The 144,179-nt window shown below is 37.6% G+C and overlaps 1 protein-coding gene across 3 annotated transcripts; it reads left to right on the forward strand.

The window, feature by feature from the left end:
- The first annotated feature begins 23,790 nt into the window (after window positions 1-23,790).
- Window positions 23,791-83,703, forward strand: FGF10 (fibroblast growth factor 10). 3 transcript variants are annotated; one of them, XM_058823593.1, is made up of 4 exons: window positions 23,791-23,882; window positions 24,010-24,769; window positions 76,788-76,891; window positions 80,599-83,703. In XM_058823593.1, the coding sequence occupies exons 2-4, from the start codon at window positions 24,433-24,435 to the stop codon at window positions 80,794-80,796; spliced, it is 639 nt and encodes a 212-aa protein (XP_058679576.1). In that variant the 5' UTR covers window positions 23,791-23,882; window positions 24,010-24,432; the 3' UTR covers window positions 80,797-83,703. The 3 variants fall into 3 exon arrangements, with proteins under 3 accessions (XP_058679576.1, XP_058679578.1, XP_058679577.1); XM_058823595.1 differs by having other exon boundaries at window positions 80,602-83,703; XM_058823594.1 differs by having other exon boundaries at window positions 23,822-23,906.
- Window positions 83,704-144,179: the final 60,476 nt, after the last annotated feature.

Here is a 144,179-nt window from a genome sequence, read left to right on the forward strand (position 1 = left end):
TGAGTTATATTTGCATCTTCAGCTTTTTCTAGCTCAAAATAATTGCCTGAGAAAAGCCTCACAGAATATTCGTTATTTAATAATACAATTTTACAGAGAAATAAGCAAAATTTGTCATAAAGTTCATTATTTGCTGTATATTCTGACAGTTATGACTGGACAGCTCAGGTGTACAATTCATAGGGCTGATGACGTACATGGTGGGGTCTGAGGCTTTTTTGATCACTGGAGCAATACAAGTACAAGACAAAAGCATAAAACCCTAAAAGCAGGCCATTCTTCAAATACTGAAATCTAAAGCCCATTTTATTATGCTGTCAATGAACTGCCGAGATTCTCCTTTGCTTGTTAACATGATAGCAGACAGATGAGAAGAAATAAAAAGTACTGGCGTGTGAAAGGCAAATCAAAAGGGGAGATTGAAGGGATTTCTCGAGTTACTCAGGTGAGTCTTTAAGCCCCAGCCAGTGACCCAGCCAGTGGTCAGAACGGTGCAGGTTCCATTTGGTTGCTCCGAACACTTAGACACGGTATCCAACTGTCTGCCCAAAAGGCTGAGAATTTGCAGTTTCTTTGTAAGCTTACTGCACAATTAACAAAAGAAGGGAATTTGATACTAACTAAACAGAGAATGAATAGTCAATAACATTGTATAAACTTTTTCAAGTCACAAATCTTTATGCAGCAGGAGGAACTTCGCACGTTACTGGAGTCTTTTACTGCAAAGATTGGGGGTTTTTTGTTCTCTGCGCTCATGTTTTAGTTGTAAAATGTATTTTTATAAAATGGAGCCCTCACCTGTCGGCAGATAATGGCAAAAAATCCCTAACACAAAGAGAAAGATAAATCACAGACTAAACAGAAGTTACAGTAAATTAATAAAATGAAGAGCACTATGGTTAGAAAGATCCTTAAATTCGCCGAACTGCAAAATAATTATTTTATGACTTTCAACATGGGTAGCATAATATTTACGAAAGAAATTATTCCAGAAAAAAAAATTATATTTTTTCACTGCTGGATTTCTAATTCTTAAATTTAAAAAAAGCATTCAAAGTCCCACAGCCAACATTTTTAATAAGAAAATAAAACACGAAACAAGTTCCATGCTATCATAACTCAACAACTACGAAATGAGGTGGCATGTGAAGAAGAAATGCAGCAGACAAAATGCAAACACAAGTATATTTGTAAAACAAGTTTTAATGTAGTTAACTAAAGTTTATAGACCTCAACCTGAATACCCTTACAGTGGAAACATTATTGTTTGCATGATGGTGTATATTTCTCAGAATGCGCTAGCTGTCAAGTTTAAGTAATATTTTACATACCCTTTTCATAACTGCACAATTAGCTTTATGAAACCCAGCTGTTCAAAATAAAGCCTGGACTAGCAGTGCCATCTAGCATCTTTTAAAAAAACCCAACAACAACAAAATCTCTGTGCACTTACAGAATTGGTAGATTAGCATTTATTAAGACTATCAATCTTTGTAATTGATCTATGCATCAAGTTATAACACTCAAGTGAGTAACAAGACATGTTTTGATAATCAGTGTATTACCAAATATAACATCTGTAACATGTACACGTCACAAACCATCTGGACAATAAAAGTGTCAGATAGAATTCTTTAGCCTTTGAAAGAGCTCAACTGAGACTGGGGAGGAGGGGACTGCATTTACTCATTCAGTGTTGGGTTATAATACATGGATGTGTAACATAGTGTGAAAGTGTGATAATATGGTAAAAAGGAACAGTAAGGTTTTCTTTTGGGAACAGAGGCCACATACACAAACTGTACCCATTTCTTAGGGTAGACTACAGACTGCCTGGGGCCCAGGTTAAAGATGTGAAAGAAATATTCCCACTCTGGTACTGCTTTCTGAGTATTATCCATTTTTCTGGTTGAAAGCAATGAAGTGGCAACAAGAAATCTGAGGCAAATCAGAAGAGATTTCAGGATAACTGATTGAGGGATCAGAAGCAAGTGTTTTTTCTTCTTTCCTTGCATTTTCAGGGACTGGTAAGAGAGAGTCAGAGACAGAGCAGAGTAATATCAGGGTCCAAGCTTGACATAATCAGCAGAATTTTTTGGGTTTTGACGCTAGGTCTGTCCATGTGGCACCAGGCCTGATCACAACAGGAGAGCCACACCTGTCTCAAAGGGTGAAAGGATCTTTGTGCAAGAGTTAGTAGGGTCACTGAAAGAGCTTTAAAGTAGATTTGAACAGTGAAAGGGGTAAAATCAGGCTCCCTAGAGTGGCCTGAGGGTGGCACATCAATGTCAGAGGACAGTGTGGTAGGAAGTCTTGCTATTTCAGTGGAGAGAGAGAGGGATGGAAATCTATGAAACAGCCAAAATGCAAGGGTTATTGATCTGTTAGAAACCATGGATCCACCTGAAAATGGTGACATAGGAACTGGGGCTTCTAAATCAAAGAAGCCCAACAGAAGTGCAGCTACACCAGTGCCCACAGCATGGGCAACAGCAGGAGCCATAGAGCAGCAGGAAAACTACCACACAGCTGACACCTTGAAAAGGTGGTGTGAAGATTGGCACAGCTGGGGTGGCGTAATAGATATCTAAATTCAATGAGCAGTGATGGAGGGACAGTGGGGTAGCCCTATATATTAGGAAGTATTTTGATTGTCTAGAGCTTAATGATGGTGACAAGAGGGTTGAGTGTTTATAGGGAAGGATCAGAGGAAGGCCAACAAGGCAGATATCCTGGAGGGAATCTGTTATGGAGCACCCAGCCAGGACAGAGAGAAAGATGAAGTATTCTATAAACCTCTCAGAGGAGTCTCACAATCACTAGCCTTTTTTCCATGAGAGACTTCAACTTATCAGTTGAAGCTGCTAGAAATATAATACAAAGGAGAGGTAACAGTCTAGAAGGTTCCTGAAGCATGTGGAAGAGAAATTCCTGTCATGGTTTAACCCAGTCATGTGGTTTAGACTGGGATATATAACTTTATCAATTATTTGAAAAAAGAGATCAAGTGCACCCTTAGTACATTTTTCAACAACATCCAAGCTGGCTGGGAGTGTTGATCTGCTGGAGGGCACGAAGTCCCTGCAGAGGGATCTGGACAGGCTGGATCAACAGGCTCAGGCCAGTGGTGTGAGGTCCAGCAAGGCCAAGTGCCAGGGGTCACAACAGTGCCGCACTCTGGGGCAGAGTGGCTGGAAAGCTATCCAGTAGACTAGTCAATAGTAGCTCAACATGAGCCAGAGTGTGCCCAGGTGGCCAAAAAGGCTGATGGCATCCTGGCTGGGATAAGTAACATGTGGCTGGCAGAACCAGGACAGTGAATCTAGTATTCAGTTTTGGAAGAAACACACTGAGGTGCTGGAGTGAGTTCAGAGTAGGGCAAAACGACTTGTAGATGTGACATTCAGGGACACAGTTTAGTGGTGGGCTCAGCAATATCAGGCTTATAGTCAGACTAAATGATCCTTAAGTTCTTTTCTAACCTAAACAATTTTAATACTCTATGTTCTAACATTTCTTAAGCAACATAAAATACATAGAATGCTTCAGATGATCCAAAAAAATATTTGCTCATGCCATTTAAAAGAAACATATGCTTTTCGTGGTTTAATTAATTAATTCCTTATTCTGAAATCTGATTGGCTTCTGCTTTGCCCAGGTACATACTGACATGTAACAATATGTGTGAAGCATATTCATTTTCTCCTTTCTATATGGAGTTAAAAGACTTCAGATTCACAAAAGTGTAACAGTAAGCAAAATTTCACCCACTTTCATTGTTTGTTGAACAGAATGAATTGCTTGGCATTGCATAAGACAAAACATGAAAACAAATACTGCCTCTCAGAGCCTACAGTGTAGAGGACAGGCTCTGAAATGACAGGATGTACTGGGAAGCCTTGAAACACATTCATTAATTATTGTCATTGTTAGCAGCAAGCCTTTAGAAAGAACTTGAGTGCAAACAAGGATGGGAACACTGTAGCATATGAAGCTTAGGGAAAGAGAAGTGAGATATTATTGCAAGTTCAAATTAGCTCATTGGCACTATGCTATATAGATAGATAATATAGATAGATTAGATCTAGCTATATATAGATATATAACCACACATTTTAGCCCAAAGAATAATTTCTATATTGCATAAAACAGATTAATTGCATTACAGAAATGATAATGAAATTACAGATCTTTCAGTTAAAGCCTCTAAAGAATCAGTGCACGGTAAAAAGTAATGTCTTGGTCACTTTTAAATAGATTTCACCTGCCACTGTTTTTCCCTATTCCTGTGCATTTTTGTGGTGATGCTCCCCTAGAAGGGTTTTATTGATATAGAACTCTAAATTGAAGATGAAACTTGCAATACCATTCTGCTCATGAAGGAAAATTCTCTCCCCACCCCAAAAAAGTTTTGTTGGGATACAAATAAAAAGTACAATGCAAAGATTTAAACAAATATCTTCAGAAAAAAAACAACCCCATCAAGTACAGACGCCCAGTAAGTGAATTCAGACAACCAGTGAGACCAGTCCATGAGACACCACCAGCAAAGTGTCTTTCTGAAGAAAAACATACAACAAAACCCCAATAACAACAGCTTAATATACATTCTGACTCACATTTCAGAAATAAAATTGTGCCAATATAACAGTTCAGCAGCCACTATAACACACACTCCAAATATCTCAAAAGTTCTTTTAGAAGGCCTAGTAGAAATTCTGTGACTACATACATATATTAGGATATTAATTAAATTTATTTCCTTTCAAAGGACAAGTATCTCTTTCAGCCACATGATACTATTATCTACTTATTACAGCTGGTATTATGTAAGGTTTTGTGAGCTTCAGCTACAGGTCAGCATTCTGCTGAGTAAAGACTCAGCCAATAAATACATATGTGTGATATTCTCATTTACTGTGTTAGCACTTGGACTGTTTGTTTTCCAAAACACCTATTTTTTTTTTATTCCCAAAGAGAAATCTTCCCTGTACGAAAAGTTATGTTTAAATTGTAATGTATTTTCAAAAAGACCGGCATACCATGTGGAGAAGTAAAGCAACAGACTGCCAACACTATAGTCTGAAAGGATGTTTTTACCTCTGTAAAGAAAAAAAAATTACAATGGTGGCAGCAGTATATTCACCCTAACCTTGAACCATTTTTGCCATTTTCTAAGAAACTTTTATTTTCTCTTCTTATTTTATTTCTGTTACAGCATACTGGCGTGACTGAGAATTCATACCCACTGTGTAAGTCTGTTTCCAGACCTAGGGAGGCAAGGTCCCTTCTGCACACTAGAGTAGCTATTTATGCACCTCACATCAGTTCATCCACATCATAAGCCTGCAGAGCTCAGGGCCCGATACGCGTGTGCTCCCATCTGTCAAGCATCATCCCTTTAATGATTAAATACTAAGAATGCTTACAAAGGAAACAACAAGCAGAGATTGGAAGAGGTGGGGGAGGGGGCCATGATACATTCAAACTAGACTCTCACACACAGCACTGGCCCACTGGCGCAAAACTGATTAGCTGCCTAAGGCCACTGAGAGCGCAGGCACAGGATGTTTTCCTAAAGGGAGGAGGGGCGAGCTTGACCTTTTAATTTATAAAGGGAAACCACACACCCAGGTGTTGCAGCTCTGCTCACAAAGAACAATTAGGACATAATCTGGGCTGTTTATTTTGTTGGGTTCAGAGGTCCATGCTGAAAGATCAAAAAGGTCTTACAGTCATTCAGTAATCTCCATGCATGTGATGTTTTTCAACAGCCTTTTGTGTTGGTACTATTTAGTTATTTGTTTGTTTGGAAAGAAAAAACAGTCTCTAAGTAGGAAATCCCACTTGAGCTACAACAAGGCAAATTGCCCTACTCATGTTAGAGCTGGATTTTAAAGGAAAAGGACAGCTTCCTCAGAAGGGGAAGTGGAGGGGCAGGCACTGATCTCTTCTCCCTGATTATCAGTGATGGGACCCGCAGTAATGGTGTGAATTGTGTGTCAGGTGAGGTTTAGGGTGGATGTCTGGAAAAGGTTCCTCACCCAGAGGGTGGTTGGGCACTGGAACAGACTCCCCAGGGAAGTGGACACAGAACCAGCTTGACAGAGTTCAAGAATTTTTTGGACTACACTCTCAGACACATGGTGGGATTCTGTGCAGGAACAGGCTTTGGGCTCAGTGATCCCAATGGGTGCCTTCCAAGTCTGTGTATTCTAAGAGTTTCTATGACAGTATATGATAAAAGAAAGCATATAAGCACCACTTACAGCACGTATTTTAAAGGGCTCTTCTGGGCAACAATGACATCAATGTCACAGCCAAAGTTGCACAATTACCTCAGCAACTTTCTTATAAGTAAAGTGTCAAACTTGCATGACTCTTCTGACCCCAACTGTGCCAGCAAGGCAAAGAAATTTGGGCAGTGTTAAAAAAAAATAAAAAAAATTCTCAGGCTGTCAGCACAAAACAAATAGTAGAAATATAGAAAATACTGTGGCATACCCAACCTCTGCTATGTTAAATCTTTTCAAAGATTTATAGGCACTGTTCTAAAATGACAGCCTATCAGCAGGGTCTCAGGTTTCTTTATAACAGTCCTGCATCAAAGATGTTCACAGTAGACTCTTCAGCCACAGTATTGGTTTGGGGTAAATCTGACTGTAACAGCTTGTGTTACCAGTTTGGTTTCTTTATAAATGGATGTGTAATAGAGTATTTTAAAGATAATTTCTTCTGTCAACCACCCAGGAAATCAAAGTCCTTCACCAGGGAAAAACCTGTCATTAATTATAGTCGTATATGTTGTTGCATATGTCACTTATTATAGTTGTATATATATATATATATATATATACACACACACACAAAACTTTTAGCATAATGTAATGTGGTGGGCAGTCTTCTAGAATGACAGAGATTCTTTCCTCTATTGAAGTGCTGGGTAGTTGATCAGTCATCAACTACCCACAAGAGAGTGGGAGGGTAAAAACAGACGTTCTTCACAACAAATTCCCTTCCAAACCTTTCCGATTGCCCGGCACTGCCTCTTCTGTGGGTGCTGTTCTTGCAGCTACAGGGGACTTTGGCTGACTGGATGGCAGGCAAGCCATACACTGGAAACTCTGAAATCTTGAGACATGCACAGAAAGATGTCAAAGCTCACCATCAGAGTTTCTTTACTGCTACAAATAACAGGTTGGGACACCAAAATCTGGTCACTACTCTTGCAAAGGCTTGCAGGGAACCTCAAGTTAACACAGTTAGCCTGATTCAGAAAACACAGATAATAATGGAGACCTTTTTCCAGCTGATGTAACAGGCTGTAGGTTCAGGAATTGTAAACAGTCTTTTGTGTGGGTACCATCTCTTCCAGTGTGTGAATTTAAATTAAGAAGTTTATGATGGCAGAACTTTCCTGGGACACGTTGGTATACAGCATCCAAAAGCATTAGGAAGGAAGTAATACAAAGTAATACAAGGTGCATTTTTTTCTTGAAATACTTGGTTTATTTCTAATGTTTGCTGACATTTAAACTTTCAGCAAGAAACTTTTAAAAAAGACAAACTGGCTGTTCAGTCTTGTCTTCACTATTTCGAAACTTTCTCTCTAGAGTTTTCATAGGAAGAAAATAGAATCCAAGTCTAACATCTCAAGCTACCAAAGGTCTATTTGTCTATTTTCTTCTTTCTTTCTTTCTTTCTTTCTTTCTTTCTTTCTTTCTTTCTTTCTTTCTTTCTTTCTTTCTTTCTTTCATTCTTTCTTTCTTTCTTTCTTTCTTTCTTTCTTCCTTCCTTCCTTCCTTCCGACACTTCCTTCCGACACTTCCTTCCGACACTTCCTTCCGACACTTCCTTCCGACACTTCCTTCCTTCCTTCCGACACTTCCTTCCTTCCGACACTTCCTTCCTTCCTTCCGACACTTCCTTCCGACACTTCCTTCCGACACTTCCTTCCGACACTTCCTTCCTTCCGACACTTCCTTCCTTCCTTCCGACACTTCCTTCCGACACTTCCTTCCGACACTTCCTTCCGACACTTCCTTCCTTCCTTCCGACACTTCCTTCCTTCCTTCCAACACTTCCTTCCTTCCGACACTTCCTTCCTTCCTTCCGACACTTCCTTCCTTCCTTCCTTCCTTCCTTCCTTCCTTCCTTCCTTCCTTCCGACACTTCCTTCCGACACTTCCTTCCGACACTTCCTTCCGACACTTCCTTCCTTCCTTCCGACACTTCCTTCCTTCCTTCCGACACTTCCTTCCTTCCGACACTTCCTTCCTTCCTTCCTTCCTTCCTTCCGACACTTCCTTCCTTCCTTCCTTCCTTCCGACACTTCCTTCCGACACTTCCTTCCGACACTTCCTTCCGACACTTCCTTCCTTCCTTCCTTCCTTCCGACACTTCCTTCCGACACTTCCTTCCTTCCTTCCTTCCTTCCTTCCTTCCTTCCTTCCTTCCTTCCGACACTTCCTTCCGACACTTCCTTCCGACACTTCCTTCCTTCCTTCCTTCCTTCCTTCCTTCCTTCCTTCCTTCCTTCCTTCCTTCCTTCCTTCCTTCCTTCCTTCCTTCCTTCCTTCCTTCCTTCCTTCCGACACTTCCTTCCGACACTTCCTTCCGACACTTCCTTCCGACACTTCCTTCCGACACTTCCTTCCGACACTTCCTTCTTCTCTTCTCTTCTCTTCTCTTCTCTTCTCTTCTCTTCTCTTCTCTTCTCTTCTCTTCTCTTCTCTTCTCTTCTCTTCTCTTCTCTTCTCTTCCCTTTTCTTCTCTTCTCTTCTCTTCCCACTAAATTGGAGAAGTAAGTTTTCCCAAAGGTAATGGCATACAGAAAAATTCAGCATTTTAAGATCTGATTGTCTGCAACATTTTAACTAACAAAAAAAAGTGATGTAGAGATGTGAGACTTCTCTTTATCTGACATTAGTATTTTCTACAGGTTTGATACTCTAAAACAAAAATTACAATAGAATCAGTTCTGGTGTCTTTACCTTCACTGAAGAAAATCTGCAGCATTCTGTAGGATTAAAACTAATCTTTCTTTCCTCAGAGTTAAAAACCCATTTTCCAGGACACAAAGAGCAAAGAGAGATAAGATTGGTTTTGAATGCATCTGTTGGTTATGAACACAAGTTCAGCTAAGTTTTTGTTCTTTTTAACTGGAGAAGATTAAAATGTCAAAAATACAGCAGAAAATAAAATTTAAAAGTTTCTACATTTCATCTGAAAATAAATTTTCTGCATATAGATACCAATTTCTTCAATTCTGATTACCTGGAAAAATTTCCTTTGTATAAATGTTCAATTTTGGGGGGTAAGGCTGTTGCACAGACTCATAAATTTCTAGTCCAGAGGACAGTGGATGTCACACTCAAAGCATGTTCCTCCTTATACTGTTGACTCCACTGTTGGAGGCTTTTGCAAAACTCCTTTTAACCACAAGTTATTAGATACAGGGATTATGTGGAAGATACACACAGGAAAGAGAAACTTTCCACAATTTTAACTTATGTTAAAATACAAGATTGACCTGATAGACATGAAAGATGCTCCTGGCTCTAGTATTTATGAAAAAAAATGAAGCTTTATCAATAAGGGATGTAAATTTGTTGCCATGTTTTAAAGAAAGCCTACCATGTACAAAGCTACAGAGCTACAAGGCTGGCAGTAATTTAAAAAGAAGGACGTATTTGAGAAATAGAGAAGCAAAATTGGTGGTTTATTTCTTAAATTTTTAAATTACATCAGTTAAACAAAAAAGCAAATTAATAAATACACAGATGAGCAAGATTGTATTTTGTCAGATATTTTACAATTCCAAGTGTACACTATATGAGAAGAAAGAATGTGCTGTACAGATGAAGTAGCAGACTAAGATTCTGGAGGTTTTACTCTTGTTTCTGTTACTGACCTTCCGAGTTCCCTCAGCAAGCACAGCTTGCAATTCAATTTCATAAATTTAATAGACTTCCTCTGAGAAAAATCACATTTAGTGATGTCTTTGTAATCTGTCATAAATTGCAATTTTTGTATATTTTAATGTGATCTTACCCTTTGTAAAGACAAAATATAATTAGAGCAAGTGGGACACAATTTATCCCCACCATGCTACCCTTGGGCAAATAATGTTAAACCAGGGTTATTTGCCAGAATATTAATACCAGAATTCAAAATAGGATTTAAGGCAGACTTACATGTCTAATCAGTTGAAAGCTTTGCTCAAAATTTGTTTAATGCTCCTAGGAGCATCAGGCTTTAACAAAGGTGCATTGGCACCTACAGGTCAACTTCTACCATGTTAAAATGTACCTGAGCACCTAAAACTGGACAAACCAAGGAACTCAGCACACGAGTACATACATGTCATACATACATATATGTCATGGTGTCAGCAGATGCCCTGCTGGAGCTCAGAAATTAAATGTCCTTATTTCCATGAGGGATTCAATCCATTGAGTGTCAACAATCAAACAAATTGATTGAAAATTAAGACAGACTTGATTATCAATGCCTGTTTGAACTGGCATTGATTCATTTTTCAGACAGTCAGACAGTCATAAAGTGCCTAAACATACCATGAGCAATAACTGGGATCCAGATCTTCTAGAAGAGAAGTTTGGTATTAGGCCACAGCTGGTGTTTTTCTGGACACAGGCACACAAAGCAGGAAAATTACATTAGAATTGATTAAGAAGATAAAGAGATTTCACCTAATGTAGCTTAAACCCTTTTTTTTTTGTACTGTAGATAAGACGGAAATCTGCTTTAGGAAGAATTTGAAACAAGAGGTCTTATCACATTAGGAAGAACTGTGGGTGAAAAGCGATCACTACTTCTGCTTTCAGATCTGTTTCAAATTATCAGTTCCTACTTCATTTGAGCAAAGATTTACCTGAAATGCTTATAAATTTGAATGAGAAGAAGGGATCTTGCCCCTCTACAGAAGCAGCACCTCAGCTGGTCTTTAGGTAGCTAGGTAGAAGTCATTCTCCTACCTATACAGACAACAAATTAGATGCATCAAGCTGCAGCTTCTTCTAGGGGAGCTGAGCATCATACTTCAGGACTGTGATGATGAACATCACAAGTGCTGAAACCCTTCATTGTGAACAGATTCTGTGTTGCACAGAAACAGAGCTCACTCTTGACATTAAGATGCCTCCAGATACCCAGTAATTATTGGCAGTTTCTTGCAGTGTTCAGCTCAGGTTCCACCATGGTAGTTCATACATTTTCTCATAAAAATGAATGTTTAGGTACCTTACATTTACCAGTAAGAAATGACATTCTGACAGTCAAGTTATAACCCACAACAAATCTGAGTCAAACACTGTATATGTTGAGTTCAGGTCCTTAGTATCTTAAACTCCTTTCACATTTATTACAGCTAATTCCTAGAAAGTTGCAAAAAGCAACTGGTAAGAGGGGTTAGGAGTGGGGGTGTGTGTATGCACAAACATTTCTGAAGAGCTTGATTTGGTACAAATTACAGCTTCCTGAGTTTTTATTACTACATTATTTGTTTAAATGCTGGATATCTGACGATCCAATTCTTGGTACAATTCCCTGTTTCTTGTATCCATTATCTTTATAGAAAATAGCACACAATCTGGCTCAATACCATGAGCACAGTAAATTTTTGACACAATTCAAAACAGCAGAGGTTCTATGAGTAAACAGGCTTCAGGAGCTGGTCTTGGACAACTGACAGGCCATGGATTGGTAACATAGCCTTAAGTAAGAGTGGCAAATAAACAGCATCATGACAGAAGAAGCCTGCTCTGAGTAAGATACCATCTTATGACTAACTCTCCCCTTTCTATGAAGGCTGATAATATCACCAGCAAAAGATTCCTCCCCTAGCTCAGTACTAGAGGAGAAAAAGGAACTCATTGCCTGTTATTATCTGGTATCACCATCCCCAGCTAAATACCTTGGTGCCTCACACACAGCTCCTTCCTACCTGTGCTGTCATAGCAGACCTAAGCCCAAGACAGCAGAAGGGTCTGGTGAGGTCCTCTTTTTCTCAGCTCTAAAGATGCATTCTTCAGACTAATTGGTTACAAATGTTCACTTAACAAGCAAAGTTATTCACATGATGCAGTAATGCAATAGTGAGTCTTGAAGACTTTAAATGTTGTTGACTTGTCTTTCTAAATCAAAATCAGACAGAAATTATTATGGAAAAAAAATTAAAGAAAATGTCATTTTTAATCTAGGGGAAACTAATATCCCAGAATTTAATGGATTGTTAGCATTCTTTTTTTGTGTGTGTGTGTTTGTTTTTTTTTTTTTACCAAAGAACAAACCCTTAATTCACTAGGAAAAAAACACCAAGAATTAGAAATGAAAGTAGGAGTCTTTTCTTGTTATAGTATTGATCCTTTTCAGTAAGATGTGATCAAACACTCGTACTGTCTCACAGGTATTTAGTGCACTGTGTAGAACAAAATGCTAAATCAAATTCTTAGTGGATGTGGACACAGGACAATTACAAACATTGGCAAAAATTTCAGTCCAATGGAAAAGAAATCAGCATACAATGAATGAGCAATAATTGCTGTCTTCCTTAGTTAAAGCTGGGAATTTCCAGGGAATTTCTAGAATTGCCACACAGTGATGCATCCTCTGCAGCTTGGTCAGTGCAGGAAAACCACACAGAATCTGTTGAAGTCATCCACCCAGAATCAACTGAAATTTGAGTCCTGTTTATTCTCCAAGTTTAGCAGAATTAGAGTTTTAGAGAGAATTCTTATAAAAAGAAATGGAAAATAAATTACTGTGAAATGATCAGAAAGCTTGTTTTGCTCTTGCTTGGGCTGTAGTTTTGCAGAAGCCGTCACTTAGTAATGCAAGTATTTTGTTAAGCTTTTAAAAATACTCTGAGTCTTACATTTTGGATAAATTTTACTATTTTAAGTTTTTATCATCTCAATCCTGATACTATTCTATAAAAAGAATTCAACATCTGATATACTTTTTACAGGTGAAAGTATGACTAGGAAATGGTGAATAAATCTGCCCTAAGAGAACTTAACTGCACCTGCAGCTTTGAACATAGGTGCTGTCATGTTGAAATTTATTGGTATATGCAGCTGCTTAAGCAAAGGCATAAGAACCACAAAGAATTACAAAATTAGTAAGGCTGGAAGGGACCACAGTGAATCATCTGGTCCAACCTGCACCTAGAACATGTTACTCGCAATTTTGTCCAGAGGGTCTTGAAAATCTCCACTGATGGAGGCTACAGAACCTCTCCAGGCAACCTATTCCAGTGTGTGGTCACCGGCACAGTAAAGATTTTCTTCTTCATGTTAAGGTGGAACTTCCTGTACATCAGTTCCTGACTGTTGTCCCCTGTGTCCTCAGACTCCACCAAGCAGAGCCTGGTCCCTCTTCTGACCCACTCCCCTGCAGACACTGATAGACATTGGTGAGGTCCCTTCTCAGCTGCCTCAAGGCTTAACAGGAGAGGCTTAACCTCCCTGAGAGAGAGAGGTGTTCCAGACTCTTAATTGTCTTTGCAGGCCTCCCCTGGACTTACTCTCAGAGTTCCATGTCTCTCTAGTCCTGAGCAACCCGGAGCTGGACACAACAGTCCTGGCACGGCCTCACAAGGGTTGAGCAGAGGAGCAGGATCACCATTTTTGAGCTGCTGGCACTGTTTCTCCTAATTCAGCCCAGGATACCATTGGCCTTCTTGGCCACAAGGGCACACTGCTGGCTCAGGCACCACTTGTTGTCCACCAGGACCCCCAAGCCCTTCTCTGAGCACCTTTGCAGCAGGTCAGCCCCTAGTCTGTACTGAGGCATAGGGTGCAGCACCTGCATTTGCTGTTATTGAACTTCAGACAGTTCTCTGCCCGTCTCCAGCTTGTTAATGTCCCTCTGAAGGGCTGTACAGCTCTCCAGGGCAGCAGCCACTCCTCCCAGCTTTGTATTGTCTAAGAATTTTTCTAGAAGGCTGGCAAAGGGCTCAAAGTGCTGTAGAGCTCCCAGTTTTGCCTGAAGATTTCTAACAGTTTAGAGGAACTTATTTATGGACAGTGTTTTCTATGTCATGATTTCACGAGTTGACTTGTATTTATTTCTCTGACATCAGGCTCAGTAGCGACCTCTTCATAGATACAACTTGTATATTTACTTCTCTGTGGAGGATAATACATTTTATACATTAGATGATGTTGGTTGGTTTGCTTTCATCAGAAGTCCAGTCTGGATGTGGTCATTTTTGGTGGCAGGCCACTCCCTGCTCCCAGTTCTATTCCAGTTCAGAAATGACATCTGTATGTGTGACTCATCAATCAAAATGCTGGGAGTCAACATCCTAGCCTCCATTTCTATGCCAACGTTTAATGTCAGTAATAGGATAGGCTGTTTTAAGGGTCCACAGTAGTTTCTGAACAAATTTTCAAGGATAAGTTTTTATTTTGGAGGATGTATGGCTACTCCCTAGCTCCTATCTGATGATACTAAACAATTGCAAGACATTTTTTCTGAAGGCCACCAGGGAATAACTTGTCCACTGCAGCTGTGGACAAGCTAACTGTCTTAGACTTCTGGAGGAACACAATTTCTGCAAACCATAGAGAAACTAAGAGATTTAGTTCCCTCTTCTCCCTCTCCTCAGAAACCTGACTTCTGGTGGTTTATCTGATTACATGAGTTCTTGACAAATATATATGTATGATCACAGAAATATTGTTTAGTAATCAAATTGTATGGTTTGAATCAATACATTGTCTGTAAATACTATTATAAATTCTTTTAATTGCCATTCAGTTATGATGAATCTAGCTAGCACTCTCTCATGCCCAGAGCTTTTTGTAGGAAACATTAACCTGCCACTTTACTAGGTAACGAACTAACTAACTAACTAACTAACTAATAGAATTGTTAATTAGTTGAAGTGTTTTCTGCCTTTTGATGTATATCTGACAAAAGCACCAACAAGCAAAGCTGACCTGGGCAAGTCTGAAACAAGGGTCACCACTGTTTTGTTAAACTGTCTGTACAACAGACTCACAGAAGTTCAGAAGGCATCAAACACACTGGTCTTAGATGCCTCAGAAGCTAAGCAAATATATTTACCCATATTCAATCTGCAGATTTCATAGGTCAGCCTACCTATTCAGCACTTCCATATGCTCTCCTCTGCTCAGGCAGTATTTTGAAGGTATGTAGCTCCTCTTGCAGTCAACACAAGCTCCTCTTGCCACAACTAAATAACGTGCCCTTTCCTGTTTATATCATTTAGATAGATATAAATGGCTCCAAGATGACATTCTCTGCACAGTAATCACATGAATAGAAGAACTTGATGATTCAGAGCTGGAAGGAATATCAGAGGCAAGGCAGCATCACAAGCAAGGTCAATGAGAAAGAATGCATATAAACCCTCCTTCCTTGGCCTCCTCTATGCTCTGGGTGCATGAAGTTCTTGTACACTTTTGAAAGCTACTCAGAATGATCTTTTACCATATATGCAAGCTTCTGTTGCTTGTTATGATCATTAATGTCTCTTGGTATCACAAATCCCAGTCTGCTTTAGGGAGTATGTATGACTGAGCTGCACCAAAAACAAACAAACAAACCAACCTGAAGAAAAGCCAAAAAACCTCCTCCCAAAACCCAGAAACTAAACCAAACCAAACTAAACCACCAAAACCAAAACCAAACTAACCAAAAAAGACCAACATCAACAGACAATAAAACCCAAACTAACAACCAAAAATTAACCAGAAAACAAGACCTGCAGCAGTATTGCTCATATTTAGAAATATCCAGGGAAGGTATTTTAGCAATTATTGGCATACAAAAAAAAAGAAAAACCCCAAACAAACAAACAAACAAAAACAAATTGTGTAATTTTCAAGGTTTCTTGCTTTGAACTACATATAGGGTGCACGAAATGCAACATTAATTTTACCAAATCTGGCATTTAGGAGCTAATCATTATCATCAGTAACTGGCAACATGGTTCGGTTCTGTGTGGCCAGTTGTTAGCCATATGCCATAAAGAAAAATAATCTCCTTAAGCCTTGCAGAATGGATGACTGCTCTTCAGAGGCCTGCTTAAATCTTTAACATGCTGCAAACATTTTAAATAATGCTGGAAAGAAGATACTGTATTGTTATCCTTTTTCTCTGTGTTTGATCTTAATAAAAAGTTAAACAATCTGCTAATAAATATAGAACTAATTAAGCTGCATTTTCAAAACCATAATCTGCAGCTGGAGAGTACCATATAACAGATGAAAATAATCTTTTAGAAGATCACATCTCAGCAATAAGCTGACTTTGGGGGACTCATCCTTTGATACAGAAACTAGAAAACAGCAGAGTCTGGCTATTTTTTGAAACTCAGGCCTAAACAATAAGAGTCTATCTAGCTGCACAATTATATCTGAGTCATCGTGTTGTTACATATAGCATTAAGTGTATGAGTATGTTCTGAGCTGCAAAGCATTTAGGGAAAAAATCCTCTGCGTTCAAGCTGCCTCCACTTTTGGTTCTTGCCTTCATAGCATCTTCGGAGACATGTCTGCCATATAAAAGTGCAAAGGCACAGTCTTCAGAGGGGTGGTGTCCAGCCCTGCACGGCAATTATGTGGAAATACAGGTGGAATGTCCCCTACATTTCCCACTCTGCTGCACATCCCCTGGGTGATGCCACACTGGAGAAGACTGACACCTGCCCAGCCTGGCTTAGCAGCAGCTCCAGTCCTGCCTGTGTAGCAGGAGACATGGGGAGCTGTCCCTTCCTTCCCGGCCATGCCTCAGGCTCCTCTGCCAGCCGAGGGCTCACTTCCATCGCCCTTCCTCACGCTGAGAGGTGCTTACTCACAGAAGTTATCCCAGTGACTGCTACAAATTAGCTGACAAAGAAGAGGCAATGTGTGAGCTCCCCCTGCAATGTGTGAGCTATTAACCAGCTCAGAGGGAGCCCAGCTGGCTACCCTGGTCGCCTGTGGTGAGGCAAGTGTGTTCAGCTGTTGGGCTGATGTTCCTAGCTGTCAGCTCTGTTTCAAATAGCTCCACGAGCAAAGCCTGGAAGTGACTTATTCACTCCCTTTCAGTAGCACTCAAGAAGGATGGTGCTGTGGAGTTTTAGTATGGCTTTGCTGCCTTTCTGAAATGGATTGTGATCGAATACAGGTAGAGTACAGGATAGTTAGCACCTTTTAGGGTACACACCCCTGTGTGTGAAAAAGCACTTATAATTTTTTATCTGTTACATTCCCCCCCCTCCCCCCGCCCCCCGCGAAAAAACCCAAAAAACATTAAAAAAATTTTTAAAAAAATAAAAAAACAAACCACAACCAACTTTTTCTAGTAAACAGAAACCATTCAGAAACCCAAAGATGACATTTGGGCACCATATTATCTGTTTTCTGCATCTTGAGAAAAAGCTGTAGAAATAGATAAAACAGCAGCGGCGGAAGGGGAGGAGGGGAATAATTACTGTTGCCATTACACATTACATAGAATACTCACAGGTGTATATGCTCATATGGAATGTATGTCAGAATGCCCAAAATATTTCTTCAAAGCTTTAGTAGGATTCCCCATGGAAAATACAGGCTTAGATGACACTAAGTGGGAGGAGAAAATAATCTGCAAAGGCCTAATGGATCTCTTGCCTCTTCTTGGCTTCTTCTGGCTGGTTTGTTCTGAATTGCTCATATTTATAGGAGAATCTAAGTGGTCCTCATTTACGGTAGTATGAAAAAAGAAAAACAAATCCTCTAAGACTGAAGTACCTCCTTGAAAATACTGCCTTTTTGATTATATTTGTGCCACAGAGTAAGCAAAACTGGCTGCCAGCAGACCATTACTAAACATGGTCATTGTCCAACCCACACACATAGCTACTTATGGCACTACAACTCAGTGTCTGTGGGTCTGTAATTTCCTCTTGCTGACCTTCACAGAATGCATTTTTTACTTATTTCTTATTCTTCTCTTAATAGTTGTATTTACCAAACAAAAGTTATCCAGATATTTCAAAATGTCATACATCTCTTTGTAAATTTTTTTGTCAGGCACAATGTAACCATGAATGTATTTTGAGGGAATAACTACAATTAGCATCTTAGAGAGAATAAACCACTTTGTTAATAGTTTGCTTGAAGTGCAGCATTCAGACAGTTTTGCCAACGCATCCATGACAGAGTCACCACTAATAGTAATTAATACTATTAATCTAAGTAATGCAACAAAATCCTCCTGGACCCACAATTTATATGTCTATTCACAAGATGACGACCTGTGCATTTCTAAGGGCTTTTACCTTCTGTTTGTGTTTCTCAAAAGAAAGACATGGGACAGGGTATATTCCAGTTAATCATTACCTATCACCTGTGGCAGTGCTAGCCCAGCCAATGCTTTGCTCTTCCACCAGATGTCAGAGAGTGAGTGGCATATCACTCATCTCTGGAGGACTCAGCCTGCCTCAAGGGCACTTGGCCATTCTCGCCACTGACTCTAGGCTGGTGGAACCAGCTCTGGCTGGTTATCTCAGCTACATTTTGGTTATCTCAGACACATTTTCTGTGTCTCTGTTATGTCTGATCTAGAAACACAAGTGGTTTTGAAATAAAAATGAAATGGTAAAACATGTATTTTATTAACCTTTGCTAAACTCTGCTTGAGTTCTTCTCCATTTTTGGATACTTGGTTGGAAAGGAGTTTACACAGAGGAGCAAGGAGTATGCTGTCACTACCAAGTCCCATTACAGGCAGCTAAAATAGTGTTCTGGATTTATGTCTTTTATTCCAGCTACAAAAACACTGATGAGTTACACCACCTGCAGGCTTGATCTTTGACAACTTAAGAGTTTATATACTTAATTCTTATACATAATATTGGAATAATATTAGTATTCTGACACTTTTTCAATGTCACAGAGGTAAATGAAATGGTAACAAATAGAGATTAAATTGTGATTTTGCAGATTTTTCAGAAGAAAAAAACCTGAAACATTATTTTTTCTCAAGCTTTAAGACATATTTTATTAGATAAAATTCAATGTCATTCAGTTCCTGTTGTTAGGGGACATGAACTACACTCTGTAAATATTTCAGCAAGCAGCACTGTGTCTCAAATCAAACAACCTGTCTCATTGATGGCTGCTGCTACGTGCCACTGCCTTTTCTTTGTAATTCAGAGATACAGTGCCACAGGCTGGGACAGAGTGGAAAGTGTCCCAGCAGAAAACAACTTGGGTATGCTGGTTACAGCAGCTGAACATGAGGCAGGCTGTGCCCAGGGGGCCAAGAAGGCCAATGGCATCCTGGCCTGGATCAGCAATGCTGTGGCCAGCAGGGCCAGGGCAGGGATTGTCCCCCTGTGCTGGGCCCTGCTGAGGCCACACCTCCAGTGCTGTGTCCAGGGCTGGGCCCTCACTGCAGGAAAGGCCCTGAGGGGCTGGAGAGAGCCCAGAGAAGGGCAATGGAGCTGGGGCAGGGTCTGGGGCACAAGTGCTGTGAGGAGCAGCTGAGGGAGCTGGGGGTGTTTGTCCTGGAGAAAAGGAGGCTCAGGGGCAGCTGTATCACTTTCCACCACTGCCTGAAAGGAGGCTGTGGCCAGGTGGGGGTTGGTCTCTTCGGCCAGGCAACCAGTGACAGAAAGAGAAGACATGGCCTCAAACTGCACCAGGGGAGCTTTAGCTTGGATTTTAGGAAGAATTTATTCACAGAAAGGGTGATTAAACATTGGAATGGGCAGCCCAGGTATGTGGTGGAGTCACCAGGAGCTGTTTAAGGAAAGACTCATCACACTCAGTGCCATGGTCTGGTTGACAAGGTGGTGTTCAATCACAGGTTGGACTTGATGATCTCAGTGTTCACAGAATCAGCAATTCCATGATTCCGTGTTTTACAATAATACCAAGTTCTGCAGTTTGGAATTGATGTACAGAGGGAGGCATCTGAGCCATTGATGTGTTTGGCATTCCACACCTTGTTTCTGGCAGAGCTGCCTCTCTGGCAGTGACAATCCTGGCTGAAATCCCTCTCAATGAAATCACTGGCAAATTTCCCAATACCTTGAATAAGAACAGAATTGGGTACCATGACCAGAAGATACATGTGCATCTCTCATCATACTGTAAGCAGCAAATGTTCATGATGGCAATCTAGCAATCTAAACTGAGGGGCTAGTGACATCTGGGAATAAGTTGATTATATTAATACCCAAGGGCATAAACAGAACTTATTTACGTCATCAGAAAAAATAGGACATTGACTAAGGGAAATCATGCAAGGCAAAATTTATTCCAACTTCATTAAAATAATCTTTGTCTGATCCAAGTCACCTACTTAACTAGGGAAAAAAAACAAAAAAAACCCAAAAAAACCCCAACAAAACCCAACCCAAAAACCCGCAAATTTGCCTCCTTGCTGATGAAAAGACAAATACATGACATAAGCTATTGCTATAAGTATTTTAAAAATAATTTTAGCCTTTTTTTCATTAAAATTCACCTGTACAACTTATTTCTCTAAATATACTTTAGAGAGAAAACATCTCAAAAAGAAAATTCTTTAAATATATTTTACACTTTTTTACAAATTTTTTGGAAAGTGTTTTCTTTATTTCATTCTGGATGGGTCAATGTAATTCATAATTTATAAAACTGCAGTGCGGGAGATATTTTGCAGAATTTTGCAGTGGTAAAAGGCAAAACAGAATTACTGGTTTTGAGCAGCAGGTACCATTTCTCGTCTAGGACTTGTACTGAAGGTAGCTGCTTTTCAAGCTTAGCAATGGAACAATTAATAAAGAAACCCATTAAGGTCTGATTGTTGCTGCTAAAAAGGAAGGTTGAATTTCAGGCCTTTGAAGTAACTGAGAATGATTCAGGCCTCATTACAGAGATATAATCTACATTCATACATTTATGTTAGTGATTCAAATCTATTGGGACAGATTGAATTCCGTTAAATAGTGGATCTTTCCTGTGGAACTTTTCTCAGGCTTTCTCAGGCTAACCTAAGAGGTGACCTGACAATACAAAGTAGTGGGGTATTTAGGGATTCAACTGTGCTATAAAAGAAAGGCTATACAGAAGGTAGAAAAAAGAATGAGATATAATCTAAAAAGCTATGTCAGCTTTTCATTTGGACTCTGTTTTGTAAATGCCCTCCTTGTCATCACACAGGACAGAAAAGGACTCTATGCGTTGCAGTAGTTTAAAGTACTGCCCTGAATATTGCACCTGCCAGAAGCAGATCTTTTGAGAAATTCTGCGCGTGTTGAATTTTCTGTTCTTAAGTACAAAATCTTGCAACCAATATATAGATAATCATGAGCTAGAAATAGGTTTAAGCACAACTCTTCTCGAGTTAGTTCAAGACAGTACCTATTTTTTCAGGGTTAATTATGGCTGTTTAACCCCCAAATTATTTCTAACTCCCACTAGAGATCCTAAAATGCCAATTTGCTTTATTTTCCAACATTTGACAGGAAAAAGAGAAAAACCAAAAAGAAAGACATACTCAAATCTAAAAGTTTAAGATATTATGGAAATTGTTTCTAATTTAAGCTGTCGGAATCAAAATTACTTCAATTTTAAAAATAATGTCTTGTATCCTTCATGACCCAGGCAGCACTCAAACATTGACATAAGTTTTGTAGACACACATGTAAGCTTTCAGGCATTCACAGAAAAGAGTGGTTTGCTTTACATTTTTTCTTGTTTCTCTGCTTTTATAAAATTAATTACCAAAAGGAAAAGCCTTAGGCAAAAGGAAAGCCTAAATCAGATTTGCAAAAAGAAAGATTTTTGAAATGCTTTGCACTCAGTGCAAATACATGCAGAATAAATAATCTGAAGTACCATAAACAACATCGTAAAACATATTGATTCTAACATTAAATGGTTTCATTTTTAAGGCTGTTTAAATGTCACCCCCAGCAGCTGAACACATAAATTTAGGAGCCAACTCTCTCCAGGATAAACACCACAATTGTTGAAAATAATTTCTAATTTCTCTTGTGAAGTTAACAATATATTTAACATCCTAATCTAATGAATCAGTCTAATTTTAGAACTGTTTGCTCTTCCTGCATTTTCTGTTGTTTAAACTAAGATTTACTCCAAATGCCAAATGGAATCACATAGGAGGTTTTCCATTGCATTCCACTGATCTGCATTATTTAACTGCCTGTATTTCAAAAAAGTTTTGGGTTTGCTTATTGAGCTACTCACTGTGTTTCTGTACCTATTTCTTTGATATTCCATTCTCTTAGCAAATGTTCCATCCACTCGTGTTCCAAAACAGGTATTTAACATGGCTAAATACTGACTAAAATATAATATCTTGCATGCTGCCCATACCCTGTCAGTTTCTGATGCTTTATTCTGGTGTTAAAAGATAGCACATCATATGGAAGATGCTTGTTGATTGCGGGGAAAGTTGACACTTCAGTGATGGGCTAGAAATATGAAACTGTCATGACACTCAGTATGTGAAATGATAAATCTACTAGAAGAGATGGAATCATAGGAAAAACCAACAACATATGCCCCTCCAGGAAAATAATAGCTTGAAAAATCGCTTAAAATAGCCTCGAAAATGGAAAAATTGTTTCTTTCTGGCAAGGGAATCTGCATTAGTTTTTAAAAAAAAATTAAAAAGACAGCAAAGTATTCAGACAGATTTTACGGGGAAACCTTTGCAATGCCAATAAAATCCCTTTTGCTTTGAAGTCAGATGCGTGATTCAGTAAACGACTCATGTTAGCAATTAGAAAATGGTCATTTAGGGCCCTGATTTCTTTTGAGACAAGGAGAGTGAGGGTGGGGAAAGAGACACAATAAATCTTGAGAGGCTTAAAAGGAAGAGCAGGCTAAAGTGTGAACTTTTTATTTCAGCAACGGAAGCGAGAAATCAGTGATTCATTGAAGGAGGGAGAAAGACCTCCATGCAAGCTGGCAGAGAAGAAGGAAAAGGAGCTAATTATGTCTCTTCCCTTTTTACTCTCTCTGACCAGTATATAATCTGCTTTTCCAGGGTCTGCCTGTAGTATATACTCCTTTCCAACCTCTCCACCCAACCCCTCCTCCAGCGGGGGGGAGGGGGAGGTCTAGCAGGCAACAAGCTCCAGGTGGCTTTCTCAATCACTTCACTGCCAAAAAAAATAAAATAAAACCCTCCAGTAGAAAACAAGTTGGGGTTTTGGGGGTTGGTTTTTGTTAGTTTGGGGAGGCTTTTTAGGGGAGGAGGTTGGTTGGTTGAGATTTTTTCTATTTGGGGGGGGGGGGGGGGGGGAGAGAGAGAGAGTGTGGGGGGAGAGTGAGGGGGAGGGAAGCCTCCCTGGAGGGGATTGGTTCAACTTGGAAGACAGGGAAATTAGTAAAGCATGAGTCTCTAAGCCATGCTGGTGGCCGGCGCTCCGAGGAGAAGGACGCTTTAGGAGCAATTAGCAGCGAGCCGAAGGCGGCGGCTGCCGCAGCCCGGGAGGAAGCGAGGGCAGCTCCCGGGGCTGCCTCCGCAGCAGGCACCGCTCGCTCCAGCTGCAAAAAGGTTTCAGATGTCCCACCACTGCCTGACCCCCTGCAAATAAGGGCTGACCACCAGAGGCACATCCCACCTCTGACTTGTAATCGCTGACATTTAGGCTACAGCTTCCAACCTGTTTACAACCACAGGGGGAGGGAAAGGAAAGGAAGGGCGGGGGACAAGTTGGGATTTCTCCTTCTCTCTTTCTCTCGGTTTTTTTTTTTTAATACTGTTCTGGAGAATTCAAAGCAAAACAAAGAAACTTCCTCCTCTGGGGTTGTCAGTGAGAGAAGGACGCGTTGTGCAACTGGTTTGGGATTTGCAAAAAGGCAAAAGGGTGGGGATCAGAAGAAGGTGCAAAGCCACAAAGTGTGAGTGCGCGTGTGTGTAAAGGTGTATGTATGAAAAATCCATTCCGGCACCCCTTTCCGCTGGCTATTATTTTCTTAGTCGTTGTTTTTGTTGTTGTCATTGACTTTGCTGTCATCTATTTTTCAGACCTTTCTGCATCTAAGATGGTGAAGAAAGGAGTGAGGAAGAGAACAAAATAACTACTGGAAAGTCTCAAACCAGGTTGGGGAGTATGTGTGCATGTGGGGGGGTGGGGAAGGGAAAAAGAAAAGAGGATTAACCACAGCAACCCCCCCACCCAAAAAAAAAAAAAAAACCAAAAAACCAAACCAACAACAAACAGCTCTTTTTTCTGAGGGAGGACTCGAAGGATTAAAAGGCAGCAACTTCTGAGGCGATTTGTCCCCTGAGTTATGGATGTTGGTGCACTTACTTCAGGCCAGATCAGAGCTCAGACGAATCTAACCAGAAGCAGCAACCACCGTCTCTCCACTTGCCTTTTACCAGGTTTTACCCTTCCAGTATGTTTCATTTGATAAGACATTTTCCAACGCGCAGAGTTTCAGTACAATGTGCAAATGGATACTGACAAATGGTGCCTCAGCCTTTTCCCACCTGCCTTGTTGCTGCTTGCTGCTGCTCTTCTTGGTGTCTTCTGTGCCTGTCACCTGCCATGACCTCGGCCAGGACATGCTGTCCCCGGAGGCCACCAACTCCTCTTCTTCATCATCCTCCTCCTTCCCCTCGTCCTTCTCCTCTCCTTCCAGTGCGGGGAGACACGTGCGGAGCTACAATCACCTCCAAGGAGACGTGCGCAAGAGGAAGCTCTATTCTTACAACAAGTACTTTCTCAAGATCGAGAAGAACGGCAAGGTCAGCGGCACCAAGAAGGAGAACTGCCCGTTCAGTAAGTACGGCTCTGCCGCCGCGCTGCCTGGCAGGGGCCGCTGCTCCCCGGGCCGAGCGCCCGAGCCCCGGCCGGGCAGGGAAGGAAGGGACGGGAGAGGGAGAGGTGGCGCCGCGGAGGGGAGGGGGCGCACGGCAGGGCTGGGTGGGCTCGGCTCGGCTCCTCAGGGACGCCGCTCCCCGACAGCCCGTATCTGCGAACCGCTCCGGTTACATTTGTTTTGCAAATGGCCTCGCTGAGCACCGTTTGTTTCTTCGCCAGGCAGAAGAGCAAATTAGAAAGATTTGCAAGGAAGTGGCGGGGAGTGTGTGGGGGACATTGTCTCCTGAATCTGAAAATCATTATCCCCTGTCATTAGGGCGCCTTGACGAGAGCGCTGCATTGGAACAATTAATCGATTGCCCGCACGCTCCGCTCCCCGCGGCCCGCTCCCGGAGCAGGGCTGTTCATTCCCGGGGCCGGGCTCCCGCCGGGGCTGCCCGCGGAGCCGGAGCCCGTGCGCGCCCGCGCTGCCGCCCGCCGTGCGGCGGAGGCGGTGCCGCGCTGCGCCCCGCCGGTCCCGGGCTGCCGCGCCGCTATACCGCTACTCGCTCCATTGTAAACATCTGGGGCTGCCTTCCCACAGACCTCACACGCGTTTCATTGTCCTTTTCTTTCTTTCTTTCTCTCTCTCTCTCTCTTTTTTTTTTTTTTTTTTTTTTTTTTTTTTTAATAAATTATTTCGGAGCCAAAGTCATATGGCGGTCCCCATAGCTGAAGTTTCGAGCTTTTCTCTAGAACTAATTAGATGCTTAGTAATAGTATGCTTCTGGTAATGTAATTTTTTGGCTGTTAGTGCTAGAAACATACCCTTTACTTGGTTTTCCTGCCTGTGCAGTCTCAAACTGAACTGTACTAAATCACAATGTATTGCTTTCTCTTATAAATCTTAACTGACTATGTCCCACTATAAGAACATGCTGAGAAAGTAAGCTCTGTTAAGCAACTCGAGGAGACTCTAAGGCTTTCTTCAACTGGTAAAGAACCACATTTTGGTTCTTGTGTTGTTTTACATAAATCCAGATAAACCCGGGAATAAATCTGCTGTTAAATTAAAACAACTGGAAGCGAATTAAGTAGATCCCTTGCTAGCTAATGTGTAAAATACAGAGTTCTTCAGCAGGTTGCCTTGCTATATGACAGACACGACTGTTAATTCAGCTGTATTTCTGGTAAATACCATAATATAACTTTAGAAACAGTGAGAAAAGGGTTGGAGTATCATGTGTCGCTGCTTCACTTGCTCCACCTTGCAACTTCATGCTTTATCACACATTCTAATGTTTATAAATGCTTTAGATGTCAAAGCAGCTGAATCTTACCACCTCCCGTTCTGTATTACATAGAAAGGCAAATTCTTAAAAAAAGCAGAGCTGTGAGGGAGGCTTAACTTTGATGAATTTGTATGGAATGAGGTCCTAGAACTGCGTTTCTTAGATTACCTTTGGATTTGGAGTAGAACAGCGCCCCTAAAATGGGATTTTGAAAGCTTTGCATGCATCTCTGAGAACAGCAAACCGTTCTGTATAGCACACTGCTGCCAAAAAGGGCTGTAAGGTGCCCACTCTGACAGCAGCCTACATAGGGAAGTAGGTACAGATCTGAGCAGTCCCACTTTGCCAGCAGAATTGCTCAGTGAGTAAACTTACCCACATGCTTGAACTTTTGCAAAGTCCTGCCAAGAAGAGGTAAAATAGACTGAAATGCACAAATACAAGTTCCTACCTTTTCAGGCTATGTGCAAGAACAGCCCCCTACGACTGTGGGAAGGGGTGTGCACGGTGTGTCCTGGTTTTTCAGTCAGTGTATCAGAAAGAGAATTGCCTTCTCAGTGATGTCATGGTTACTGCCACATCTGCACAGTATCTGCTGAAAGAGAGGAGAATGTAGGTTTTTTTCATATAAAAACAAAATAATGCCTTTATTATACATAATTGCATCCTATCACTGAAGATTACATGCAGTGAAGAAAGGACTGCCGTCATCTTAAAACTTGCAGCTTCCCCACTGTACTTCATCACAACAGCAGACCTAGTGAACATCCTTCAGCTCAAAACTATTTCCATCCTGTTGACAGAAGTCAGAGTTCTTTGTTGCTGATTCATACTGATTAAAATATGGAGTGTGACATTGTCTTTTCTGTAAAAACATAGTCTGAGACTATTTAAAAATATATTTATTGTGCCTTTATTCAAGGCTGTTTGTGTAGCAAAATGTTGCAAGTGAATTCACTAAATCTGTGTTTTTCACAGCATCATGTGTAGCAGTGCTATCATAACACTGCTGTAATCCCCAGCTGGACTGATTCCATGCAAAGATATGGTATCTCTCACATGGTCTGAAATAAGTAATTACATGTGAATACATTTCTGCCTTGCATAGGGTTAGCCAGAGAGGCCACTAAATTGTAGCCTGTTTAACATTACAAGCTATTTAATCTCTAAAATTAGTTTCTCCCTCCGAAACCATGTTTTTCTAAACAAATAAGAGTGACTATTGACATACAAGACTGAAATATTCTAATTTGGAGGCTAGTTTTCTCATATGCTAATGTTTAAAATTCGTTTATGCTGCAGTAAAGCCTTATCAGTAGGTCTGTAAGATCGTGATATGTTGTGTAATTAGACAACAGCCTTCATGGCTCTCTGCCAGTTAAGCACTGTCACGTAAGAAGAACAGTTGGAGAAATTCAGAATAAACATTCAGAAAGCAGAATTTAGTCTCCAGCCTTTGAATGGCTCAAACAGCGTTCATGGATTAGCTCTATAAATATTGTGTAGAGTGCACTAAATTAAAGTTTACTCTGGCAGCTGTATTCCGACTTGATTGCTTGGAACTATTCCATCATCCTTTCTCTACCTGCAGAGTACCAGGTGGTTCCTGACTGTTCTGTCAGAAAACTGGCAGAACTTGTAGCACTTGGCATGGCTGGAGGTGTCTGTCACTAGATAGATGTAGGACACTTTATTTTATTTTTCCTTACATCTGGAAGTTGATCCTCAAAATACAACTACTACCTTGTCCTACAGCACCACAGTGTGAAGTCCTTGCCCCTGTTCTTGACAGAGCCCTTCACAAGCACAAATAAAGAGAGCTGTAGTGTTTTCTGGAGGCTTACACACTAGATGAGGGACCAACAATCCAAAAATCCTCCAAAGAGCAATAACAAAAGCTTTCACTATACCTTGAGCTCTGGGATCACCAAAAGATTCTTAAGACAAATATTAAAATTGAGACAGTGCTCTTGATTAAGATAGAGAATCTCTCTGGGATTAATGGTTGACATGCATTAAAGCTACATGATATATGATAAGCAGGTTCAAGAAAACTTGAGTGTATATCTCAGTGCTATACAATTTTCAGTTGTCTTCTGAGGTAACCATTCACAGTACTATAGGGCACACAAACTTCAAATTTGCAGGACAGACCTTATTAGTTGAAGAACAACAACAAATACTCCGTTAGCAGCAGCTGACCCGCAGTCTGTGGAGGGCGTTCTGCCTGAGCGAAGATTGCAGGACCAGGCTCTTACTTAGGTGCACGTTCAGGGAGTGCAGTCCGAGTCACTGAGCCTGGAGAGGAGTGGGAAGGATTGCTGGAGGGATCCCTGCGGGCTTTGGACCAAGCGGCGCTATGCAAAACCTACAGTAGATGGCGGCACAGCCACTGCCTGGTGTCACCTCTGCTCAAAGAGGTGGACCACGAGGGTCTGCATCCTCAACTGTGTAAGCTAATTTAGTTCAAGCAAAGCCATTCCAAGCAAAGATAGTCTATTTATTTGTCTTCTGAGCAACCCAAGTGGTCTATTTAAAAAAAAAGGCACTTTGTTGCAGAATGAAAGTGTATGTCAGGGAAGCTAGCAAGAAATAATTAGCTACTTCCCACAGGCTAACATATTCCGGGCTTTTCTTCTGAGTATTCAATTATCTTTTATACTAAGCTTTAGGAACTCTTGAATTCCCTGATAGTCCTTGCTTTTGCTTTGGTTAGCGTGGGATAAGCTTAACCACATAGTGAGTGAAAGAAGAAAGTTTTGACCCTCATTCTTTAGCCCAAAAGATTGTAAACAACCACTTAACTACTAGAAGTGCTGAACATTACTAATGAGGATTTTAATTGTGTTCATATATACGTGACATATAAATAGGTATTTGTATTCTAGATTGGTTTATATGCCAAAAAATAGAATTAAGTGTGTTTTCATTAGGTATACTTCATTTGATACTCATTTTTTTTCACCATACCTCTGGTGCAGGAAAGACAATAAAGTGCCATAGGTACCTTAACATCAGTTATGAAGCTCCAAGCAGATTAGAATAATTGATAAAATAGACTCTTTTCTTACCAAACATTTTGTAAACTAACTGTTTGGGGTTATGACTCCTTATCATACGTGTTTGTAAATTAATGTGAGAATTTTTCACTGTTTTTCTAAAGACTGACTAGTGTTTTGCTCGTTTACTGTCCAAAGAGTTCTGTTTTATGGCTTTACTAATCAAAATACTTAAAATAGAAAATAATAATGAGTGAAGTAATTTGAAAACTTGGTTCCTTACTGTGAAATGTATATGTTCTTAAGGACATGATCTCTCATTTTCAGGTAGGTTTGTTGTTGTTGTTGTTGTTGTTTTTGGGTTTGGTTTTTGGGTTTTTTTTTGTTTTTTTGGTTTTTTTTTTGTTTGGTTTTTGCTTTTAGTCTGTAGAACTCAGTTATATAATTTATAACCAGCAGTATAATACCGTAGGCACTTAGAATTTATGAATGTGGAAAGAATTGTACTATTTAATGTCTACATGACACTCTTCTGTTACCCTTACCTCATTCCTGCCTTGTGGACCCTCCATGCTGATACTGTAGCCCTGTCATAAATCTTTTCAAAACACACAGTTGTAAGAAGTCTTTTTGTCTCCATAAATCTAACTTATAGCCACTTGGGAAAAATCCCAAGAGTTAGGAGCAACTGGAAGTTTGTTCCCAAACCCCAGAAGAAGGAAAATAAGGGACATGGACGTACAGGTTTATAGATGCCATGTTTCTGTTTTAATGGGAGGGTTCACAGATAGTGGCTCAGTCAAAACTTCCCTTGAAGATGGCATTAGCTGAGTGAGCAGTATAGAATGTGCTTACACTTCTGAAACATCTTGGATGCATTCACTCATAGGATAAGATCCTCTGTTTTGAAATAAGGCATTTTAAGATGACTTTCAGATGTCTTTGAACTGTGTGTGTGAATAGGGGCCTTTTCACTTCAAATGAGAGTCAGATCAGATCCTGTAATAGGGGAGTTTTCATTTATTGCAGAGCCTTTCATGTAAAAAAAAAGAAAACTTTTCTATGCGCGTATCTTGTTAAACTGTGTCTTAAGTTAAAAATCGCAGGTACCTGTATGAACATAGAGCAACAACTCATGTGAGGTGGACTGCGGATTTTTCCTATGAGAAAGTAATCTAATTCCACAAGAAAGATTCTACATAGGGAAAAAAAAAGTATATGTAAATAATGTTGTGCTTCTATTTCTAGGCTTAGTATTTGGGATGATAGTGTCAACAAAGCAGAGAAATGACTTGGTCGGTTTGGGATTTCTTATATACTCCCTTCTTGACATTGATATACCCTGACAAAACATTGTTTTCTATTCGATGGAGAGCTTTTTGAATCAAGCTCTTACAGTCTCTTTTTCCTCAAGCTAGTACCAGGTTGAAATTTCAGCTTCCTCATTTAAATGCTTGCTACTACAGTTTGCAGTGGTATATATCACTGAACTACTTTATCCTAATATTCTGGGGTATATCATCTAATGACCTCTTTGTCACTTGGAACATCACAAATATTTTGTTTATCAGCATTGCCAACCAATGTCAGCATGATGAGGCTGCATGAAAAAGTAACCCTTGCTCATTTTGGGCTATGTATACCGAACTACCAGATAAGAAATGGAGGACCAGTTTAGTTAGTCTTAGCACATGTTTGTTTCTCAGTTGGTAGGTGTATTAGTGCCACTAGTCTAACTGTGTGTACTGTCAAACGAGTTCTCCTTCTTTGACAGTTTATTTTTATGTGATATTTTGCTATCTTACATCCTTTCATTGCACAGATACTTTAACAGGGAAAAGTAGTTAATGGTGCTTCCAACATTAGTTCTGTTAACTAGAGGGATCTTTCCCTAGCTCCCCTAATTGCTTCTGGTTCTTGCGCCAATTTCTTGTAAAACATCTCTGTTGGTTACAACATAGTAAAAAGGAGACAGGAAACAGTGTTTCATGAAGTTTTGAAAAGTCAGCCTGGGAAAGCTCGCTGTGTTTATGAAGAGAATTAAAATCTTCAAGGGTAGGAGTCAGAAGGAAGTGGCTAAATCTTTAATCACTGAATGAATATTAAAAAATTAATTCATTAATTGGGCAGATTATTAAACTTTATTTTGGTGCTTCATGTGTACAGTGCAACAAATAGAAGTTGCAGGGGAAAGAAATGGTTACAAGTAAGCCAAGTCTCATACTAAATAGTGGCTTTAAAGGCACTGTTTTTAAATTAGGTTACTTGTGTTCTTTCTTTGAACATTCAGTTCTAATTGCAACAGTAAATCAAAGAATATGCTCAAAGTAGATTCCCATGTAAGGTGGACAACTGGACAGTGCCTCTTTACTGCTACTAACACGTGCATCCAATTACTGGGTTGATATACTCACAATGTCAGCTGTAAAGCATTCCCCTATTTTATAGTTAGCCTAAAGAATTATTAGCCTGTCCCCTTTCACATTTACCTCTAAATAATCTGTCAGAGTGTATATCTTCTACAGTTAAAGAGGAATTTTCACGCACATCGAAGCTGACTTTCAAGAAAAAAGGAAATGTTGAAACTACACCAAACAGTTTTATTCCTTTTCTTTTTCCCTCTTCCATAATTTTTGGTATTGTCAAAGAGAGGAAAAGGTTATGGATAGTAGGAATATGAATGATCATGAATGTTATATAAAAATAAAGAAGAAGATCAGATCTTTCATAAACCTTGATTTAGGAAAGAAATATGATGCCTGCTCCTTTCATGGTGGAAAACATATGTGAAGGACATAGTTGTTTTTTGCCATTCCTGACTCGTCTTCCTATGTGGGGAGCAGAAGTGAAAATGAGGGGGTTGAGGGGGGTGGGGGACTTGTGAGGAGTCTCTTTGCTCTTCTTTATTCTGCCACTGATATTAGAGGTTCAAACATTTCATATAAATAAATGAAATGTAAGTTTTCTTTTAGGTTCCTGACACACAGCTGTGCAGCTGTAGTCAGTATGTGTGGGAGTTGGGGAGGGAATGCTGAAGCATTTTGGAATCATTCAGGATGTTATTTAATTGGAATTAAGGCACAGTGCTAAGTGGAGACTGGGTATAAATCAATGATATTGTGCCCGCATTAGAGGAAGTGGGTGGGATGTGTGACAAGTACCAGATCAGTACTAGAAAGGATGACAAGAAAGAAATGGGGGCAGCATGTGTCATGAGTGGGAGAGAAGTGGGGAGAGGGGGAGCATGGCTTACCCCTTTTGGCAGCTGTGAACTGCCAGTGATGTTGTGTTATTCTGTCTGATCTCACTGTAACATCTGTTTGTCACAGACTGAAACTATGAAGACATTAAGGTGCCTTTTGAATTTCTATAAAAGTGTGCGCTTGGTGTTAGGATATGAACGTTCCACTCCCAATTTAATTGTGTCTTCTCTGACCCTGTTCTGTAAATATTAGATACTATTTGGCAGCTGTTCTAGGGTTTTCTTCTTCATTTTATCCTCTTTGAGAAGATTAATAACCTACTTTATTCCTAATATCAAATTCAGTATCAACTACTTGCAAGAAGAAGGGTAGTGAATTGCCCCTTGAAAGTAATAAACCATTTGAAAGAGCTACACGCTATGCATTAAAGAAAAAAAAAAAAGTGGGATTTTAGTTGGTTGGTTTTTCTTAATTTTTTCAGTATGCTAATACTACAAGCTATATTTGTTAAGAGAAACATATACCTGAAGGACATCAAGTTACCCTAGAATGCCAAGTGGTTTGACTTTTGGAGCAAGGAATAGAGTGGAGTACAGTGTTTTGGTTGGTGGTGTGTTATCAAATATGTCATATTTTGCAAGCTTATCATTAGGATTTGAAGCAGATACATAGTTACAAGTTTGTTGCTGCAGTGAGCAAGGGAAAATGTGTGCTCTGGAATGGAATAGGAGATGACTGCATTTAACACAATTAATATTTTATAAGACTGCTGTTTAGTGTCTTCTTCTCACAGTTTTATTATGACATTTTAGGAGATGCTAAAGCTTCCAATGTTCTCTGAGGCGGTCTTTTAATTTCAACACAACAAATTTTTTTCTCATTTATTTCCCAGATACTTCTTTTTTCTCTGTTTTTTCCTGAATGTAAACAACAAAAATATAAACCCTGTCATAAATCTGTAGAGCTGTATAATATCCCAAGTCAGAAGGGTCCCACAATGACTGTTGTGTCCAACTTCTGATCCTTCACAGGGCAATCTGGAAGTTGATCTGGAAGTACCTCTCTTATCCTCATGAATTATCTTAGTACCTGTGGCACATTTCCCTTGGAGACAAGCTAATGAAAACCTTCCCCTGAACTGTAACCTGGGCTCATGACTCTGCCCCTCTGCCCTGTCTCAGAGGAAGCAGAGTGGTGCATGTGGTTCACATTCTGATGACAGGACACCTTTCCCTTGTCAAAACACTAGTGGTAATAACTGCAACACAGAAATTCTGTGCTCACTGAGGATCTGTAACTGCAAAACTAATGGCAACATGAAAAGACACAGAAGAAGAATCTAGAGCTAACCTCATCAGCCAAGGTGGGGTTGCTTTCTGTTTGTCTGCTTCTCTGTCTAGGCCTGGTTGCTCTGCCTCTTCAGATGCTGAAAATATAACCTCCCGTTTAAGATTCATGTGTAGTTTTGGTGCTACTGTTTTAGTAGCTGGGTCAGCAGTTCATACTTTGGCTGAAGAGATGAGTTAAGGCACCACCATACGTAAACTGGAGCAGAAAATTATGACAAACCTAGTTTCACTGGGCATTCTGACCTACAAACCATTGCAAGCTCTTTAAATTTTCACTTCATGTGGTTCTGACACAAATAGCTTAGAAAGTGAGTAGAATGTAAGATGTGGAAGGAAATTATGATTGTTTCAGCTTCCTAGAAGTGAAGATGCTGATGAAGTCACATGTGCAAGTCCAGTTATTATGAACAGTGACATTTAAAGTCATGTATGATAGCTTTTATTCATAAAGCAGTATTACCTTTGCTTCCAAACAGCCCTGAGCACACATAAGCAAGACTCACTTCCTAGTCCAATGAGTTGTTTCTACCACTTAAGCAGCTAATAGAAAATTCAGTAGGGCAAGCACTGGGAGGTACAGGTTCTGCCCTTTCTGAGGCTTAAAGGTAGATTCAATATAAGAAGTTTTGCTTTTTTTCTTGGATTTTGGTTTGTCAGGAACCCTGCTCCTGGGGAAAGAATGATGGGAGAAGATGCTGAGATCATGCAGACTGGTAATTCCATCTACCCTCGGAATAATGATGTTTCCTATTGATGACATACTGTGGGAGATACTGCTGGACAGGGAAAGGGGGACAAGGCTAAAAAGAAAATAGTGCTCAAGGTGCTATGAACAGACCATTTCATTCACAGCTTTCTGTGTCTGAATAACCTGAGGAGTGGCAAGAGGAACCCAGCCTGTACCTGCCGTGGCATTTAAACTATGTAGCAATTCTATATTAGTTTTTTCTTGGTACTTCCTTTTCTCATATGACATAAACCAGTCAAGATCAGTGGCTGCTGATTGTTTAAAATCTGGTGATTATTGTATATTAAGAAACTACAAGACTGAATGCACTGGCATACTAAAAACATTTTAAGAACACTCTATGGACAGAAAGATTACTGTCAGTAAATGCAGGGTATAAAATACCTTGCTATAGGGCAGTGGATGAGAAAATGCTTTTCATCTGAATGAAATACCTCACAGAGCAGCTGTTCAGTTGTCTGAAAGGAAGGAAATGGTCCAATACCAACTTTCTTTATAGAAGAGCTTGCAGGTTATTTGAACTTTAGAAAGATTCTTAATGACTACGGTGGATTTTTGTCTCAATACAAGACTGAAGAAGGTACAGACTGGAGTAATGATGTAGGATTATGGGAATGATTGTCCTTCACCATGTGCTGTGGAAATTCTGAGGGGATAAAGGAAGATGAGGGAATCCTAATGGTCCTCCTCATGGGGATTGTCAAGTAGCACAGAGTAGGAATCTGCTTAAAGAGAGAGGGTAGAAGACTGGAAAATCTGGCATGAGGATAGTCTGCAGGAATTAAGATTTGAGTATAAGGAATTGCATAAAGTATTGGGGAATATTAGGTCTTATATGCTGGTTATCCATTGTACCTCAAAATTTCTGAGAATATTTGAGTCTTATTTCTCCTTGGCTCTTTGCTACTTATAAAATGAAGTTAGCAATACTTCCTACACAAGCAAGGGTGTTATGAAAGGCAATTATCTGTGAAATATACCAATAACACCATGACAAGTGCCAGGAAAAAAAAAACAAAAACTGAGGACGATTACCAGAGGGTAATGTCATCTGATAGAGCAGGGAAGAATAGGCTACTTCTTAATTCTGTTAAGAATTAACAGAATTGTCTGTTAAATCTGTTAACTGTCTGTGTACCTTAATTAATGTATTTTTGTCTTTCAACAGAAAAAAACTCTCAAGTTAAAAAAAAAAAATTACGATATTACCCCTCTTGCAAGCGTTATGTCAAGATTACCCACAGATTTCTTGCACAGCACAAAACAAAAATCAGTGTCAGAAAGATCCCCTAACCAAATAGCATGAGTGGAGGCAGACATTGGATCTGTCCTATAAAACCGGATCTGGTTATGCTGGTTATGGATCTGGTATGAGCGTTGTGATCACAAGCAATGTTAAAATTTCTTTTGCTTTGAAGATATGAACCTTATGGTGTTTCATCTCAAGGATCTGTATCATTTCCATGTTAAAATATAATTGTTATTTGACTCTCTTTACTGTCAGGCCTATCAGCAAATGAAATTAGAGCATGACATCCTCCTAATATTTATTCTATTAATGTATTATGTACTTTTGGAAGTGCCTTAATTTTCCTGAAATGCTGTCAATCTATTGGAGTTAAGCTACTGGAATTATTTGTTTGGGTTTTATTTATTTTATACCATTTTTTAAATTATTGATACTTCCCCTTTAGTGTCACAGACATTATTCTTTCAGTTTAATTTATTACAATTACTTCTACATGTCACAACTTTGCTTTGAAATGACAGACATCCAAGTTAAAGCCTTTTCAACTTTAGTGAAAACACTTATAATGAGGCTGACACTTGGCTCATGTGGAATTAATCTGGTCTCTTGGTCATTTCTTCAGTTTCTCCTGCTGCAGTCAGCTCTCAAAAAGACATATCTGCAGCTGGGGAGTACATAAGATTAACTTCCGCCTCTCTGTGGCTTCTTGCCTCAGACCACACACCAAATAATTCCTCAAAGCATTATCCAGATTTGCTCAAAATTCACCATGCTTGCTTTATTCCTTTAGTTCTGCCACACATGCATTTGTGGACTCTGCTTCCAGCTGATTCTCCTTATGAAACAGGAAACATTTTGCAAAGATGAATATTTAGAGACAAACATTCTTGTAAAATATCTATATTAATTTCTGGTTTTGTTAATTTCATACATGTACACAGTAGACCATTAAGATCAGCAATACAAAAGCTTTTTGTTTGCAACTATACTAGGGACATAATAAAGACTGATAGAGCTTTTCAATACCAACTGAATTACAGTAACTCTTTCACCCAAAATGAATTTTTTTAAAAAAGAAAAACTCAATGCTTATATTCATTAAGAACTTTAGTGCTGTCTGAACTATTAAGTTCAATAATGCATAAAAAGTTGCCACTGGGGGAAATGGAGTCAGGTCTCTTATCCAGGGACCTCCAAACCTTAATCACAGTTCAGAATTTTTTAAACAGGAGTAACATATGTGAGGTATACGTACATGTGCTCACACAGCAATGCATATTCAAAAAGTATCTAATGATAAGACAAAACACCAGTAGAGAAAAATATGGATTCTTTCTATTACCTTGTACTTTATACTAGAAGTTATAAATGAGACTTCATTAAACCCATAATGGGGAAGGGAATGTAATTTTGGTGTTTGAATCAATTCAGTCAGGCATTTGCTAGTACTCTCAGTGTTGGGTTTTCAACTAAATATTTTTTCATGAAGGTTTCAGAATGTTTCTGCTTTCCAAAGAGTCAGTATGTATATATAAGCTCTTCATTTATAGATGTGTTTTGTGTGCTGAACTACAGAAGTTCTGGATGCAAAATTCCCTTTTCAGATATACTGATAATGCAAGGGTAGATTGCAGGACAGTGCAGAAAATGTAGCACATAAGATAATGCTTCCAAGGAATCTGTAGAGGCCTAACTGAAGAGCACACTTATATTTTGTCCCAGCTTGAGAAAAATATTTAGCTCTTGGAATGAGTCCAGAGAAGAGCCTCTAAGCTGATCCCAGGCCCAAAACACCTCTTGAGAATAAGTAGAAATACATGCCATTGTTGCAATATATGAAGATATTAATAACTTCTGAAGGACTGTAACATATTTTTTACCTAGAAAAGGATGACAAATATTAGAGATTTCTAGGCATCCAAAAGTAATTTCAGAGTTTAGTCAGTTAAAGAACTTACAATTTCTTCAGCTCTCTTTTTCCACTGGTAATGAGTCCTAGTCAGCATGACCTTGTAGCAGAGTTTGTTGCTGTTGCCTTTTTGCCTTTTTTTTTTTTTTTTTGCATTCCTTATCCAAATGGTAGATTTGTTTTCTGATTCTGAAGGAGAGCTAATACTCACAAGTCATTTGTCACAAACCACTAAAAGTGTCAAAGTCTTACAGCAGGTCCTTGGTGGCTTGTTAATCTCTCCTTTTTTACCCCCCTCCTTTTTTTTAAAGGAAACAGACTAATTCACTTAAGCATAATGAGAGCCATGCTTGCTATAGCCGACTATGTCCTACTAGCAAAAGTAAAATCTGTCTTATTTCTTCACCTCCTTTTCTTGGCTCCAACAATTAAACACAAAGCTGAAAAGCACAAGCTTTTATGGCAGAGCTATTTCATATGTCAAATGAAAAATGGAAGCTGCCGTTTTCATAACAGAAAAATATACAAATGTGCTTTTCCTTTGTGCCCCCCTCCCTTCTAAATTATCATCAGCAACATGCAAAAGATAAACTTCTATGTTAAATAGGGGGACCAGATGTATGTTTAACCTCTCACCCTCATTTTTCTAACTGGCTTCCATTAGGAACAAAAAGTTAATATATTCTAAACAAAAATAACTGATATGGTAAGGTGAACTTTTCAACTGGGTAAGAGTTCTTTAGCAAGAGACAGTATTACAGAGTCCTATGTTGGGCTTACAGACTGTTTTACTGAAGTGATGTTCAGAACAATAATTCCATGGTTACTTTCGATAAGTAGTAGCTGAAAGTTTGTTGAGTTGCAGCAAAACCGATTGTAACAAGTAGTTAAATTCTCATACGTTACAGAAAATCTAGTAATATGTTCTAGATCCTCTATCCAATGTTAGAATTTTTCATCTATATAGTCGTTCCTTAATCCAAACTTGAAACATGGCTGTGATATTTTCCTCTTCTTTGGAGACAAGGACTGAGGTAGAGAGTTTAAAGATCAGGATTTTCACTCTTTTGTCTTTACTCAAGCTTATTCCACTGTAAAACCATAGACTGATGATTCTACTCTCTTCATTATTTTGTGTTCACAATACAAGGGTGATGTTCTCATTCTTAATAGATAGGGGAATAGGAGGATAAAGGGTAATACTGTTCAATTTTTATAGCAGAATGTTTCTCCAACATAAATGTATATGTATGACAGACTAGATGACAAATTTAAAGATAATTTATCTTATTTAGGATATAGAAAACAGAGGAAAAGTCTACAAAAGTGATTAATTAGAGATAATAGACAATTCTATTGAAATATGGTGGTTTTGGAAAGTGCTGTCTCTTGGTAAAAGTGTCCCTCAGTGGAGTAAAGAAAGTTGTCAATGTTTGATAATGGGGTGTTTTTAATGAGCAAATTTAGGAGCTGTGTGTAACCCATAAGGTATCCCTTGGAAGAGTTTGGGAGCTGAGTTTGTTTTATCAGGAAAGATAAATGTTTAAAGTGCTGTTAATGTATTCACTACAGATACCATCTGAGAGAGTCTGTCTTTTTTAAATTACACAGTCTGAAAACCAGAAGATTTTGCATACAGAGTCTAAATTCATAGTTTTATTTGCCTCATTTTCATACTGTTAAGCTTGTATGAACAAGCTAATGTTTAGGAGAGATTTCATAGAAGAAAAGATATTCACCCAGGAATCAAGGAGAAGTGATAACTGAAGGGCAGGAGAAGCAAGTCTGAAAAGAAACTATTGCAATCAGGGAATCCTTACCAGAAGTGAGTAGAGGAGAAGCCCTCTAGCAACTTGTTCTGACTCCTCAACTGGAGGTTACTAAATCTCCCCAGCTCATGTTAGCATTTCAAATTTTCCCCCAAGCAAAATCACACATCTTAGCTTTACTGGCATAAATAAAAGATTTCAGCCATTCTGAATTTTCTTCCATAAAGCAAGAATATATTGGAGTGTTTGGAGAGCAGCTAAGCTCCATCTGGGGAAATAGCATAAGAGTGGCTGGTATAGTTTTTTTCCTTTAGGCATGATTCAAAAGGGTTTAAGAGATGTTTTAAAAAGGGGGGAAAAAAAGTAAAGAGAGTATTAAAAATTGAGTGATATTTGAAATAAAATTACCAAAATCATTTACTCTCTGGAGAGAGAGGATGGTGTTTTGAACCAGTCCAGAGTCTCAGGATTTCAGTTATGTTTTCTAGTATATCTCTGAAATTGGCAATGTAAAGTAGTCAATTTATTCCCACTGTGATTTCAATTTCTATCAAGAGTACCCTTTCAACACCTTAAAATCTAGTCCAGGAGTAAATACTAGTTGATTTCATGAGCTGTGCCAGTCCTGGAAGAGGTTGTAGATGTCAGCTTTGCAGAAGGCTGAAATAGCCAAAGGAAAAGGTCAGTTGTGGGATAAAGAGGAAAAGGAAATTAAAAAATAATTTATTGTGCTGCAAGATGCAATGAGGAGGAGGTAGGAGCTCTCTGAATTCCTACAAAAAACTCCTCATTTTTTTATTCCTTCCAACTACTGTAGAAACTCTGTCTTTTCATTATCTCCATAAATTTCAAAGGCAAAACCATATTGGAACCATTCTTACAGGATAATTCCAGCAGGCAGTTTCTGTGGAACAGTAGCCTATGCCTGGCAGCAATGATAACTTTACCATATTTCCAAAACGTGTCATTCACAAAATGGCCTCTCCCACTGACAAACGTGTCTGTGGCAGCTTGGGAGCTGTGAGTATGTGGGAAGTGGTTTGTGGCTCTTGGTCTGGAATAGGGAAGTTCTGTAAAGCCGTGTAATAGGTAGCCAGTGAACTTACCATATGAAAAACCAGTGTTTACTTATCTTTCCCTGACTTCTTGTAACATCAGCCTTTGGTGGATCATTCCAAAGTAGCCAGGCAGGCCTTGTGCCCCAGGATCAGGAAGGAAACAGCATTGCTCTGTGATTTATGATGATTGGGGAGCTCTGTTCCAGGAACAGCCTTGGCACAGGCATTTGTTATACTTATGTATAAGTGTGTGTCTGTTAACTAAAAATCTGTCAAATTACAGAAAAGGAGGACCAAAGAAAACCTCCTGGGAATCTTAACAACAGCTCCTGTTATCATCAGTGTTCATTATATAAGTCTGTTCAGAACTTGAACAAGTTCAGTCAACTCCAAATAGGTTTGCTCACCATATTTTTTGGCTGTTCCACAGCAGAGGGGCTACAAATAGTTCTGACTTTCAACCAAAATACTGTCAACAGGACAAGAGGAAATGGCCTCAACCTACACTGGGGGGAGTTCAGGTAGGATATCAGGAGGAATTTCTTCTCTGAAATTTCAGTTAAACATTGGAATGGGCTGCCCAAGGAGGAGGTGGATTCACCATTCCTAGAAGCGTTCAAGAAAGGATTGGACATAGCACTTGGTGCTACAGTTTAGTTGACAAGGTGTTCAGTCAAATGCTGGACTCAATGACCTGGGAGATCTTTCCCAATCCTAATGATTCTATGATATCATGATAATCAGAGCTGCTCTTTAAGCTATTTCAGCCAAGTAGTATCCTTAACTGACCCAAAAATTTTGTTTTGTACAGTTTACTACACAATGCACATGTAGGAGGCAGTTGTATTCTCCCCTTTTTCTTTTCTTCTGCTAAATTTGATGTGCTAAGTTCATTGATAAGCAGAGAACACTGTGTTAAAACACAGCCCACTGTCTTGCCCCTGAGATTAACTCTGTGGGTCAGGGCATGGTGCTAATAACATTATATTATGAGTTCAATCCCTGTATGGGTCATTCACTTAACAGTTAGACTTGATGATCCCTGTGGGTCCCTTCCAGCTCAGAACATTCTGTTATTCTTTGATCTTCCATTAGCTCTGAATGCAAAGCAAGGTAGCGACATTCACACAGGATAATGAGCTATGTGTCTTGTTGGGGATTTTAATTACTATATCACACCCTAAAAACATAGATTTCTTGTTTTCCAGTCCTATGTTTAATACCTTTTCTGGGGGGCAGTTTAATTTGAAGTATTTCTTAGTGATCTGCTTGGATCTGTTTGGACATGTTCTTTTCTTGTGAGGTAATGCTTTCATTTCCTGACTTTCAAGAACTGCTTCTAGGTGCCTGGCCTTAAACTAGATCTGTGCACCATGTCCAAGACCTAAAAGAAGAATGCCCAGGTTACCAAAGCTAGTGAGCCTTGAAACAGACCTAATTTCTGGCACTTGGCAATGGCTGCTTTCTCTCCCATTAGTTAACAAAGTGTGGCCTAGGCCTGGTTCTCAGTGTATTTGACAGTGCAAAGTGTTGAAAAGGTTGAAGTACCCTGTCAAGTGGGATGGTTGGAATGCAGTGATGCAGACAAATGAGTGATATAGACAAAAGTGAATTTAAGATATTGATTGTGTAATGTCAGAAATGTAAATCTCATTGATCTGCATGTAAAGCCACATGAAATTTGAAAGGATAATGTTAGTTAATGGGCGTTTCACCAAAAAAACTTAGTTTCTCTACTTTCTTAAATATGTTGAAATGCCAAAGCTTTTTCCAAATAGAGTGAATAAGAAATATTGAGAAAGATTTTCTTACAAAATCAAAGTACAAAGTAATGTCTGCTTAGATGAAGGATGACATTTTCTGGGAATTAGTTAGAAATATGTCATGAAAACTGTCCAATTTAATTTTCTTTTTCACTATCATAAGTTTGACAAGATGTTTCTCTGTTTCTTTTAGAAGTATAAAAAACTGATTTTATCATAATGTTCAGAAAGTTGAATTGCAAATTTGTTTGAAGCCCATTACTTCTATGGGGAAATGAAATTAATTTAGTGATATTTTCAAATGAAATAATGTTTGGTTATAAAAATTCCATGTACAGCTTACTAATTCAAAAAAGGAAAAGAATTGAAGAAAAAAATAAATGCTCAGAAAACAGTTATAGTATTCTTTGCCAAAATAATCAGGCTCTTTGCTGACATGATGCTAAAGGCAGAGAATGACTATGTTGTGTTTTGCACAGGCCTGTGTCCAAGTTCTTGGTCCAGGCAAGAAGTTTCACAGTTTATGAAATGTCTAAGTCAATACTTGTGGCTCAAGGCACTGATGCCTCTATGGCTGAAGTAGGAGACATTTCCAGCTTGGTAGCTTCTGTCACTGGGGCCTGTTGAATTAGAAATACTAGAGAATTGCAGCACATACCCATTATGGCTTAACACTGCACACAGAACTGCTGATTTTCTTGCAGAAACCTCCCCATGGGTCATTCCTTCTCTGTCCCACATGTGGAAGGGAGCAGGCAGAGCTCCACCTTTACTTCATTCCTCCAGCTAAGTGAATGGATTCAGTATAAACATTAGGAAATATGCTTGTTGTCTCCTCCCCAAGCCATAGCATTGCTTTCCCTGACATTTTTTCAGGACAAGCAAGACTACTTTTTTCTGGATATAGTGCAAGCTGAGCAACCATGATAAATTTTCATGAATTTGTATATTTTTTATGGTAAAAACAGATTAGTATTTATGAAAGTGTGCTTTGTGGGGTTGTGTGTTTGCATATGCCATAATACAGGTCTCTTGCTTCTGTGTTGATGAAGGGACAGAAGAAAACCTTGACAATTGTAATTTTTTCCATATTGTGACAAAAAGCTGTATTTCCTGAAGCCTTTGGGTATAATTTCACCTGTTCCTGTCATTCTAAGATGGATATATCAGCCAAAGCTATTCTTAGTCCTCCCCTGATGCATCAGGATGTCACAGAAGAAGTGTGGACTGTTGCAGCTGATATATGGAGATAATGGGCACGACGTGACTTTCTTTTTTTTACTTTCTTTTTTTTTTTCCCTCTTTTTTTTTTTTACTTTTCTTTTTTTCCTGTTTTGCTTTTCTTTCGCTGTCTGTATGTCTGGCTTTAATCAGTCACTTCTCTGTGAAATGTTTCAATTGGGCCTTAACAAACTCTTTGCTCTTCTCTGATATGGACGCGTGGATTATAGGTGAAACTACATTAAGAGGCTGCAGAGGTTAATTACGCCTGAAAGTTTCCAGTACTCTCCACATCAGTTGACACTCTCAGCACACTACATAAACAATCTGGGTGAAGCTATCATTAGCAAAGCAAGAGTGCTGCACTTGCCCAGCCCCTGCACTTGCATTTCGAAGTTTTCATACATGCTTGTACATCTTGCATGACCCATTTATGCATAGAAATAAATTTGTAAGTCAGCTGCATAGCCTCTGTGTGATATTTCTTTCATATATATAAGCAAAAAGATTCCTACCTGTCCTACCAACACTTAACAGCCAAACAGTCCTTTTCCAATCCTTCATTTTTATTTTAAAGTACTTAATCTTTCTTTTTTTAAATAAAACCTTGTAGTAAATTTGGTAGAACACCTGCATATATTGTACTTGTCAAGAACTTTTGAGGTTCTGTAGGCATATTTTTCAAGTTTAAGAATTTTTTCTCTGTTGAGCTGAATGCTAAGTTTTTGGGGAAAATACTAAAGCTGTTTAAACAGAAGTGTTGTCAAGAGTGCAGTGCAAACATCCTGATAAATCATTCCTCTCTTTTTAGTGGAATCCATGTAGGTCTTAGGTTAAAAACGAGAAGGCATAAGGTTTTCAAACAAATGCAGTCCTTAGGACAATCATGTCTCATTTAAGATTATTTCAGACCAAACTCCAGTTAAATCAGTTATCTCCTATGCAAAACAAAGAAACGAAAGGGCAAGTAGCTGCTTCCCTTTATCTCTTGGCATAATGTTTTCTTACATTCCAGCACCATTTTCTTTACTGTTTTTGAAGAGAGAGGAGGCAATTTTATGCTTTGGAGTGTGCAGGAACAAGTTGAGGAAGGGTTGGAAGGTCAGCCAGTGAGCTCAAAGTGTGGCAATTCACTTCTGTCTCACCTCATTCCTGCTTCTTCAGAGCAGCAGCACAATAATCTTTTAAATCTGTTTGATATGGCTCGTACGCTTGAAGCAACTTGGACACTGCTTACATAGGAGCTGTCTTGAATTTGCCTATATGAGATCACAAAAAAAAAAATCCTAGAACACTCAAGGAATTCTCCAGGTTGCTAGATTTAATTACCAGAATTTCTAAGGAATTCTTTTGTACCAAAAATAATTGGATCATCATTTTTCTAAGTGGATTAGATACAAAAATATAATGTAAAACAGCCATTATGGTGAGGTATGATGTGGGACATTTTTAGCTGTCAAAATGTGCTTAGAAATGTATAACAAATGCCAACATGATACTGTGAATTTTGAAAAGAAAAAGACGTGAGTTCTGCTGTTTGCTGTTGCCAGTAAATGTCTACTTTTGTTTGGACGCTATTACTACAAAAGCCAAGATAAGACTGTGATTTGCCAATTGTTGCATTGTGCTGTCCAGCTCTGGTTTTGAATTAAAATACACATATGCCAAAAATTATGTTTATATAATTTAGTATGTTGTGTAACGAAAGAGTGTTAGGTAGTCCAGTTAATGAAATTATTAAATATTGGCAGAGTTAAATTAAGTTTATATTCAATTTTTTTAGGACATTGGGTGGAAGGAAAGTTGAATTCTATTTCATATTAATTGAAACCAACTAGGTTGTTGATATAGTAATGCCTGTAAATAGCAATTAACTGCATTGTGGCACTAGTTTTTGCTAAGAGGACAACTCAGAAAGTGCTTGCTTTGAAATAAAACAGTCTAAAGAGGAGTTTTTATTCTGCATAAAAGTGTGTGTAGATAACATCTATTTCGGACATGTTAGATGTTGCTAGTTCCACAACCACATACTGGAGGAAATATCTTATAACTCACAATGGAAGCCAATAAAGGAGAATTAAGTATTCAGTTCTTGAAGATGGCCTATGGGATATTGCACACCTTATTATCTTATGTCAGATGAAGTCTTGATTCTCAAAGTGAGTACAGCATTTTCCTTTTTTTTTTTTTTTTGAGTACATGTACAGTTTTAAGGATCTCATTCTTTATCTCAAAACCCTATTGCGGTCAGTTGGATAATTTTCTTGACTTTGAATATCATGTGGATGAGGGAGTTTGCAGGATCAGCCATGTTTTCTTTGTGAGCTGCCCAAGCACTTTCAGTTGAACAAAATCTGCACACCCCAACTTTTTTGAGTTGTTTGTTGTTTATTTTTCCATTATCAAGATGACTAGTTATATGTTTCATAAGTAGGTTTAAGAGTGTGGCAAACAGGCTCCGGTCGTCCCTTGTTTGGTTTGACACACTTCATGGACACTAACACCTAATTAGTCATTGTCTGATCCAAAGAATTTGAGTAGCTTGTTGGTTTTGTTTGTTTATTCCATTCCATCCCATCAGCAAGTAGAGAAGTGTAAAACATATCTGGAAACAGAAAATTACGTGAAATGTCCATGTTGAAAAATTTCTCATCATAGGTAACAGAAGTTTGACCATTGCACCATTCTTAAATTCATGTTCTTTGTGCAGTGAGAGACGACACTCTTGTAAAATACACATCAGGAAAAACTAGGAAAAGATTGAAATTGTGGTTAACAATATAACACAAAACTGAAAGTGAATTTAGATGCTTTCTGAGGCAAAAAGAAAGTCAGTCAAAATTTGAAAATGTAATCTACTTAAGCTAGATTGAAATAAAGTTGTCTGGAAATCAACATTAGCACTTTCAAAGGGTTTGTGCTGTCAGTCAAGACATATACTACTCTTTCTTCTGGGCATTTGTTTTCTAGTTTGGGATTTACTGAATAAAAATGTTAAAAAGATTTCCATGCAGACAAAAATTCCAGCCCTGTTCCTTTTTGAATGACTTATATAAACACTTGCAACAACTCAGTCCCAGAATGTTCATTAAAGTCAACATCTGCTAAGCCTCAAAATTTCTGGCTTTACTGGGAATATTTCCAGTTGTTGTGAACTAGGTAATTAGGTTTTTCCCCTTTAACACAGCATATTTTGCTACAGCAATAAGCAAAGAGGTTGGTAAAGTTTTAAAGTATCATTTTTTGATCAATCTAAGCCAAACCTTGACAGTTTATATTTGTATGAAAGCTTTTCCTTCATATTTATTTAAAATTGAAAGAAGTTTAAAATCTTTGATGCTAGAAACTAACCCTTAGGGTATCTAGTGATAATGTCATGTCCAACTGACATGACATTATCAGAGTCAGTGTCAATTATCAGTGACATTGTCTTTATCAGTGTTAATGTGCATACCTTAATACCTTAAACAAAAATATCATCACTGCCATATAGATCATGAACATTTGCTTAGCAGAAGTATTCATAAAGATGACCAGGTCTTACTGCCCAGCTGTAGGAGGGCATTAGGTGCCTTGCAGTGTTACCAGTAGACAGAAACCAAGAGAATTGAAAAGGGAAGAGGAGGGTGTAAGATACTTTACACAAGGTGGGTAACTGCAAAATAAGGGGTATTTTAAATTTTTCTGGGTTGGGTGAGGGTGTTTTTTGGTTGGTTTGATTTTCATTTCAGTTTGGTTTTGTTTTGATTTGTTTTTTGGGGTTTTTTTTAATGTAATTTATGTTATCTAGCTGCCTGGTTTTGTTCTCCTGGCTGCAGTTGTTTTGCCCAGGAACACATATGCATGAACATATATTGCAGGGAACTTGGAGGAAGGGTTTACAGTAATTTGCAGAAGCTAGCCACATGAAATAAAAGCAGGGGCATTTCTGTTAGAAACCTGGCTTCAGCTAGTGTCTGCCTAACCACTGTTGAGTCTAATGAATAGCAATGGAGTCTGGTATTATGAAGTGCAGGGAATCATCAAAGGTAATAAAACTGAGATCAGACCAAAGCAGCATCTGGGAGTGAAGTTTTAAGTAGCAGACAGGAATGTGTACTAATTATTGCATTGTTAATATGTTGCATGTGTTGCTTGAATAGAGATGGTGTGAGTAAGGGCAGTCAGTAGCACAGCCAGTAGCCCTGGATTTTATCCATCACAGATTCTGTATTAAATCTCCAGCTGCTTTATAACTTTCCTAATGCGACATATTCCCATGCAAAACCAGTCTGTCCAACTGAGCACACCACTTCTTTCAGATGTCACCAAATTTATGTAGCAGCCTAGGACCACTTGGCTTCCTGCTAAACCGGATTGAAAGCTTAGAAGAGACAGCTGGACAATGTTTCATTGCTACTAAAATATTTGCATTGTATGCAACAGACACTCAAGTTCATCAAAATGCTTTGATAGCTCTTTTCCTATATATATATATAGGAGGAACATTTAGTTGAGATGATACTGCAGCACTGGATTCAAACACAGCTTTCCAAAATGTCTTTTATCCTTAGAGAAGACTGTTCTTTCTCAATATAAATAATGAGGCTTTGGAAAAAGTATTGTTTTTCTCCTGGTGTGAGATGGGCCGAAAAAGTACAAAACAGGCACACTACACTAGTCAAAAACACTTTTTATCCTGAATTTTATATGTCTATTGCTTGAAATATCAAAACTGTGAAATTAAATTTAATATTCACCAACCTGTTGAAGAGAGTTATATATAGCAATTATACTTCAAATTTGCAAAGCCAGAGCAGCGTAAGCTCATTAATGTTCTGGAAGCACAGGAAGCAATAAAAATCCTGTAGTGCTTTGAAAATGATGCAGCAGGATAACGTAATCAGCTTTCTCATGTCTGCATGAGAAATAGTCTTGAATACTAGCTGCAGTAATAGTGGTAAGTGTGGTCATCATTTACCACCATTTAGCCTTCCAAATTTCAGACTTTTACTATCTTTACTGTTTAAAATGCAGAAAATTCACCTGTTTATGGGTAATATGATATGGAGTTTGTTTATCCTTTGTAAAATGAGGTATTGAATACTCCACTGGCAGTCTACTGATGTAGTTGGTAATCTATGATGAAAACTTTTGGTTAATGAAAAGTAGAGAGGCACTGGAGGAGCTCACATCACCATTCATTTGACCTGGAAATGGAATTTCTTCTGTGATTTGATTTGAGCATCCATCAGAACAGTTGGTTTTTCTTGGAGCTCTAGTCACAGAGTCATCAGGAAAGAAGGCAGCAGGGCATAGGCCACCAGCTGGATTATGGTGGTCTGGATTTGTTCAGTAATGTTCAGTCCCAAACAATCCAATGACCAGATCCTAAAAAAACCATAAAGCACTTGTATTTGAAAAGAGAAAGGGGGAAGTGTGTTGTAGTTCTTCTGGGCTTTGTTCATCCTCCTATCTGTTATTTTTGCCAGTCGGTCAGGACTGCAATAAGATGTTCCCTATTCAAGTTTTGCTCTCTGACTCCAGGGATCAGAAAGTCTGATATTGAATTGTTTTCTCCTCAACTCTCTAGATTTTGAAGCCTATGTTTTTACTATGTATCTTGCTCTGTATTGTATTTTACTTTGGACACAAACGCCCACCTATCTGATTTCAGTGCTAGCAGTAGCTTGGTGAACCTCCATGGTGCAGAATGGGAATAGTTTTGAAATCTGGAAATGTTTCCTGGGCTAGAGAGATGGTTTCCCACCCAGCTCTAACTAGCAGTCACATATTTATCCATGGAATTCCCATATGGCTTTGTGGGTGGTAATGTGTAGAGGGCAGATTTCCCACCACAGCAGTTTCCCTCAATACAGATTTATTTCTTTTTAGCTCTGCAGAGTTTTCAGTCTTAATCACTGCTAAACTTAGGCCTGGTGTTTGTATTAACTGTATGATTAAATAGTCTATATTGAACCTTACAGCTCTTTGGATACCCATTTGTTACTTTTGTCTTTAAAATTGGATAATTACTTTGAAAGTTTCCTCATCCTGACTAGAGGCTGAATAGAATGTACAAAATCCTGGCACCAAGACTTTAATTACAAGCTCCAGCCTGGAGGCAAATTGGTGACTCTGAGGGTTGAAAACCTCAGCCATGCAGAAAGCAAAGAACCAACAAAAACAGAGTCCTCTGGCTGACTCCTGCAGATGAGAGCACTGCCCTGCTCTGTGTACGTAGCGGGGGGCAGAGAGCAGTCAGCTTTTGGCATCTTTGTCAGCTCTGAAGTCAGCACTCCTCAGAAATTCATGGCAAGGAAATATTAGAGCAAAGGGGTCATCCTGAAATTGATAAATACCAATTTGAAAATGTCTCACATTGCATAATCATTGGCCAGAGCCAGCCTGAGTGGGACATATTGTGCAGTGTTAACTTGTGAGCTGAATCCAGGAATTTTAGATGTGTACCTGACTTTTGCTATTAATGTGCTGCAAGGGGCTGAGAAGTTTTTTGGCTCCAGTCCAGTACAAACAGACCTTAGCTCAGTTAGATGATAACTTTCTGGCAAATGTTTCTCATTCTCTTATTTAGAGGAAATACTTTTTTAAAATCATGGTAGAAAAGCAAAAGAATAAGGAAGGCATGGTTCAGTTGAGACCTGGGATGCAAGAGGCCTTTTAAAACACACTATGACTTTTGACTGTGGCTTGGTCCAAAGGCAGATGCCCTGGCTGGACATAGCAGGTGACTACCTCCTCTTCCCTTGCAGGGTGCGTGGACTACTATTATTCTACCCCTACCACACTAATGGGGCGCAATTATAAGTGCTGCTTTGCTAACAGTTTTTCTTCATTTCGTGGAGCTCATTGGAGGCCAAAATGTTTCTTAAACCAGTAGCTTTTGAAAACATTGTATAGTGATTTAATATAAAAACTGTTACCGTTTGGCGTCCGTGCAGAAACCTCATAATGATGCACCAATGCTGATCATCTGGCTCAACTCTTGAGTTTTTGCTTTTAAGACTGCTTTCAAAGAATTCTTCTCCTCTAAATGCTTAAAATTGCATGGACGTCATCATCACCTCACTGTGTTTTATTATTTCACAAGTGCTGCTGCAAAGCAAAAATCTTGTTGAGTACCTTATCCATTCTTAGCAGTTTTCAGCACTGTGCACCATAGAGGGTTACACCTTCTTTCACTTACCTTTTGTGAGTTACATACCTGTAGAAGCCCTGCTATTCCTTGCATCTCTTGCTGGGTTCAGTTCCAGCTTGTCCTTGGCTTTCCTCACCCCATCCCTGTGTAATCAAACTTTGTGTCCATATTCTCCCTGCATCACCTGTCCTGGCTTCACCTGTCTATGCATTTGCTTCTTTCTCTAGTCTGACCACCAGTTCCCTACTCAGCCACATCAATCTCCTGCCTTCCTTGCCTGATTCCTTGCCCCTAGGGCTGTTAATTCTTGTGCTCTATAGAAGGTCCTTTCACCTGAGACATGGCAGAAGAGACCAACCCTCCTCTGGTCACAACCACTTTTCAAGCAGTTGTAGAGAGAGATGAGGTCCCCTCAGAGCCTCCTCTTCTCCAAACTAAACTGCCTCAATTCCATCAGCAGCTCCTCACAGGACATGTTTTCTAAACTCTTCACCAAGTCTATTGCCCTCTTTGGACATTCTGCAGCACTTGAGTGCCCTTCACTCTAACAAAGACCCCAGCCCTGGACACAGCACTGGAGGTGTGGCCTCAGCAGGGCCCAGCACAGGGGGACAATCCCTGCCCTGGCCCTGCTGGCCACAGCATTGCTGATCCAGGCCAGGATGCCATTGGCCTTCTTGGCCACCTGGGTTCACCCCCAAGTTCCTTTCTGCTGGGTAAATGGACTCAGCCACTCTGCCCCAGCCTGTGGCACTCCCCAGGGCTGTTGTGACCCAAGGGCGGGACTCAGCACCTCAGCTTGTTGAACCTCACTCCACTGGCCTTTGTGCATCAAAGCAGCCTGTCCAGATCCCTCTGCAGAGCCTTCCTGCCCTCCCACCGAACATGCAGTTAAGCACCTAGGCATGCAACTTCCTTCTGCCTAAGAAAATAAACTTATAAAACAATCTGATTTTGTGCTTCTGCAATTAATTGAATTTTGTATAGTTTGTAATTTAAAGACATGAGTTATGTTCTCCTTTATAGTAGCATTGCCCTGATTTAGTCTTCTCATTAAAATAAATACCAAATATTTTTGGAAGTATACTTAAAAGAGGTCAGGCTGCTTTTTCATGATTTTTAGTTGTTTAGCGATTTGAGGCAATTTTCTTTGTATGAAGAAGCTGGATTCTGAGACCACAAGGGCTGGTGTTTGAGGTGCTGTACCATCACTAAGAAAGCTAATTGTACTAATTTTCAGTACAAGTGAAGTCTTTCACCTGTCTTTAGAAACAGCAATGACAACAAAAGCCGGAACAGGACATGTCATGAACTCTTATCAGACTCAGGATTTCAGGATTTCTTGTCGTAATTGTTAGGACCTTAACCTTTACAAAATGAAGCATTTGCTCTTGCTTTAGGAACAAAAGGTTTCCTTCCGTAGTTGTAAGTTTAGTGTAAGAGAAGATTGAGTAGAGCAACTGCAACATGCTCTGGAGTAAGCTGAGCCCCAAATACATTTACCAAATTTGTTGAAAGGTGAACCAGAGGAGGCTGGAATACTCAGAGAATTAGACTGAACAAAGGGAGCTGTGCACTGAAAAGCCATAAAAAGGGCTCTTAACCCTCTGCTTGCTTTAGTAACTTAGTGGCAGTATATTAAATATTGCAACTGACTGCAAGGGAAGCAGAAAGTTCAGCAGTTCGTTCATTTTAGTGCCTTTTGTTTGGAAAAAATATTTAAGAATAAACCTTAAAAGAGGAAGAAATAAATGTAATTCTGAGTGTTTCTTTGGTGGAAAGCACTAGAGAACTCTTTCTTAAACCCACACAAACGTTTTCTTTGTAATGTAAATCAAAGGTATCTTTCCCTGACACATTGATGCAATGTCTTATCTTTGATAGAGTAACAAAATATTCTCTTTTCATTTTCTTTCCGAAGTTGGCAGAAGTTAGTTTTTTGACAGAGAGAAAGTCAATATCATGTCCTCAGCAAATTTTGTACATCTGTTAGCTGTATTACACCACAGTAAGAAAGTAGCAGCTGGAATTGCAGGACCTGATAATGTTCTCTTTCAAAGAAATTGTCATTTTTCCATTGACTTCATTGGGATTGAGGCCAGTTTACATTTCACTAGTGTAAATCACTGATTTCTGAAGAAGAATGGCACTTCTAAAGCAACACTTGAACTACCTTTCACAGCCTTCAAGTCTTAAGAGTGTCATGCAGATTTTATCTCATACAAAATAATCAGTTGACAAGATAGTGCTCTTGGTAGTCACTGACAGTGGCATTCCAAGTGAGGTCTTTTTGCATAGCAGATCTCAGTAGAGATTACTTTGTCAGCAGCAAGGAAAACCTTCACTTTTTCTTCTTACAGTGACATTTTATTTTAAGCAGCTACTGCAATAATGTAGCAATGTGCAAACTGACAAATATGAGACTGGTTGTGCATGTGTTGGTTTCAGGCTTATTTAACTCTCTTGAAATTGCTGAGGCCATTTGGGTGTGTGTGTTTTTAAGTAGCCTCTAAATATGGTGTCAAAGAAATAAACAAGAAAAACATTTTCTGGGCATTAGTTCTTTGTGGATTACTAGCAATATTCAAAAAGTGACAGAAGCTCTGATCATCCCCATCTGAAAGTCCCTAAATCACAGAAATTCTAGAAATCAAATATTTCATTAGAGTGTTACATACCACCAATGCATTTACTCATCATCACGGTCACAAAGTCCAAACAACTTCATATTCAAGAACATTAATAAATGGTGAAGTACCTCACAGTGACATAAAAGAGAATGTCCACTGATTCCAAGGGAGTAGCTTTGATATCAAGCAGATGAGGGTTTGGTGCCATTATTTTACTGAGTTACTTCAGTTTTTGCTTGTCTTTGTGAGTGGGAAGTATTTTGCTGTTTTGTTTTTGGTATTCAAATATTTCTCTTTTAGAGGTCAAATAGGAAATGTCCCCTCATATATGTTTGCTAAGAGCAGTTGATAGAGTGATTATAAATTTTTCCTTTGAAGAAAAATATGTCCTTCACTGTAGATTGATTAAAAACAACTGTTGGTTGTATTTGGCACAGACATAGTTGATCATCAACATACATTAATACATAATTTTGCTATGTTTTATCTTACAGACATTTTCGGTTGTGTGTATATTTCAGATTGTGATACAGTAATATACATCTAATAGAGAGTTGAGTTTGAGTTGCAAGGAAATGGACTTCACTGAGATATGTGCCACTAAAGGATCCAGACTGAAGTTCATGGAAACTTTTTCACTGGCTCCCATTAACTTTAAATCTGATTCCTAATCAATTTCTAATTAAAGTTGCCTTCTTTTCTTAGATTACTCAGAAATACTGCCCTGTAGTTTTGGTTCACAATTGGACAAAAATAACATTTAGCTTAAACACTTGAGTTCCAATTCTCCTGTGTAAAACAATTTTATATTAAAGAAGTGTGTTCCTACATTGGTACTGTGATATTAGAAAGCAGGTACTTCTTTGTGAGGTGAGGAGGTGGAAACATATTTCATACAGCCGACTTCTGTTTTGTTTGATATTAGAGCCTTTTGTCTGCAAGGGCAACTCTTTACCTTGACTTTTAAATGAGATTTTTAAAATTCTGTTTAAATGCAGCTCCAAAAAAATCAACTTCTAGCATGGTTGTCTTGGCAGAATACCTGTTTTAAGTACAGTTTCTTAGAGTACCCCAGATGTGTAAATGTGTATCCTCTTTAAATGATCAAATTACATCCCACCTCTCCACTCACCAGTCTCATAAAATGCTTTTTATTTCTAAAACTGCTTTATATGTCTGAGACTTTGCAATGTTTCACAACCAATTTAATTTTTCTTGTTATCCAAGTTACTAGTGAAAACACAGAAAATGTATCAATTTTCCTGAAGTCCAGCCAGATAGATCCCATCCCATTTATGTTCCTTCTCCCAAAAATCCCCAACCAACCAGTCATCAAAGAGAGCTATCAGAGTACCTTGGCATCATACTCTTTTGGAAAAAGCATGTTAAATTTTTATGCCATTTTCCATTTATTTCCATGCATTTTAATGAATGTAGAAGAGAAAAAAACTTTATACTATGATTTTTATATTATTTCAGAATTACTAAGAGTAGTCTTTTTTCTCCTGAATCAGAAGTAAAACCCAGCATTACTGGGGTGTTTTTTTTTTTTTTCTTGATAATATCCAGTGGTAAAGCATTCCCTTTTTTTTATTCGACTCTGTAAAGAATATCTAATGGATAGGTGTGGCCAGCCACCACAGGACAGAAGTCTCAGGATGCTGCATTTTTACCAAAACCTGCCTCTAAAGCCCCGTGTCCTTGGAGCACCTCACCATGTGAAGCTTTTCTGAAAAAAAATGCTCAAATTCATTTTGGGGGGAAAAATTGTCCCACACAAGCGCATGGGCACTGTAAAGGGTCACAGTCTGTCCATGTTTATCAGCAGATGGAAGTCAAATTACAACCTTGCTGTCTTCATGCAATCCAAAGGGTGAATGTAAATGCATGAGTAGGAGATGAATATATAAACAGAAAAAAGAGACAAAATTATTCCTCTTATCTTGTAATTATGCGTCATCTGAACTTAATATACACAAGGATTTCTGCAATTCCTCCAGATGTCAGAGACCAAAATCTTTGAGGACAGCCATTTGTCCAGGAGGACCCTTTGAGATAAAACTGTGTTCAGATTAAGATGCTGGCAAGGAAGAGTTCAAAGTCATGTCAAAAGTGCTATCTAAGATCATTTTTCAGGAGGATCCATGCTTGTCTCCAAGGCAAAGCAAGAAATTTGATGCTTTGTCATCTATCCCAAGCATACAATAATTTTTATGGTTCATTATAACTTGGAAACATAGAATGGCTTCACACAACAAGTCACTTACCTCAGCTTTACTGCCATTAGTTCTTTATACTAATATGATTTAAAGCATCCAACAGGAACATGTAATTTAAAAATAATAATTTTGCTTTTGCTTGCTTTAGTAATTTTGTTGATTCTCCGTGTTTGGTACTGTTTAACACTCTTTTTACAAACCACAAAGTATCTGCAGATTTTTATATGCATAGTTACATGACTTCATGAACAGCTACTCAGATTCATAATTTTTCATTTCTGGTTTTGCGAGAAAATGGTGGATGATAAGTTAGTTATTTGCAAGATAATGATTTACATATGGCTTTCGTCAAGCCACATTTGGAAAGAAATCAGCCTGTAGCTAAAAAATTCAAACCCAACAATTTAACATTGTTTTGTTAGTTAAATTACATTAAATGACATTATGTTGGAGGCACAAGAAGTACATTCTGTTGGAAGCATAAAAATTTGTCAAAATTGCTTTTCATTTAACTTTAACTGATTTATTAAGCAAAAGAGAAGTAAGCAGTTAGTTGCCAAACTAGCTGATTCTGGTTACTGTTCCTATTTTTTTTTCTTAAGTAGCAGAACTCATCTTCTGACACCTTTTTTCTTATTGTTAGTCATTGATTTCTTTCCTGTAACAAAATCCAATATTTTTCAAAATCCAAATCACTTCTTAATTTTGAATGGATAGTGACATGAATAAGTTGAATAAATCGTAATGAAGTTATTTTCTGCACTAAAACTCTGACACAAGGTTTCATGCACATCCTTTACTACTTAAGTATTTGACACCTAACTTTATTAGCAAATGCACTACTCTATTTAATATCATAATTTTAGTTTAGTTTAGTCCTAATATGTTGTCATACAACTAAACCTATTAAATAGTAGAATCATAGGACCACTTGAGCAACTTCCATGAATTACTTCATAGAATTATTGAGGCAGCTTTGGTGATTATAAAGATCCACACAGCTCGTCAATCACTCCCTCCTCCAGTGAGACTGGGGTGAAAATCAGAAGGATAAAACCAACTAAGTTATGCCCAGCCAGCCCCTGGCCAAACACCCTCCCCAGGGCAGTTTTATTTTTGTGCATGACACTGTATGGAATGGAATATCCCTGTCATCCATTGGAGTCTGCTGTCCCAGCTGCTTCACCTTCGAATTTCCTGTGCTCCCCCCGTTTCCTCACTGGCAGGGCAGTGAGGGCCAGAAAAGGCCTTGAATTTGTAAGCCCTGGTCAGCTGTAGCTAAAACATCTCTGCGTTATCAGCACTGTTTTCACTGCTTACCCAAAACACAGCACCATTTGAGCTGCTATGAAGAAATTTAACTCTGTGTCAGCCAAAAAAACAGTACAAAACAGGCCAGCGTTGCATTTAGACTTGCATACCCTACTACAGTCATAGTATCTCTTGATGGACCTATGAGATAAACGATCAATCACTAGATACCCAAGAAGCAAAATATTCTAAAGAGATAGAGGGATGCAGGGTTGAAATGAATACCACTGTGATTTTAGTGGAGCAGACTTATCAATGAATGAACTTTTTAGTTTTAGGCCAGTCTTGAAATTCATTGTGCATTTATCTCACATGCCCACCCTAGTGGCACAAATAAAATATTCCTGCAATAGATAAGGCAAAATAATGTTGCCTTGGAAATTGTACGATGAACTGGTTTTTTGTGTACTATCTTATGTAATAATTATGCAATAGTCACTAAAATTTTAATTATTCACAATGTTTTCAGGGGCCTCAGGCTTTTTTCAAGTGAATTTTTTCCAGGGTTAACAAGACTTCCAGGCAAGTGAAAATATCTTACATGGAGAAGTCAGAGAAGAAAGAGATTTGACTATAGCTGACACATCTCTACCAAAACTGCTGTCACCACTGTATTTGTCATCTGTGTTGACAGCTCACAGGAAGAAAATCAATAAATCCAGTCATTTTGTGCATCTCTTGTCAGATACTGCACTTCATAATTACATGTAACAATTCCCTTATAGCAAAGCCAAAGGTTTTTTTTTAATCTCTTTATTAACTAGGAGTCCCATGTCCAGATATATTTTTGCTGGTTCTTTGTTGATGTAATTGCAGTTACTCTGTGAGCATCCTGTGTGAATACACTTCAGCCCTGTGCTGCAGTGCGCACTGGAATACAGTCCATCACTTTCAGTTTTCATCATGTATTTGCTTTGATGCCACTTAATGATGTTTCTGCTTATTTATAATATGCAGAAAAATCATGCATTGGGATATTTGGCAGACAATTTCTGTGGTATGGAAAAAGATGCAAACACATACATTAATGAGCTTAATATTCATAAGCATTATCAGTAGTAGATATTATTATCTTAGGGATATGTCTGTGTATTCACACGTATTATCTGATGTCATGAAAATAAAGTCATGGTCTTCATAGACGTTTGGTAAAAGTTAGCTAAACACAACTAAGCTGAAAAGATGCCCATAATTAGTGAAAACTTGAAATACTTTCTGAAATATATCATTCTCTCATTCTAGCTGTTATTACTTTTGTTTGGCCTGCTTCCAGATGGGAAATAGCTTAGACAAGATCTATCCATTAGACAACATTGACATCTGTCTTGTGGGTAGAAATATGAGAAGGGAAGATAAATGATGTCTCATGCCTGTGCTGAAATATATCAAATTTTAAGGGAAACAAATTCACCCTCTGCCCTAGGATTTTATGTAATATTTTCAGTATGTCACTATCATTTTGCCTTCATGTAGAATCCCTTAACTGTTCTTTTTCCACATAATTTTTGTATCAAAAATATTAATATCACTGGCTAGTTAATTTTATAAATGTTCAACTCAATTTGAGAGTATGAACAATTTGACAGCTATGTAGCAGTTTGGCCTCTGACAGGAAATATAACAGGTATTTTGCTTCCAGGTAAATGTACTTCAGAGCTAAGGAGTATATTTAAATTAAATGTGAAATGCTCAATATGTGTGTGTAAATATAGGTGTGTATATCTATGTCTTCATAAACAGTATGTCAGTAGCTAGCATTCATATTGTTCAACTATAATTTAACATCAGCAACATAATAAAGCACATCTATGTACATTATTTAGTATGCTCAGTACATATGCAAAAACACACATATGAAAAGAATCCCTTTTCCTGCATGCAGCTTAATGCTGTGACAAGTGAATTTAGACACTTGCAGGTGCATAGCTGAAGATATTACCTCTGTCTGTTCATTTTTGTTGTTGAAATTTTTTTTTCTGGTGTCTTTTAAGTGAAGAGTAATGTAAAACTTTTTGTGGCAACTTGGCCTTTGCAGCCAGATGCCAGTGTAATATGCTATCATTTAAGACATGGTAAGATGGGAACAGAAGTGGAATCATCATTGCTCAACTGGACCAGTGGCCCAGAAGCACAGAGACTCAGAATTACTGAGACAGACAGGGTGAGCCTTAGTCTGGAGAAGAGACAACTTGTTCACTACAGTATGACAAAGCTTTTAAAATTAGCTTTAAACAAGCAAGCCTGAGAATTAAGAGCAACGAAGTCATTGGGCGGAATCCCTCTGCACAGCTAGCACGGTGGCATGATGAGCACTCAGAAATAATGGAATGGTCAGGGTTGGAAGGGACCTTAAAGACCATCTAGGTTCCAATGCCCCATGCTGCTAATCCCTTCATGCTAAACAGTACAAGTACGGAATAGGAAACTGTTCCTCTGATAAAAATGTGCTGCATATATACAAAATAGACATAAATTTACGTAATAAATTCATTTGGCATAGGTAAAAAAGCATGCGCATATTTATAAGACATATAAATTTAAACACATTATTTGCTTCTTTGGGGGAAGGGGTATTGATCAGATAGAGGCATTATATTAAAGCTGAATTGAATTTAAATTCAATTAAGTTGTGCAAGCTCCTAGCCTGCATGGGAGTTTGTCACACAAGTAGGTTTGCTCTGTCAGATACTGAGATGTCTTAACAAGCAGAAAGAATATATTCTTTTAAAATATTCTCTTTACTGCCTCAACTGTTGCAAAATCTTTGTCGTTCTAATTGTTCTGGTAAGTGATGTTACCCAAGTTTCTCTAGTCACAACCACTGATGAATTCCAAGGGTTTCAGAAGATCTGTACTCAGTTTACACTATGGTATTTTAATTTCTCTATTAAGGCAAACTTCTGCCTCAAATTTTTGTATATATTTCTACCCTTTCTAGAGTGCTACCTATATTTAGTAGTACCCTCATGTATGTGCTTTGTGCATCACTGTCATGAGAGGCAATATTTTGTTACAGATATTCAAATTTTGTTACAGATAAAACAGATATTTTTATCTTGAAAAGAAAATTGCATACTTAAGGTTTTCTGCTTTCTTCTGCTTGAAGTTTTTATTACATTTGTTTTCTAGAACTGGATTTTTCACAATGAATCCTATGGCCAGTGTACAGCCTGTATATTCCTGGTGTCTCCAAGCATCTATAGTTTCTTTCCACCACAGTGTGGAAAATAAATTAACACCAACTAATAAAACAACCGTTTAATAAACTTATCTCATATATTATGGCATTTTTTATAATTGCTAATCTGTATGTGGCAGTTCAAAGCTGCTAGAAAGCTTTTGTTACAATTCAGCTTTTTTGTTATATGTTTTCTTTGAACTTGCACTGCAATGGGGAAGCTGAGGAAAAGGCTCTACTGATATTTGAAACACATCAAAGGCTTAAGAAACTAAACATGCAAGACAGATGCTTTTGTTAATGTCTGCTGTATCTCATTTCACAATCTTTAGCAGCACATACAGCTTCATGATTTCACACGACCACTGTTATCCTGCTCATTAATGTGAAAATTTGATGTGTAAAAAACACTTGTTTCAGCATAAAATTCTGATTTTTTACAAGAATTATAGTTTTAACATGCAAAGTTGGAAAAAAAATTTAAAAAGCAATAAATAGACAAAAAATTGCTAGTATAAACCAAATCTTAGGGTTCTTTATTGTATGGAAAGATAAATAGCATCTAGTCTGACAGTTCATGTATTGCAACCTATTGCATTTAACACTATAAAAGAGAATAGTAACTTCCGCATTTAGCATCTGTGCATATGATTATGGCTAACCATATAACCAGATAAACAGTAATCTTGGATTAGACATAAATTTTTAGAAAAACTTAATTTTTTATTTGCTAGGTGGTACTAAATCCCAATCCAAATTTTTCACTTAAGTGGTTTCTTTCTTAATGAGTTGCCCCGACTTCTGCTTCTACAGTTTGATCTCTGCTGAGCCTCAAAGTATTTTACATTAGGCAGTCATCTTTCTTTTTTTTTTTATTAGCAAAAACCTCAGCACAGAAATAATCCTAGAAGCAAGCAGAGTTAACCACTACGGTTGTTAGAGCTAATCCTGCCTAATATAGACCCAACTCTAGACTCCAGTTCTGTAATTTGAATTGGAAACTGTAGAGGAAAGGGAGTTTGAGACTCCTCATTCCTCCATGCGGAAGGATGCCCCAGGTATGCTTCCCCTGGTACTCCTATATTGTTAGCTTCTGATTGCTGATATCTTTTCTTGAAATATAGTAATAGTTATGGTCAGCATATTCTAATACATTGACTAATTAATACGAAACAAATTGGCTAATCAATGTTGCCCTCTACACAACAATGCTAAGGATGTGCATAGGTCCTGTTTACAATTATAAGTTCAAGTGGTAGAGAGGCCTCTTACAGCAGAAAGAGATGTGTGCTATCCTCAATTCTGCTTTGTAACCACAAATTTGTTACAGTACTTCACACATACTTCTTTCCGTTTGTAGACCTCATTGAAAATACTCATCTGTAAATATTCCCAGCTTTCCTCCTTGCTCAGAATATGATATTACCACTGGGATTTCCTTATCTTGTTTAAATTGAAAATGGGCATGGACTAAGGCTGTCAGTTTTGGTTTATTCCATTATAGTTAAAGTAGCAGCCTTTAATCATTACCAGCAATATTAGTGCCACAACAGTGTTTACATCTCAAATATGCTTCTAATTTTCCCAGTCAAAGGCAAATTGTTGGTGATATCTTAATGTTTTTTTAGGTAGCTAATGCCAAAATGCAAGGTTATGATCTTGATCTGAATATTTCCCAGATGTGTGGTAAGGTGAAAGGTGGAGCAGCTAACAGAACTTGACTTCCTATCTGTGTTAGTCTAAGTTAAGTGAATTCTAAGTCAGGCATAATTAGAGAATGAGACCCCTAGAAACCTTCACCTTCACAACTGCTTGAGATGAAAGCTTAGCGCTTGGGTGAGTGTAACATAATCCACATGTTGGAAGAGAAATCAGAATCAGCTGTCACTGTCTTTTGCATATGTTTTACAGTGCCCCATTAACCACCTTCTTGTCAAAAGTCAGTGATCTTCTCTGAGCTTAATGCTTCTAATTCATTTACAGTGGAATCAGGACCAGATTCTAAATCTGATGCTGGTTTGAACACAGTGCCATCCACTGAGGTTTCAGTTTGCATATGACAGATCCAGTTTGGAAAGGTGTAGTTGATAGAGATGGATTCCAGTGATCCTCAGTTACAGGAGTCACTTAACTCCCTTTCAAGACAGACACATCAGATATAACATAGATAATAAAAACCAAGAAATAGAACAACATATGAAAATTTTGGATTTGGCCCCTGAGGTTTTGACCAGAAAACCTTCAAAGGCTTTTGCAACCTGGAGCATTCTCTGAATTGAAAAAGCATCGAGAAATCTCTGCTATGTCCAAGAATGCTGAAATTGTTAAGCTGGGACTCAGACACTGATATTCAAATAATTTGAGATAATTAGGAAAATTTGTTTTTTTAATTATTGTAGTGTTACCAGATAAAACACTGACATAGATGTCAGATAGCAGTCTTCTTTCAAGTTTTGCTATTATCCTGCAAGGTCACTGCAGCAAACCAATCAGTCCTCAGAATCAACTGTTTGCTAGCTTCCCAAACTGATCTTACTGGCTCTGATGGCTAATGGTCCTGCAATGAGGGTCACACGCTTTCCAGGTGTAGTAATCTGTATGCTAATATGCAAAATTAAGTGGAGTGGCATGCAGGGGCATGTCTGTTAACACTTACAGAGGTAATGGCTTGTTTTTAATGTACATGATAAAAATCTTTTTATGAGAGTAGAGTGGGAAGACATTTTAGAGTGGTCCCATAACAAATCCATCAGTGATTTGCCTTAGCCCCTTGTTACCGAGACATATGCCAGGTTTCTTGAAGAAGTGAAGTTTAAGTATTAGTAGGCTTCTCCTAATAACTTTCACTTATGTTCATTCACTTTTGTTAATGAATAAGAGTTCTCATGTAAATGAGGATGTAGCTCCAATTAGAAACTAGGCAAAAAAAAATGAGAAGTTACAAATTTTTAGTTCTGCACTATGAAAAATGGTAGATTTTAATCTACCACAGGCCACAGATTTGCAAGAATGTATTTTGTATAGTTTTCCAAGCTTTGTATGTTTCATTGGAAGTAGCACAGAAATCAGGAATTGCTGAAGTATCAACTGCAAATTATATTGCAGTATAACTTGTGATATTACTGATTGCTGCTTATACGTATGTTACACCTTTAAGAAGAGAGAAGGCTTCTCTGAAGTCTCTCTAAAACAGAGCATACTTCTCATTAAAATCAATTTCTGAGCATTGGACTTAAAATGGTTTTGAGCAAACAATGGTGAAATAGCTGAGAATAGTGACAGCCTGGTCACTTACCCATTTGTCTGACATGTCCTGTTGAAATGGAATTTGAGAAGGGTAAATCTGGCATAAACTTACACCACCCTTTGGAAATTCACCATCTTAATTGTGGGTAGCTTCCCTTTCTTTGGGATTTTCTTCTCCCTTTTATGTGCCCCATTAGCACTGGAATCATTGCTTTTGACATATATATCAGAGATTGATATATAAAGTCATCAGATCAATTAGGAGGGATTTCTGAGGTCAGTGGGCACTAGATCTTGTCAGCTGATATTTTAGCAATGGCACTGGAAGCTTTGAGATACTTAAGGCAACGTGCTAGATCCCTTTGAGCCAGAACTGTTCCATTTTGACACCAGAGAGCTGGAAAGGTGGTTTGCCAACAAGGATTTCATCATCTCTGTCCTGTTAAAGATTTTACAGAGTCTTTGCTGTTGCTAACTATGTAAGTGAAATATATGAGACCTGGAAACCAAAAATCACCACAAATACTTTCAAATTATGTTACTCTATTGTTATAAGAAAATATTTTGAATATAATTTTTGCCCTGATACAAAAATTTCTTCTATCTTTCCTTCCAGATTTTTATCTTTTGCTGTCCCTGAAGGCTTTTGTGTTTTCATAGGCAGCTGAGAATGGAATAGAGGGACTGAGTGGAGTCAAGCAGTTCAACTGCTCTGTAGTTGCATGGAAGGGAATTGTGATTGAGCAGATGCATGACAAAAGATTCAGCAGTATTGTAATTTTTGTTAATTGTGCTAGTTTAAAACTGGCAAGGAGCTCCCAAGAGTGGTATTGGCACAAAATTTTTAAAACAGCAAAATATGTAAAGTAAATAAAGAGACTGAGAGATTAAAGGTAGCCACTGTGATCCTTAGTCACGTTTCAACTTAGTCTTTTTCTATCAAGTTCTTTTGTTAGTGTCTACAAGGAAAGGGGAGGAGATTACAGTGTGGGCTTGAGAATAAAAAGAGGTATTGGAAAGTAAAGAATAGGAAAAAATAAGTAATTCTATAGAGGTGGGCAGAAAAAAATGGCCCTTAAGAATCAAATTTGCATAGGTGGTATCTTCATGCTTTGCCTTGTAGGATACTTGCTGTCTGTGAGCCTGATTTGTGAAAGGAGACCATAAATTAATAATTCTTGTAGGAACTATAATGGGGAGTCCAAGTTTCATGTACTGAATCACAGGTTCTCTAGGATTTACTAGTATTCAAACACAATTTTTATTTTGTTTTTAAGTAGAATTCCCTTCACATTTCAGTCTAACAGGATTAGTACAGTTGTCAATTACTACTTATTTACAGAAATCAATGCCTCTTGTATAAACAGCACTGACTGCAGTGTTTGAGTCTGCAATTTGTTTTATTTGTCTAATAGAGCAAAAAAGGAAATATGGTTAATGTTGGATTTGATCAGATCATAAGCACAAAATAAGCAAATTAAGAACATGGGGATGAGGGACATAAATCTCACAATTTAGAGGCAAGTATCCAAAGTATATGTAATCTATAAAGACAATGCAATTTGAAAAAACTATGGTCTTGAATTTTTTGTCACCATAATGTGAATGATCACACTCCTGCTATTGCCTAGGACTACCACTATATCCGAACCATCTTCTGCTGCTGCCTAGACGTTTTAGAGTTTCTTCACACTCCTGGAATTCCAGTGAACTAGCCAGAAATATCATACAGTAGTTACAACTGGTTCCTTTGTAGTGAAATATTGTCAGCACACCATGCACACTGTGAGTACATCGAAGTGCAAATACTGTAAAAAATACTGCTCTTTGGTGTAGTAAGTCCAGCCCAGCATATTCAGAAATAATTGATTGGCTTCCTGTGTGTGAAAACAGAGTTTTATGGGCTTGGAAGCATTCTTGAGAGATCATGTGGTACATCCCCTTGTCCCACAACATATCTATCATTAACTCAGCTGGACACTTTTATCACCTGCTCTTAAAGTCTGCACACACTCCAAAGTATCTTTAATGAATAAAGAGAGTTTTTATCACCCTTATTAAAATCTTATTATTCTTAACATCCTCTCTTACTCTTCTGTGTAGCTGAACCCATTATTTCTGTTGTCTGTTTCATGCAATATTCCTCTTCTTCCCAGAAATTTTGAAGTACTTGAAAGTTACTGTTACACTTTTTCTTCCCAACTCTCCTCTTCCTAAGGTAAACTTTAACTTACAATTAATTACAAATCTTGGTTTTCTATGCCTAACACTATGCTGGTTGCCCTCCTTAGGCTACCTTGAAACAAGCAAAGAACTCAGATGAATCCTTCCAAATGCTGGATTATGTAGAAAGATTTTCTTTTGTTTTTTAAACATGTTTAGATGTGTCAGGAGGCTATTCACTTTTCACATTCCTCCCTCAAGGCCACATTGTACACCAGTGACCACACAGAAAATTTTCTGTAAAATAGTTATCTTGTTCTTCTTCATGCATTTGTGTTTCCTCAACACTTCATTCTATTTTTGCAGTTAATCCTGGCAACAATTGCCTAAATACAGTTTTCTAGCCTGTTTTTCATCCTACTTAAAATAAATTTATATTAAACTAGGGTATTTATGATAATGTAATGTGGTTGTGTCAAAAGCTTAACTACATAGCCCTTTTCATGACGTGACCTGTTACGCTGTTATAAAATCAGATTAGATTTAATGAAATTTGCTCTTGACTGGTCTTTGCTGGCTGCTTCTCTGCTTTCTTTCATTTCTCTATATGGGGGAATGTATATGTAAGAATTAAAGGGTGACTCCACTGCTTCAGACTAAAGGTCAGTCTGGTTTCCTGCCTCTGACAGTAGCAGCAGAAGCCCCAAGAGGAGAGGAACAAGCAGACAGCGCTAACTGCCTGCTATACTTCCCTACTGTGCATCAGTATGCAACTGAGAGACTAATGATTGTATTGATTTACTTGTCTTAGAACGTCATTTTGGGATTAATTGCTCTGATTTCTTCTCAGTTCAGGTAAACTGACATCCTAACAATGATTGCTGTAATCTGACAAGTGTGAAAAAAAAAATCACTTCTTTAGTTTTAAGCATTAAATTGTTGTTTTCTGGCCAGTAATTTCATTTTGAGATTCAGCGCATAGTCCATACTCCTTTTTCATTTTCTCAGTTCCTTTCAGTTTTACAGATTTTTGCTACTGAAATAATTTTTGTTCCACCCTGCAAAGCCAAGTGGTTTAGGTATTCCTCAAATACTAGTTAACCATTATTTCTGATAGTGCATGTTGCTCTTTCCTGTAGCTTTTCCAGTTCTGTTCTGTCTTTTATGAAACAAAAGACAACTGTAGCATTTGGGTTTAAAATGAAGTCATGGATGGATTTAAACTTTGTGGCTGTATTTTTCATTTCCTAAACATCCTACTCTTCTAAGTAAATTTCAAATTTTTTTAGTACCTATTACAAGACTAAGAGCTAGCAGCTGGGCCATAAACCATTCTGTAACACATTCAATGTTTATAAACCTGATGTTATTTTTCCTGTGTGCATCACTTTTTACAACATTCACCTACACTGGTTTTTTTTTTTTCTGGAATTTTATTTCAGAAATTTATTTTCTGCATTTTATTCTGGAATAATTGCCTTATCAGGTTGGGTTCTGAGAATCTTTTGCAATTATTATTCCCAATTCCTTCAGATTTAGTACCCTGAACAATTTATTATAATCAGTGGGGTTTTTCATGGCATTACTGTAAATCATTAATGAATACACTGAGGACAGAAAATACCAGGACTTTGTTGATTACTTTCCCAAGAAAAATTACTTTTCCTCGCTATTTTTAATCCATAACTTGTTTTTTTATTGTCTTCTATGCACCAGCTACACAACATGTAGAAAGAACCTGGAATACAATTATTGAGTTGGTCAAGCACAAGCAGTTGTAGACAGTTTTACGTTTAATGTCTGTGCACAGGCTGTACAAGGAGCGTGCTCACCATTGATCCGACATTCTCAGGTGTTTCTGCACCCACATGCAAAATCCCATTATATGGCAGCTCCGCTCTTCAGCTGCTCATCTCCAAAGCTGTCTGCAGGTCTACACTGTCAAATAACTTATTTCCCAAGGTGGCTGTTGGATCCAGCGCTACTGTTTTACACTGCACATGTTAGTTCACACCTAGCTTTATTTGGCATGAGCTATTTTCCACTGGGATCAATTTCCATAAGATTTTCAATATAATTCACTGCAGGGACCACATAAACAAGACCAAGCCAGTCCTACTTCCTTTGGTTTTTAACAGTTTGATGCCAGACCGTGCAGAGCAGTGCCTACATGACCTTGCCATCAGACTATACAGAGACCAAATTGGTGGGCTGCCACACAGCCTTCCCAATATGTCAGACACTCAGAACAGAAAATCCACAGGTGTCTCTGACATACAGGTGAAGCCTCTAGAGGTAATATTCTGAGGAAAATTGATCCAAGCCCTCTCAGGGACACACCAGACCAGCTCCATAAGGTGTGAATATGATTGTCAGACAGGTTTCTTCAAATGGCCTAGGGACGGGTTCTCCTTGCAGTGTTAGGCAGTGGTGTAAACAAAAGTATCTCTGAACCTGACACAGAAATAGGCAGAGAGGATGGGACATTCTTTGCCTGCTCTTTACACATTTCTTGACACAGCTTCTGCTGGTATGACAGCACAAATCACACTCACTGTCAGCTGAGTGGTTCATTGGGGTTCCTTGGTTGAGTGTACTTTATGCTGCTAAATTACAGAATGTTGAGCAGAAAAACTGGGAATAATGTATCAAACCTTGTGGATTTGATACATTATCTTTTAAGTGTCCTAAACATAGTTTAGCGAGCATTTGTGCACACACACAGTTTGAGAAGAAATAGCCCCAAAAAATTTCAGCAATCCAGGCTAGGGAACCATAGTTTTTATAAAAGGACAAGATGTGAGTTGCAAGCACGTGCAGGTAGATCACATAATCCTGTGTGCAAAACATGCTTGTTAGCTGTTATCTGAAGATGTCAGCAGGGAAGATGGAAACAATATAGAAGGAGACTTGAAGATAATAAAAGCAGAAGGGTGTGAAGTGATTGTGCTCTTCAGATCAGCCTTTTAAGTTTCTGTGCAAGATTGACGATTTTGTAATCCTGCTTTTTATGAGGTGTTGAATGAATGCTTAAGAAGACAGCACTTATCAGTGCTCATCAAAGTTTAAAAAGAACTGTTTGTACTAGCAGTCTGAAGATACCGGGTTCTAACCAGGTTAGAGACAGTCAAGTATTAAAGATGAAAACACTGTGAAAGACATATATCAGGTTGCACTGCAGCAGGCCATAGTTTACATGTGTGTGCTAGAGTACAGACCTTGTTACATGCTTTTACTGCATACCTTTGATGAAGAAGGAAATGTACATAATAGGTAAGACAAAGAAAAAAAAATCTAGCATTAAATATTGAGAAGTGGGTCACCTAGCATTGTAACAAGAATAATACAGTTATTGAATGGTGTCTTTTTGAGTGGTTGCCATTTAGGATGCATTAAGCACACAAAATTATTCATGTCAGAGAAAGAAAGCAATTAATGGATAAAAGAGTAAACTGATGATCAGAGGTCATCATGTTTTTTTCAGCTGCTAAACTGCTGGCCTTAATATCTTCTCATATAGTAACAATATGCAATTAATTTATCTTTCTTTACTCCGAGACTGTTGAACAAGTTTTATAACAATTGCGTCTTTCAATAAATACTTTGTTTGAAAAAGTTTAGAGAGTGGTTTGCTTGCAAAGTACCAACTAGGTTATAAGTTACTCAAAATCACCCATCAAATCATATACAACATTGTCCCAAACTATATAAATATAAGTATGAAGGTCAGAGGCCTGCCTTTTATTTGATCATATCCAGACTGGCTAAGAAAAAAAATTCTGGAGAAAAAAAAAAAAGCCAGGAGGGACAAAAAACAGATGTGAATTTTAAGGAATTTTTAGATACAGTGAAATACTGTTTGCATTGATTTTCTAAATACTGATTACCCATACCATAGAGCTGCCCTAGTGTACACTTCCCAGATATTCATTCTGTTCCCAGAGTCCTTATAAAGTTTTCTTGCAAAAGTGATTATTATGATCAAGTAACATTAGGAATATTTGTGGCATTGCAGAAGAAAACTACTGAAAGTGTTGATGAGTAACTACCACCAAATATAATTATGTGAAAAATAATGATCATTACAACTGTCCAGGGGTAATCTTTCATTATAGACATGTGGGTCCCGTATTTTAAAATACCATGGATTCCTTTTTCCCGTGTGAGGCAAAGACAGACATAAAACATTAAAACCAACAACTAATTGATGTTGTGGATTAGTGTGTTTGGCAACTTTCTGATTTGCAGGGAAAACACTAAAACATCATGTTTTTCCCAGAGAAACATAGCAGTAGCAGAATACTGCTAGAAACTGCTCTTAGTCATGGTATTTTAAAGAGGAGCCTGTAGAATTCTGCGACTTTTTTTTCTATTTCCCCCCATTACTAAGTTATTATGCCCATAGAGATTCAGGAGAAGATCCTACCTGCCACAGGCAGTGCAGTGCACACTTCTAAGCTTTGTGATAGCTATGCAGGTAGTTATGCTTCTGTCTCCTACCTTCCACAATAAGGTAAGTTTTGAGATGGGGAAATAACAGACCATATTTTTCCAGTCTTGTTTACTTGCACAGAGGGAAGTCAAGATCCACCATAAAGAAAAGCGAGGTCCAAAATGAAACAAAACTGATGAAAGAGAACTATTGTCCCATTTAGCTGTTGTTCTAGCAGCCTTAGCTAGAGCAACAGCCACAGTATGTGTCAGACAGTCCTAGCAGCAGACAACAAACTTGTCATTTGGATAAAGATTGTTGGTAGACAAATTGCAGAGGACGTCTGCAGCACGCTGGGTTTCCTTTCCCATAACGCCTATACAATGCCTCATAAGAGTTTTTTCATCTGTTGGTACATACTCTGACTGCTTTAGCACCCTGGCTCACTTCCATCTGCTCATATATGTCAGTGCCTAAGTACTGTTTGGCTCCATTTAATTGTCATTTGCACCCCCTTTGCAAATACAGGTATTGTATCTGCTAGCTGATTTCAGCCCATTCTCTTGCCAATATATTCCACCCAGCTAGGAGATAGTCCCTTCCCCAAGAGGGAAAGGACAGATTGCAGGCGACATACAGATACTTCTGTCTGCTACCATGCCTTTGGACTGTTCCTTCTGCAGTGCAGCTGTCTGTTACCCCTCCATAGTCTGTTGGAATGGACATTAAATGGAATAGCCTTACCTCTATCCAGTTTCTTCCAGTTAAAGTTATTCACTTTGAATCTTATACAAGTGGTAAAATGCAGGAGGCGAGTAAAGTAATCATGAATGTCAAAGATAACTTGGGATTTCACCCAGGCAGATCCATACAGCCCTCAGAAAATGTACTGATCTGTACTACTCACTTATAAGCTTTCCATTCTCCTGCATGTTTCTGTGGAGACATGGAAATTTAAGATTTGGCAGAAATCCTGAGTGCCTGGTCCTGTCTACAAAATGGAAAAATACATGGACTGCCAAGTTTCGATTAGGATTTGGATTAGGAACCAAGTTTCCTTATAAACACATGAAGTAGTCATTCTGCTCAAGTCAGTACCCATCAGGCCTTAGTTAGAACATTGGTCCAGTCTTGGGCACCTCAGTTCAAAAAAATTAGTCATCTGGAAAGAGACCAAAAAGAGAGCACTAGAAGGTCCAGAAAATATATACTACTAAAACTGACTGCAAAAACTTGGATTGCTTAGTCCTTAGGGTTTAAGGCTGATTTGTTTTCTATTGGGAGTTTTTTTTCCAAGCCAAATCATTCCAATGATTTTGTTTATAGTGCTGCTCCACAAACAATTACATTTGAAGGGTTGGTGAACTTCAGCACAGAGGCACGAAAAAGAAGCCAGGGAGGGCTGAAACTCCTTAAGGCATCTTTGTCAAGAGATCTGATCAGATAACTGCAACCCTGCATCTAATCATATGTACTATGCTGTTGTGGTGTTTTGTTTTCCATTTTCTCTCTTGGCATATGAATCACTGCTCTTCCTTGGTTAGTATGAGTTGTCACTTATAGCTTCTCTGTCCCAAAACCAGATCAGATAATGTATTCCTACACTGTCTGTGTCTAATCTAAAAGTTACCAGATCTTGCAGAGTTGGGGTCAAGCAGGCTGAGAGGCTCAGAAATCAACATTTTCAGTCAACATTCATGCAGCTGTTTATATGTCTTCCCATCTTAGCTCAAAACACAGAGCCCAAGAAATCTGAGCTCTGGTTAACAGAACCAGAGCCAACCAGGTACTGTTGGCTCTATGTGCCAACAGTATTCAATCTCAAGAGCCTGAATTAAATCCATCTGAAGGAAGCAAACATATTTATATTCCCTAGCACTTTAGCTAAATCTGATTACACGCTTGTGTGTTTGTGATGAAAGTGACAGACATGGTGTCCTTGAGGAAACATCTGAACTCATCATAACTGACAAGACAGATGTGTCCTCAAAGTCATTTCCAGCATTTCCCTTGCTTCAGTTTAACCTGTCTAGCTTTGGAAACTTAATAGAGGGAGTGGTGGTGTTTAGAACTGTCCTTTGAAGTTGGCTGTCTTCACTGACCAGAGAGAAAAATGTAGGCTAACTGTGATTCTGAATTAATTGTTTCTGTTATATTGCAGATGTACACTAGCTAAACTGATTCCTACCAATTTTGTGGGTAAACCTAAACTCGTCCTTTGCTAACCAACAGCTCTCATTATCAATCACTAAGAGATTCTCTCATCCCAGGTGGCACCCTTCATCTGCTTGGTTACAGAGAAATATTGATTGACTCATCCGTGCTCTGCTCTGAAATTAAACCCATAAAAGCGGTAAAAGATGAAAAGGAAGTTGGTACAGACTGTGTGAATCTGATAATGGGCTCTAATAATTAGTCTTCAATGTGATTTTTGTGCACTGTGGACATGTCACATCTTATGCTGATACTATGGTGATGCAGGAAGGCTCAGAGGTTTTGTTACCATAATCTTCCATAAGTTTATATACATATCTCAGGCTTATCCAAAAGTATTAGATGTGGGCATTGGATAGAAAAGTTCATGGAACATTAGTATTTTGGTTATAGTTGATCTAAAGATGACATATTAGCAGATTGTTTTGTGGTCTGTCAGTACATTAACTTCTGATTTAGAGTAGGAATGATGGCAGTCTCAAAAAAAAGTATCAAATATTATTAAAATCCAGAATCAAATCTTAAAAACAGAACTGGTTTAACTTCAAATAAACTTAATTTTTAAGTCAAAGCTTAGGTTTGGTTATTATTCAGGTTGGTTATTATTTGAGGTTTCTGCCCATAACTTTGGCACTGTGGGTTGTGTGCCTTGTATCTCAAGCTCCTTTACAAATTCAAGCACAAAGTCTGTAAGGTTGCCTTTCAGTGGAACTACTTTTGTTAATTGAAAAAGTTTTCAAAGGCAAGGCTTGCTTGCCATCTTCAGTGTTCTATGTATTTTTTTATTTATTAACCCATCATATTTCTTTTTCTGTTATCACAAAATACAGGTAAATATAAGAATATCAGTATAATTTGTCATTTGGGGATATTTTCAGCTTGCAGGTGTACTTGGTGAAACAGAGTGGAAACAGAGGCAGTGTCCTCATATACCTTAGTACTTGACCCTTCCATGACTACATCCAACAAATCTATTTGCTTCAAACCCCTTTTTTTCAAACCACCTACTAAGAACAGCTTTTTGGACTACCATGTAGTTCAACATTGTGCCTGAACACCAACTTGTTTTGACTTAAGCCAGTGGCAGACAAAGGCACCTCTTCAGAGAAACTCCCAGTTGGGGCACAAAAGCCAAAGTTCTGAAAAGTCAGTTTAGTGTCACCTGCAGTCACACCGAGCCCTGTCTTCTCCAGCTACCTGCCAAGAGCTGCAGCCTCCTTCATGGGCCCAACAGCTTCTTGTCACCATTTGGGAAAGCAAAAGTTTTCACAAGCTCTCAGTCATCATCCCATCCTATCCAGCTGACCTCACTCTTCATCTACAATACTTTTGCAGACAGAAGAAAACTCAAAGTGGGGAGGAGAGATTGTTTGTGGATTGCTGCACATATGGGATAATCTTTGAAAGGTGTAGGAAGATGAATGGTGGTTCCGTTCTTCTGCATAGATAGGACTGCAACTAGTGATGGAGATGTTCTAAATGTGTTTATAAGAACTCCTTACACAAATGATACAACTACAGGAAAATTACCACTGTCTCACACTGCAAAGAAGTTGAATTTGGCCCCAGAATCAAGTGTTTCTCGTGGCAGACATGTCTACACCCACTGCGCTTCTGCCTTGACAACAGATCTGATATTCTGTCAAATACCCTTCCTAATAATTGATTGACATAATTTCATTCCATTTCTAGGATATTATGCATTTTTTGCTTCATATTTATCAGCATTTTTATAAAATATAGGACATTTTTAATTAACATATAACCAAGGAAGGGCAATTTTCACTTGTAGTTTTTACAGACCCTCTGTGCAAAGCAAGAAGACAAACAGGTTTCTGTTGCCTTGTAATATGTATAATGATCACTTTTATAAAGGATAAAAATACAGTTTATTTAAGGTAAATACATTTGGGTTCCATTGGGAATATGTTTAAAACCTTTGGGACCTGTAAAGAGAGTGCATGCACAGCTACAGGGCACATCTCATCTTGATATTTGAAATCTTTCTAATTATAATTGGAAATTATTTGGGTATTGAAAGCTATGCTTTTACAGTGAATGTGGTCAATGGGGATTAGTTGTAATTGTTGGGTTTTACAAAGTTATAGCTGTGAAATAACAGTGTGCTATCTGGTTTAAAGCAATAATAGAGGCCAGAACATTTTGATTTCTTTTTAGTTAATTCATTTTAATTTCCAAGTTCCTAAGAAGCATGAAATCAGAATAAGTAACTCCTAAGACTTTTACCCCAATAACATTAATTTTTTGTGCTGCTTATTATCAAGAATAATTGCAAGTCACATTACATCATGGAAATTATTTACCTTAGAGGTCTTCTTGGACCTAAGTCTTAAGGCATGGAAATACCTAAGCCCAAGCAATGGTATAATATCAGATACAAGAAGCATGCAGGGAAGCATATTGAAATGCCTTTTTTGTTTCAGTCTTAGAGAAGAGAAAAAAGAGTTCCAAGGAAAGGTAACATTGTTGGGAATAGAATAAGAAAATAAAAAAAAATACAAAAGAAAGGGATGGGGAAAGGGGGAAACACTGTAGTTTTAAGCTTCATACTGTATATCGCAATTTCCTTTTAAAATATATTCCTGCTGAATTTAATAGCACTTCAAGAATAATCAAATGCATATTTTCACCCTTACATCAAATGCATTTTACTTCTTTTTATTCTAATTAAATTATTTCAAAGTTCTAGAAAGTTCTTAGGCTTTCTTGCAGATTCATGTCAGATGAGTAGGTGATTTGTCTACAGCAGATTTGTCTATATCACTGAAACCAATAAAAGATTCCTACTCCCTTCAAAAGATTTCTATCAAATTAGAGATTCTTCTCTTGGGAAGATCTGTACATACAGTGAATAATTTGCAATCTAGACAAAATCTAGCTGGTAACAGTGCTTGTAACTAGCAGGTAACTCTTGGGGGACTACAGAGAGTAGCAAAGTATCAAAGTATCAAGTTAAGTCTGTATTGCCCAAGGGTTAACAGATCAAGATTAAATTGATCTGAAAGAAAAACATCCATTAAATATCTACTTCTCCCAAATGAAATACTGTAGAGGATAGAAAATGCAAAATTGTCAACAAAAAATATACCTTTTTAAGCTTTCAGGTACACAGAACACACTCAGTGAGAATAAATCCAGGACCACTAGTGATGATATTATCAACCTGACAATAATTTGGAACAATTATTCTATGTTTGGCTACAACTAAATAGCTTAACCAGCTAAAAGCAAGCTAGTTGTTTTGAATATAATAAATGTAGTAACATATCTCCTCATGGACCTCCTTACAGTTGCTCCACCAGGAACATAATGGAGTATGAAACTGCAAACAAACTGTACCAGAAAAAGTAGACTATATTTTCATTAATTGTACTTGTGTTATTTTTATTTAAGTATTTTACTGGAAAGCAGTGATGTCCATCATTCAAGTGCAAGACACTTAAAATGGGTTAATTCTGTACAAGTTTCTTATTTAGGCACTGCTCTCCTTCAGCTCTTGGTGAAATAGTTAATGAAATAGCCTAATATGTTATTGTTACAATGATAGTATAGCCAAATCCAAATCAGTTTAATCCCTTTCAACATGAAAATTTATAATGGCACATGTTATGCCAGTATTTTTCTTGCTTCTTTGTGTTTTGGTTTGGTTTGGTTTTTTGTCATGGTACTGGTGATAGATATGGACCCAGACACAGTTCAGAATACAATTCTTTAGATAGAATTAACTGAATTCTTCTCATCAGTTTTGGCATGGAAAATAAAAAAGAAAAAGGCATCACTCATGGTGTTGTAGCAGTGTTTGCATCAGATTCTTGCCCTCTATTAGTTTGCTATCCAGAAGGTAGTCCATTTTACTCTGATTTTGAGCACAATTACTTTAGCAGATGTCCTGTGGGAGAGCTGCTCAGTCCTCTGTAACAATGCTCTCTCAGAAGATCAAGAAAGCAACTTTGGCTTTTCTTTGCTGTGAAAATGAACAACATTTTAAGAATAATACGGATTAGAGCCCTGCAAACATGGACTCACTGACCTGCCTCTATCAATGGCATGGCCCTGGTAAATGTAAGCTACCACAACCTAATCAAGGAGGACAGTTTTGGCCCTCCTGTAATTTCCCTATTGGTACACCCTAGGTGTGCCACACTGAGTTAGCCAGGATATTGATCTAACTATTGCTACATAGATGTCAGGAGAGCAGGAGAAATTTTGGAGCCAGGCATGCAGTCTCCTACTCCCAAATCAGTATGTTCCTGGGCAGAAAACAGAGATGAAAAGATGTATCTCCCATTACAGGTCCCTTGAAGCATCCAATGTCCCAGAAAGAGACTGTTTTAAAGCCAGGGTGTGGGGGAAGAATAATATTTATTACAAACAGCAAAATGTTTCTGCTATCTGGAAGACAAAGATAGTGTGGCCATTAGTGTTGGTTTTACTATTTCCCACATTGTCAACACACTTGCCAAAAGTGAATTTATCAGCTCAGTGCAACCAAGAGATTTAGTTTATCTAAATGTTCTACAAGGAAAAAATTGTTTACCCAGGGTTTTAAAGATTGGGGAAAATCCAATATTCTATTGACATATGCTATATATTTAATTTGATGCTGTGATTCAATGTCTCTTCTGATAAATTATAGTAAAATCTTTGCTAGGAAGAATGAAGTTGTTTCAGTATCTATGGGTTGTAAAATGTGGGGTTAGGAAACATGTTAATTGAAAAAACATTTGTGTATATTCTTGCAGTGACTTAAAAAATACTTCTGCTGAGTTTTTTGGTCAGTTGGTCCTAAATATTACAAGTCTTGTATTTTTCAGGTTTATTGTCTTTTCTACAGAAAGAAAATCCTGTAACAAAGTGATTAAATAGCTCAATTTATATTTTTTAGGCATATTGGAGATAACATCTGTAGAAATTGGAGTTGTGGCAGTTAAGTCTATTAAGAGCAACTACTATTTAGCCATGAACAAAAAAGGAAAAGTCTACGGCTCTGTAAGTACCTTTTCACATTCCAGATGGATTTCAGGAGTCAGCCCAGTTCCCTGTCTTGCCTATTGAAACACTTCTTGTCTGTGTATTGCTACTAAATAGAGCTGAAATGAGCTGTTTATCAAAATTTCATCCTCTGATAAACCAGGATCACCCCTCTCCACAACCTTCCTGTTGTTTGCTAAGCTCATGTCATACCAACATAGCTGCTGGGATTTATCATGCTTACTGCCTCAGTCATATTGCTTATTAAGGAGTGTTCAGTAGACAGGGTCTCACAAAATGTAATATTTAAGACTTGTTTTCCCTGGTTTTTTCTACAGTGCAATCACACTTAGCAGAAATTTGAGGGTGGGGAGAGAGGAATAAAGGTGCCTGAAATCATTGAGCTGATGGAGTGAACACCCCAAATCATTAAATTAAAACTTTGAAGAAGATTCCTAGAGTAGCAGGCTTTAAATTGACTACATTGACTAATGAGTAAGATTATGGACAGTACAGCGAGACATGAACTGAAATATCAGCAGCTGAGATTTATCGGAGTAGAATTCAGGTAACACTTGAAAGTTGTCCATATACACTTAATTTGTATTTGTGTAATTTTGGGATTACAGATACTTTCAGGGGAAAAAATATCCAAACACCAAATCCCAAAAGTAATCAACCAAACAAAAACAAACCAACTCAAGGAAACTCAGAAACTATCCAATTTTTTTTATATAAAGTGGTATGATCTATAAATCTAACAATTAAACTCAAATATATCCTCACACATCCCCATGATTACAGAAACACCAGGTTGTTCTGGTATTACATCTGGTTTGGTTTGCAGTTTTGCAATGTTGTTCCAGTTCCTGGAAAGGTTATGAGCCATTCTGCAAGTTGCTTAATGTTCAGATCATCCATATGCTTTATAGAAAGGATGTCACATATAGGGACTGAGTTTATGGTTGAGCAATGTAGCTAGGCCACTTATTTCTGCTGAAAACAATGAAGTAATGGTAATCTCAAGTGTGACTCAAAGGATCTCTAGTCATTTGGTTCTCTTTCTTAAGAAGAGTGTGTTTAGTTCATACAAACTATATACAGTGTCCTCTCTCACCTACACTGTGGCTAGTCACTCCTGGTTCAATAACGTACTGCTGGTTTTCTAAACTCTGTGACAGTTTCAAAGAATCACAATAAGGAGAGACAAGAACAAGACATTTTTCTTATATTCCTGTAAATGTAGATTTAATTTCTAGATTTATACTTGTCAGAAATACAGGATGATCAGTGCTTATCGAGAGAGAAAACTGTGTACTGAGTTACTCAATACAGTCATTGATCATGGGTATGCTTCTGATGTAGGTGAGGGTTTTAGCATAAATCACCATGTTCAGTCCACACCAATCAGTGGTGCACCTCAGCCATTTGTGATGGTCCATCCCAAAGCCCAAGACAGACTCTCTAACCCCAGTCGGCCTTGCCTGGTTGGTGAGAGTCTGTTTAGAGCCTGTCCCAACACTATATATGTACAAAAGACATCGAAGCAGCTTTCATGTACCATAGATGGAAATTGCTGCCATAAGATTCAGTAATTCATAGTGTATTAGAAATAGTGTTGACAGGAAGATACGAATGTGGGAAGCCTTTTTTTTTAATTCCAGCTGAGATAATTTTTCAATATTCACATCATAAAATCACAATATAATGATTTATCAAAACCTATTCCATAATACTTTAGCAATTTCAAGAATGCTTCTGTTACTATTTTTCCAGTAATCCCAGGACTTGAAGTTAGCCTCATATTACTGCAGTGTGGCAGCTTGCAGATGGATACGAATACCAAAACCAGAACCAATAAAAATTCTAAAAACACCCTTGAGCACGTGCACAATAGACATTGGTGCAGACTTATGCTGAAATTTGTTTTAAATGAGTAAAGCAGTCCTGTGTAGCACTCAGATCCCTGCCAGTAAGACTTCAGAAGCACATCAAAACATCATATTTTCTGTTATCTAAGAATAGAAGTACAAGTTGAATTTGAGTACAATTCTGCATCTAAGAAAACAAGCAAAGCTCTTTCTATATTAATCAAATACTTTTCCATTTGACTGATTTTGGTTAAAATGAGGGGGGAAAGACTCACTCTTAGATTTCTTTAACAAATTTAGCTTCTTTAAGTTTCTTTAACAAATTGGCAGATAGGAGAAGTTACTGTGGTTTAGGACTGTGATTGATGAGCACCTCCCTTTTTAATACCTTGATGCCAGAGGTGACATATTGCAGAAAACAACTGGTAAATTATCTATATGGTTGCTTTGCGGTGAAGGCAGTGCCAATAGTGGTCTTGTAAAGAGTCTTGCCTTGATAGTGTCTTCCTCGCTGATCATTGTTCAAATAACTACTAATCCTGAAATTAAAGAACACTTTGGGAGCCAAATTTAATTTGAATGTATGCAATTCCATCAAGCAAGTCTTCAATAGTTGTAGAAGCAACCAATGGAAACAAAATGTTCACACAAAATTCTCACTGGATCAAAGCCCTTATCATTAACTAGCATAAAAATTCTAATTTAAATCAATAGGTATGGGAAATATATTTAACTTGATTTAATTGACCTGAAACTTGATTTATTATTCAGACTTATTTCTTGTCTTGTTCATGATCACATTAAAAATAGTACATGTAGTTAGTACATCATACTCTGAGATTCTGACCTGCTTCTCCCTGACCTGTGCAATGACATATTATTTTCTGAAATGCAGGAACAACAAAATGCTGATTTTTCATTCTAATTTAATTATTTTTCAAACACCCCAGTTTTAAAAGCCTTCTAAATGTAATATAAGTAGTTTGTTAAAATTGGATGGCTTTATATATACTTGTTTATGAAAAGAACTATTCTTAACTTCTATGTAGAACAGTGCATCTACGTAAAATTACATTTAACAGTATAAAAAATAAGTAGGCTCCCCTACGTTCTTCCACAGGCTTGTATTTTTGATTCATTTTAACAGCCTGACAACTGGTTCTCCTTTAAAAATAGAAAATCTTAATCCCTGGTCCCATACATAAAATTACTTCCAACCTGTTTAGTCAATAAGATAAGGGATCATACATGATTCCTTTTTAGGCTAAGCTTTTTGTCAGGTCAGCCAAGTTATAGGCCTCACACCAATTGTGATAGCTGCATAACAGTGATTTACTATCCAAAAAAAAGCCCTTTTTCATCACCAGAGTGGTTCAAAGATTCTTACTTTAAATAAGAAATAGTCCTATACCATCAATATTTGTTTAATGTATGGTATCAATAATTTCATTCAAGATATTTAAGAGTTATATTTGTTAGAAATGAAATGTGATTTATGATTCCAAGATTGCTTCTTTATGCTTTTGAGTTTATGAATGAGAACTTGATTTAATATTCTTGCCATATTCCAACACAGAGACGCTGATTTTCAGTTCTTAATTAATGAAATAATTTAACTGCTGTATTTATGCATTGAATTATTAATTATATCCTTTTTTAATTTCACTTTTTGCAGTCTAACTGATGATGCTTTATATGCCATGAAACTTTTATTTAAATACACTGTGGAATCCTAAAAGAGTGTCACATACAAAAGACTACAATCTTTTGAAACATTTTTAAAAAGTATTTTCTTTCAGTATGCTGAAATATTATGTTTGTTCTGAATCTGTGGGTTTTTTCTTCTTTTAACAGAAGGAGTTTAATAGCGATTGCAAATTGAAGGAAAGAATAGAAGAAAATGGATATAACACATACGCGTCCTTAAATTGGAAGCACAATGGAAGGCAAATGTTTGTGGCCCTGAATGGGAGGGGAACCACGAAGAGAGGACAGAAAACAAGAAGGAAAAACACTTCAGCTCACTTTCTTCCTATGGTAGTCATGTCGTAGATGAACAAACTTTTTTTGACACAGTTGAACCAAAGGCTGTTGTGTCAAGAATATTTGGTAATTCTCTTAAAAGGTAGATGCGGAGAAGTAGCACAGACATCTGCATGTTTGAAATGAGAGCAGGGGAAGCCTTTGAAGGTTTTGTACTTATTGCTGGCACATGATTTAGTTCATTGTCATATCTTATAATCAAAATGAAGCTGGATCAAAGGGGATGGAATTTATTGCCAGTGTGAACTTTTTTTTTTTTTAATCACTGCAACAGACCTTGATGGACATAGGACAATCTGTTGCGTGATCTTCATGGGGAATGCTATTTATGGAATACTAACTCTTATCAAAGTCCTTAATTGCTCATTCAAGCCTAATGATTCAATGAACAGTTAGACACACAAGCATTTACTGGAAGCACTTGGGTCATATGCACAAATAATGACATTTCTGGAGAAGCCTTGTGGACAAATGGATAGGATAAGCAAAGTAGTGTATAACTGTTCTAACAAAATGAATAGTATGGTTTGCTTGTATGTCCTAAATTCATTTCTCTTTATTTCTCTCTAAGTTATTTATTTAATAGGATGTTAAATATCTTTTTTATTTGAAATGTTTCCTCATTTGCTTCTTTCTTATTTTCCCTTTTTCTTAGTACTTCACAGAGAGGTTGATAGATTAAAATGTCAGAACCTCAGAATTACTCAGAGAATTAGACAAGGCTTTAAAGGGAAAATTTAGAGTGTATACTCCATTTTTTCATAAACTGTCTTGCACTTAAGCATAAGACCAAACAAGCAGTGCTTGGATTTATGGTATTGAGTGTCTTTATATTGCAGAAATTTTAGTACTTATCAGCACTCAAGAAAAACCTTCAAGAAATACTTTGTTCAAAGGGTCTTTCTGCTATTTTGAAGTTGAGAAAAGGAGCCACATCTGTACTTGGGTGTCAATGCATCTGTGTGTATATTCACCTGACTTTAATTTCAGTTTGGAGCTAGGATCTAACACACTGCTATCAGTGTGATATTCTGCAGCACACATTGGGCTGGAACCCTGATGTGGTCAGCCCTGTTAAAATCACCGAGACTGCGAGCATTGAAGTAAAACAGTAGTGTGTAATTCCTAAGTGTAACACTTGGCCACTGAAAGGCAAGCAAGAAGGCAACGGAGTCCTACATACCTTACTCAATTGATACTTATTCAACCCATTTGCCTTTGGTACCAGCTTGAAGAACCATAGGCATATAGTGGGAGTGATATCTAGCTAAGGGCTGCAAGACCAAAATCACCCTCGTGCGATCCAAATCATGCTCATGCGTTTTTCAGAGATTATTACTCATGTGTATATTATATATGAGAGCCAACTGAAAAGCTGTGCTGGTTTCCAGCTTTAGCATGCCTTTCACAACCATCACAGTAACTGAAGGCTCAAAATACATAATATCCAGCACAATTTTATGAAGTGTTACTCATCCCATGGCTTAACTTGAGCAACCGCAGTATAATAAAGTTAAGCATAATATGAAGTCTGTTCAATTAAAGGTACATAAAGTTTGTTTTATATTTTGCTTTACTCAGTAATTTTAGAGAGCTCTGGAAAGCTCACCAGTGTAACCATATTGAGATTCATTTTGTTAGAGCAGATAAATAGAAAACAGTACATCAAACAATTTGTACCACTGTCTTCACATTGTATTCCACTAAATAAATAAATAAGCCTTTGCAGTGTCTTTAGTAAGAAACAAAAGTAGTATAATATTATTTTGTTTTAAATACTTTACTGATAACTATAAGATTATATTGATGCTGCAGTTTATCTTCAATATTTCTCGTTGTGAAAAAGTTGGTTTTATTTTTATTGTTTGGAGACTGTATTTTGGTACAAAGGAGAGCCTTGCTTAATGTGTCTTTTTGAGAATGTTTAACCTCTATAAAGGCTGGTGTTGTTGGAATCTTCTATAACTTATTTAAGTCAATGTTTAACCAGCACTTCAATTTTAATCTGTTATTTAAATATTAGCTGTTTTTAAAAAAAAAACAAAAAAAAAAGCTTTCCCATAAAATGCAAAATGGTCAGATTATATTTCCTGTCCTTAAATAAAGTCAGCTGTTTTAAAACAAGGAATTCATTGAGAGACAACATATTTTTAGTTGATAGCTGATGTTGCATTTCATGGTAGTTTATCTCCAGTTTTCTTCTTCACAAATGACATTTTTCTAGAAAGAGAAATAAGAATTTTAGATTTTAAATGTAATTGAAACTCACAGCAAAATTTACCTACCATGATAAAAGCGAGTCTCTGTTTAAATTTGTAATCAGTAATTAAAACTGACAAGACATAATGGACCACCCATACTGAACCTTCAGTATGAGTTGGATGAATGCAGTATTGAATGACGACTTAAAGAACATTTAGGGTACAAATGAAATTCTCTTCTTACAGACTTACCTATATGACTTGGTCAGGGGAGGATTATGCATAAATATTATCATAGTACTCAAAAGACCATGCTGCTCAAATGACAAGATCAGGAAATATCACTTTTCCAAAGTGAGCCAGGAGCCATTTGTGACATGAAGAGTGGTTTCTGAAAATTAACCAAAATAAAAAACCCTTGAAGGAATCAATGATTCCTGTGTGTTTGGTATACTGTAACACCCACTATAGTGGGAGCAAACTGCAGATATTAGAGTATCCCAGGTCCTCAACCATAAGCTCTGTTTTCTGTCACCCTGAGCATAACAGTCTCCTGAGTAAAAGGAAAACAGGGGAAGGGGTTTAGAAAATAAAAGGGATACCAAAATCACTGAGCAACAATGTATAGTATGTTATATTTAAATAAAAATAATAAAATGTGGGGATTAGAGAATAAAAGTATTGTCTTTGTTTGTTTTATTAACCTAAAATTGTACTGCACAATAAAAATAAAGAAGAAAAAGATCTGTTGTATTACGGGCTCTGCTTTCATGCTGTGTACTCCCCAAACAAAAATAATTTTAACATTTCTAAGTATTTTTAATATTTTGTATGTGTGAGGCCTCTATCTCCACACTAATAACATCCAAATGTTCCAGGTTCTTCCTGTATTAGAGTCCACCTAGTTTTATACAGTGGAAAAAAACAATGAATTTAGAGGAAGCTTGATTGATGAAAGAAAGAAGGGGTTTAGGAAGAAGAACATGTACTAAATATAACTTAAGCTATAAGATTCCAGCTTTGGAAGAAGAGATATGGCTCAGTTTATCATGTTAAATGAGTACTGTATCCTTTGCCTGACAGAGACAGATAAGATTGAATCAATTTATTTATTTAACTGATTGCTTCTTAAATGTTATTAAGTGAACGATATAGTGTGAGAGAAGAGTCTTGCTGATAGCCATAATTATTACATTTCTATGGTAATTTGGAGATACAGTAGGAAGGTACAGTGTCAGAACTGTTAAAAGTGCTTTAATACAAAATCAGCATAAGTTCACACTGAAAGCCACCATCAAGTAGAAGATGAATGCCTGGGCCTCAAGATTGAGGAACTCATTTATACAGAAGTTCTGGTTGGCCCTTTACTCCCCTGACTGGTGTAGTGTCTCAACCATTCTTCACAACAAAGTCATAACAGTCAACAAAGTCAAACCTGAATGTGATTACATGTATAGGTGTAGAATGTGAAGCTAATTCCATTGACAGTCAGAAAGTGACAGCATCCAAGTTTAAGTCACCTGCAGCAATCTTTTTTTTTCTTCCCCTCCACTCTGTAACATTTAAGATTTTCCTTGGACTTTTGTCAGAGGCCTGTCACAGTTTTTCCTCACTGCAGATGAAATGCAATGCAGCATGAGGTTTCTAACAACATGTCCTACCTATACCAGCTAAAAATGAAAATTCATAAGTGAAGAAAATACAATTAAAACCCTCAGGTGGAACGTTGCAAACACAGCCATTTGCTGAAACCTGCCTGTGACACACAGGACTGGATATAACAGCAGACTAGTCCTCAGCACTCATGTGCTTAGTTTAAGACTTACTTGTATTAGATTTTCCTCAAACTTGTCATCTATTTTGTTATAAAGAATGTCAGTGAGATTCAGACAATCATATGAGCTTGTCCACTGCGGGTGTTTAATACTAGACACATGGTTTTGGCCCAAGAAATATTTGAGTTTCTTGGTGCTTTGGAAGTGTACTTTAAGGAAATATTATAAAATTTCTCCATTCTTCTGCTAATCCCTCTGGCTACCATTGTGTGCTCACTGTTGAAGACAAAACATTTTAGAAGAAAATTTTTTGTCTGTAGACTGATGAAACATGGACTTCAGAGATGGCCTCCTCAGCAGAAAAAAAAAAATTGTGGCATGGTTGCACTATGAAGGTTGTGGAGAGAAGTTGTCCATATCAGGACAAACACATTTGAACACCTTTGTCAAGGATGCAGACAGTGGGATCCAGGGCAGTCTCAGCAAGTTTGCTGCTGACACTGAGCTGGGTGGGGCTGTCCACACAGGGGAGGGCAGGGATGGCATCCACAGGGACCTGGACAGGCTGAGAGGTGGGACCCTGCAAACCTCAGGGAGCTCAGCAAGGCCAAGGGCAAGGTCCTTCACATGGGCCAGGGCAATTCCAAGCAAAAGTACAGACAGGGCAGAGAATGTATCAAGACTCACCCAGGAGAAAAATACTTGGGCATGTTTGTGGTCAAAAAGCTTAACATGACAGGACAACACCTGCTTGCAACCCAGAAAGCCAACCACATCTTGGGTTTCATCAAGAAGCCTGACCAGCAGGTCAAAGGAGCTGATTCTCCCCATTTACATTGCTCTATGAGACCCCACCCCTGGAATACTCTGTACAGATCTGGAGTCTACAACACAAGAATGTGTTGTGTGGTCGTGTTGGAACAAATCCAGAGGACAGCCATTAAACTGATCACAAAGATGAAAGACCCCTTCTGTGGTGACAAGATGAGATTGCTGGGGCTGTTCAGCCTGGGGAAAAGAAAGCTCCAGGGAGATTTCATTGCTGCCTTCCAGTACCTGAAGGGGGCTTGCAAAAAGGCTGGAGAGAAATTTTTCACAAGGGGGAATTGTGAAAAGTTGAATTAAGTTGAAGGAAGATAGGTTTAGATAAGATATTAGAAAGAAATTTATAATCCTAAATAAGATCATCTCAAAACCCACAAATCTTATGATCATCATATGAGAGCATTTCCATATCACCATGCACATATAGTGTTATCTGATTTTGAAATGCAACCTCAAAATTACTGAAGAAACATTAGATTAAATTGCTTCTCCAAATATATAGAGAGCAGTCATAACTGGTTGCGTTGATTTTTGATACAAGTTGAGCTGGTAGTTTTGGTAGTTTGACAAGTAAAATATCTCTATTTTAATCCAAGGTAATTTAAGAATAAAATTATCAAACTGAATTAAGGGAAATTCAAGTTAAGTTATTTGGAAAAACCTCATTAATACCAAGAGCTCCGAAGTAAGCTGATTTAGATAATTGTACAACTTACTGAGTTTTAGGCATGTAAGAGCTATCAGGAATGGTTTACATTGCTGATTCTGCCACAGACACGAGCATAAAGCAGATCTCTTCCAAAGTAACTTATAGCAATATTTTGTATGATCCAACTAAACATCTACTGAGTCTATATAAAACACAAGACAATTATCTGCAGGCATAATTTTCAGTTGCTACCAACAAGTTCAAACTCAAGACAGTAATATGTAGAGATCCTTTTAAAATTTTCCAGAGCCATACGGTTACCCAATTATGTGCAAGTGTGTTGCAACAGGAGAGAATCGTTAGTATTTAAAATCTTTCTAAGTAGAAGAAATCAGAGTCACTAAAAGCAGCCAAAGAACAAGTTTTTCTGACAGAGCACACACTTACGGGAAATGTCAGCAAGCCTTTTGGTCCCATCTTACCAACCTTTGTAGAGAGATGCAATCTGGGTCTGACTCAAGCTTCCATTGCACACTGATTGCAGGAGGAAATATTGACACCAGCAGTTACAAAATGAAAAGATCAGTACCCATCTATTTTCAGCACTCTTTAACTTGCATGAAAAGCAAAAGATTATTTTCATAGATAATTACTATATTTTTCAGTGGTTCTTGCAAGAATGACCTCACAATTAATAAAATCCTTCATTATCCCTCAAAATGCATGTCCTCCTAGTCTGAGTTGACTTATGGATATTGTTCAAGAAAATTGAGTTATTTCAGCTTTTACTAACAGCACTATAAATAAACCTGTAAATAGAATCACAGAATCATAAAATGGTTTTGGTTGGAAGAGATCTTAAAGATCAGCTATTTCCCACCCTCTCCATGATGAGAAGTGAAAATGAACACCTCCACTAGACCAGATTGCTCAATGCCCTGTTCAACTTGGCCTCATCACTTCCAGAGATGAGTCATCCACAACTTCTCTGGGTAACCTGTTCCAGTGCCTTACAATACTCATAATTAAGGATTTCTTCCACAAATTTTTCATATTTAATGTAATATTTTTAATCTGATGGCAGCTTAATAGTTTGTAGTTTATTTCATGTATTTTTTCTTCTGTTAATTTTAAACAAATAGCAGACTGACCCTTCATTACATAGAGACGTCTATTTATACTGGGGACAGCTCAGCCACTTACAGTTTCTTCTTTTGACATTCTGTACCATAATTTTAATATACACAGTGAAAAAGGGAAAATACCCAACATTCATGACTATTGCGTTACTGCTTGGACTCTGCAAACATGGCAAAGATTCACCATGACTAAAATGCAGAGAGAAGAGGGAAAAATTATTCTTCCAGTTAATTGTAGCACCAACAGATATGGATATATAATGAAATATAAAGTATGCTGCACATTGTAAGTGTCATATTCTTAAATTAATTCTATATTTATGTATATAGCATGTAATAAAACTTATATCCAACAGTTATAAATAACACACACAAGCACAGAGGCTTGCACCATTGGTAGTTTCCTGCTAATCTCATTCTTTTGTTTTCATTTCTTTAGCTCTGGAGGATCACCCATGTTATTCCCTCCTGTAGCTTCTACAACTCAAGTAGGAAGTTTGCTCAATCAGCAACCTTCAAAGATAATACCCATCTCTAAACTCCACAACCCTTACAACCCATCTGACAAAGTCTCGGACCTCAAAATCACTAAGGCATGTCTTATCATTTCTCTGTATGTTTGGCAGCTATCAGTTTGCTGTTCATAGCAAAAGTACAGATGTTAGCTACAGCTACTCCTGTTTTCAAAACTCCAATGTTTTAGATGCCAAAACCCAAGAGTTAATACATATTAATGATCCAGTATGATTACTTATCTCTGTTTTGATATGCTGGTATATGACAGAGAACAATAAATAAATGAATGTCATAATTGAAGTATTATTATGCATACTCCTAAGATATATCTTAAGGAGGTAAGCCTTTTTTACTGAAGAGACAGAATTCAAGGAGTGATTTATTTAAAAATAAAGACTATACAGGTTTCCATTTGGAAGATTTTGTTTTCTGCAGTCCAAAGGAAGGAACATGAACAAAACCCCTGCAGACATACTGAAGGCAGAAGCAACAATCACAGCTAATATCTCAAGACCAGTAAGTCATGTAAGACCTACCAAGAAAACTCTCGGTGGAATCCTCTTCTTTATGGGTGGGTGAAGATAGAAAGACAATTATTGAGTGCCAAGCCCTGTAACAGAAGAAAGATTTGAGCAGCTGTGTTCTTAATACTCATAATAAAGGGACTCAGTGCAGCTGGCATCTGAGCCAAATAGCAACAGGGCATAATCCCTGATGTCACCATGATGGTATTTCAGAACACTGCACTTTTTACTCAAAAGGTTAAGGAAGGAATTAGAAGTAAATTGATATTTTCCCATTTGGAATACAGTATCCAAACAAGACTTCATTATTTTAATTTAGTAAACAAAGTTAGTGAGAAAAACATAATAATTGCCTATTGTGCTTTGGAAGGAAGTACTACATGTATTCCAGAGAAGAATAACATGAACATTGGCAATGCACTGTAATGACCAACATAAATGCTCCGTGTTGTTGAGAAGTGGCAGGATCACCTATGTCAACAAAGAGCTGCAGAAAGAGGGAAGTGGATACATCCAGACACACGCAAAACTTTGACTGAAAATATTTTACCTCAAATTACTTCTTATTTAAGCAAATTTTTACCTCAGAAACTATAATACATGAGACTAAAAGGGATTGTGGCTACATGGTAGAGCAGTGTTTCTTAACTTAGAAGGTATGCCCTGAGTGCAGCAAGATGATATATGGAGTTTTATAAATAGGAGATCACTGCAAAAAAAAGTTAGTCCAGGACAAGCATCATATCAGGAAAGCAACATAAGCATTTAAATGTGACTAAATGAGGAACACAACAGGAAGACAGGAGTATTGGGAAGAATGAGTTAAATTAACATGCAGAATCTCACACCAAAGTTTCAATTTAAGTTTTGGGCAGTGTCTGAGCCTTAGGGAGAAGTTGAAATTTCTTCAAAATCAATCCTACAAGTAAGCTGCTATTGGCTTCTAAATATTACATCAAATGTGATTTTGTTTGTTTCAAGCCCTCACAGATTGTCCACACTGTAAACATTTTCCTGGTAACATTATTGTGTTTTATGTAAATACGGAGAATTTTCTTAACTTGAGCCAGATTACATTTTAAACAAGCACCATGTAACAAGGATGGCCCTAATTAAACAGAGGACTGCTGGGAGTACTATTGCAATACATAGAAATCTTGTGCCATTTCCTGTCTTTTTTTTATTGAGCATGAAATCCACAACAGATTTCCTGCCACCTAGGTAGAACTGAACAAGACACACTCTCACTCTTACTCTGCCGTGCAAATGCATAAGCCAGCACTGGGTCTCTGCAGCAATCTGTGCTTACCTGGGTTTGTGACAGAGCCTGTCACCATGAGACAGTTTGGCAGACAGCATGAACAAGAGCTCAGCCACTGAACGTGGTTAGAAAATCCAGGGGCTTTCTGAGGGAAGGGATACTTCACTCAGGTAGCTGTCACCATACAAGATCACACTTCACTTTTTGGAAGAATGGCAACTTTAACCAATAGTGGAAGTAGTTAATGAGGTTCAAACAGACCAAATAGGTCTGATGTAGTCAGTGTTTTGTATGATATGTTCAGGTAAGGCCCTTGCTCTGTTTTACATATTGCTTCCTAGAAACACCAATAGGAGCAAGAGAAGTATAAAAACCAGAAACAAGTAGTGAAGTCAAGACAAAAGAGAAGAACTGAAGCAGAAAATACAAGAAGCTGGCTGCACAGTGGGTTGGCAGACGTGGTCTTGTGCAATTATCTGTACTTTAACTTTTTTTCTGCAGTGATCATCACTCCCCAGACACACCTCAGGCTGCTTCCATTGCTTGAATGAACCACTGCCTCCACACTACCACAACTGCCATGCCTTTGATCGTGAGTATTTGAACAATAGTTTTCTATACATATTCAGTTATAGAATTTTTCAATAATTACACTTGCAAGAAAGACAATTATCTCCTTATCTTTCTTCACACATCCAAAAAAGATGAAACTAGAATGGAATATCACTTTGTCTTCACAAATTTCTCTATCATGGCTGTATTTTCTCAACCAGATTGTAAGAGACTATGGCCTAATTTGTGCTTGACTGAAGTATATCCACTTGAAAATGATCTTATCTTGACAAGAGTATTTAAAGAGAGACAAAGTCCAGTTTTGTCCTAGTCACATGTTTTATTGCAATTGTGTTTTTCTGGTTTATTGCAAATCTTGGCTTCAGCTTTCCTTTTTTTTTCACTGTAGCTAAAAGGCAGAGATAGCTAGTGTTTTACTCTGTGAAGGACCAAAATCAACTCACTCCTTATGTTTCTAAATAGTAAAAATTCTTTCAGCTCAAAAGGCATGTGGTTCCTCCTCTGATAAAGCTTAATTCTCTTAACTCTCTCTCTTTCTCTTTTTTGTTCTTCTTACAGTATCTCTAGTGTCTACAGTATCCTACCAGAAAGATAAAAATAAAAATTTTTTGTTTCTTTCACCCCTACTTATAATTAGAGCATGACATTAGTTCACCTTTTTCCACAGAATGTTTTTCATTATGTTAGTTTGTACAGATAAGTAAGAAATTGATATTTATGTCCAGGGCAGTGATTAAAACCCTGAATAACATCAGGCCTAATATGGAACTCCTGTATGTTCAGTTGGGTTCTTTTCTGAATACCAGTTTTTGCCAATGTGTTTTACCGCTACTTCATAATTTGGAATTTTTTTAAACTGAATTAAGATACAATGAGTAATGGAAAGTTTATAAAATATAGTATATCTACACATTACATTTATCTGTCAAACTTGTTATCCTATTAAAGAAAATCTAATTTACTTCATAAGGTCTAAATTTCCTTTGAGGTCTATTAGCTATTAAAATACTTTCATTCTCTGCTTCACAAATCTTGTTGCAGAAATTGCATAATACTGACTGGTTTATATACCATGGAGTTGTCCCACTTGTCTGTCAGATGATAATTGCAATTTTGTATGCTTTTTATTAGGGATATTATTTAATTCAATAATTTTTATATACTCTTTGTGGATAGTTCCCAAAGAGTCCAAAGGAATGAGAAAAACCTAGCATCAATATGCCTAATTTACTAAATATTAGTTCACATTCTCATTTCTCCTTAATCTGCAAATGAATTTAGAATTATTCATCTAATCATTATGACAATAGTTTGCTGCAGGAACGTTAGCAAATAAGAAAATTTATGCTAGTTTTGTTTCTCATGAATCCCTTACTAATGAGTCACACATGAAATTAGGCAATATCCAGTAAAACAAACAAGCAATTAATTACTGAATCTCTTTGGAAATTTACAGATAATCTTCTATTAGCCTAGTACTTATTACTACCACTATTATTTTATCAGCAAGCTGGAGATATAAACCTGATAATTTTCTATTCCAGAAATTTTGTCTATGCCTAATGTCTGACAGAAGCTCATCCAACAGTTTAACATATCTAGTTATGGAAATTCTGCTGCTTTTTCAAGTAGCTTGCTTGTGTGTTGAACTGGCCTTTTGATGTGAAAGTTTTTCTTAAAATCCAATATAAATGGTCCTTTCTAACAATTAATCTAACTAGTTCACATTCTGTCTATTACAGAGATGAAAACACTTGATCACCATCCTCTTTGCAATAACCTTTCCTGCATTTGAAGCCTGTTATCATAGCCCGTCTTCATTTTTCTCTTTGCCAGACTAAACAAATGAAATTCTTTCATACCTGCTTTCGAAGTCATGTTTTCTAAACTGCTTATCATCTGTATTATTTATGACAAGTTATCTCCATTTTCTGTGTCTTTCAGCAAAAGCATCCCCTCCTCTAAAAGTGCTCATGGTATAAGGTAGCACAAAATAAACATAACTGTAATGAGAGTCATGCTTTTAATAACTTTCTGAAATGGCATTTGCCTCTTTTGTAAATGGCATTCAGTTGCATATGTGTCCCCAGCTTCTTTCCTGCATTTTCCAAGCCAGTCCTTGAACATTTCCTATTCATGTAGTCAGTGAACAATAGTTCAGAGAATTTTCAACCATCAGTGACCTCACTCATTTTCACTGACAGCCATAAGTCCTTAACTTGCTTGACCATGGATCAGAGGACTTCATGGAAAGCATATAACTAGTACAGATAAATATTAACCCAGACACACAGCCAAAAATTATATGAACTAAGAATTTCCTCTCTCTGCCCTCCAACATTACTCACTACAGGCTTGTAGCTATGTCCTATCCTTTTCCTTCTCTAAAAATTTAGTTAATACATTTGTTTCTTGAGAGCCAGCAAGTAAGTCAAGCTAAATTGGCTCACTTTTCATATAAACCTCATATAGACAACTGTTTAATTTAGTTAGTTTACTCTAACATGTAACACATGTAACATGTTTATGTTACTCTAACACTTGCCAAGCCTCAGCGTCTAACAGACAGCTAACTGCATCTATAATAATCTAGACTTATCTTACATATCACAGATATTGTTTTCAATTTCTAAATAAGCAGCTAGCCTGTCTGCTGTAACAGGCCATTTTCTGAGCATTACTCCTAATATTATATAATTTTAAAAACCCAGGAATATTGTTTATCATTATGAGCAGATAGTTAATTCAGTTCAGCTTTAGAGAGCCTTTAAGGTTTTTATTTCTCTGCCTTATGACAGGAGTGATGGAATACAAATACACCCCTGAAATCCTCCCTATTCAATTAGATAATAGGACAAATTCTTCACTGAAAGGATTTTCAAAATTGGAACAGGATGTGCAGGGAACTGGTTGAATCCCGACCTTGCACAGGGTTGAAAGATGTGTAGCTGTGGCACTAAGGGACATGGTTTAGTGATAGATATGTCAGTGTTGGGTTTATGGTTGGACTAGATGACCTAAAAGGTACTTCCAAGCTAAATGATTATATGAGTCTGGAATATTTTAAGGAAAATAAGTGTCATATTTTAGGATACTTATCTTGAACTCAATAAAGGAGAAAAATGGAAAGAATTTTTCATAATTGTATGCCACCAGAAGTTTTCTGCTGATTTTTAAAATTGCAGATTAACTTTTACTGGTCTTATTAAACAAAAAAGCCAACTCAGAAATAAAAATAATATTGTTCAATTAACAAGCATTAAAAACATGCTATTGTTAAAAGACATGATAGCAGCTTACTCTGAACAACACTAGAATCAATATGCTTTGAAAAAGGGATGTGAAGGTTTGACAAGAAGTTTGAATTTCATTGTTTTATTCTCCTTATGGTGATATGTGCAACTTCAGACATATAAAGTGATTCTTGCCTACATTAAGCTGTTTTTTAATGAAGAGAATGTCCTGAATCCAATGCACAGAGCCTAGAACTCTGTCCCTGACTACAACCCCACCACATTGATGCGCAGACCATCAAGAATACCAGCACACTTCAATTCTTCCCTTTAATTTTGAGGGAACTCATATTTTTTAATCAGGTTTTAACTGTACTTGCAAGACTAAGTACCAAGAAATTGCTTTGATTACCTGTCACTTACTTAACTGTGACTATGCATTTAGTGGGTAGGTTTTATAAATTATGTTTTATTTGGCTTTCTTTTCTTTAACGATGCACTTCTACACCTACACCCTGCAGTGTTAATTTTCTTCTTCACTTGCTATGTTTAATGATAGACTACTCTTTTTTACTCTTAAAAAATACTCAGGAGATTCCATTAACCTATTTTTAAAAAATCAACAAGTCTTCAGCTGCAAGGTCTGCAAAATTTATAGCTAAAAAGAAGTCACCCTTCAATTTTGCAACACAGGTTTCAGAAAACATTGTAAATACACCTGTTAACACTTCTGCTACATGCAGTCAGGGATGTTCTCTAAGCCACTGTTCCAGTGAAACAAAAGGTAAAAATACTCATCACATGGGTCAGAAGGGAATGGAAGTGGGAAAGATCTATAGAACACATTGGGTTGTGTTTGGGTGATAAATGAGCAGTATGAAGGTTAGCTTATCTTTAGACCAAAAATCTGCAGAGGCACTGATGTTATGGTACATGCTGAGAGCAAGCTGCTGAATATAAACAGTGTCTTACTGAAACCTCCTGGATGCTGAAACTAAGAGGTCAAGACTGGTGCCCTGATGCGATTTAAATCTTTGCCTTTAATTACAAATTACCTGTTTTGAATTTAGAACCTCAAAAAAAATTGTTTTTCAAACTGCATTTCAGCATTGTCTTCGAGTGGCATGAGCACTGAAATACTGAGAAACCTCAAATGATGAAAGCAGGTAAAAAAAAAAAAAATAAAAGTGCTATTTTATTTGGCCTTTACAGAATGAACCTCTCTAGCTGAAGCTAGGTAGAATGGGGAAAGCCCATGTTAAATGCATTATAGCAGCCTTACACTCCACTTCCGAAGGGCAACTGTGAGTGCTAGATACTCTGTCACCTCGAACCAAAAGCTATCCCTCTTTGAAATGTTTACTGTAGAAGACAGGAAATCTGTTTGCAATCTTAAACACAGACCAAACTTTTCAAAGGATGTCTCTAGTGTGTAAGCATAAAGGTAATCTTCTGGGTAAGGCACTGGACTGAAATCTGACCTCAAATCTCAGCTGCCAGAGCAGCTGTATAGAACCTTGGTAAGACATGTAGAGAAAAAAAAAAAAAAATTCCTGTGAAAAAGATTCAAAACTGTGTCTTTGGCAGATATGGTGACTGCATTGAAAATCATAATTTTATTTACCTGTCCTTGAGAAACACCATGAGATTAGTAGATAGGTTTTATAAGAAATGTATTACTCAGCCTTCTTTTCTTTAAGGTCACATACCACACTCTTCCACACTCTTTAATCGGCCAACTTTTTTTGATTACTGCTTAAATTCCATAGGCATTTCTTTCTTTTTGGTCAGTATTCCCAACAACTCGATGTGTTGTACACCTTAGTGTGATCCACCATCTAAGCTTCAAGCCGTCTCCTAAGGTTACTTTTCTTCTGTGTGATGTGCTCATGGGACCTGAGGACTTGGACAGCTAATCTTACCTCAGCAAAAACAAACAAACAAAATGTATTTTGCAACTGTGATGTGACACAGAGTGGAAATTTCTCCTACAGAGGTGGATGAATCCCTGAAAAGTTCATGCTTGCCAGAGTTCCGAGAACACATTTCTGAGGGATAGATGAGGAAAACAATTCTTCCAGTCATTATGTTGTGGAAGACAGCACACATAATTGAGGCTACAAATGACAGTAAGGTGTGGTCATTAAAAATTATTACTTGTCTAAGTTAAAGTATCATTTTAAGCAATGAATTTTAACATAAAAAAGCAATAACTGATATTTTATACTCTTTACCCTCTACAGAAAGAAAGTAGTTGCTCATTTGTTATTTCTTTGGTCAAACTGGACTCACTGGTATGAATTAAAATCTCAGACCAAGATGAGATTAATCTGTCTTCAGGCAGTTAAGCATATTTCATAATCTCCTACTAAAACTCTAAAGTGTAGCTCCTCCATTCTGACACCAAGGAGGTCTGTATGGGGTTTATAAGTGCTTGTGTTTTACAAGCCCATCTTTAAACGCTCTGTTTGATGCTGTTGTTCAATACTTAGGATCAGAACATTGTTCCTGGATGTTCATCCCAAATCAAAATACCACGGCATGAAACATTTTCTGCCAAATAGAACATCTAGAGAATGTTCCACATGTTTGGCCAACAGAGAACAGCTTATAACACTATTGCAATTACATCCTCTACAGATGGCACATGCTGTATGGATTACAATGTTGCTTGTTCTGTAGCTGTGGACTCAGTTTGAATTGTCTCAGAAACATTTGAACCATAAATCAATTCTTCTCCCTCTCAAATTAAAATAAAAAAGTATTTCAAAAGGAATTTTGTGCAAAATGGCAAGAGTCAGGGGTCTAGGGTAACCTTTCACTTTGTGTCAAGGACAAGGAGCCTGCTGAATGAAACAAAGAGGAAGCCACCTCTTTTATTTAACCAGTTTTTTCTCCTGATCTCATACATCAGAAAGAAAATCTTCATTGGAACAAACTATAATGGAAGGCAGACCATGTTAACCATGTCTTGTACAGATCTCCAGGGCTGGCAATTGTTCTCATGAACAACTTTTCCATCAGTGGAAAGCTGAGCCTAACTCCTGGTCTTAAAGCCAAAGTGTTCATGGCTGGAAGAATTGTAAAACATTATGACAAGATGGTTTTCAAACTGAGTGTTGAGCCAAATGACAAGGTAATGTCATGGCTTGATCAAGCCTTATATAGGTGTGCGGCGCTATTAACTATCAGTTGCTCTCACCCACATTTACCTTTTTCCATGAACTGATAATCAGAATTACTGTATTTAGAGAAACCCTTTAGATAAAAAAGTCAAGTGATTTTTGAAAAATTTTATCTTTTGATCTTGATCTTGCGTTGCAATTACTCCCAGACGTTATTGTGGTTTCCTGCACAGAATTATATCCTTAAGCATACCAGTTCAGCATTTAATACAGATACAGGACAATAAAAAGTCAGCAGCAGGAGACAATATGTTTTATATGTGCAGTTAACTTTACACAGCACTGGAAAATATTGGCAAGTGGCACTTAATTATGTTACCCCTGGATTCTTAAAATGTATCACAAAGAGCACAAAGGCACAAAGAACTTATTTACTGTAGTCGGGTTTAGAAACATTTTACAGATAAACAGTCTTTACATATTAGAATGCAATTTCAATATGTTCTAATTTTGCTAATACAATTATACGTTATTGCTTTTGTTCTTCATTTACTCTTAAATAATTTCCAATAAATAATTCTATAAAAAGTGGTTTCATTTGAGGCATCTGAGAAATTATTCCAGACATTTATTCCTAATATTTTTACCATGTTGGTTCTGGGTCTGGGAGGTAAAGGAGGGCAGAGGATTTTCTGCTCCATTGCACAATACCTAGATCTGAAAATAGTACCAATGATGGAAAGAACCATATAAAACAAAAGGCAGTCTACTGATACATCACCAGCAAGATATTTTAGTTTGTGGCCTACTAAGACTACATCCTAATATGAAGTTGCTGGAAATGCTGAGTTGAGAGGTTGACAGTGAAAAGACAATTGAAGAAATGATCTGATGGTCAAACCTTCATATTTTCTACCTAGTGATATGCTCAGATTCCAATGATTTACTCCATCTAGGTAATATTGACCAAATTGTATGCAAACACCATATCTCACTTATTTTATGTCTTGATAAAATGTTCTAAGAAATTAAGCTGGCTTAGCACAGTCATATTCCTAACTTAATGCAACAACAGCAAAACTTGCCATCTGACAGTAACTCTCTGTTTTAGTAGCTTGTGCAATAATAATTTTATATGTTAATATAAAGATATACCTGAATATATATATATTGAGATGTACTTGAAAAATACTCAGGACAATAAGCACCATCTGAAAAATATAACTACTATGTACACCGTACAATCCCTCTCTGAAAAAACTAGTTCAGAATCTGATTAAAGGCATTCTGAAGAAAATTCTGAAAATATTTTATCAGAAATTTTCATTTTAAGGTCTAAATGGAAAAAAGGGATATTTGGGATATACTTATTAAAAATGCCTATAAAAAAAATCTCCACAGGTATTTATTTTTTCATAGATGGTGGATTGACATTTACTTAGTTTTTTTATTTCATTTTATTAGGAAAGCAAATCTGTAATATGTTAATTCCACGTGAACTCCACAGAACTGGACAATGCTTTACTTTCAATACTGTGAATGTATCTTAAGAAATTCTGATTTTACTTTCACTTAGTGCAACATACAGCATAACTTTCTCCATTTAAAAAAATTTCTTGCTACTCTGGCAGAAGTGTTATTGAGTTATTATTGGATTTAATATTGTTAATTTTTGAGTGACACATTTTTTCTTACCAAGTTTTGACTTTATCAACAACATTCTAGTTTTGCCAGCTTGATTTTAAAATAATGACAATTGGCTCGTTGCAAAATCTTCAGAAAAACAGCTATTCCTGCCATTCTTTTTTACATTTTCTTATTGCTACCAGAACTGCACATAGCCACAAAATTGCTGTCAGCAATTTGTAAGCGCATGTGGAGATGTGGAGTGTGCATGACACAAGGCCATGTCCAAGGATCTACAGTTCTCTTAAATCCTCCTGTTGAATCCATTCTGACTAGCAAAATAAAAAATTCTGGGATTATTGTTGTGTTTGGATTTTTAAAAACATTTGCATTTGGTCTCAGTTCTAAAGGAAACCACAGAGAAGCCTTTCACTAGACTCCTCTCTGACATGAGACTTTTCCACTCACTTCTGTAGCATCTCTGCTGCCTCATACCAGATTAGGATGTGTTTCAGTCTGTGTTAACTCTAAGGTACAATCCGAATCTGTGTTGATCTCTCTCCAAAATGAAAGCTGCAAAATGAGCAAAACAAAAAAGACGTTGCAATGTGGGAAATTGGTATGTGTTTTCTGTCCAAGCATTACTCAAGAAAAAATGGCTGCTGTCTCTGAAACCTGAAGGTGTTTTCAAAGTTCAAAATGTAATCCACAGAAAAGGAAGACAGCACGGATTTAAAGTCACATAAACCAAACAACTTTTATAACATTTATATTTGTCATCCAGAAAAAGTACTGAGAAATCCTGTCTGACAAGCTTGCACTAAAAAATTGGAAGAAAATAAAGGAATTCTGCCCTGTATCAGCCTGCTTGAAACCTCTCAGTGTGTAGCTGTACTCAGAGATCTCTGTGGCTCAAAGAAAATTCACCTTTTTGTATTTTCAGTCTCCCTCATATTAAAAAAAAAAATTACGCCTGTGGGCAATCCCAGTACTCATTAAGTAAATAGTATACACAGTTACAGGTATTTCACAAAGAACCTGCAGTTAGGTGACAGCCCAGAAGATGAATCCCTGTTTTCCATTTATTAATTTACTAGATTGTGATACATCAAAATGAATTATTTTGTTTATACTTTCCAAAAAATTAATTACAGTTTGAGAACACAAATGTACATTTTTTCAGACAGTTAGGAGTATTGCTGCAATGCAACAAATTAGTGATATTTCACACCACTGGAAAAGCAGGATGCAAATGTTGATCCTTACCATATAAATTGATATTAGACTGACTAAGATTCACTCATGACATTTGGAAGAATGTTATCATTCTTTGTACGAATAATACTGCAATCCTGTGGGTTTATCTTACTTTTATTGCAATGGAAAGTCTGTCAAACCACAAAGATGTAAATAATTAAGCTTGACTTTGATCCTTTAACATCATTCTCTCTCATTAAGCAGATACATTTGCAATTTCCACTGTCTTTCCAGAGATAATATATCTTTATTTTCCATATATTTCACTTAAACAAAAAATGTGCTAGGTAGGAAACTCCTTCCTGATGTACATTTTTGAACTTGCTGGTTCAGATGTTATAGGTAGTGTTATAAATGTATGTTTATCTGATTTGTACCCAGCCACCTAAATGGCAACAGGGGCTATTCTTTATTCAGTGTATAAAGTGACAGTTTAGGATAGTATAAGTCATCTCCAAAGGTAACAACTTGCTGCCATTGATCATCTGGCACACTGGCTGAGACAATAGGCGAGAAAAATCTCACCCTCATTTTTGAATGGAATGAAATACATACTTTCAGATATACTAACAGGCTTTCTTTGAATACATGACACTTTGTAGTCATGAAAAAAAAAAGCCAAAACAGACATAAGACACTAAAATCAGGTGATGTGTAATACTAATACTCTGCAGTTTCTTGGGAAGCATTGTGCAGGAACAATATACACATCCACAAAATTTATGGGTTTTTTGACTGAGCATAAACAGGATGGATAAGGGATATTACAAGATTCCTTTGATATGATTACACTATTTCTATCCCTGTGAAAGTAATTTCTAAGCATGTATCTATTCTGAAAACTAAAATCTTGCTCATAAATCTTCTTACATAGTGTATCAAGAACTGAAGATCTAATCTGTCCATACAAAGCCACACAGCATTTGAACTAACTGCATATTTTCAATGAGTTAAATAGACTGAAACCCCTTACAAGATTTTTCAGTTAAGCAATTTTAAATCTCTATCATCTACTGACATTAAATATCAAGCCCATAATAGGAGGGAGCATTAACAGCTAGTTAAATTTACATAAGCAAAAGCTAAAGCAGGTCTCTTCAATATTCCATACTAGTTGCTGCTTTTTAAAATTTTCTTTTTATAATAGCTGTTACATCTTAAACTACTTAAACCACTACAATTAAACCTATATACATTTATACACTATATATTATATACATTTTCAATCATTCTTTTCCTGATCTTTATTATTCAAAGCCAAAAGATAAAATATGTGAAACTCTAAAGAGTACAATAAAATATGTTAACTTGCAAACTACACATAAGACACATTAGTAATGACATACAGGAATGTTCTAATGTGATTTTATCTAGAATAATTTTCTCCAAAGTAGCTAGTACAGAACTGTGTTTTGTATTTGTGCTGAGAACAGTGTTGACTATACAGGCATGTTTTAATCACACAGGATCAAGGTCTTTTTTGCTTCTCACCCCAACCTGCCAGTGAGGAGGCTGGGGGTGCACAGGAAGCTGGGAAGAGACACATCCAGGGCAGCTGACCCCAGCTGATCACAGGGATATTTCATCCCACAGGGCATTGTGCTCAACATATAAAGCAGGTGGAAGAAGGACAAAGGAGGGAGTGATGGCATTTGTCTTCTCAAGTCACTGTTATTTGTGAGGAATGCTGCTTTCTAGCGGATGGCTGAACACCTGAACACCCATGGGAAGTGGTGAATGAATTCTTTGTTTTATTTTGCTTGTGTGTGCAGCTTTTGCTTTCCCTATTAAATTGTTACTGTCTCAATCCACAGCTTTTCTCACTTTTACTCATCCAGCGCTCTCACCTATTCCCCGTGGGAGCAGTGAGTGGCTCTGTAGGGCTAAGTTGCCAGCTGGAGTTAAATCATGAAAGCTATTAACCCACTTCTGAAGACACTGAAGTCTCTCAGATGTTGGTCTCCAGACTAATATCACATCCAAGAAGCATACCAGCAACCTGATAATGTGCACCCCTGTTGCAGCATGTTATTATATGTCTCAGTGCAACTTCCACATGTTCCAGTTTTAAAACTGCCTGACAGTTCTCATTGAATATCTTGTGGCTAAATATGTGCAGGAGCAGTTTTTTCAAAATTATGCATTTAGTTATTTCAAAATGTTTATTTCTCTGAGTAGCCAAAAGGACCAATCCACAACCACTACAGAGTGGATTGGAAGGGCTTCCAAAATTACATTTAAAAAAACAATGCAATGCTTGAGTTAAGAGAAGTGTGGAAGAACATCTGAAAGTAGTAACTCCCTTTTTCTTTCTTTTTAGTTTTATTCCTATTTATTCATTTGAACTACTGTAATTTGAAAAAGAACCAAACAGGTTTTTGAAATATTATGAAAAAAAATGTGCTGCTGGATTGAATATCTAAGTGTCAGTCTGGGAAAACATTTTTACAACTACATTATAATTCTCTGAAAGATATCAAATGTCTTTTGTCTTATTACTGAATAGGCTTATTACTGAGTACTCAGGTTTTAAAGCAGTTCTATTCTGCCTTGCATTGTGGTGTTCATGCCTAGAGCTTCTGCACTTTGAGTGTCCAAGGGGGCAAATATATTAAAATGTCATCATTGCGTGGAGAACTCCTGTGATCTGAATCGGAAAGAGTCATTCACTTTTGGACAATTTTCTTTAGTACTTCTCTCATATTTTAAGGCAGTTTTTTTTAGCATTTTGAGAATGGAATGTTCAGGTTTTTTGTTTGTCATATTTTTCTTTTGTCATGTTCTGTTTGTCATATTCATCTTTTCTTTTCATACCTTTTCCATCTTTCATTTAGTCTGCTCCTATTGGAAGGTTCTCCTTCCATTAGGAATCAAGTAGAACTAACTGACTCACAATAATAACCACTACAAAACCTCTCACTTCAATCCTTATTCTCTTTCTACCTTACTGCTGCTTCATTTCAGGAAGTTTAATTATCATTCTTATTATTCAATGTTTCTTTACTTACATGTAAAAAGACCAAACCAAAACAAAACAGAAAAAAATCAAACCAAACCAAAACAAAACAACCAAAAAAAAAAAAAACCACCCACAAAAACCAACAAAAACAAAACAACCAAAAAAAAAAAAAAAGACAAAATCTCACACACACAAGAACCACCAAAAAATAAAACCCACAAACATTTCCTTCCTTTCAACCTTACTCTCAGTCCTTACCACAGTCACATTAAATCTGGACTGCTTGCCTCCTCGCCTCCTCCCCTTTACAGAATCTGTACACAGCAGCGACTACACTGTCAGGTGCAAGGGCCACACAGCCACCCCAGTGAAGCTCCAAACTTATCAGCTGAGAACTTTCCTGAACTATGGTGGATCAAGACGGCACCAGACTGTTGTGGCAATTGCCACAAAAAAAGAAAGCATGTGTACAGCAACAACCCATTATCAGCCTATCCTTTGCTTAAAAAATGAAGTATCTTTTTTCCTCCTACTATCTAGACATGGTCTGCACATCATCTCCCTTCAGAGCTGATCCAAAAGAGATGTGCATGAATGAAGATTGTAATCCATACATTTCTGGCTATTCCTAATTCCATTGCACCACTCAATTCAGTGTATATTGGATGTTCTGCAGGATTTGACCTGTCCACACAGGAATGGAAGCAAAAAAAAAAAAATCAAACATAGTTGATTTTTGTGCAATAAAAAAGCATTGTAACATTAAATTTCTGAGGAAATTATTTGAAGTTGCACTTAATTTGCCTGAAAATTGAAGGAAAAATCATAGGAATAGAAAAGCCTCTCACTTGTAGAATTAAAAACTTTTCGTTCATTGTTTTAAATGAGGCACAAAAATATTTCAGTATAATTCAGATCTATTAGAATTACAAAATTTATCTGTTTTCTTAAAAATTAAGTCAATACTAAAAGGCAGGCATGATTCTGCCACTGAACATTGCTCAAACCAGACAAAGTGTAACCCTAAATCAGATTACAACATACACTGAAAAACATCCTAATAAATTTCCTGAAATGGCACAGCTTAAAAGAGAAAAATATTCAGAAAATGGTAGGAAATAAGCAGTGTTTACATCTGTGTATGAAATTATATTTCCATGAAGTATTTATGATTTGAGGGCACAACTGTGACACAACTGGGGCACAACTCCCAGCTTTGTTATAGAAGCCTTCAGATATAGTCTGAAAGTCCTGGTGGAGATTTCTAGTCCACACCACCGCCTACCTCAGTTTTTCCCTTTATCATTTCTGAATGATGCCTTTGCATACAATTTTTAAGGCATTCAGTAATGGAGATCCCAGGAAAATCTCAAAAAAAAAAAAATCTGCTCTAGAATTTATCCATCTTTATAGACTGCAGGATTTCTTTTTCTTGTTCACCTTAAATTTCCCATGCTGTTGCACAAACACAAAGTTGGGGTTTTCTTTTAATTTCAATATCCTTCACATTTGTAGAGAACAAATTATTTTATTTCTGCATTCTCTTCTAAGACCAATGAACAGTGAACCTATTCAATCCTTTTCTATGGAGCATCCCCAGCCTTGGGTGAACACATGTACTGTGATCCACTACCTAAAGCTAACCAGCCATATCACTGAATAATGGGGAACAACTCAGTAATAGTGAGTACTACTCCATTTTATACTGAGTTCAGCAGCTCTTACCAAGGCTTCCATCTAGTCCTACCAAGTTTAAAATATACTTGAGATACTCTGCAGAGGATCATTAAAACTTAAAGCATAACATTTTTAATAAAAAATCAGTATATCTTTTAATTTTCAAAACATGGTAAACTGTTGAAACATATTTAACAGAATGTATGTAGATATATACTGTAACTCATCACATTAAAATTCTTACATATTTTCTTTTTTACTTGCTTCCTCATCTTGTAACATTTCCAAATTCAGTTACCATGCATCTCCAGAGACTACGTACTAAACTGAGAGGAGAAAAACTTCATTGTCTGCTATGGTGTTGATCCACCAAAAACTGCATGGGAGATGGTCTAAAAATGTCTACATGAGACTAAAGCTACAGAAGCAAAGCACAGTATTATTGATTTTGCAATGACAAGGCAGATTTTAGCCTAAATTAAATTGCTGGATAACCCACTGCTGGTCTTCCATCAGATGGAATAATTTAATCCCTCAGGTTTGGCAAAATTAAAAGCAAAATATCATTAAGGGACTTTAATGGGTCTTCACTTGCATAGAACCTGTATATTAAAGGAATAAATCTATTTCAGTTTCCTACGAATGAACACACAATATTTAATGGTTTAGATAATAAGAAATTGCTAACTTTATAGTAGTAATTTCATAATTTTATATGAAAGGATAAGCTTATGATTTCCATGAGTCTTTGTCTAGTACTGAAAACATCATTAGCTTTAACGTCTAATTAAGTAATTTTTTTCTCTCACTCTGTTTTCTACCTCCCACCGTAGAAGGAATAATAAAAACCAGACCAAGAATGAAAAAAATATTATTTGCAGAAGATTTAAAAGCCAAAGCAATGGGGCCTGGATGGGAATTGAAAAGGTTATGATGCAAAAAAATTAGGTTGCTAACCGACATTGTATCTGAAGACAGGCAGTGTTCAGTACTCCTGGCAAGTCTGAATGTTTCGAAAGGATGGAAGAACTCTTTATTTAAATGTCAAACATTGTGGTTGTCATGTTTGTTTCCTTTCTAGGGGAATGAGAGAGGGAGACAATCCTGATATGAAAGTGAATTTAAAATGACACAGAGAAAATTACACACAGAAGAAGAAAATAAATATTAAAAGATGCAAAGCAAAGAAAAAACAAATAAAATTCAGATGGAAAACCAACAGGTGGAAGAAAAACAACTAGTAACAACAATCTGCTTATGCTCTCCCTGGAATGTCACTCACACCTTAACACAAGCCCAAGATTATTTTTACATTAGCTAAAAACATCACACAGTTTTAACAATAAATTTTTCATGTCCCTTCAAATGTGCAGATGTTTTTGTTTACTGCCTCAACTGGTTTAAGATACAAACAACACAAGTATAGAGCTTCCTTTCATTTATATATTTGAACTGTGGGTCTATACAACAGTTTGCAGTTTGATTTGAAAACCTTTTCTTTGTTTTGGCATGTGATCAAGAAGCTGAATTTACATGCTAGTGTAAGGTTGTGCCTGAGCCACCTGCTTCCTTCTGTCATAATCTAAACTGACAAATACCAGAAAAGTCTGTTCACAACTAGCAGTGCTGAATGCGAGCATCTTTTACACATGCCTGAGTCTGAGATGTTGTGACTCTTAGTCCAGTGCCATAATCATGACTGTAACTTACTCTCAGAGAGTAGGTATATATACATATATATGTGTGTGTGTGTGTGTGTGTGTGTGTGTGTGAGTATATAACATCTCAAAAGCCATTCATATTCAACTTGTAGCTTACTTGTCAGACACTTTCAAAATTAGCATTTCAGAAAAAAACTTAATTGGACTTACATTTTAATGACCTTAGACCTCAACTGGGATAAGTCAGCATTTCATTGATAAGTCAGTGAGTCACTTTTCTTGACTTATATTGACCAAATTTAACTCTAAATTTTTGTAAATATAATAGATATAACCATAGACTCATAGAATTGTTACAGTTGGAATAGGCCTCTAAGGATCAAATCCAATATTCAACCTAGCACCACCACAGTGACACACTAAACCATGTCCACAAGTGCCATAAACAAATTTTTAAGGCTTCCAGGGATGATAACTCTAACACTTCTCTGGCAAGCGGTTCCAAAGTTTGACCTTGTAAAAAAATTTCCAAGTATCTAATATAATCCTCTCCTGGAGCCACCTGAGGCCTTTTTTTCTTGTCCTGTCTCTGGTTGCCTGGGAGAAGAGACCAAGTCCCATCTCAGTACAGCCTCCTTTCAGGGAGTTTTCTCTCCTGAGCCTCCTTTTCTCAGGCTAAATGACCCTAAGTCCCTCATCATGTCTTCCTTCTCCTACAGACCCTGCCCCAGCTCCATTGCCCTTCTCTGGGCTCTCTCCAGCCCCTCAGGGCCTTTCCTGCAGTGAGGGCCCAGCCCTGGACACAGCACTGGAGGTGTGGCCTCAGCAGGGCCCAGCACAGGGGGACAATCCCTGCCCTGGCCCTGCTGGCCACAGCATTGCTGATCCAGGCCAGGATGCCATTGGCCTTCTTGGCCCCCTGGGCACAGCCTGCCTCATGTTCAGCTGCTGTCACCAGCACCCTGAGGTGCTTTTCTGCTAGGCAATATTCCATCCACTCTGTCCAAGATTGTGGCATTGCCTGGGGTTCTTGCGACTCAAGTACAGGATTCAGGACTTTGTTTTGATCAACCTCATATCATTGGCCCATTGTTCTATCCTATCCTGATTCCTCTGCAGTGCTTTCCTATTTCATAAGAACATATTTCATCCATGAACCTTACAGAAATTTCTACTGCAAGAAATCTTTCTACTGTAAGAAAAAGCAATAAAGAGTCATAATACTTATGTGTATATGGTCTAGATTTTAGATTTAAAAAAATATACTGTCAATACAGTTAAGTCTGCAAACAGGGGCAGCTCTGATAGCCCCAAATGTCATGAGAGCATTGTCCAAAAGCTTCCTAGACTCTGGTAAGCTTATTGATGTGACCACTCCCCTACGGACCCTGTTCTAGTATCCAGCCACCCTCTGGCTGAAAAACCTTTCCTTTACACCTGACCTAAACCTCCTCTGATGCAGCTTCACACTACTCTCTTGAGTCCTGTCATGGGTCAGAGAGATCAGTGCCTGCCCCTCCACCCTCTCCTCACAAGGAAATGCAATGACATCTCCCCTCAGTCTCCTCTAGGCTGAATGGATCAAGTGACCTCAGCCACTCCTCATACAACTTCCATTCCAGGCCCTTCAAAATCTCAGTTTGAATATTCCCTAATAGTTTAGTATATTTTTTGTATTGTGGCACCCAGGAGTGCCCCCAGCACTGGAGGTGAGGCTGCCCCAGTGCAGAGCAGAGCAGGACAATCCCCTCCCTTGCCTGGCTGCTGATGCTGTCCCTGATGCCCCCAGGACACGCTTGGCCCTCCTGGCTGCCAGGGCACTGCTGGCTCATGTTCAGCTTGCCATGGACCAGAGCCCCAGGCCCCTTTCCATGGCACTGCTGTCCAAATCTGACCATACATCCACAGCTGGTGCATCCTAGGTGCAGAATCCGGCATTTTCCCTTGTTAAACTTCATATAGTTGGTCGTTAGCCAGTCCTTTATTATTTATTGAGGTCTCCCTTTCCTTGTCATAAAAGGATTTCAGGTTTGCTAAGCAGGATGTGCCACGCACACAGTTGTGCTGGCTGTGACCAGTGACTAAACTGTCTTTCAGTTGTTTTTCAAAACCTGCCAGAATAATCTTCTCCATACTTCACAAGGTACTGAAGAGAGATTGACAGGCCTGGAGTTTCCAAGGTTATTGCTCTTGCCTTTCTTGAAAACTGGGACAACATTCACGAGCTTCCAGTCCAGTTGGACCTCTCCAGACTCCCAAGACCATTCAAAGTCATTGAGAGAGCTTGGAGACAACATCAGCCAGATCTAGGAATTCTTGAATTGATCCTATCAGGCCCCATAGATTTATAGGGATCCAGCTCAAGCAGTTTGCAGTAAATGACAAAACTGGAAAGAATAAAAACAAAAACAACAGGAAAGTAGATTTCCTTGCATAATGGCACTTTCCACTTGTGATCTGAACACAATTTCTAATTTAGACTTGCTAGGTAACCAGAGTATCTCACAATACTTTTTGCCTCGCTTTTCACCAAAAAAAAAAAAAAAAAGCAATACCTCTAAATTTAAAAAAAAAACTTTTGAGGAGGAAATTCATTGTCATGGAATATTCTGATCTTACAAAATGGACAGCTGTGTACCTTGCTTGTCATTAGAGTGGAAGGATGCAAAGGTAATTTTTTTGCAACAGGCTGAAACAGTGATTATCAATAGTACAATGGTATGTCACAATTACAGATCATTTTGTCTTTATCACTCTTCTAAAAAAGAAGTGACTAAAATGAGTGTCTCTAAAGTCATTCCTATGACTTCTGTCCTAAAAGATTTTTGTAAAACATCCATCACCAGAAGGATTTGTTGAGCACAGCAGAGACTCTTAAGAGCTTGAATCCTGTCTGAGTCTGCAAATTAGGTCACCTTACTTGGGTACTCCAGTAAGAAAGGTCCGGTCTTACTGAAAAGCTCAGAGAAGGATCATAATACTTTTTTTTTTCAATGCTTTGCATAATTTTGTCTAGAATACCTTGACTAAGTGACTTTATGAATAAAGTATTGTCTTTCTAACTTGCTAGGCAAGTGCCGAAATGTATAACCTCTTCTAAGTCAAAATGAAATAGGTAAAATCTGCACGGGGTTAGAGCTATTCACTATTTGGTTTTTAGGTCACTTGCTCTCCTCAGCTCTTGTTCTGTACCAAAAGATAAAATGAGCTTTGCAAACTTCAAGACTGCTCCATGTGTCAGAGACTCTACAAAACCAGCAGAAATCTACCCTGTGTCTGTGTCAGCAGCCACGGGATTGGAAAGACAAATGTTGTCATAACCTCCACCCACTGGAATCTGGTTGTTGGTTTAGTTAACACATCCTCTGGCTATTTGAACTGGTCACCCAAGAAGTCAACAGTAAGTCAAGTTGTCATGCATTCCTTATTAGTCATTTCCTCCCACAGCTGGATCTTCTGCATTCATGTTTACAAATCAGCTGAAATCTTGTTTGTGCTTCGAGGATGAACTGAAGACATTAGAAGAGTATCTACAATTCTGCAAACTAAAATTTAGGTTCTGCCACACAAGCAAACTCCATCAACTTTCTGTTTGCCAGCTGTCTTGCTGCTCCTGAATTGCATGGGTTTTACAGTATCCGGGATTTTTTGGGGGGTGGGAGAGTGGTGGGTTTGTTTGTTTGTTTGTTTGGGGGTTTTTTGGAAGGGGAAGGGGCACAGAGAAGGACACAGACATCACATCCTCTGAACCCTTCTATGTAAGTACCCAGGGAGGAATTTCAGCTATTTTCAATGAAGGAAATGCTTGCATTTTTTTCACTTAATGTGGTAGCACTGAGCAGTTGTGTTTGTACACATAAAGATGCATGTATAATTACTTTTTTAAAATTTAATTAAACAGCTATTTCTGAACAATTTTTCCAGCTATCTGGCAACATTGAGACCTTGAGTTGACAAGGTCTTATTCTTGTTTATTTTTACAGAACAGAATAAAAATTTTACCTATTTAGGAATTTCTTCACTTTACTGAATGCAGAACAGGCAGGCTACAAGAGACGGGAAAAATAGGCATGACACAAAGGAGAAATCTGGAAAAATTCCAGCTAAATCCAGCTCATTGTGAATGACATTTCTCTTGACTTACTGCATTTCCTGGCAAAATCATTTTTTCTCTTCCATCTAAAGTGTTACCTACCCTCATCCTGCCACATCTGACTTGCGTATCAGGCTTTCTTAAAACATAGACTTAATCTTTCCTTTTTTTTTCCCTCAAGTATTCTCACTGGAATATTCTATCTGGATATTGACATTAAATAAAATATTAGCTGTATTAAGAATTGTCTGGAGAGAGCATAGAATTAGCTGGAGAAAAGCAGGTTAGATTTGCATTAAAACAAAAGCAGAAATAAAGAAATATGTCCAACAGGTGAATTTTGTTATTCTGAAAGGCACACTGCTTATATACTAGTCAGAATAATTTTACAACATGTCCTTTACATATTTAAAATCATTCTCTCTAATTAACCAACATCTAATCACCATCTACTCTAGAGTCTTCCACAAGACTCTAATGCAGTTTTAATTTTATAAAAGAGCCAATTGACTTTTATGGTCCACAGAGATTAAAAGTCATTGTGACAAATTTTCTAAAATGATGGAAATTCTTATATAATGCTTAATGGTTTTACTATCAGGCCTCTTAAGTATTTTTTTAATTAATAAGAAGTTAAATGCAAAATAATCCTATTGCTTGTATTAACAGAATTGTAGCAAAACAGATGCTAGTGTCATTTATGCATATTATGAAATAAGAACATTTTGCAAAAATGTCCCTTTGCTTTTTCAGGATGAGAAATATTTCCTCAGAAGTCATCTCAAAGCATCCATTTTTTTAACCAGATAAAACTTGTCTTGAACCAATCAAATATATATTATACAGCTATTACACCACTAATATGAAGACAAATTAACTGCTCAACACTGAATGCCTTCTCGTGTGCTTGTTGTCAGCAATTAAATATCACAGCAGAAAAATGTGTCTATTAGCACTAAAAAATTTTTCACCTTGACAATAGAGGGTTGCATTCACACACAGGACTTTGTAGAAATTCACATTTGTGCTGATGTTCTACAACCCCTGCTGCTGCTTCTTCTGATGTCCTCAAGCAGATACCTTTCTTGTGGTCCACTGTGCTATTGGGCTTATTTTCAAGAACAGATACAAACTAAATCATGGGATCATCTACTTAGCCAGCAGATGAAAACAAGCAGAAGGAGGAGGGATATATGGATTCCAATCTCTGTTTATGAGAACATCCTTCCTGTCATCAATATCCGCATTCCATTAACGTATGGTTTCAATTCTGCCTTTGCGATGTGGTTCAAGCACAATAGTCAAAGCATATATGTTCCAGTCAAGCACATTTCACTTTATATTAAATCAAGTAAGAAGGGATACCATAGCAGTTTCTGTGAAAGCTCTAGCTGTTTAGTAACCTGCTGCTCCTAATCATTTTCAATGGTACTGCAAAGCTTTTCCATTACGTAAGAGAAAATGCAACCTCTGATAAAATATTATGGATCTTATCCATGAAAAATAAGATGTACTCCAAAATGCTTATGGTTTTCATTATTTATCTAGTTGTTTAAAATTTACATTAGTTAAAATATTACTCTGTCAAAAACTTGTTTGAAAGAGCACAAAATGAGAAAAGAAAACTGAAAGAGAACAATTAATCATTAATAAATCAAAATCTCTATATAATTTCCTTTATTTCCATAGCATGTGCACTGTATCCAAGTTCATGGCCTGCGAATAGCCTTAGGAAAATGTTTGGAATGTGAACTGATAGTGCAAAGGAACTGAGGAATCTATAAAAAAGGTATTTGAAGGTATATAACCTATACTGTGGCTTGAATTGCTGGGGTCAGCTCTAGGGTATGTACTAGAGCCCCAGTGTCTGTGATACAAGTGTGAGTACAGCATACATGGAGACACCCATATATAACCACATAAATCTAGATTTCTCAATCTGAAAGATGAATTCCACATTTAAGGTCTTACAAGGCAGCTTTAATTAACCTGGAGATGCATCAAAAAGATGTCTGTATTTATGTCAGCAAACTGCTGACAATATATAATCCTAGAAATATTTACATAGCCTGGCAGGAATACTGGAAGGTAAGTTTACTGCTTATAATAATTTTCCAACATCGAGAATTCAGATATTTTTGCAGAGCATTGCATCACTTCACGCACATATAACTGTCACCACGTATGAGCTGAATCATACCCAGGGACTAGATCCGCTTGATTTTTTTCCATGCCCTATGTTTATGACATTCACACAACCCATGTACAAGGAAATAAAATCACCTTGATCTGCAGCTCTAGTATCTTTTCTAATTTGACTTGACTAAAGTGTAAAATTTCAGTAGCAATTTGATCAGAATCAGTATTATAAGTGAATGAGTGATTCCTGAACTTTGCACTAAATTTGTAACTATGTGTGAATGCATTAGACTACCACACACTAGCCTCTACTTTCTGACAACATACATTCCACTGTGAAGAAAGGATTGATACGGTTTGAATAACAGATCATTTCTCTTATGATGATGGGAATTAGTGAAGACAAGATAATTTTAATGTTAGGAAAGAACAGTAGCATGCCACCTGTACCAGTGAACCATCTCTAATCTCTGTTAACTTTTCTGAGGCTTCCCATGACTTCTGGAAAACTTGTTTCTTGCTAGAGGGATATAAAAAAGGATCAGACTATTAGTATTGCAGAAACAGTATTTATAGGACTGCACCTGGATGCTGAAGTGGCATTTTTCTTGCTTACACCAGGTGCTGTATCTAACTTAAATCTGCCTGGACAAATTATATAGTCATAGAATATTTTACACGTTTATTAAAATGCTTTCTCTAGTCATTGTGTATGTTAGATCTATTTCTCCTTCTTTAGAAATAAATAGGACCAAGATAAAATCCTTGGTTTTAGTAGAATTACTCCTGATTCACAAAGCTTAATGGCTCCTTAGCTCAGAAGTTAAACTATGTTATTATGGGTGTGGTCCAAATGCCTCTTAAACACTGACAGGCAAGGGCACTGACCACTGTCACTAAGAAGCCTGTTCCAAAGTTTGATTACCCTCTCAGTAAAGAAATACTTTGAAATGTCCAGTCCAAACCTCCTCCAGCACAGCTTTGAATCATTCCCACACATCCTGTCACTGCATACCAGGGAGAGGAGCTCAACACCTCCCTGTGCCCTTGCCCTCCTCAGGAAGCTGCACAGTTGTGAGGTCACCCCTCAGCCTCCCTTTCTCCGAACCAGACAAGCCAAACCCCTCCATTAGCATCCAGGACATGTTTTCCAGCCCTCCCACCTGCTGTTTCCCTCCTCAGGAAGCACTGAAGGACCTTCCCATCCTTCTCCACCTGCAGGGCCCAGCAGGCCCCAGGGGAGGCCCATCCCCTCCCTGGGCCGGCTCTGCCCCGCTGGGTGCTGTGGGATGATATAAAAGTCCAGGTTTTTCTTTGTTTGAGGTACCTTTTTAGGAGGCACCCAGCATGAGCTGTGATTTTGCTACTTAGTTGTTGCACCAAGATTAAATTATTATAAGGAGCAAGACGTCTGAGATTCTACTGTGGAAAATATGGTGTTGAGTCAGTGAGGAAGTTTGTCTGACAGTGTGAGTGCGGTGTGTGTAGGGAGTTAGCAGGGCATTTAGCAGCTCTGGATCACTGAACCACTGAAATGGCTTTCTGTCCCACTTCAGGCTGTGCAAGTGTGACTGCCAAGACAGGAAACTTTCCTTAACAGTATCTAAAGCCTAACAAAAATACAGGGAAACTACATCCTCTGCTTTCCCTTTCTCTACTAGATGAGCCTTATCATAGAAGAATAGCAAATTAATTAAATGAGACTTCCCCTTTGTAAAACCATGCTGACTGCATAGGATGCATTGCTTGTTACACGGTTTTTAATAGTACCTAGTGTAATCTTCTACATAATTTTTCTAGGAACTCAAATTAGTTCTGTACTGCTTCCAGCCAGGACACAGTTAATTTTCTCAGTAGTATCGAGGGGGCATGTCTAAAACCCAAAGATTATTCTATACCAGCTCATTGCCAAAAGCAGAGGGAAAGGAGTCACTGACATGGGTGCAGTGAGGTGGTAGGCTCCACAACATACATTTTGGCACATTAATCACTCTCTCTTTCATACACTTTTGTTATTAATTTTGTTGCTGTTACTGATTCTTTTATTTCATTGCTATTTTCAGTAAATTGTTCTTACCTTAGCCTGTGAGCTTCACTTTTTTTGCCTTCAATTCTCCACTCTACCCCACCACAGCTGAAACAGGGAGGGAAAGCGGAGGAGTGAGAGAACGTCCCACAATTTAGAGAGCCTTGATGGCTCTCAGTGAAGTTGGGAGCACCATTCCTATACCGTGACAAGTTCCCTGGCTCTTCCCTCACACCTTTTTTCTAAATTTGAATACCACTGTCTCGTTTCCAACCAGCAGAAAGAGATCTTTAATAGATGCTGAAGAACTGAACAAAATCCCACCAAGCCTCATGGACTTGAGAACAGTCAGCTGATACAGCTGATCCCTTACAACTTCAGCGTCCAAAAATGGAAATTCACGGTTCCTGCACATGTGGGTCTACAGACCCAAGTGGCTAATAAGCCCCAGGTCTCTCATTAAACATTGAGGCCACAGCCACATTGAATGCCTTCACTTTTTTCTTCATCCCTAGTAGTCAGCTATCTTCAACAAGTAATGGTCCGATGTTTTCTTTAGATGCCCTCTTGTTATTAACATACTTTAGAAGCCTTTCTTGTTGTCTGACAGATCACTGACCAGTCTCAATTCTACCTGAACTCTGACCTTTTGTGTCTCCCCCCTGCATATATGAACAACAGCTTTTTAAATCTCCTACAAAGCTTGACATTACTTTCACAGATCATACAGTTTTCTTTTCCTCTTGAGCTCCATGAGGAGTTCCTTGCTCAGCCAAGGGGGATTTTGCTCCTCTTGCTCCACTTACACTGCAATGGGATTGCCTGTTCCTGGACATCTTAAAGGCAGACCTGCCTCCATGGACTTGTAAGCCGTCAAGAGCAAATTCTCAGGATAGTCCACTAAATGTTTTTTCTTTTTTCTCCTTACATTAAACACATTAAAGCAAGTAATTTCATGATTGCTATGGACAAACCACCCACCTACCATCACAGCCCCCATGAGTTCTTCTCCATTCACAAATAGCATGTCTAGGATTGTAATCTTCCTAGTCTGCTCACTTAGTATCTCTGACAAGAAGCTATCTGCTAGAACCTTCAAGACTTTGAATAAACAGACATAAAAAAAGGAGGGGGAAATTATGTTTTCATTTACTAAGTTAATTTGTTGAAGAGAATCAAGCATTCTGGAATATAAACAAAACTGTTTTAAATAAGTATGTAATCTGAAAGTTTCTTGTGGGCAAAATAGCTATCATTTCCTGGAGTGGAGCCTAACTTTACTCTAATAAAAGTGACTCCAATACTATGAGAAAGAGCTGGAGACTGGAAATTTAGAAAAGAAAACAAAAAACATTTGACCACATTTCAATATTGCGATGCAGGAAGTGATGGGGAAACATAAAATTACCTGAAATTCTGCCAAAGCTTGCAGAGGAGTTACAGTCAGCTCCTAAAGAACAGGGTGTGCCCCAAAACCATTGTGTGGTTCTTGTAGTAATCAAACAATGAAATTAATTTTTACGAACTAGGTATTCAGGGGCAGGGAGTTCTATTTCCACAGTTCAGCATCTTGGGATTGTAGCAATTGACCCCTAAAGAAAATGTTCCTGCAACATGTGTCACAACTAAAGAGTTTTCAAGTGGAACTATATTTGAGGATGTGCCATTTTTCTGTTAATTCTTAGGCTTCCCTATGCATGCAGCTAGAAACACATATCTATTTTGTTTCAGGAATTCAGATGTTGTGATTCAAATAGCAAAGACAACACAAAGAAACCACATTCCCAAGCCATTTCTATTGCTCTGAGTATTGATTATGTTCCTAGTGGTAGCAGCAGTTACAGTGCCTCAAAATAGGTCTTTGTTTATATTAATAAGTAAAAGAAAAAGTGAGTTTCCACAAACTCATATTACTTTTACTGGATCAAATCTTGCTTTTGACACTGTGAAATCTCCCTGACAGTGCTTGAGTTGATGTAAGTTCATTTCATGGGAGCAGAGTGTTATGGGCACCAGGATACAGATGTCAGGACACAGAAATTAGGAGTGCATGGACCTGAGTTTGTGGAGAACTGGGCAGTGAGTCACAGGGTTATGAATAATACTGATCATTAAAACCAGGGCAGAAAAAAACAGCTGTTGGAACTTCTACAGCTTCAGGGTTTCTTTTCACAGAGCTTATTAGCTGGAAAGAATTAATTTGAGATAATAAAGTACAACTGGCCTCTGAGGGATTTTGTAGGTTTGTATATTATTGAAGTTTCATATCCATAACTAAAGCCCTTATTGCCTGTAGTACAGCAAACTAGCTAAGAAAATCATACAGTAAGCAAAGCAAATTAAAGTGGACATGACCTTTGCTCCATTTCTTGCACTACAAGAAAAATGTGGAATGAAAGGCTGAACCTGAACAAACACTTAATCCCACAAAACTCCTTCCTATTTTTCTGGAATTGTAAGTCACAAAGAAAAGATAAATGCTGGAAGGCACTGGTTTAAGAAATATGGAAAAAATACTACTAAGAGAAAAATGCAACCATTCTCAAGAAACTCTCAGATAGCCACTTGAAACCCTAGCTGTTAAATGCACTATGTTGCTCTAGCCCCCAAAAGAGCTAGCCCAAAGAATCCACAGTTGGATGTGCGGATAAGAATTCAACTAACAACCCTATTAATATTTCTAGAACTGATAGTGGAAGTACCAAAGGGGGACACTAACAAGTTATTCCTCAGTAATTCATTCAGTCCTCCTACTGAAAAAAAGAAGCCTAATACTGTTCAAACAATACAGTTAACACAATAGCTCCAGCCAGAGATTTATAAACAAGTACATCATAGAGTTAAATGTTGAGCATTACATGTTCAAAGTGAGATTCAACCCAAAATCTAGGAGAATAATGCAATATCTGTTTTCTGGAACTAAGTGACTAACATCTCATCACTAATAGTGAGCAATGAACTGAACAGAATTACTGTCAGTCTTCACTCAAAATTTCTTTCATTTGCAGAGGCAGATACAGTTATAGTCAGATAGGCCTGTTGACACTGATCTGTGAACTGCTGATTTTCACAAAGAGATTTGCTAGCAGTGATGCTCTTCTCTGCCACAGGCTAACTTGGAGATGGTTCTTATTTCACTCACCATCTTCTCTCATTCCTTGGGCAATATATTGATAGGTGGAGTATCTTTGAAAGAGATTCAGTGGTGTACCCTGGAGGCTGGTCACACACGAAGCCATCCTCCATCACTTATGAAAAAACCCAGCCACATTAGCAGCTGGACAAATGGCTTGATCCAGTGGGTACTGAACTAATAACCTGAAATTTTTAATAGAATTTACAAATCAGTATGGGAATTAAGAGAGTTTAATTAATTGTATACTGTGTTTACATCCTAGACAAAAATTAATATAAAATGGTGCTTATTCCTGCAAGTAGCAACTGTAAAGTCACAATTTGGAACTTCTATTATGCCAATGTTTTATGGAGTCCTCACCAGGTACCTTATTTCAATTTTGCTTATTTTTCAAAAAGTATTACTTAAGTGGTCTATATTTATAAGAGCAACCTAAAAATTAAATAATTGTGTGGCAATCAAGACTCTTTATATCCTCAAAGGCTTTGAAGAACTTTCTTTCAATCAATTTCCATGAGAATTTTACTTACAATAGGAAAAATCCCTTAGTCACACAGAAACTGTTATTCAGAAAGGTAACTGAACTACACAGATGAACAAATATGCTCATTGGTTTTACCTTGTCAGATATAGCAAATAGGGCAGTGTGCAATGATGTTATGTTTATGGTTATTCCATTATACGGGTCACTTATAAGAAGTATCTCTAAAGAATATATTTTTTCTAATTTCCTGGGAAAGGAACGCAAAAGGATCACTTCATCTGACACCCACAGCTGCAACTAAAAGCTCTTAGAAAAGGAAAAAATGCCTTTTATAATCTTACAAAGATTTCTTGCTCTATAAAAACATTTTATAATCTTACAAAGAACAATACTATTGAAAATTATTAATCTTTTTTTCTAGGATCTGTAGATATATAATATTTAGAGAAGTACATTGCCAGGCTCTAATGATATCTATTAACTACATTAGGTATCTACCTATCCCTAATTATTGACTCCTAAGTCATAGAGAACAAACATTTAAATTCTTTCTCCAGTCAGTGAAGAATAATAAAGGATCCATAGGGATGAGCATTAACAGATACACGAGCATGAGTTGCACTCAATTACTTGAGTGCAATTCATATCCTTCTGAGAGTGTTAATTATCATCTTCTCTGGGCAAAGCCATGGTACCTCGCCAATCCTGAAGGAAGTCTTAGTATGCCTGTCTGTTAGAGATCATTAAATTGGATACATTAATCCATCCCTAAATTCCAGGAGTACTTCAAAGCCCATTGGATATTTATAAGGTTTTATGGTCAATTTTATTTAAACTTTGACTTTTAAAGCCTGGGTTTCACACTAGTTGCTTCCTTCATTCAAGCACAAGATTCTCCCTACTGTGCAGTGTTCAGCAATCCTAAATCTAGTCTCTAATGTTCTGAGGGAAAAGTGGGTTCCTCTGAGAAAAGGTGATTGACCTCATTTATTTAATTTTGGACTTATTTTTTCCGTTAACAGATGGTGACCTTCTCTAACTGCCAGGAATCCTCATGCACGTGCTGACCTGTAACCAGTCATTTATTCCAGGGAAAGTGTGCAATAGTTTGACTCTCCACTTTATCCTGGCTGACCTACAAGGTTTTTCCTAATGTTCCTACTCACTGCAAACTGGACTTTTCACCATATGACAATGACCTCAGAAGCCAACCACATACTCTGTTAGATAAACAATATGTTTTCAAGATAAACATAATGGCAGATCAAAGCATGAGTTTTTCCAAAAAGGGGCATGCTAACTTTATTATTTGTTATGCAATCATCCTCAGTTTGTTGCATTGCTGATTTTCTTTCCCTTGTGTATTAGTTTTCGTCTGTATTTTACATATCCATTAAAAAACACCATATACTCACTCCAGCAGAGATTAAATGTCTAAAAGATGGATTTAAGTTCATGATCTCTCCTATTTCTATGTAATTACATTGCCTTCCATGTTGCAGTACAGGTCTCAAAATAACTCCTCAATTCCCCGCAATCAAAACTTTCAAGCTAGTTCAAGTTCCAGGAATTCAGTCTACAGAGAGCTCAAACTAAACAGACTCTGTCCCAGTGAAAATCAGGCACTTTTCCAAAAGGTGATAATGGATAGACACCAGATGGCCGATAGCGAGGAAAACAAATCTCCTGGTATGTGCCAGAAAAAAAAAAAAAAAAAAAATTTAAAAAAAATTAAAAAAAAAAAAAATTAAAAAGCAAAATGAGAAGTGGATTAAAAGATTGGCATCAAAGGAAAATAGTAAAATGCAGCAAAATGTAAGGCTAGGGCGCTTCCTGGCAGATGGAACAAGCTGGAAACAGAGATGAAGGACAACAGGATGCAGGATTTCTGGAGGACAGGGTCAGGTTTCAGTGGCAGTGTGCAGCCCAAGACACAGCTGAGAAGGGAGGCAGCAAATGTCCTGGTGGCTCTGCCTTGACAGCAGAGGCTCCAGCCCGTGGAATGCTGCAGAGGGTGAAGCCATGTTAGGGCCGGGCAGCCTGGGCAGCCCTCTCCCGTGGGCACACGGCGGGCTGTGCGGGGAGGAGCAGGAGCAGGTGTACAGCCAGCCCTGAGCAGAGAAAAGCCATTCCCGGGGGCAGAGGGCAGGCTGCAGCGCTGCAGGGGTCTGGACAGGGAACCAGAGTGGACCAAGCCATCCTTCCCCCTTGCCCCGGAGGAAGACACAGCAGCACCTGTGGGAAAGCATTGCCCCGCCTGCACTACCCACTCCCGGCACGGCTGTGATTTTTAAAAGTTTGCTGTTTTGCCCTTTTATTTAATTGTGTGTTTTGACTTTAAAACATAGCTTTGGAGTTGAAAAGGCTCCATTGGTTTTTGTTTGCTTTCAGAGAAATGTAACATGGGCTGCCTCAGAGCTTGACAGGGAATTCTTCAGGGAAGAGAGCTGGCATCTCTTGGGGACTCTATGATATGATAACTCTATTGCAATAAACAAGATTGTTGGAAATATTATCTAAAATAATATTATCTAAAATAATTCACTCTAAAATACTTTGTCAATATCATTCAGGAAAAATAATAAGATACGTGGGGCTGAGCTGGCTCCCAGGGCAATTACAGATAAGTTTACTGGATTCAGTTGCATATTTGCAAAAGCAAATAATGTCTATTCCCAATTTAAATTTTCAAGAAAGTAAATAGAGTATCTGCAGAGTTGGGATAAATTATTATCCCAAAAAATAACTGACTTTACCATGCTTAGAAACTCTGAAGTAGGTATACAGTTCCATATATCTGTGCTGATTTGAAAATGAGTTCTACAAATAAATAGAAGACCAAGAAAGGTCACAGATAGCACAAGCCATTGCATATTTCAGAGGATCTTCCTACTTTCATTAAAATTAAATAATTTTGTTAGAGTTAGTGGATTTTTAAAACAAGAGGCAAATTTGTCCAGTATTTCTTCTGCTATTAGAGTTTCTAAAATATTGAGCTTAGAAGCTGTACATTCCATGTACCTTGGCTACCACCTTTAACAAAGAAGACTGTAAGTTTTCAAACTTCAAACTACCCTAAAAATACCCTTTATATGTATAAAAGTCTGCTCATTTAAATCAGTCAGTTTCAAATCTAAATATAGTTAGACTTCAGAACTGAAAGGTGCCAAAGTACAAAATTTCCACAGCTGTAAACAGTAAATACCTGAAGTGGGGAGAGTAAGAATGCATGAAACTTTCAGTTGAACGTGTTTTGCATTAATGTACACAAATCAAATGTTTTGTGAACTATTTAAGTAAGTGAATGAAACATCAGGAATGAAGCAATATAATCCAGTAAAGTAAAGCATGCATACCCTGAGGCAGAAGGGGTTTTAGTTTTCTTGTCATAGCACAGCATTTTGTTTTGTGTTTGTAAGGAGGTAGGGGACACTAGAAACAAGGAGCTGAGCAAAATTCTAGAAAGTCTTTGTAGATATTTCTGTTGCTAAAAAACAGGTCAGTTTTTAGAGTCAAAATCCATTCACTTTGAAAAAGTACTTTTCCCCACATAGGTTTTCACTTTTCTCTCTGTTCTAACCAGCAAAGTATTTCCCTGCCTTTTCCTGTATGCAAATATAATGCAGATTGCAGACAATGTATACTTGTAGCACTGCTTGTTTTACTGCTACACTCAAGAATTCATTTTCATTTGAAACCACATTTTTCTTCATTCTTTTTTTCCTTAGCTCTGAGCTAAAGAATTTAGAAATTAGGCTGCAGTGTTCCCAGGGCTGGGAGTTATCCATGATCCAGTCTTGTCCTTCCCAAACAAGGAGTCCAGGGAAAATCCAAACACCCAAGATTTTTTTTAACCCATTGCAAGATCATGCTTCATACTTAAACAGAGACAAAAATGCCTCTGTATACAACCTGCCACCCACTGACAGAGCTTTGCAGAGTTGAGACATTTGCTATAAAGTGTTATCTTCAGCAGAACTCCTTTCAATTAAATGCTTGGTTCATATCTTTGCCTTCTGGGCTATATATCCATGTATTCACTCTTCTGACAAATCATCTCTGTGTTTCATTTCAGGTTCATCAAACGTTGTTGATTACCTAATTACCAGTAGTAAAATAAGCAGCCTGAACTATGTCTTTTTGAGGGAATTTTTGAGGGAATTTAAAGTCTTTAGAAGTAGGGTAAGACTGGACCTTTCCAAAAACTGGCTTGGGATGATCACCTCTGTACTAAAAACTTGAACTTCAGCTGTTGTGCCTTACTGCAGCATTTAATTAGAGAGGCAAAAACCAGTGGTTTCCATCAGATTTCTTGTAACTTCTTTTTCAGTTGTTCTGAGAATATAAAACAGGAGCTAGACGTTGGATAAATAATCAAGCCTTCCAATATATTTCTGCATACCTTTTTTTCACTAAATTAAACATGAAGTGTTCTTCATTAGCAGCCCATTGGGAGAAGAGGGAAATCACAAGAACCTCTGTTTATGCAATGATTTTTCTTTTTTTTAAGGAAAAGGCTTATTCTTCCTATGTTTTACCTTTCTCAAATCATACAATTTAACCATGACATTTTCACACCCGTCACCTTACTGTGTCCTCCTGTCTTACAGGCTGACACGAGACTGTGGGCCTAGAAACAATTTTTCCACATTTTGCAGGGAGCTGGGCAGGACCTCATGTGAATCTTCTTGCAGAATTACTTTGAGCTGCACTACCCAGCATTGGGCTGCCCAGAAGGTAACCCAGTTGTCATGACATGTTCTTTGCTGGTCAGTATATAGAACTTTCCATCCCATCTTGGTGTTTTTCACACTTCAGGGTGACTCTGCTGAAAGCTTATTGTCTTTGATCTCTCACAGCTCTGCCTTTCAATGATGTGTATTTTTAGATGCAGTGGAAGTAAGCCATTGACTTTTCTTCTCCTTTTTTGAAGAGGGCTTCTCACATGTTGTTTACACTCTCTGTGAGCCTTAGTGGAGTGTTTCTTCTCCACTGAGAGGAACATACTGTTCACGTGCACTCTTTCTCCTGCTCATGTTTGTGTTGCCTGGAAAAGACCAATTTTCCCTAACTGCATCATGCCATGCACTATAAATCACATTTGTGTCCCATTTAAAATATAAACCACAACAGACACAGAAGAACAAAAGGAACCACACGCCCAGCTTTTTTTGACAAAACTCCCACACATTGATAATTAGAAGCACATAAAACCATACACAAGCTAGGAGAGCTTGAGCGGCTGTCATGCCTCATGCTGTCTGTCTCAGCCTCCTCCACTTTCAATTCTGCCACAAAATTGCCTGGAACAGTAAAAAGGGCAGGAGAAGATTAACATAAACAATCTGTGAAACAATGGAGATTAAAATAATAGTAAAGATTGCCTGACAAGTGTGCTTTCATGAGTCTCTGGGAAATCTTTGCTTTAATTAATTATCTGCACTTGTCGAAGGGATATCTGAAGCACTTAAACCCTAAAAGAAGAACAATGTGTTTTAAAAGCCATCTGTAACACAAATAATTGTTGAAAATGTTTTAAGTAACTTGGTGCATAGGCAATGTGGATAGAGAATTCTGGCTGCATATTTGTTTTATATTTTGCAATCTGCTTTATTGGCCCTACAGACTTGAACCATAATCCTGTGAGCTCACGTGTGTAAGTATTCCCACTAGACTGAACAGAACTCTTTGAGGGACTGGATGGTGTGGTTTGTCATAAATATCACCAAATGTAATTAATAGCACTCACTACACATTTTTGCTGCTGTTGCAAGGCTCTGTACATTGTGCTTAGGCTGCGTACGGCATGCTGAGTCCACATGCTTCATACATCCCACTGCCCTTTTAACTTCTGAAGCCCCTAAGAAGAAGCCAAGCATGTTAGAGCGGTGTTGAAAGAGAAATAGTGGTTTGAAGGGCTAAAGGATTTTAGCCACGGATGTTTAACATATAAAAGACAAAGTTCAGTAGAAAATTAGAATTCTTCATTCCTCACACAGTATCTCATAATTGATGGCAGTCCCTATTTCACACTAGGATTTTACAAAATGTCTGTATCACAGCAAGTGAGGCACATGGCAAAGAGGTGAATAAGAAACTCATCAATCTCAGTAATGTAATTATGAATATTTTATTAGTCTAAAAATTACCAGCACTGAGCAATCTCATTTATCAACTTAGATAATTTTGGCTCCAATTTTCTCACACTGAAATATATTTATCTTCCATTAGTTTCACCCTCTAAGTCAGGTGAATAATGATTATTAGGACATAACCATCCTTAAAATACAAGGCATCATTCTGTAAAGTGCAATTTTTTATGGTTTTTTTCATTTATTTTTAGATTTGCTGTTAAGAAATCTAAAAATAGGCACTTGTTACTACTGTCTGTGTCAGTATGTTATAGGTGTTTCACCCAAAGTAGTGGAGATGCACTTGAGGAACTTACACCAAACCACATGAATTGCACACCTCCAGATCGTCCCACCACATATTCTATCACATTTGCTCACTCTGAGCAGTGCTATCTTTCAGGAGACCAGAATTTCCCTATAATTATCAAGACCTACTGAATGTAAATGAATGATCTTGTTAATGACTCTTAAGAGTCATTACTGCCACAACAAATTTACTTCTCTTATATGCATAGTCAGAAGCAATCAATAAGAACAATTATTTCATTTAAGACCCTAAATTAGTGCCTAGGTTCACGTGGATTGCCAGTAAGACAGACTGACAGCAAGCTGAAAGTTAATTAGCTATATTTGCTAATTTTTCAAATGCTAGTGAAAAAGGCTCTCTCATCCTGAGGTAATAAATTGCCTTCTGACCATTGAAGCTGTTCATGATTGCAAGCTTAAAAGGGCTTGCTATGCCCCAAGAAAACAATGGCCATATAAAACCTGGACCATCCTATCACTAAGCCACAAGAAAATCCAAAGAGCTCTTTGTTCATAATTCAAAGAAACAGATAAGAACACCAGAGGAAAACAGCAAAAACGAACCTTTTTAAACATGGAATTCTAGGAAAGAAGTTCTTGACTTCAGCTATCATGTAAATAGGAAGAACAAATTATTTTTCTCTTCAGTTGTCTAAAAGCCAAATAATGACTTATACTTACTTATCTCCAGTAAAACTGAAGTCATCATGAGTTCTGCTACTTCTTTCAATAAAATATTTTCTTTTCCAACCATTACTTTCTTTTCCTCCTGCCTTTACTTCCACATCTTAACAGTTAAAGTTTATGAAGAGATTTATATAAAGCTTTACTCAATATTTGAAATATTTAAAAGTATAAATAAAGTAATTGTTGTCTCTGAATTTGTTCATGTGCCTTCCAACAAGAAATTATGTTTTAAATTTTCCGTTGACAGTTATCATAAAATATTAATCTACAAATTGATCACAATACAACGATGCTTTATTAACATCAGTCCATAAATTCCAATTAAACCTATACAAAACTGAGACAGGAGAATGCTCTCTATTTTTTTTTCCCTAAGAAATCTTTTTGAAATAGAAAAAATTATCTAAAAAGAAAAGATAATTATTCTGTTTTCTCTCTGGAATAAGCACAAAATCTGTAACCCTACATTTTCAGCTTTTCATAGCAGTCTATTAAATTGCAACTTTTGAGCATAATACCAAAAGCTATGTTCAAACAATTTTCTTTTTTTTTTTTAAAGAAACAACGAACAAAAGCTGACACATATATGTGTATACCCCAATTTTGCATAGCTTTTAATAATGAGTTTTCATGTTCTTTTTGCTACCTGTTTTATTTCAACTTTTCCATAAACAGCATTTTTAAATGGATTTAACTGTATCTTAATCTTTCTCCAATTTATTGTTATATTATAAAAGAATTACTACTATATTGAATTAGTCGAGTAAGGAAACATTGTATGTGTTATCTATTTTCACTCCTCCCAGTGCTTCATATTTTCTAGCACATTTCAGGGTGGTCCCTAAGATAGAATCTTCACATATCAACAGTGCTTCATATAAGCAATATTCAAAGCTCAGCAGTGTTGCATATTTTATTCTACATTTTTCTTTAAAATTCCCTGTAGTTAAGTAGATACTGATGAAGGTAGCTGACTCAAAAATCACTGCAAATGACATAAATCTTTTCAGTTTCTTGAAAAATCATTTCAGTTGCAACTGAAAAAAACCATCAGATCCCAACCATTACGATTCCTTCATATTCTTAGCTGAGGAAATCATGAATGGTTTTTCTGGAGGAGCTTAGTCAGAGCTCTCAGAGTCACATTTTGATCTTCCCATATGCCAAAAAGGAAACTTAAAGCAGCCTTTCACTAATTCTCCATCTTTCAGTAATTCCTGTTTGCGAAACTTTATTTGAATCAATTATTTAACTGAATTTTTTTCCTTAATGGCAGCTCAGCTGGCCATTTCCATGTTTTTCTAAACACAAAATGAGGCACAGAGTCCTTACCCAAGAAGGTTCCTCATTATATGATCAGTCATTCATTTATGGAAATAAAATGGAGAGAATATCTTAATTACCTATATGGTAGACACTTCCACCCACTGAAGTGTTCACAGAGGACACGTGTGCACATTATATTCTACAATTTGCTGTATTCAACCTACTTGTTCAATCTTGCATGAAAATAATGGTGTCATGTTGATTGTTTATAACTTTCATTTTAAATTTAATATGAATCTATGCTATGCTACTTGGGACTCTTTATTTTTTTTCTGTGACAAAAGGGAGAGGAAGATTTTTGTTCTTTCTATTTAGAAGTGTTGGAAGAGGAGGGAATTAGAAAGCCAAAGTACTGGAGGTTATACACATTTAAAAACCAAATCATTCATGTAGTTCAGGTGGTATCCAGGAAGAAAAATCTAGTGAGACATCTTGAAGCCTTTAAAATTATAATTTTAACTCTGAGGCATTCTTATATTACCCATTCTTAAAAAATAATAATAAAAAGGAGTACAAATCCTTTTCCTCCATTCTGTTTTTCAGATCACATTAACATGTATTGTACACACTGTATGTATTACTTTTAGGTCTGATACTGTATTCTAGGTGCTTTCTGTATGGGTCACAGAGGGTTCACGAATAGACATACACTGCTACTCTGCTGCATGAGTAGAAAGTGTCCTTCCTAAGGCCTTTTATTCACAGAAACAACATTTGAACTTTATAGGACATTTTTAAGGTTTGTTGGTTTGTTTTCAGATGGTGGGTTTTTTTTTTTAATTTTTAACACTCTGCTCATGAAAGTTTTTGTTGTCCCTGCTTTGTTTGCCTTTTTTTGTAAGCCAAGAAGCCATGTTGGCTAGGAATTAATTAGCATAACTTCCCAGCTCAAGAGTAATTGACCCTTGGAAACAAAGTTAAAAATGCTGGTCCAGCAGAGAACCCATACATAAGGACTGTTTCAGTTTAAGTGTTTCTCACCCTTCACAAGCACATGGACCACATGAGACGATGGAAACCCTTTGCACATGTTTCATAAACTTGCCAAATTATTCAACTGAAAACTTGGTAATTACATGTAGCTATTTCTGGCCACTTAAGCAGAGGCCTCACGCAAACAGATTTCATAGGTCTTCAGTCTAGATGATTGCCAATGACACATACTTTGTCAGAATTTTCCTTCTTCTCTGTCTATTATACTGTACTTCTGTCTATTATCCTCTTGGCAAGATAAAGTATCCTTCTCAAAATCTTGCTTGATCAGAGCTTCTGTAAGCACTATAGAAAAATCAGCATGATTACCGGGCATGACTGCTTCCCCTTCTGCCCAAATACTCATCTTGAAGCTGAATACTGCTGCCAACCTAAGCTTTCTGTAAGATTTGCTCACCAGTGTTAGAACCAGATTAATTAGAACCCCTCAGCTGATGGATGGATTAGGAAAAGTTTTAACAACTGCTCATTTCAAGTGCCATGTTTTTTGAAAGCAGCTCATTCATTCCATCTAGCCAGGATTAAAAGCCAATCACAAGTAAGCCAAGCAAATGGTAGCCAAAGCATAAAACATCATTACATGCTGGCAGCTAGCTGCAACTACATGACAACTATTCACAAACAGGATGCTTGGTGCCCTTTTATGTGGATCTTGTGTTCTTTGCACATGTTTGTTCCACATGAATTGTTCCCTTGGAAATACAGGGAGAGAACTAAGGTGATGAGAGAACAATAAAATAGCTCATTATCTCCTGCTGCTTTTTACTCTTGGACAAAGGACCCTTTTATTCATGGATGAATTAAGATTTGCCAAACTGATACAGAGATAAGCAAAACCTGCACTATGTCCTTCAGCTGTGATGCACAAAGCATATATGTTCTTGAGTCTTTGCCACTAACATAAACGAACTTACAAAAGTGAGGGAACTGAAGCCCATTAACCAAGACTTCCACCCACCACAGCATCAGTACCTCTCCAAAATTATCTGGTGTTCTCTAGCTATGTGGTATTTCTGCCCTACATTTTGGTATTTTTAGTTAGAGAAAATTAAAAATAAGAGCAAAGAGTTCCCTTCTTGGAGTCCCAGCAGTATTATTACATGAGTGAAGATCATCTCTCCTTCAGGAAAATGCTTAAATTAGTGTGCCTATATTGCTTCATTTTTAAAAGTCACATTATGAAATTAAATATGACTTATTGACTTGAGTGAATGCATGTTTTTTTGACTTTTTTTTACTGTCTTTTCACTACTTCTAATTGCCTTTCATAAAGAAGTCAAGGATATAGGTATTTGAGTGACATGCTACATAAATTTGTACAGTTACACCTAGAAGAAAAAGCATCCGGAAAACCTGTTAACCTACAAAATTTTTTTTTTCCTCTTATAATTAAAACAAAATTTTGTGATATGATTCCATGCTAAATATTATTTTTTAAGGTATTGTGTCATTAGTAGAATACAAAGACCCAATATCTGCAATGAATACCCCTTATAAAAAGTGTTAGAACAATCTCAACAGTTGACAGATTAGCCACATAGCACACTCTTTTCTCTAGCTGTACATTCAAATATATTCACACCTCCTAGCACAGAAAATATTTTAGGAAAACATTATAAAACATCTCAAAGTACTGCCAACATCTGCCATTCTGTTGTTCTGCCACTACAGTTCAATACCTTATCCATGATGGTTGTAAATACCAGATGCAAATACCAAAGAAAGCTTTAAGAATTTCAGCATAGGCATGTGTTGGATAATCATCTGTCATGTTAGCTTTCATCTTTAATCCTAATCTTTGACAATGGCTTATGCACCAAAATATTTCACTGAGTCTTTTCAAAATGTGTTAGCTTTACCAGGTGCAAGTCTGAAATTCTTAAATGTAAATGTAAATACCCTGTAATGTAAACATATGTAAATATGTTTTCAGAGCTCAATGAGTGTTCCATCTCATTGTCTAGAATACTGCTGCATGGATATTTCATGGAATCATGGAAAGGCTTCCAAGATCACCAGGTCCAACTGTCAACAACCAGTGTGTTCACCACAAATTCATGTTTTCAGGTGCCATATCCACACATTTTTTAAACACTTCCAGTAATGATGACTCCATCATTGCCCCGCACAGACTGTTCCAATGCATGACAACTCTTTCCATGAAGAAATTTTTCCTAATATCCAATCCTAACCTCCCCTGGTGTGACTTGAGGCTGCTTCCTCTTGTCTTCTTGTTTCTTACCCAGGAGAAAAAACTGACATGCCCTTGGGGTCAATTTTCTTTCAGGTAGTTGTAGAGACCAACAAGGTCTCTCATAACTCTCCTTCTCCCCAGGCTAAACCCCAGTTCCCTCAGCCATTCCTTATTGTGTTCCAAACTCTTTACTAGCTTTGTAAACATTCTTTGGATATGCTCCAGCACCATTTGCAGCTCTCTTCCAGTTCAGTAGACCTCTTTGTTACTGCTGAAATCTGGGAGGGCTTACTATGCAAAATGTATTACTGTGCTTCTGTTTTGTATATAATCCTCATTTAGTTAGACCAAGAAATATTTGCAGATAGCCCAGATTTTTAATTTCACAAGTCTTGCAGTTAGAAGAGATACATTGATCTCACTGAAAAAATTTATATCTACAAGGAAAATCAGAATCCCAGTAAAGTCCATTTATAAACAGTGCTATGAAAAGAGCTTGACATGTTATGAAATCTCTTCCAAAAATTAATGTGACTTTTCTGACAAAGACATATCCTATATGACTTTGTGAAACAGTGATTGCTTTTATGCACAGCATTACTTCCTGAAAATAATAAATTCTTTCCAAATAGCCTTAGTTATTAAATGTGGCACTGGCACATATAATCTATATTGATGCATTAAAGGCACGTTAATCAGCTGATGTCTTCCTCCCCAGTATTTCATTTTATCCTAATATCTAACTGTACAAATTTAAGTACCTGAATGCTTGATTACTCATATACATTGTAAGCATTGTCAGTAGCTTCATACCCTGATAACAGATTAAGTACTTTGAAAGTTGTTAATTCTTCTAGAGCTGGAACCTATTAAAAGTACCCAAAAGCTGAACCAGAGAACAGTGCTTTCTATTAAATCCCCAGCAGGAGTGACAAGTCAATGAATCTGATTCAATTACCTCATAATTTCTGTTTGAAACCAAGGCCTTGTTGGTCTACATGCACATTTTGTCCTGAGACAGCTTTTTGTATTAATAGGATTTTTTTAAGCAAAAGATGTATTGATAATCAGTTAATAATGATCCTTTTATTTCTGTAAGCCTGTTTGTTTTCCTAAAGCAGGTAAATCAGAAGTACCACTTTTATATCTACATACTTGAAAACACAGTAGTAACTTTTATGTCACTCCAGAAGTATCAGTAAGACAAAGAAATGTATGTGCCTGTGAAATGCTGGCAGAGGGTCACATAAACTTAATAAAATTCTTCAGGGAAAGATGATGTCTACTGGCTTAGACCTTAGCCCACGGAACCTTATGAGTGTGTCTAAAAGCCACTGAAGTCAAAAGGTTTTAAAACACATGCTAACTGTTAAAATACATATTAGCACAGTTTCTGAATAAAAAAAAGTTTTCCTGAACAAGGGCCACGGACAGGCTCAGAGCTTCTCTCTGTGACCTGGTATTCCATGTGGGCTGCTTCTAAGTGTTGCCCTAAGGAACTGGAACTGAATATACCACACAATGATTCAACAATCAACATTTTTCCAATTTGTGCTGGTCCTTTATATTTCCAAGAATGGGTGGTCCCAGTTGGCATTGCCCCAGTGTTAAATAAGGTAAAGGTGTGTCAAAGAACAAGTCTCAGGAAGATATTGCTATTATTCTTAGCTTTGTGGCTCATAAAAGTAGTTTTCTTGCCAGCAGCAACAACAGTAGCAAGTAACTGGAATTGTTTCATTTCAGAGACTAATGGCAAATAAAAATAAAGACTTCTCTGCTTGGAAAACAACAGCCCTGTAAGTTAACAAAAACCAGAATAACTGGTAGCTTACCCTCTAAGTAGCAAATCCAGTTTAAAAACAACCCATGTCTATGTCTCAGAGGAATCTTTCTGCTAAATATTTCTCCCTAGCTCAATTACTGTCTACAGGGATGCTACCTTAGGTTTGCTATTTAGAGCTGTTCCAGCAGCTTAGAGTAAAAAATATATATTACAGAGAATAACTAAGTTAACAAGTCTACTGAATCTGAACTTAATTGTCTCCTTCAGTTGTAACTGCGTTGTTTTTTAACATGACCAGCTTTAATCACAGCCCTTCCTGCACCATAGAAGAAGCAATAAGGCTTAGCTCCTAATGAACTTTTCCTGTGGCTGATGAACAGGCCAAGAAACTATTGCAAAATAGGATTTAAAGTAAGATTTGAAGCCTCCTTCAAGCTAAAATTCTCCTTTTGGTGCACCACTTTTTAATGTCTACCCTCCTTCCTACTGGCAAAAACTTCTGTGATGCTTTCACTCTAGAGTAAAATTAATTTATTTTCCTCAAGATTTCTGTCATAAGACTGTAGTAAGCAAACATCTCCATCTGTTTTGGGAGACATGATTAGAGATTTGCCAACAATTGAAGTGAGAATGGATACAACACAACCCGGCTCAGTCCCCAGACTTAATACCCATAATCAGAGAGGCAATAGACAGAAAAGAAAAGAGAACAGAACACAAAGCAAAAGCTTGGGTATAAATGACCCAGAACCAAAGAACATATGAGCTAAAATATCATTCCAAACTTAGTGACTTGATCTCATCCCAATGTGGACTGAGACTGGGTCCATGACTGCATTGCCTTGCTAAGTGGGAACAGAGCTGTGCCACAGCCCTATGTCTGCTTTAAGAATAAGAGAATTCATTGTTGCAGCCTCGATAACTTAAATATTAAATGCAGATTGAGCTATTAAATTCAGACTCTCTCAGTTTTGAGCAATATGGGCGGTATAGGAATCCAACACTGAGTCAAGCCTCAGGCTCTCTTGCTGTTAAGCCAAAGATGTACGTCTGCCTAGTATGCATTTCCAAATTCTATACATAATGGTTCTCTCTCTCCATATATTGCTAGTTCTGAAAAACCTTCTCCCCACCAGCTTCTTATTTTTTCCATCTTCCTTTGATTCCTTTGACTGTTTTTTATTTCTCTCTTGTTGTTTTGGATTTTTTTTCCTGCACTTTGATTTACACTTTTTCTGCATGGCCCCTTATTACTCATTCTTTTTTATTTTCTTTATTATTTTACTCTTCCTTTACACAGATTGGCTGCCAAAACAGTGTGGGAAATGACTGTAAATATCCAGCAATCTAGTAAATGGAATAAAATTACTGAGTCGTTTTTAGCTAAAACATGAAGAATCCCTGCAATTTCTTTTATATCCAGTGCAAAAGATATGTTCACCATCTTCAGGAAGCAGCCAGAAGTTTCTCCTTTCTGTATCCTGAACTCCATTGAGCTCACAATGTGTGCTAGTAATGATAGCAAGAATGGAAAAGGTAAATAAAAAACAGTTCTGGGTGAAACTTACAGAAAAAAAGCAGGCTCCAAATCTTAGGCAGTGGTGCAGGCATTTATGGATTGAAGTGACACCTGTCAAAGTCATTAGAAATAAGGGATGTGATGCTCTGAATATCTCTTGCACAGATGCAGATCTAAAAATGGAAAGAGAAAAACATTTTTATTAGATTTTTAGGAGTATATTCCAGGAAAAATAATACTGGCAATGACTTTATTTTCTTAATCCAGACGTTATTTTCCATAAATTTCTATGCTATGTTACAGGGGAAAAAAAATTCAAACATTTCATCTGAAGTCTTTAGTCCTTAATACAATACTCGGGTGTGGTTCTATTTTGAAAAGGAAACCCATATGGCATTCCATTTTTGCATGCTGATTTTTGCATAAATTATCACTTTACAAGTACAATGAATCAGGTATTTGAAGCATCCTGAACCATCTATGAGATTTTTTTTAATTTCAAACTGCCTCTTGGAGACAATGAGTCTAACAGCATCTCATTATTTCTTCTTCTCATTATCTATGAAAGTGTGCTATGATATCTTTTCTACAGCATCCACTTACACATTTTCTTCCTTAATTAGACTTTCAGTAGACTTTACATATTAGCTTTTGGATTTTTAATGCATTTTCTGAGTCAGGTAAACTGAGTTGTAGATGGTGTAGATGAGTATGTGTCATATGCATGTACATTGTATTCTAGACAGGTCACAGGCTGGAATGCATGGAACTGATAGAAGGATTGAATTGATGACTATAGATCACTGAGATATTACTTTTTCACTTAGACCTCAAGACAATTCTATCAGGCACATAAATTTCCTTGTCAGCCTCAGGACCTCCCAGATTCACCAGTGCTGCAAAACCCAGTCACACCACAGTAGGTTCCTGGGTCTAAACTCCATCCTAGCATACCTCTCAGAAGAGGACTTGCAAGACCATCCTCAAAGACACCTTTTTATTAGATTACCACAGTGTTTGTATGATGAGAAATTAGTGTCTCAAGGGCACCTTTAAAGGAGCTGGATCACTAGTGAGATCCCGAGCCATAGCTTGCTACAAAATTTCTAAAACTTTAAATGATACTGGCAATTTTTCCTCCTAAAGCCTTGAATTAGGCTGCTTCCAATGCCTATCTGAAAAACTTCAAGGTTGCATCTTCCCACTGATTTGCCACTGTGCACACTAACCCCTTTTTCCTTTCATGTTTCTAAAGAAAACATAAGCAGTACCGTGCTTTTCCTACAGTGACTGCTAAAGTCATAGGAAGTGGTATGTCATCTGCATCTACCAACTGAAGCTCTAGTGAGCTTAAAATGCCAAAGTGGGAGAAGGCTTGGCTGCTAACCTAGACAGTATGAAAGGGCTCTGAGAATGCCCATTCTGGATGTTTCACAGGAAAACTGTAAAAAGCGCATTCCATATGGCTTCCAAAAAATCCTGCAGTCACTACCAATGGGAAAATTGGGAGGCTTTTAGAAATCAACCTCAAAATTCTTCCATCGTCTGTCTCCCTGGACATTGTGTTCCAAGATTAGCTCTAGAAATTGCAAAAAACAAACTTTAAATAGCTTGACACAAATAAAATTAACATATAAATTACTACCATTCAACAAGATTTTTTAAATCATATTTTTTAATAGATTTATGAAAAACACAGTGTGTTAGTGCATGTGCTTTCATATCAGATAAAAGTTTTTGTAGCTAGGAATGGTGAAATTGCGCACTTGCAAATCAGACCTTTGGAAAGGCCAAGACACCATAGCTGTAGGAAGGTCTCAAGGACAGTGTGTTTTTACAGAGAAGCAGGTTTCCCAGACTGGTCTTTTCTTTTTCAAGATGGTCAGTAGCCTAATCTAAGACAAGATTATATTGGAAAGGCATTTCCAGTAGTAGAAGAGTGAAGCTATGTCTAGACTACATGAACATGATGTGATTCCTTCTGTAACATTTCTGTCATTGATTCCATCTGTGTTTTCTGTGTGTCTGGGTTGCTATACTGTGCAATACAGTACAGAAGAGAAATAAGTCTGCTTGGGCCTCAGGATGAGGGCAAGCTGCCTACCTCCAAACAGTATGGATGCAAGATGTTAGTCTCTGGGACATTCTGAAATGAGAAGTGCTGGTGAGAATACCCTAGTAATTATCCCTTTCTGAGGATTTTATTCTTCTTGGTTGTCATTGTCTAAACTTTCACTGCTAACTTTGACTTTTGCGGGTCTTGTATGTATGTATATATTTACTATGTTATCTAGAATATAAAGAGGGAGAAAGGGAATTATTATTTGTCCTGCATAATGAACAATGTGTTTAATTCTAGTTATTGTTCATTATAATTGTGCGTACACAGTACTGCACCACAAAGGAAACGTAATTTTTCTTCACTGATGAAAACAGAGTGTTGGTATAGCACACAATATGATTTGCTAACATTGGAAATCTTACAGCTATGGTACCTCCAATAGGCACAAAGAAAACATATTCACTGAGCAGCCACCTGCACTTCAGCGCAAATTCATAGATACTGAATCTTTTTTCAAGTTCTGCCATAATGATTGCAGTATTGAGCAGTAGAAGATTTAACCAAATAGCTGGAACATGGCAACCTGACATGTACTGCAGTGTATCTATGCACCTATGCTTAGGAAAACATAAAAAGATCAAAATCAAACCACATTCATCCTGAAGAGAACATATTCCAGACACAAGCGCTAACAGAGCCACAAAATCTTCTAATTCAAATAAACTAGCACCTTTTGTAATGTATAAATCACTGGTATGAACACATGTTAAAACTAAATACAGATGAACGCACTACAATAATTTTTTCCAAGTGTAACTCTTGGAATTATATAAGTCACTGTGGTTTCCAAGAAGACAAATGGTCTGGAAAATGAAAAATAAATTAGTTCTGTGACTAATTGAAGTCAGAGATTGAAGGTCAGACTTGGTTCTGCAGCTGACACTGGTGACCAGTAAAAGTCCAGCTTGGCTCATGGTACAACTTTCTGTATTAAAGAGTTGTTTACAGTAGAGAAACACTAAAAGTGTACATTAGAAAACTTCCTCTTACAAATCTAAAACACATGCCACTTCATAGGCAAGTAATAAACTTATAAAGGGCCATGTTGACAATTTCAAAGTCTTTGGTAGGACCCTGAGACTTAAAATTGGAAACATTCTAATAAACAACTCCTTTTAAATTTTGCTGCTTGCCCTAAGTTAACTGAAAAACATGTATCATCTTCCTAAAGAGCTTAATGTCCCCAGCTCTTTCCCATCACACAATGAAAATTATCATTCAACTTTGAGCATATTTTGCTCATTTATGAATCTCATCCAATTCTCTTAAGGCCAAGAGAGTTAAACTAGTGAAAAATTGAAGTAAGTTACTTCAGAATCATGCCTCTTCTTTTTCACACAATATGATATTAATTTAGTGCATTGGCTTGGACTCATAATGGTTGATAGTTTTATTGCAGTGCCTAAAGTATTTTGCTCCCTTCAAAAGTGTTAGAATTGTTTGTTTATAAAATGCATCTGCTTCCTTGCACATGTAATCAATGATGATAAACTCTGTTTATGAAGCATCACACATATAGCATGTTATACAATTTCTCAAAGTTCTGACAAGCCTGAGACTCCTTAATTCAAGAAAAGCCTAGCTCTCCATCATTATTATTAATAATAACAACATATAATAATAACAACATTATTACTATTACTATTACTATTCCTATTACTATTGTTATACTTTAATACACTTGTAGCCATAAAAGAAGAAAGCATTTCCCAGTGGAAAAAATTCATTGAGATCAAATCTTCCATTATCCAAAGCCCCAAGGAAACAGTTCCGATGACAGATGGAGAAATTGACTTGAAGACTGCAATCTGACTTAAGAGCTGGGGTAGGAGCAGGTGCATCTCTGACTATATGGCAGGGAGAGAGGAATCTCCATGGTCATCAAGCTTGCATCACCTAGTAAGTGTCAGGATAGAGCCATGCTTGTCTTGACCAGCTGTACTTGCAATTTTAGGTTTCTTCCTACTTTTCTAATCTCATCTGGCCTATTCCATTTACTCACTCTACACCTTATCCAAACTTTCTCCACATTCCTGGTGCTCCCATGCTACACGCAAAGAAGCAGAGTACTGCCTGCTTTCTTAGCCTGCAGAAAGGAATCCAACCACAGTAGCTTCCAAGTAGCAGCATATTTCAGAAAATGTTGAAAGTGTTATTTGCAAATTATTCCTTTCCCAATACTGATCTATGACAGTTCGAATGCATTTGCTCATCCTGCCTCCAGATAATTCTCAAAGTACTGTGGATTCCATTTTAAAGTCAATCATATCACAAAAATAGCCTTCCCAGAAACTGTCTCCTCAAGAGCTGGAAGCTGTGATTTTTCCATGACTAATAAATTCCGTGTCTGTTTAATCTATTTTAATTACAGTGATGCATCCATTTTTCCCTTTCCATTGTTAAGCATGCCACTAGAGTGCTTAAATGAGTTACTTCTGTCCTTGTTTGCCTCTGGTTTGGGAATGTCAAGGGTACAAACCCTTTACTTTCACTGTTTGTTCACAGGGTATTCTCTGACCTCCAGTGTCCTATCCAGTGAGCAATCCAGAAGTCATTTTAAAATGAAATATTTTCAGCATAAAATATGATTATTTCTTGGACACCACTGTAAGTAGATGACTCCTCTTTAAATTAGTGTCAGTAGATCAACTGATAATGGGTAAATAAAAATTCCTTATACTGTGTAATTTAGGAAACTAATTTATCTAAACAAATACTCAGGCACCCTGATCTTTTGATTTTTTTAAAGGCAGTGATGTGGAAGATGCAGAGAGGCTTGCAAAATAGATACAAACTAAGTACCTATGGATCAGAGATAACCCAGTCCTTTCAACTCAGATAATATTATTTCAAGTCATCCAAGTTTCCAAACCAAACCCAGGCTCTACTTATTTGAGAAGTCTGTGAGGAACCTACCAAAGCCCTACTCAGGTAGCCCAATAAATATGAAATTCAAAGGGAAATTTGCCCACCATTGTAAGAAATAATACAAATTAACTCTCGATACAAATTTACTCTCATGTGTTAGCCATGTAGAAAGTATTTTCCATTTTCACAGAAGTGAGACAAAAGGACCTGCCAAATGTTAGACTGTATGTCGCAGACGAGACAGGCAGGAACTGAGAAGGTACTGAAATGGTATCTGCCAATGTTTTGAAGCAGCTTTACAATCCTTATCCCATGCCAGCAGATGGAGAGAACATAGAATAAAACTGATGCTGATCTCCAGTGTGGCGGATGAGACTCATGCGCTATAGTAGCTGTGTGAATTTCCAGCTTGACTGATCACAGCACATGACCTGATGGCTTCAAAATACTACCAAAATCCCAAAGCCCCTGCCAGTTCTCAGCCCTTTGCACTGTCCTGCTCTTGTCTGTGAATCTCCATCCTCCTTGCAGAGTAGAGGAGATGCACATCCCTGTCAAGAACTGAACATGCAATTCCCCCACCAACCACGCCTGCTGTTCACTCACCCCAGGAAGAACACAGCAGCTAGCCAGCTCTTCTCTTGTTCTTGTGAAGGAAAACCAAAATGCTTACAGGATATTCAATAAATGGTTCAGCTTTTAGTAGGTCCCTGAAGAAAAATATCTAATAAAAAAGAAAAACTTTTCTCATTTTCCTAGATCCTATTTGAATCTCTATTACAAGACTCAATTCTCCCCAGAGATGTTACCACCTCACTGTTGAAAAATGCTGACTTAGAGTAGGTCCCTCAGCTAGGTCAGATAAATTCTACTCCTGAAGATTAACAGCTCTCTCAGGAAATTTAAAAAACATACTACTTTGGATTTAATTAAGCCAGAATCTTACTTTAATAATAAGAAGGAATAGGAAAAATAGAGTTTGGCATAAAAGAGAAAAATGTGTAAAGTATCTTATTGCACCCACCTTAGGTGATAATATTAAAATGCTAAGTTTAGCTTATGGTTTAAGAAAATTATGTTTCTGTCATTAGATATTCTCCACTTACATTTTATTAATGTTATAAACTACTATTTGACTGGCAGTCAATGGGATGTGAAAGGAAAATCTCCTACAAAATATGCCACATAAAAAGAGTTCAGCTTACACACTGTTATTTTTCCTAGTTATTAAAACTAAAATTTCCATATAATAAATATCCCCAGAACATGGGTTTCCCATATCAATTAATTGTTAATAAAAACATGTAATTAAACTACTTTGCCAATAAATTGTGCAATCTTAATGCAAGCATGGAAATTTACAACAACTATAAGAAATACAAAATAATATAATAAAAGGGAAATGGGTAAGACTATGCGGGTGAGATTTGTGGGTTTTTTCCTTTGTACTGCGAACTCATCAGAGGTCATAAACTAAATCCTGGACTTTGGCCAAATTAAAATTGAGATAGGAGAGCCTGGGAGTTACAGGAAGGTGTATTTTCCCCTCTTGGTTAATGTCCACCTATTGCCAGAATGGGAAACACTGGACTGCTGGAAGCACCCACCATATTTCAACTGTCATATAATGCATACATGATAGTTATTAGTGTCATGAACAATGTTATGCCACCATTTGAACTTAGAATATACATTAGTCCTGCTGTGTTGGTCAGCCTCTCTGCATAGAGAAACACATTTTGCCTTGATCAAACATCTCCCTATACTTCACCAACCAGAATCTTCTTATTTGTTTGTTATCTTTGATTACAATTATCTGTATAGCAACTTAAGAAAGTATATGAAATTAGAAGCAAGTGACCCTTAAAACATCCCTTAACGTGTGATTCTTTAACCTGAACTAGAAACAAATATTCTTAAGTGTGCTACACAATCAAAAATGCGTTTGGTTGTCAATAAACCCATGTTCCCATTCCCACAGGGGTGGATATTACCATGACAAAAGCAGAGTCAAGAGTCAATATTATTAAAAGTCAGGAACTCCATTCTAGTTATGGCTTCCTGTGTTATCTGAGCCACTCTCATAAATTCTCCAGACTTTGCTTTCCAGCTCAATAATGTGCTGGCCATGTGGGAAGCTGAAATTTTTAATACGTGTTTGTGAGTCACTCAGTACCACAGGGGAGTCTTTACAATAACAGGTACATGCTAAAGGCTTGCAGTCAATGAAGAATTTAAGCTTGCAATTAAATTTAAGCCTACCAACGTGAATTATCCTATGATCCTGTGCTGAAACCCCACTGTACTCACTGCCAGAGAAAGTTTTCAGTCACAAGTTTCATAAAGAAAACAATTGGATGAATGGGCAGGTGCTGCTGTTGTGCTTATCTCTGGAGCGTCTTAAAAATTTAACTTCTGTGAAAGGCATTTCAAGACTTGTCAGTGACAATCCGTTGTCAGGCTGGCTCTAGAATTTTCATCACAGCATCAGCCACTTAAAATAGGAATGGTGAAAGTCGGCCACAACATTGAAAATCCTCGACTGAACTGGAAGGTAAAAAATGCAAAAAAAGTCTGTTCTAGCCTTCATCTTCCTCACAAGTTTACACATTTAACCTCGGAACCTGACCACATGTTCTTAGGAATGAACTATTTCCTGGTGTTAGGCAGTTTAAATCAGATACTATAAAAAGGAGATAATTCTCCACTTAGACACAATAGCATCAGAGATGTTGAAACATCTGCTCCAAACTATTCTGCAGCTTCATTTGACTCTTTGCATCACTACTGTATACAGTCACCATCACACTTCTGGCCCAAATAATTTTTAAGTAACATCAGAGAAGTAAAATATCTTCACCATGGGAGTTTAACATATTTTTCAATCCTCAGACACAGAGAATGTCTTAAAATATGGCAGTCCAGGTTCAGAGCCATCTTCCAAGCCAAAGAAAGGATTTTAATTACTATCAACAATATCAAGGATGAGTGGGACACATGAGTTATGTCTCATGAACTACTGTGGCAGTGACAGCAGGAACAGAATCTTCAATTTCTGTAGCAATGTATATTCCAATATAGTACACACTGTTCACTATCTGAAATTGTCTTTTTGCTGAAATGAAAACACTTTAGGGATTTACAGCAACTGTCAAACTGAAAAACAAGTTTGAAATTAATTAAAAAGGAAAAATTTTTCTTCTTGAATTATGTACCCTTGTAATAGTTTGGTTACTATTTAGTGGGGTGTTTTTTGCATTTTTGTTTGCAGGGTTGTGGTGTTCACTTGTTTGATTTTTAATTAGAATTGACACTACATCTCATAAATATAGGAAATTACTGAATTATACAGTAAAATGTTTAACTCTTCACATATTTCCTATACATAATATGACTTATTGTAAATGAAACCATGGATGTATAATTCTCTAAGAGCACATTAAATCCTACTGTCTCCAATACTGTCTTCCCAAATGCATTTCCAGGAGCCAGTTATTTAAAATCATAGGCTTTTTCTACAGCTTCATATAGCATCTAAAATCCAGTGAAGGAGGTTTTTAATAGATCAGAAATGACACTTGTCTGCCCACACATTCACACAGAAAATTTAGACCACCAGACAGTTCTAGGTTCATATTTACTGGTGCCTAAGTCCTGTTGCTGAGCATCAATCAGTTGGGCATCTAGTGTCCCATGTGGTTGCATGAGCTCTGCATTTGGAGAGAGACTACATCTTGCTGTTTCCCTCATGCTGGATGGATATTGTTCAAATTCTTAGTGTTCTTTTCATGGGAAAATGCCTATTTTGTTTATACTGTGAAAATACCTTCAATATGGAAACTATTAGTCCATTAGAATTTGGAATTTAAAAATTGAAAAAAAAAAGTCATAAATTGAACAGACTGTTGGACAATGAGATTAATATTTATACTGTGAGTATACTTACTTGTGAAAACAGTTCTTGGAAGCTCTTATGGGCTGTTCACTTCTTTAGTCTCATTCTCCAGATATTGACAAATAGACTTTCTCAAATTACAGCTAGTAACCATGGAGTTAAAAATCTGAATTTCTATTAAAAGATTGATACTATCCAGGTGTTCAGCTATCTTGGAAAAAGGCATTTGAGATATACCCTCTCTGCTGTAAATATCATTAGGAGACAGATTAGGCAGTGTTACAAAACTTCAGTAAAACACAGGGATAATGAAAAAAACATTGTTCAAGTTCAGTGAAATAAATTGTCAAACACATGATGTGCAGTGTGTCATAGGGTCCAGGGTGGTGGCAGAAGGCTTGTAACGTCCCATGCAGAGACAAAGGCAATGTTGAATTTTTCTGTCATAGGCACACTTGCAACAAATTAACTGCTACTCCGATGCTATGAAATATTTTGTGTTAGTCACATAAAAACTGCACTTCACTTCCTTCAGGAGGGTGCGGAGTCCTTACCCGAAGTTTGGGAATTTTATTCAAGTTACAGGATCAATGTGTTCACCGTGACTTGGTACAGGACATAATTCTGATGCAGATTACAATAATGATTAGAGTCTCTGGTGGGAACCTTTAAATCTTGACCCTTGGGATCAAGCTCTCTAGCATCCCGTTTGGTTTATGTAATATAACTATTAAGCTGCTTAAAAACAAAACAGAACAAAAATGCCTCTTTGGGTGAATTGTTAGGAGAAAATGTAACCTAAGTGTTAAAGGTTGCAATCATTCACAGGTGGAATTGTTTGGGAAAGTGTGCATTTTAACAGGGGAATTTACATAGAGCCAAAAGAAACCACCACAAAAAAAATTTGGGTGGGAGAAGGGAAGTTCTTAGCAAAGCAGCAAAATAGCTGTGTCTGTTTGTAGTTATTGGGCTGTTGTGGTTTTTGCTTAGTAGGTCAACAGAGTGTTGTCTTATTAATTTGTATTGGGGCCTATCATGCAAAGACTGTTTTCTTCACAGACGGTTTCAATCAGAGCAGTCAAACCAGCAAAATAGGATATCCTGGTCAGAATTATTTTCTCAACCCCATTTTGAACTGTTGCTTTTTCAATCAGTCTTGGCAGATATCGTTATAAGGTGTTTTATATTGCTTGCACATTTCACATGACATAACAGTTTTACATAAGAAAATATGTCTTCAATCACAGTGTAAAATCATAGGACACAAAATACTCCTCGTTGAAGAAATAACCTTAATCAAATTACACATCATAAGACTAAAATAGCTGCTATACTACCACTGCTATACACTTTTCCTGTTGCATCATTTGTATCGATATTCTATACTAGGTACAATATCCACTCCTCACCCTTCAGAAACTGAACTGCTTGAAAAGCTGACTTTTCACTTCCCAGGCCAAACCAGATAAAGCAATCCAAAGTCAAACTAAAGCAGGTCAAAATAGAAAATCAGTTTCGATCTCAAGGAAGGAAGGAAGGAAGGAATAAAGTGTCGGAAGGAAGGAAGGAAGGAAGGAAGGAAGGAAGGAAGGAAGGAAGGAAGGAAGGAAGGAAGGAAGGAAGGAAGGAAGGATGTGTCGGAAGTGTCGAAAGAGAGTGTTGGAAGGAAGTGAAGAAAGGAAGTATCGGAAGGAAGTGTCGGAACGAAATCTCGGTAGTGTCGGAAAGAATTGTCGGAAGAAGTGTCGGAAGGAAGGAAGGAAGGAAGTGTCGGAAGGAAGGAAGCGTCGGAAGGAAGGAAGGAAGTGTCGGAAGGAAGGAATTGTCGGAAGGAAGTGTCGGAAGGAAGTTTTGGAAGGAAGTGTCGGAAGGAAGTGTCGGAAGGAAGTGTCGGAAGGAAGGAAGGAAGTGTCAAAAGGAAGGAAGGAAGGAAGGAAGGAAGGAAGGAAGGAAGGAAGGAAGGAAGGAAGGAAGGAAGGAAGGAAGGAAGGATAGAAGGAAGTGTCGGAAGGAAGGAAGGAAGTGTCGGAAGGAAGGAAGTGTCGGAAGGAAGGAAGTGTAGGAAGGAAGTGTCGGAAGGAAGTGTCGGAAGGAAGTGTCGGAAGGAAGGAAGGAAGAGAAGGAAGGAAGGAAGGAAGGAAGGAAGGAAGGAAGGAAGGAAGGAAGGAAGGAAGGAAGGAAGGAAGGAAGGAAGGAAGGAAGGAAGGAAGGAAGGAAGGAAGGAAGGAAGGAAGGAAGAAGGAAGGAAGTGTCAGGAGGAATTGTCGGAAGGAAGTGTCGGAAGGAAGTGTCGGAAGGAAGTGTCGGAAGGAAGGAAGGAAGGAAGGAAAGAAGGAAGGAAGGAAGGAAGGAAGGAAGGAAGGAAGGAAGGAAGGAAGGAAGGAAGGAAGGAAGGAAGGAAGGAAGGAAGGAAGGAAGGAAGGAAGGAAGTGTGGGAAGGAAATGTGGGAAGGAAGGAAGGAAGGAAGGAAGGAAGGAAGGAAGGAAGGAAGGAAGGAAGGAAGGAAGGAAGGAAGGAAGGAAGGAAGGAAGGAAGGAAGGAAGGAAGGAAGGAAGTGTCGGAAGGAAGTGTCGGAAGGAAGGAAGGAAGTGTCGGAAGGAAGGAAGGAAGGAAGGAAGTGTCGAAAGGAAGTGTCGGAAGGAAGTGTCGGAAGGAAGTGTCGGAAGGAAGGAAGGAAGTGTCGGA

This window comes from Ammospiza caudacuta, chromosome Z, assembly GCF_027887145.1.
Source record: "Ammospiza caudacuta isolate bAmmCau1 chromosome Z, bAmmCau1.pri, whole genome shotgun sequence".
In the NCBI taxonomy this organism is placed as follows: Eukaryota; Metazoa; Chordata; class Aves; order Passeriformes; family Passerellidae; genus Ammospiza; species Ammospiza caudacuta.

What these genes read in the sequence shown, in the direction of transcription:
- FGF10 (XM_058823593.1), top strand. Translation starts at nt 24,433, where the DNA reads ATGTGCAAATGGATACTGACAAATGGTGCCTCAGCCTTTTCCCACCTG. An exon ending in GAAGGAGAACTGCCCGTTCA is followed by an intron (nt 24,770 to 76,787) that starts GTAAGTACGGCT and finishes TATATTTTTTAG; the next exon opens with GCATATTGGAGATAACATCT. An exon ending in AAGGAAAAGTCTACGGCTCT is followed by an intron (nt 76,892 to 80,598) that starts GTAAGTACCTTT and finishes TTCTTTTAACAG; the next exon opens with AAGGAGTTTAATAGCGATTG.